The 139,860-nt window shown below is 53.5% G+C and overlaps 3 protein-coding genes and 1 long non-coding RNA gene across 9 annotated transcripts in view; 3 read left to right on the forward strand and 1 right to left on the reverse strand.

Moving 5' to 3' along the window:
* The first annotated feature begins 4,080 nt into the window (after window positions 1–4,080).
* GLTP (glycolipid transfer protein) lies at window positions 4,081–37,846 on the forward strand. 3 transcript variants are annotated; one of them, XM_067014618.1, is made up of 5 exons: window positions 4,081–4,369; window positions 20,926–20,984; window positions 21,977–22,110; window positions 24,787–24,937; window positions 37,734–37,846. In XM_067014618.1, exons 1-5 carry the CDS (start codon window positions 4,267–4,269, stop codon window positions 37,794–37,796), a joined length of 510 nt encoding a protein of 169 aa, XP_066870719.1. In that variant the 5' UTR covers window positions 4,081–4,266; the 3' UTR covers window positions 37,797–37,846. The 3 variants fall into 3 exon arrangements, with proteins under 3 accessions (XP_066870719.1, XP_066870718.1, XP_058896241.1); XM_067014617.1 differs by lacking the exon at window positions 37,734–37,846 and adding an exon at window positions 27,672–27,925 and having other exon boundaries at window positions 4,084–4,369; XM_059040258.2 differs by lacking the exon at window positions 37,734–37,846 and adding an exon at window positions 26,760–27,925 and having other exon boundaries at window positions 4,101–4,369.
* Window positions 37,847–37,886: 40 nt separating this feature from the next.
* TRPV4 (transient receptor potential cation channel subfamily V member 4) lies at window positions 37,887–74,856 on the forward strand. 3 transcript variants are annotated; one of them, XM_067014615.1, is made up of 17 exons: window positions 37,953–37,975; window positions 47,049–47,167; window positions 52,269–52,685; window positions 55,374–55,546; window positions 60,193–60,345; window positions 61,063–61,203; window positions 61,852–62,150; window positions 63,639–63,818; window positions 65,111–65,269; window positions 65,661–65,753; window positions 65,901–65,974; window positions 66,683–66,848; window positions 67,085–67,151; window positions 70,196–70,512; window positions 71,918–72,045; window positions 73,651–73,772; window positions 74,244–74,856. In XM_067014615.1, the coding sequence occupies exons 3-17, from the start codon at window positions 52,300–52,302 to the stop codon at window positions 74,399–74,401; spliced, it is 2,616 nt and encodes an 871-aa protein (XP_066870716.1). In that variant the 5' UTR covers window positions 37,953–37,975; window positions 47,049–47,167; window positions 52,269–52,299; the 3' UTR covers window positions 74,402–74,856. The 3 variants fall into 3 exon arrangements, with proteins under 3 accessions (XP_058895426.2, XP_066870717.1, XP_066870716.1); XM_059039443.2 differs by lacking the exon at window positions 47,049–47,167 and having other exon boundaries at window positions 37,887–37,975; XM_067014616.1 differs by lacking the exon at window positions 47,049–47,167 and having other exon boundaries at window positions 37,887–37,975; window positions 61,915–62,150.
* Window positions 74,857–81,662: 6,806 nt separating this feature from the next.
* On the forward strand, window positions 81,663–110,359 carry LOC136792694 (uncharacterized). The gene is made up of 3 exons (XR_010836858.1): window positions 81,663–81,729; window positions 104,942–105,042; window positions 110,126–110,359. It is a non-coding gene; the product is annotated as an uncharacterized lncRNA (long non-coding RNA).
* The window catches only part of FAM222A (family with sequence similarity 222 member A), a 57,605-nt gene continuing 2,166 nt past the window's right edge, over window positions 84,422–139,860 (reverse strand). Inside the window, exons 2-3 of one of the 2 annotated variants that reach the window (XM_059040403.2) lie at window positions 112,522–112,653; window positions 84,422–86,941 (exon numbers count right to left, since the gene is read on the reverse strand). In XM_059040403.2, the coding sequence (XP_058896386.1) occupies window positions 85,656–86,941; window positions 112,522–112,603 (1,368 nt within the window). In that variant the 5' untranslated portion in view covers window positions 112,604–112,653 and the 3' untranslated portion in view covers window positions 84,422–85,655. The remainder of the gene's footprint in view (window positions 86,942–112,521; window positions 112,654–139,860) is intronic. The other variant, XM_059040404.2, reaches the window with a different exon arrangement.

Consider the following 139,860-nt stretch of genomic DNA (forward strand, 5'->3'; position numbering starts at 1 on the left):
CAGTATTTCCCCCAGGACACTTTATTTGTTGTTGATTACAACCTCTGTCCTCTTTGGTTCAGAGTAAACACTCAACACATATGTACTGAGTGTGTGAAGTCTGCCCCATTACAGTAAGCTAAAGGTAGGGATTGATGGCCTATAGCTAAAGCCAGCTGGCTAAATGTCTATGTGGTTCCTCCCCTTTTCCTCCCCTCCCCTCCCCTCCCCTTCCCTTTCCTTCCCCTCCCTTCTGTTCTTTAACAATTTGATCCATTAGGTGGGTCCCAGCAAGGTAAACATCAGCAATGGGGGGATGGGGAGAGGATGCCGGTCCGCAGAGGGGTGTCATAGCCCAAAAGGGATAAGAAGAGTGTCTGCATGGGGTGAGGGTGGCCTAGCACAGGGGGCCAGAGCTTGTGTGAGTGAGAAGGTCATCCTCATGGAAGGGCAGCTTGGTATGTGGTGTCAGAACTTGAGTGGGGTGTAGAGGGTATCCTTGTTGGGGGGAGGGCAGCATCAACAATAAGAAATTGTTACACGGGGGGAGTTGGTCAAATAAGTGAACACACTGAAAACAGTGAGAATACTAGGTTTCTCACTGTCTGAGCAGGGAGTTACCAGTATGGAAAGACTAGAATTAACCCTGTGGAGTTAGGCTGGAACTGGATCTATTAGGGAGAACTCATGGTTTTCAATATCGATAAAAGACTATAGAAATAAATATAAATATAAATATGTGTGCGCACGTGTGTATATAACTCAATCCACTGATAGGATCTAGGGGCAGTGACACCCCCCAAACCATAAGCACATCTAGATCTTGGTTTCTAAATACCATTCTCTACTAAAAGGAACCTGGGTTCTACGAAGAAACGGCTGATTTCAGAGCTAGGGCAGAGAAAGTACAAGATGAGCCTGGAATATCTTGTGTCAAACAGTAAGGAAGTGTTTAAAGAATGGTGGAGACATGTCAAAAGGACACAGAAGCCAGATTAAAGGGGCTATCACGGACCAAATCTAGGATACACTGGGCACCCAAATAAATAATAACAGTAGTGGATTGTAACCCATGGAATCGAGAGTCTGTACTGATGGAAATAAATAAATGGAAGGTTTGATGAGAGATGGAATATTTACCTAGTCTCAGAGTACCTCCCTATGAAATATTTATTAATTTCAGAGGAAAAGAAGAAATTCAGAGTGAGAAGCCTGGAAGACACCATCTTATTCAAGTGATCACAATTAACATCATCCATAATCAGACAAATTGCAGTCACCTATCATCTGTTATGATACAATATGACACAGCATCACTTCTGTGATATTTCATGATATACATAGAATCCACAACTTGCATCTAATCTATGGTGCATGGTCTGAACCTAATTGAGAGGAAACATCAGACAAACCTAAACTGAGGGACATTCCCCAAAGCAACTGCCCTGCCTCTTCAAAAGAGTCCAGGTCACAAGAGCCACACAAAGGCTGGGGAATGTTCCAGGCTGAAGGAGACTCAAGAGACAGGACCATTACATGCAACATGAGATCCTGAACTGGACCCTTTTGCTACAAAGGACATCCTTTGGACAAATGGCAAAAGTTGATGAGCTCTGAGTATTAGATACATTAAAAATGTATCAGTGTTAATTTTCTGCATTGATGGATGTATTGCGATTCTGTAGGAGAACATCCTTGTTTGGAGGAAATACACATTAAAGTATTTAGGGTGATGGGGCATTTTGTCAGCATCAGCGACTTAGGCTCAAATGATTCAGGAACGAAAAGCTATTTGAATTGTACACCTAACTTCTATGTAAGTTTGAGATCGTGTCAAAAAAAAAAAAGAAAAAAATGTTTTGTGTTGCTTACATAGCATTAAAATTTTTTTTTTAAATTAGTTGCCAACATCTAAAAATCAAGAGACTTTGCCCTCAACTCTAGGTTTCTGACTTCCCTTGAGAAATCTGAAAAGCTAGCAACTCCGGGAATGAGTTGTGCCACGGTGCCCTTTAGATGGTCTGTGTGATCCCCAGTTCTCCGCAGACCCCTCCACACCTTGTTGTGTAACCGTCAGCCTACAGCATCCATTTATGCTTCCAGCCTGGCCGCTGGGACCAGCCCAACCCCTGTCATAAGCTATGGGAATCCATAGTGCGGGCACTTAAAACATTTGTTGGATGGATGGGTGGGTAGACGGAAGGATGGACGAACTTTCCAGACATCGCATTAACCCAGAGCAGCAACCTATCGCAGCACCTCAAACCCATGTTCCATGGCAAGACAATTCTTCCAGACTTGAATTTTTTATATCAGCCATAATCTCTGGTGGTTTGGCTGCGATGGAGCAAGTTGAGAAATCAGGGCATTGTCTGAGGCTGGAGGTCCCCATGGGGGCTGTGATCTTTCCGTGGAATTAATGGCAGTGTCTGAAATGTACGTGGGGTTCTGGCACTGGGTCAAAGTGCTGGGAGGGCTGGTGAGGGAGGCTTCAAGGAGATGATATCTTAGGATGCCTGAGGGGGTGAGGTTGGGTGGGGTGGGAACAAGACAAAGTTGATGGCTTGGGCTTCCTATTAGTGGGTGAGCTGACTTTATGGGACATGTCAGGGTTTGGGTCATGGGTGAAAAGTGATGATAGCCTTGTCTCCCCCAGACCCTCTCATTTCCTGACTGTACGTGGGTCGTGTCCTTGGTTGGGAATAGCCTCTCCTCCCATTTGCCTCTGAAAGATTAAATTGAAAATATTGAATAGGGTCTGGCAGTTATTTTTCAGACACCAGTGATTTCTCATTGCCCTTAGGATAAAATCCAAACTATACCACACTCTACCTAACCCAACAAGCCCCTGCTCACCTCCCTGAGCTCAATTTCTATCCCTCCACTCCTCTGCCTCTTCCTCTCACTTGCTGCACTCCCATTTCCTCCCCCGTTTCCCCTGGCTTCTTGCACACACCAAGGTTTTGGCCACCTTAAGGCTTTTGCACATGTCCCAGACACTCTGGCTGTCTCCTACTTCTCCCTCAGGTCTTGGATCAAATGTCATCACTTCATAGGTACTTACTGCCCCTAACTCCCTACATCCTATCGCCGTCATGTCCTGTCATCCCCTGGCACTCCACCTTGTTTTATTTTCTTCATTTACACTTAGTATTTGAAGTTGTCTTATTTGTGTATTGTGTTATAATGTATTGTATTGTGTTGGGTTGTATTCTCTCCCCAACTAGAATGTCAGCTTCACAGGAGCAGGGATTTGGCTGTACTTTTCATCACTTTATCCTCAGTGACTACACCGTGCATGGCACATAGTGGGGGCACGGTTAATTATTTATTCTGGAATGAATGAGAAGCTCTCAACAACTGTGTGCTAGATTGCAGGACACAAGCATCTAGGTGGGTTGTGGCTGAGGTGAACTGTGCTCCAGGTTGTGACAGGCATGTACTCTGAGCTATTGGGCTGAGGTCAGTTTTGAGGAAACAAGCACCAGTCAGGTGTTGATTGAGTTGGATTGTAAACTGGGCTGAATCCATCAGGTGGTATCAGACTGCTGAAGTCAGACGCGACCCCAGATTTCAGGTAACAGGAGTCCTAGTTAGGCATGGCTGAGTTAACTTGTGACTTGAGCAGTGTCCAACAGGCATAGGATCACTCACGGAGAAGAATTATGCGTCCCCAGTGGTTGTAGCCAAAGAGAACTGTGACCACAGCAGTGTCCAAAAAGTCACTGGGGGCTGGTGGAGGACAGGCTCTGTTTGCGGGGAAACAGATGTCCTCAGGGACGCTGGCTGGATTGGGCTGTAACCCGGGCTGGTGGATGGGTTGTGAGTTGTGACCTCGCCCATCAGGCGAGGACCCGGCCCGAGCCAGCCCGCCTTGTTGGGGGTGCCACGCCGGGGGCGGTAGGTAACACACCTGAGGACGGGTCACCTGGGAGCGGCTCACCTGGGCGTTCCTGGATCCACGAGTCGGCGCGCTTTCGCGCCGGGCGGGCTAGCTCCGCCCCTCGGCCAATGGTGAAGCGGAGGTCGCGGCCGTGGGCGAGGATTGGGCGCGGGAGGATGGGCGCGCGGGCGGGGCGGGGCGTCCGGCAACTTAGGCGCTCTGCCTGCGGGAGGCGCTGAGTGCGCGTCTACGCGGGCGCGGCGCGGGCGGAAGTGGCGACGCTGGCGTCCCTTGAGCCTGCGGCGGGCGGCAGTGACGGCCCCGGAGCTGACGGCGGCGGCCCGGGGGGCGGCGTGGATGCCCGCGGCGCCGGCTGGGGCATCACCAAGGGCCTCGACCCCGAAATGGCGCTGCTGGCGGAGCACCTGCTGAAGCCGCTGCCCGCGGACAAGCAGATCGAGACGGGGCCCTTCCTGGAGGCAGTGTCCCACCTGCCACCCTTCTTCGGTGAGCCGGGGTGAAGAGGGGAGCTGGCCCGCAGCCCTGACCCAGAGCGCACCCGCATCCTCCTCCCGAGCATCCCCCAACCATCCCTCAACTAGACACCGCAAATGCTAATTCCCCACGCACCCGAGATCCCCTTTTTCTCCAAGCACCCCAAATTTTCCCTATCCCGGCCCGCTCCCAAATCCTCTTTCCCCCGAACATGTCACATCCTTCATCTCTTCCCAGACATCCCCAAATCCTCCACCTCCCTCAGACTCTTCCAATCCTCTGTCTCCCCAGACACCTCAGATGCCAACATGTCCTTCAGATGCTCGCAGTTCTCCACCCCCTTGTGCACCCCAGTCGTCCATCTCCCCGCAAACACCCCTACTCTTCCAAATCCCCAATCCTCCATCTCCCCGAAAACATCTCTCACTCTATCATCCCCCTCTTCCCTTTCAGAGTGGCTCTCAACTCCCTCCCCTTAAAATGAATCCCCCCCATTTCATAAACCCCCTCTTTTCTGTAAATTCTCCAAGCCTCTCCTTCATGGGACCTTGTGAACACTTCTTTCCTTAGAATTCCCTCATTCCAGATCAGAGACACCACCCGCCACCCCCACTCCAAGGGCAGGAAGGAAGCCTGGCAGGGTGAGGAGGGGCCTTTTGGAAACGGAGTCGCAAAACTCTGGGACCCCTTCCTAGGGAGAACCACCTAAAGCTTTACCTCCATTTAGAACAGGGGTCAGGACAAGGGGGCTGTTATGTGGGGCGACATCAGACATGTAGTGCTTGGGATGGGGTCCAAAAGGAAAAGACCCCTCCTCCATATGTCATGCCCTGGGAGGTCATAGGAGCACTGAGCCGGTTGCAGACCTTCCTTTCTCGCATCTGTCAGCCCAGCCCACACCCTGGATGGAAAATGGGAAACAGAAGACAGTACCATCGGCCCCTGCCCTTTGCTTTGCTGGTCCTGAGTAAAGGGTGCAACCTGAGCTCTGCTTTTTCCTCTTCTATGTGGGCTTGCCCAGCGCCCCGCCCTGCTGTTTCATTTGGTGGCCTTGCAGGAAGAGACCAGTCCAGAGGGCAGAGTCTAGCTGAAACCCGCAAACTGACAGAACCTTGACACTGACTTGGACTGAAGAGAAGTGGCACCCGGGGCAGTCACTCCCTTTCCCCCCTAGTGGGGGACCGGGGCTCACGGTGGGCAGTAGTCCCTGAAGTGCCGTGGGCTCTGGGGTGGTTGTGACTACGTGGAGTCGTGTGCCTGCTCTCCTCCTCCACCTCTTGAGCCTCAGCATCCCCATCTGTGAAATGGGCATGCTGATCTCCTGGGCTAGCGGCAAAGAGTAAATGAGGTGGTGTGTGTAATGTTCTGAGGCCTTAAGTGCCAAATAGAGCTTATCTGTTGGCAGGGGGAGGTGTGTGGTTGTTATACAAGTTCCTGGATTGTGAAGTAGGTGCTCAGTCAGAACTTGTTAAATGTATAAAACATTCTTATTTTCTGTATCTCAGGGTTGAGATAACACTGACTCTCCAGGCAGGAGCTTGGGAGCTCTCTGGTTTGAGCATTGAGGAGTTGCTGATTTTTGTGACAGGTTTTTCCCCCTCCTTGGTTCTATGAGCATTTGCCCTGAACAAGGATTCAGAATCTGTTTAAGCTAGTCGTTCTCAACTGAGGGTGGTTTCGCCTCCTCAGGGGACATCTGGCAATATCTAGAGACATTTTTGGTTGTCACAACCTGGGGGTGGCGGGGTGGTGAGGAGCACGGGGAGATGCTACTGGCACCTAGTGGGTAGAAGCCAGGGATGCTGCAAAACTTCCTCCAGTGCACACACAGCCTTCACCACAAAGAGCTGATCCAGCCCCAAATGTTAGCTGGATCTCAAGGTGGAGAAACCCCGAGTTAAGCTCTGCGGCCCTTTCCTCCCTCATCTTCAGCAAGGTTACCCATCAGTTCTGCATCTGGGGGCTCCTTCATTTGATGCGATTATCGTGCCGGTTTTAGAGGAAAGGGGGGTGGTGGCGGCTGGAGCTGGCGGTGATCTGCTGCCCCTGCTGGAGAGCACCCCCTCCTCCTTTCCCTGATCTCAAAAGACCCTTGTCTTTGCTGCGAGCCGGGTGCTGTGGGCCGTCAACTGATCTGTTGACAGAAGCACCATTTATACAGAGGCCTCAGTGGGTTGGCCCACAGAGGATAATTCTTAGCACTATTTAAAAAAACGTGATGATCCATTTTGAAGCATTAGGCTCTTCTTGGGGGAGAGTTCCTCCTGAGGGTTTAAGCTTTAGGAGGATGCTCCCACCAGTGGCTTTTCTCTGGCACTCAAGGGTCGATGGAGATTCGCCGTCAGCTCTGACACACGGGCTTTGTCTAGGTCTTGGGAACGTCTGGTCCCCTGGATTATCTGGGTGACGTGTTTCTGGAATGGAGCAGGCCTGGGATTATGGACACAAGAAGTCTGAAAGGCATTCGGTGCCAGTTTCTTCCAAATCAGGGTTTCTCCACCGTGACACTGATGACATTTGGGGCTGGGCCATTCTTTGGGCTGGGGGTCTGTCCTGTGCTTTGTAAGACATTTAGTGGCGTCTCTGGCCTCTCTCTACCAGATGCCAGTAGCACCCCATCTCCCCAAGTTGTAACAACCAAAAATATCTGCAGGGAGACCAAGTTACCCTTGGTTGAGAGCTACCGCTCTTGATATAAATAGGGCAGAGGGCTGAAAGCTGTGTTTTCAAAAAGTATTTTAATTCTGCAAGGAAGATCTGTTTCTCAAAGGAAAATTGAGCAAGAAGAAATGATAAATTAAAAATCTCCCTGCCATTTATTGAGCATTTACTGTGTGCTAAGCATTCTATGTAGTTTAATTCACTTAATCCTCTTACAACCTTTTGAGGCAGAGTTTGTTGTTATTGTTATTTAAGAGAGAATTAAAAAGAGAATCAATGCTGACATTTCAGAGTATTTTCATTCCAGACCCATTTATATCTTTATCTATGCTTAAGGGGAAATGTATAAGCTCCTTTTTTACACCCAACAATATAGCATAACCACCTTTACCCATCAATCAGCATTTTTCGTAGCTGCCTAGAACTTTGTTGTTTGAATGTGGCCATAATTTATTTAACCAATCCCCTGCTGTTGGACATTTACATTGCTTCCTTTTTTTTTTTTTTTTTTTGCTCTAGTAAATTGTGCTACAGTGAACATTCTTGTATATATTTCTTTACATACTTCTTTGGTTATTTCTAATTTTTAGAAGGGAAATTGCTGGGTCAAAGGGTGTGAAGGCTTTTAACCTGTTAGCACAACCCCATTTCTTAAACCATCATCGGTGGTGGTTTGGGACAGAATTGGTTGGGCTTGATGAATGCTGATTCTTTGGGCTGCAGGTCAGATGTAGCTCAGAACGTCTGCATCCTGGGCTAACTATTCCATATGTCCAGCCTGAGTCTCCCGAGCTGTATAGGTTTTGCTGTGTCCACTTAGAGGTCAGCCCTTTGTCCATCTTCTTTCTCTACCTTGACCCAGTAATTGGATCTCACCTCTGACTGATCAGTTTGCAGCTGACTTCTGTGAGGCCCTGCTCTCTCATCTTTTATGGTCAATTATGCAGCTGTTCTAGAGCATTTGCAATTGGAGGATGGGGGGGGGTGGAGGGAGGGGGAGGGAGAGGCTTAATCATTTAGTATTGTAACTCCCTGCCTAGAAGCCTCAGTGGCTCCCTGTTACCCCGCCTTGACGTCTGTGCTGTAGCCTTTCTCAGTGGCTTGCAGCCCCACAGAGGGTACCATGCCATCATCTGCCTCTGGCACTTTACCCGTGTCAGTTTCTCTGGCTGGGGTACCAATCCTCTCTGGCCCACCACCTTCTTTTCACCTGGCTGGGTTCCACTTATCCTGAAGGAATCAGCTTAGGGGTCACCTCATCTGGAAAATCTTTCCTGACTCCCATGGAATCTACCCCATTCTGACGCTTTGAGTTATTTCAGTGCACTTGGTGAGCTAGTGATGTTTGTCGAGTGAATGCTTTTGGTTCCATTCCCATTTTTCTGGGTTCTTTTTTTTTTTTTTTTTTTCTTTTTTTTTTTTTTTGCGGTATGCGGGCCTCTCACTGTTGTGGCCTCTCCCGTTGCAGAGCACAGGCTCCAGACGCGCAGGCCTAGCGGCCATGACTCACGGGCTTAGTTGCTCCGCGGCATGTGGGATCTTCCTGGACCAGGGCACGAACCCATGTCTCCTGCATCGGCAGTCGGATTCTCAACCACTGCGCCACCAGGGAAGCCCTTTCTGGGTTCTTGAAAAAGTGTTTTGCTTTCTTCTCTCTTTCTAAGTTAAAATATAGAATCAAATTAAGATACATAACTCATATCCTGTACCCATGGCAGACATTAATAATCAATCATGATACTGTTTTTTTCCCCTTTAAGTCTTAACACAGCCTCGGCCACTCAGAGGTCCATTAGAATTGATGCATGAGGTGACACCTGTTTGCTCTCACTGTTTAGGGAGCAACCAAAGATGCAGGAGCTGAAAGTAATGATTTCTACCTCTTGGTTCTTGAGATCCAGATTCCAGGGGTGATTTTACTTCCTTCAGGCTTCTTAACTTAATTAAATGGATGTCCATAGAATTGAGCCTTACAGATATCTGACACTCACGAAACAGTCCTAGAGTAGTCCCAGAAAGAGTGGTTTTGCATCACTTTGTTTCAATGCTAGCTCTATTTGGGGGGGGGGGGGGCGGGGAAATGGCAGGCCCAGAGGCACAGAATTATCTCATTTTACAGCCAAAGAAACCAAGGCCAGAAAGGTTAGGTGACTTGCCCAAGGTCACACAGCCAGCAATTGACCACAGAGCTAGGCTAGAACTCAGGCCTCTCGACTCCTTATGCAGTGCTTTTGCTGTTGTGCCTGCCTGCTTTCCTGGCTTCCTGTCTGGTCAGTGGAGCCAGCCTGTTTGGCCATCGAAGCTCAGGAGCTCTGCTAGCTCCACTGTGGCTTATCCAAGACGCTGGGAACCCCAGACCAGCTATGCAGGTTTCCTTGGAGCCCTGTGCCTCATAATCTTGAGAAGCTGGGACCATATCTCTTGCCTATTTGAACCCAGATTTGATAGCTGGGGCATGGAAGTCATCAAGTGGGGAGGCCCCAGACAGCTCAGTTTTTCTTTAATTGGGACATTGAGTTAACTGCCTGGGGACCAGCCCCACCCACACCCCTTGGCCTCTAAGAAGTTGTTCCTATCATTGCAACAAGCACCTTTCAGGACTTGGGACCACAATTTTTTTGGTTTTTGTTTTTTAAGTTGATACAAATATATGTTTATTTTTGGTTTTGTATGGAATATCCCAAGAAAGAGAAACAAGAAACTGTATTAACCCTCATCCAATAGCAGGTTAGTTATCATTTTGGTTGAGTGTCTGTTGAGAGCTGGATGCCGTAGGAACCGGAAGTAGACCGCTTCTGGGAGGAAGAAACAATGTACTTTGCAGAGGGCGGTGGATAAGTCACTTTCAGCAACGGGTTTTGCAATTTTGAACCGGCCTGCAGACTCTTCTCATCCATTGGAAGTGTGTTTGCAAGTAGTGAGTGAGGATTCATTAGCCTTGAGGAGTACCTACTGCGTGCTGGTGAGACATACTCATGAGCTCACCTGGCCCAAGTTAGAGCCAAGTAACACCTGTATAGAGGTGACTCTATTGGCTTATCCCGTCCATCTGTGTAACAGCCCATGAGCTGGCTGCTTTGGAGACTTAGAGGGAAGAAGTCGTTTTGAACCTGGGTCTGTTGTCCACTGAAGTCCATGAATCGAAGTCTCTAGATAGATGGATATTGGCATCAAGCAGCCAGCCTGAGCTTGAGTGCTGGTTCCATGGTGCCCCAGCTGTGTGCCCATGCCCTAGTGCTTCCCCTCTCTGAGCCTGCAGCCCCAACTGTACAAGGGGGAAGCTGGGCCTCCCCGGAGGGCCGATGGAGGCGGCCTCCCCCAGATGATGTTGGCACCCAATGCCTAGAATCACTCCATCTTTTTGCACAGGTGGGACAGACATCCTCAGACCTTTAGAATCTGCACTTCTTGCCACACAGCCCTTGGGAAACAAGGTTCTTGCGAAAAGAAGCTGCCTCTGGCTCTTGGTGACCAGCTGCCAGGGCTTGGGGCCAGCTGAGCTGCCTGGCTACTGAGGCAATTCTCGCTTATAACATCCAAAGGCCAGTGCAGAGCATGGACAAATGGTGCCCACCTGCTCTGTTCCCCCAGTGATAAGGATGAAATCCTCTTGATCCTCTGGGTTCAGAAAAGTCCGGCCCTGAGGTCAGGGACTGAGGTCTGACCTCTGCTCCTGGAGGGAAGAGGATGGAGAAGAAAGAGGGAAAAGACCCGAACGTCCACTCTTTCACCTGCTAGCTCATCCAGCCCCTGTTTCATTCCTCATCTGTGGGGTGTCTGTCGCATAGAGCTTCTTGGAGGAACAGTGCCCCATTGTGAATCGCCTCCCAGGCCCCAGCAATGTGCCTGGCAGAGCGTAGGTGCCCAGCCAACATGGGACTTGAAAGGGAATGGAAAGAATGTGTGACAAAGGGCTTTGTAAAGTATAATGCATGACCCCATCATAGCTAGCATAACCCCTGTTTTGAGTGACTCCCATGTGCCAAGCATCAAACTAGCCGATATCTCATTTCCAGTCCTTACCATGACCTTATGAATTAGGAGGAATTGGTGCCATTTTACAGAAGAGGAGACCAAGGTTCAGAGTGGTGAAGGGATTTGACCAGGTCACACAGCTAGTAAGGGCTTTATAGGGGGCCAGCCCTGCCACAAGTCTTCCAGAGTAGAAAGGGCCGTTTTGAGCTGTTTGTTGGGGAGGGGAAATGATAGGAAGTAAGTTCCCATCTGGCAGTGTGCTTATTTCAATGAGCTTATTAGAATGGAAATGTAGGTTGCATTGTTTCAGTTTTAAAATGGCCTGGATGGATGTTAACTCCTTGTGTTACATTCTTACAGAGTTACTTGTAACAGGGTTTGTTTGTTTTTTTAAATTGTTACAGTGTTAACTGTATCTGAGCTTTTATTTTTTTAATTATTTATTTATTTATTTATTTTTGTTTGTTTGTTTGTTTTGTTTTGCATTTCGCTGGCCTCTCACTGCTGTGGCCTCTCCCATTGCGGAGCACAGGCTCCGGACGCGCAGGCTCTGGACGCGCAGGCTCCGCGGCCATGGCTCATGGGCCCAGCCGCTCCATGGCATGTGGGATTTTCCCGGACCGGGGCACGAACCCATGTCCCCTGCATCAGCAGGCGGATTCTCAACCACTGCGCCACCAAGGAAGCCCTGTATCTGAGCTTTTAAAAGTCATTACAACGGGGGCTTCGCTTCCCTGGTGGCACAGTGGTTAAGAATCTGCCTGCCGATGCAGGGGACATGGGTTCGAGCCCTGGTCTGGGAAGATCCCACATGCCGCAGGGCAATGAAGCCCGTGAGCCGCAACTGCTGAAGCCCGTGCGCCTAAAGCTTGTGCTCTGCAACAAGAGAAGCCACCACAATGAGAAGCCTGCACCCTGCAACAAAGAGTAGCCCCCGCTCACTGCAACTAGAGGAAGCCTGCATGCAGCAGCGAAGACCCAGTGCAGCCAAAATTAAATAAATGAATAAATTAAAAAAAAAAAAAGTCATTACAACGGATCAGCCCTCTCCAGGGTCCTATAAAACCTCTGCTTTCTGTCCCTGCAGTTCCACAGTCAGCTCACACTTCTCCTGGCTCAGAAATGATTCCTTTTCTGCACTGCTGTTCCCCCCGAGTTCCTTTCTCTACTCCCTTCTAAGATCTCAGACATTAATGGTCAGGAATACATGGTCCTTATTTTATAACTGAAGGGCTCCTGTTCCTTTTACCCATATCAATCAACTGATAACACCTTCTTTCCCTACCTCTCTCTCCTCCCTCCCTTCCTCTCTTTCTCTTGATTTCTTAATCATTGGAATCACTCTTTTCTGGATTTCTTCTCTAAAGAATGATGATTATAATGTATAATAATAGTTATTATAATCATAATCATAAAGAATACTTTTTTTAAAATTTAGCCAGAAACTATGAGGTGAGGCCTGTCATTAGCCTCATTTTACAAATGCGGAAACTGCGGCTCAGAGAGTTTACCTAAATTCTCCCAGGCCACACAGCAAGTAAGAGAAATCATTTTCCCATCTGCATGCCCGATTGAAGGCTGGTTTTTGCCAAAGGGGTCAATTTTGGATAAAGAGAGTTGGCATGTCATGGGGGTGATTTTTAAAAGCATCATTTTGTAAACATTCTTTTCTCTTAGATATTAGGATAGTAGAATTTAGAATGGGAGCTAGTTTTAGGAAGGTGGGCATTCTCAGGGCTCTAATACTTCAAAATAGGCCTTATTGCAGACTGAGCCATCTCCTCACACACACACACACACACACACACACACACACACACACACACACACACACACACACCACTTACCCGTGGATTAATAAATGATTCATCTCCATCAGCTGTAATTTGAGTGCCTCCCATTATGATCCTTGTAACCCAGGATCTGTAAAGTTAATCTGCCCCATGTGTTTAACAACGAAACCTTATTATCCAGCTATTGAAAAAAAAAATTGAATTTGAAATAGAACCTCCCCAAACCAGGCTCCTAGAGTCATGACACAGGTACCCTCTTCTTCCTTTTTCAAATAAGTATTTATGGGTTGGGTCTGGTATTCCCACACTGAATCACACAGGCTGAAAGTGAAGCTGTGCGTCTTAAAAATGGAATGCTTTTTGTTCTTGAAGGAAAGTTATTCCTGAGATGAAATGAGAGGGCGGGACAGGGCGGGGGCGATTCTGTCACCTTCTTGCCTAATGTTGGGAACATCACCCGTTGGAAGATATGGTTGTCTGAAGAGGCAGGCGCTGAGGGGCAGCTTGGATGGAAATTTCCAAATATGTGCTGGGGGCTTGTTCAGAACATCATGGCAGGTGCTTTCCAACTACGTTGAGGCCAGAAAAAGAGGAAGTGAATGTAATTCTGTGTGGCATATGGTGACTGCTGGCTTACGGGGAATTCTGCTGTCTGGGCAATCTCAACCATCTCAACAATGACAGAGACCGGGGCAGAACTGTCACAGAGGTCATGAACAGAATGCTTGCTTGGTGCCTGTTTCCTCTTATTTTGCAGGCAATGGTGACAAAGTTGGCTATTTGTTTTCCAAGTATCTAGCAGAATCAAAGCACTGCAGAGAAAACAAGAGGAGTTTTTTAAAAACTACACAAAGCTGTCCTAAATCCCTGAAAACATACCATGTAGAGCCATTTAGAGAAGAGTTGAGGGGGCCTGTGACATCACTGGGTCACACCTTTATCGTAATTCCTGTTTTTGATGATGGCCCTGTTTAGAAAACTGCAAATGGCTTGCTGTACAAAAGCAGGGATGTTTGAGTTACATTTTGAGAAGTTCCATCCAGAATGGCTGAATGTGAAAGTTGGTGCATTCATAAAACTTGGTAGATGGAAAATATTTTACTGATTTATTTTCTTTTCATTATTGAGATTAAATGTCTTTTCCTTTCTTCGTTTAATTGTCCATTTTTCTATAAGGTGGTGGTTGTTTTTTTCTTATTGATTTGTTCGAGCTCTTTACATATTAGGGATGATAGTCTTTGGTCTATGATATTTGTTACACAGGTCATCCCCTCCCCCAATCAGTTTGCTCTTTGGCTTAGATTGGTGATGGGATTTCCCCCCACCCCGACCCCATCCCATATAGAAGGTTTCTACGTTTTGTAATCAGACTTATTGGTCTTTTCCTTATGCCTTTTGGGTTGAGTAGCATGCTTAGAAAAGTCTTCTAAACAGAAGGGGCCATTTGCCAACATGTTCCAGGTAACCAAGGCTTGACTGTATTTGGAATCCGTGCCCATTAGAGTTGGTTCCATGAAGTGAGATGGTGAAATTGTACCTGATTTTTCTTTTGTTTTTGAGACAACTTCCTTTGATGAATGAGAAAAGCACCCGAGGGCCCCCCCCAGCCCCCCCCCAGCCCCCTGCCCTTCCCTTCTGGCAGGTTCTGGGTGTCATTCTAAAGAGCCTGTTGGCTGACAACAATGAAAAACAAGTTTGGGTTAACTGCAAAACAGGTAAAACAAGAAAGGTAATAATTTTGAGGCAGGGCTGCATTCTGTAGGAAAGGTAAAGCTGGATAACCCTTCAGAAGCATGTCGCGTCATATCCAGAGCAGCGGCCAGTTTGAGTTTCAAGGCTTAGGCCACGGTGTGCTTGGGGTTTAAAATCATTTCAGGGTTTTCCCGTCAGAGTCCTTTTGCTTTTGTTGAGCTCACACACAGAGATAGAAATGTCCTAGAAAGAAGGGCTAGAGGGGGTGGTGGCACCAGCCTTGGCTAATTGTGTCTGCATGCCTGACTCTCGCCGTGTGACCCTGGGCCAGTCACTTGGCTCTTCTGGGCCTGGCGGCCTCGGGCTGCGCCATAGCAAACATAAACCCAGAGGCTTCCATGAGGCGTGTTGAAGCTGGCTTCAGCTTACCTGGAGTGCCTCCCGTTTGCCCAGCACTTCAGGGCTCTGGAAAGGGAGGGGCCTGAGCCCAGAATGGTTCAGGCACTTGTCCAGACACCAGAGCTGAGAGCCGAACCCAGGACCGGGGCTCTGAAGCACAACTGTGCCCCTCCCCCAGTCACAGGTGGCCCCGAGATGCTGCCGGCCCGACTCCTGTGTGTCCATCTACGTGTATACGGTGATGCTGTTCCTGCCGGCAATCGCCCCCTCGCCCCGGCCCCATGCAGCGGGGAAGTGGATTCTGGGGTCGGGCGGCCCCGCCACCGGCCTCTGCTGGGGTCCATCTCCCAGCCCTCGACTCTCCTCTCTCTTCTGCTCTACAATTGGCTCCAGAAGTCCATCCAGGCCCCACACCCTACTCTGCGGTAGAGTAGAAGCTCTGCCCCCGCACGGTGGCCACAACGCACAAGAACAGCTGCCTTGGGGCCCGGCCCCTGCCAACCACGGCGGCCTCATGACCCGAGTGACACGCTGTCGGGAGACGGCGAAACAAAAAGCCTTTCTTCCCTCCATCGTGGGGTGGGGCGGGCACTCAGAACCACACAAGAGCCGTTTCTAGAGCCAGGGAAGCTGAATAACATTCTGTGCATGTCTCAAATGCATGCCCAGTGACCTGAGTCGCTGGGAAAAGCTAGGAAGCCACCCACGCGTGGTTGATGATGATCTGTCACCAAGCCGTGGTTCCGCCTCTCCAACGTGGGATGGCTTTTTACTCGAACATCAGCAGGTGGGGGGAATCAAATCACGGCCAGGCTCAGGGCCCTCACTTGGCACACAGGGCGCCTGCCCCATCACAGCGACTCTACAGGGGTGGTCCCTTTCCAGGCAGGGAAACTGAGGCCAGAGCCCCTTCCCATAGCCTCTGCCGTGTTAGTCGCGTGGGTCCTTAGACGCGGTGCATTGGGTCAACCTTCACTATAAGAAAGTGACTAGAAAAAGAACCTGGCAGGAAATGTGCCTCTAGATTCACGTTTCCTATTGTCTGCCCCCTCATTCATGCTGGGGTCCGGCTCCGTGCCAGGTGCTGGGGGCACAGAGGCGGACTGAGGCTCCCTGGTCTCTGCCCTCTCTGAGCTCAAGTCCATGGCAGGGATGGGTAGAAAACAGAGTTACACGTGGAACCACAATCACGGTAGCAGTGCAGTGGACTTGGAGAAAAAGTGGAAGGAAGCAGTATGACTTTTATGAGCAGAAAAAAAGTGTCTGACATTCTTGTTCTTTTTTTTTTTTTTTTGGCTGTGCCACACAGCATGTGGGATCTTAGTTCCCCCACCAGGGATTGAACCCGTACCCCTGAAGTGGAAGCACAGAATCTTAACTGCTGGACCACCAGGGAAGTCCCAAGTCTGACATTCTTTTCCAACTTTATATATGAAAAATTTAAAACATACAGCAACCCTGTTTGGGAAAAGCATCTTAGGAACTTGTGTAGAAATCAGCGATTTTTCGAAGATGGCTGCTGTCATCTGCCGATGCTGGCTTTCAGCTGCGACATTTCCAGCCTGCAGCCAACCCTGCTCACTTCAGACTGGCCCCCACAATCTGCATTGGCTCTGGCTAGTCCATCCTGTTAGTGAAGGCAGTGCTTTGTGTATATTGACAGACTCTCTCGGTGTGTCTCAAGTCTGAAGTCAAGCGGAGATTCTGTCAGCAACCAAAGACCTCTGTTCAGTCCTGAAGGGCGGGGCAGGTTTGTCTTCCAATTCCAGGGCTTTTTCCTATACTTGGTGCTACTAAGGGTATAGTTGTACCCCTTCGATTGTCTTGTTGGTGAATATATGGTGCAGTGTTAAATACCTCACAGCCTTCAAGCTGTTTGCCCATTGTGTCTTTAAAAATCTGAACAGGGCTTCCCTGGTGGCGCAGTGGTTGAGAATCTGCCTGCCGATGCAGGGGACACAGGTTCGTGCCCCGGTGCGGGAAGATCCCACATGCCGCGGAGCGGCTGGGCCCGTGAGCCATGGCCGCTGAGCCTGCGCGTCCAGAGCCTGTGCTCCGCAACGGGAGAGGCCACAGCAGTGAGAGGCCCGCGTACCGCAAAAAAAAAAAAAAAAAAAAGAAAAAAAAGTCTGAACAAATGGCTAGCGAACTCTTGGTGAAATTTAAATGTTAATAAAATAGTATATCCATAAAAAGAATAAATAAATAAAAAGTAAAATGTACAGCAAAATTGAAAGAATTTTACAGTGAATATTCATGAATCTGCCCCCTAGATTCTACCATTATCACGTGACCATACCTGTCTATCCACCTCTCCATCCATCCATCAATCCACCTCATGTCTTTGGACAGCATACATTTTGAAAGATGTGGCGGTGAAGCCATTGGCCATCCCTTAGGAAGGGTTTTTTTGTTTTTTCTTTTTTGGCTGTGCTAGGTCTTCGTTGCTGCGCGCTGGCTTTCTCTAGCTGCGGCGAGCGGGGGCTACTCTTCGTTGCCGTGCGCGGGCTTCCCATTATGGTGGCTTCTCTTGTTGTGCAGCACAGGCTCTAGGCGCACTGGCTTTAGTAGTTGTGGCGCGTGGGCTCAGCAGTTGTGGCTCGAGGGCTCTAGAGTGCAGCCTCAGTAGTTGTGGCGCACGGACTTAGCTGCTCTGCGGCATCTGGGATCTTCCCGGGCCAGGGCTCGAACCCGTGTCCCCTGCATCGGCAGGCGGATTCTTAACCACCGCGCCACCAGGGAAGCCCCCCTTTGGAAGGGTTTCGCCAGCCCCTATGCTGCCCATCCGTGGCACCTGCCTGGCTCCTGTGAGGCTCGGAATTGGTGACCCTTTGTTGCACAGTCAAGAGGGGAAGAGTCTCCAGTGGTGGAGAGTCCTGGCTGTCTTGCATTATTATTATTTTTTTTTTAAAGGAAGTTTCTTTTTATTTATTTATTTTTTGGCCGCGCCACTCGGCAGGCGGGATCTTTGTTCCCCGACCAGGGATTGAACCCTTACCCTGAGCAGGGAAAGCTCTGAGTCCTAACCACTGGACCGCCAGGAATTCCCTGCATTCTTATTTTTAAGTCTGGAATGCGTTGTCCTTTGGGGGAGTCAGTGGTAAATGTCCCAGGAGAGAACACGTTGCAGGGCTAGCAAATTGCACAGCCTCCCAGGTTGGCCTTGCAGGATGAGGTCAGCGCTACATCAGGGAAGATGAAAGGGTGGGTGGAATCATTACCTCACTGATGCCGTTGGAAGGTCCACCTGGGAGTCCAGAGCGCCCAGGATCAGGTGGGACGGACGGGCAGCCTGCATCCCCCCACCCAGCACCTCGGAGCACCTCCTGTGGCCACCCCGGGGGAGGTCCAGCGTAGCCCCGTAGAGGGAGATGTGCTCCCACAGGCGTGAGAGAGAGGCCGGTAGCTGAGAGTAGTGGGCTCACATCTCGGCCCGAGGATTCTGTGCCCGGGAGCCTGCAGCAGGGCAAGGCAGCCACCCCAGGCCCCATGAGGGCCTCAGTTGGGAAGTAGGAGAATAGAGGTGGCAGGGGCCACAGGCCCAGTGTTCCCACTCAGCGGAGGTCCTGAAGGACCTGGTGCCTTCCGAGCCTGAGTGACATTTGCTGGACCGTGGAGCCTGGCCCTGGTCATGCTACAAAGTCATAAAGATGGTCACAGTTCATGTACTGAGGGTTCCTGTGCTGGCCACTCTGCTAAATGCGTTCAGTGCGTGCACTTTAATCCCCATGTCAACCCTATGAGACAAGTACCACTGCTGCCCCATTTGACATGTGAGGAAACTGAGGCACAGGAGACTTGCTCAACTGGATTCAAACCCAGGGTGTCTGGATATCTACCCGACCTTCTTTCCATTGGGTTTGGGGGTATTTCATTTATAACGTCCAATGCTGTTTCCCCAGTGCACCTTTTTTGTAACAGCTGCGATTAGAATGTTCCAGATGGCCGGCCAGGTGTGCTGGGTCACCTTGGGTGGAATTCAGCCCACAGGTGTCCCTCCCCCAGTCCTCCGCCCCTATGCGGTCAGTTGGCACGTGCACTGAGGCCCCAGCCTGGCCAGCGCACAAGGGGAATCTGGCGCTGGTGTTTCCCCGCCGTGGGTTTGGTACCCACTTGTGGCCTGCTTGGGCATCTTTGCCCCCTGGGCTCTGTATCGAGGACAGTGAGAGGTGTTGGGGAAGCACAGCTGTCTTCAGGCTCTGAGGTGAAGGCCTTGTTGAGTCTGCTCAGAAGAAAACCGGCCCTTCCCCATGTGTTTCCTCCATGCCCAGCCCTTAGCAGGGAGCTCGGAGCCTTGGGCTGTCTCTGGTTCCTGTGACAGCCTGCTGGGGCATCACAGAGGAGGGAAAGGAGGAGAGACAGTCCACAGTCAGCTCACATTTCCCATGGAGTCCTGAGTTCCAGGCACTGCCAGTTTCTAGGTCCACATTTCATCAACTCAAAGGTGCCACCTATTTTTAAATGCTCTGTTGTTTTGTGAACCACCAAGACAGGAAAAACGCCTCCAATTAAGAACATTCCGATTCCAGAGGTGAACAAAATATGTGTCTTGGAAGTGGGTTGTTTCACATCATCCTCACAGCAGCTCTGATCGGTTCTGTTGGCCCATTTGCTAGATGGGAAAGCTGAGGCTCAGAGAGCAGAAGGGACATGACCAAGCCCACACTACCAGTGTGTGCAGAGCGGGTATGGAGCCCCAGTTCATCGAGCTCTGTTAAGTGACCAGAGTCCCACTCCTGGTGGGTTCTCCTGGGCTCTTAGGCAGAGTCTCAGAACGGTGGGGCCTCTGGGTCACCAGCTCACTTCCTCCTTAGAAGCTGGTGAATGAGGCGGGTAGGATGAATTGGGAGATTGGAATAGACATATATGCACTATGGGTACTATGTATAAAATAGATAACTAATGAGAACCTCCTGTACAGCACAGGGAACTCTACTCAGTGCTCTGTGGGGACCTAAATGGGAAGGAAATCCGAATAAGAGGGGATATGTGTATACGTATAGCTAATTCACTTTGCTGTACAGCAGAAACTAACACAACATTGTAAAGCAGCTATAGTCCCATAAAAATTAAAAAAAAAAAAAAAGAAGCTGGTGAACGAGCTCTTCTTCCAGCTCGTAAGATTCCTTGAGCTGCTTCCTGGCCAGCTGGTTCATTAGTGGCCTCCGCCTTGTCAGCCAAGATGGTTTCTTAGAGTATTCGTTTTGCAAGATACTCTACACTGTGCTGTCCAATTTGGTAGCCACTGGCCACATGTGGCTATTTAAATTTAAATGAATGAGAATTAAATCAAATTACAAATTCAGTTCCTCGATCACACTCACCACATTTCAAGTGCTCAATAGCCACATGTGGCCCATGTTAGACGGTGCAGGTCTAGAACATTTTGTCTTAGGAAGAGAGGGTGCTGTGGACAAAATGGTTTTCCCCCTAGATAGTCCAGTTTTTGTGGGGTTTTTTTTAGTATTTATTTATTTATTTGGCCGTGCCAGGTCTTAGTTGCGGCATGCGGGATCTAGTTCCCCGACCAGGGATCAAACCCGGGCCCCCTGCACCGGGAGTGTGGAGTCTTAACCACTGGACCACCAGGGAAGTCCTAGTCCAGGTGTATTTTAAAGGCTCTGACAAGTCCTGCAGTAAGAAACTGGTCTCACTCAGAGCCCAGCACTCCAAATTGCCCATGAACCATTTTAACACTTAACAAACAGCTCTGGGCTTCCCTGGTGGCGCAATGGTTGAGAGTCCGCCTGCCGATGCAGGGGACACGGGTTCATGCCCCGGTCCGGGAAGATCACACGTGCCGCGGAGCGGCTGGGCCCGTGAGCCATGGCCGCTGAACCTGCACGTCCGTAGCCCGTGCTCCGCAACAGGAGAGGCCACAACAGTGAGAGGCCCGCGTACCGCAAAAAACAAACAAACAAAAAACCAGCTCTGCCTTTCCTTAAACACACCAAGTGACCTCCCCTCCTGCCTGTCCCCATTGCCCGTGGAGGTCCTGAATATCACCCTCGTTGGAAATCTAAATCTCTCTTCTCATTTTGTCCGCAGATTGCCTCGGCTCCCCAGTGTTTACTCCCATCAAGGTGGATATAAGTGGCAACATCACAGTACGTACTCGGCCCTGCAGCCCCGGTACCCACATCAGGACTCTATAATCCCACCCCATCACCAGTGCCCTGCTCCCTGCTGCAAGTTCCCCGGGCCGAGGAACGGGAAGATGTGGAAATGGGCCTGGGCCTCAGCTTCTCTGACTTGGGACTCCAGGTTCTTGGTCCTCTTTGCAGTCATGCCATGCAGTCATAGCCAAAGTAGGACCACAGTCTGGAGGGTCGACCTGAGGAGGAACCTACTGGTTCTTGTATTCACTCTACCAAACAAAAAAATAAACTCCAAGATCCACAGGTGCGCTGACCCTGCCCTTCCCTTCCCCAATGCCGAGAGTTCCAGGTGGCATCCCCTAGCCACTGACCCTCCCCCCCATGAGGATCCACTGTGAGGCTGGTTCTGTGTTACTATCCCCATTTTATAGACGAGGAAGCTGAGGCTCAGAGCCGTTGAGGGGCTCATAGCACGGAAGTGGCAGAGGTGGAATTCACATCCAAACTGCCTGGCTCCAACTGAGGAGCCTTCTTCCTGGACATCTCAGAATCCTAAGAACCTATTTCCATTTGTCCACAAAAGCGAAACTTCAGATGCTTGGGGTTTGAGGTGCTGTCAGTAGTGGTTGGAGAACATGGACCCTGGGGCCTGGCCAGTGCTGGAACCGGCTCGCACCTGCACCAGCTATGTGACCTTGAGCACGTCATTTCCCCTCTCTGAGCCTCAGTTTCCTCATCTGCAAATTGGAATTATGACAGGAGCATCAGGGTTGCCGTGAGGATCAAATGAGGCTGTGCCCATAAAGTACTTCGCAAGTCCTGTAAATGCGGACATTCATGGTTATTGTTATGACAAGCCCCGCTGACAAGCCCCACTGCAGGTCCTGGCGCTGGGGGGCAGGAGAGCAAGGCTCTGGCGGGGTTCTCCTCCACCCAGCACGCGGGCAGCCATCTGTGGGGGCAGCCTTTCTAAGGGGGAAACCCTGTGTGCTCCGTTTCAGAAAATCAAAGCTGTGTATGACACCGACCCGGCCAAGTTCCGGACCCTGCAGAACATCCTGGAGGTGGAGAAGGAAATGTATGGAGCAGAGTGGCCCAAAGTGGGGGCCACGCTGGCGCTGATGTGGCTGAAGAGGTGATGGGCTCGGGTGTCTGGGTGTGTGTGGCTGGTGGGCCCGGAGGCCTGCTCTGCAGAGGAGGGACGGCCAACCCCGCCACTGCCCCTCGGTGCCTGCTCTGATGGGGCAGGACGGGCACTTCCTGTCTTTCACATAGACGCTCTTCTTGTGTAAAGCTAGTTAGTGACAGAAAAAGCACCCTGGGGGCCAAGGCCAGCCTGATGGTGACGCTTCCTTGCTTGTTCCAGCCCCACCAGAGGCATAGCAAGCCGGCGGGTACTCTGGCTGTTGTGCTAAGCTGTTTAGACACCCAGTCACATTGCATGTGCTGTGAGTTAGGTGTGGTTATCCCCATCTCCCAGAGGAGGCCGCTGGGGCTTCTGGAGGCCAAATCACATGCCCAGGGCACAGGGGCAGTGCTGGGACTGAGTGGCTGAGCACAGTTGTGCAGGTTGTACACTGCACAAAGATGTTCCATCTAGGGCCGGTCACATCACACACATGGTATATTTGTATATTATGACAGCTTCTTGACAGAAATACAGCATCTTGAGGACTAAGAACTCCAATTTGCACAAATTCGTCCTGTGGCCTGGGGGCAGGGTACCCCGATATGGGATATGAACTCAGACAGTCTTACCCCAGAGTTGACAGTGCTTGTAACCGTGATACATATTGTCCTCATAGCACATATTTGGAGCCGCATACAATTGTTCCATCTTACAGATGAAGTCATCGAGGCTCAGAAAGGCCAGCCAGCTTGCTTGCTGAGATCACACTGCTCTCTACCAGCTCCAGAATTCTCCTTTAGCTGTGCAAACTCCCCAGTCCCTGGCAACAGCTGTGAAGCCAGGGACCCATTCTCTGCCCCAAGGATGTTCCCAATGTTGCCCTTTCTCTGGGCCCTGGAGTCAGGAGCCAGGAAAGGTGCTCTTCCCCTGTCTCTCTCTCCATTCCCTGAAGCTGCCCCAGCCCCACCCCCATGCACTTCTTTGGTGAAACTGAACAGGAAGAATCTGCTCCCTGGAGGGTGTGGCCTGTGTGGGCATCAGAGGGTAAGTGGGCTGTAATTAACAACCTTACAGCCTATTTTATGACTCGGCCCCACTGAGCTACCTACTCTTTGTCTATCAACAAGAGACTCACAGACCTGGAATAAGGAACGCCCCTGGGTCTATCCATTGGCAGGTTCCATAGGTTTCTCAGGGAGAGCAAGCCAGAGAGTGACGTTCAGATCAGTTAGATTGTTTGTGTCCAGATCAGACGTGGGCAGAGTCAGGTGACTGGGAGAGCACATGCCGGTGGATGTCAACAAATCGAGCACATAATAAGCACCTGCTGTGTGCTGTGCATGGTGCCGGGTGCATGGGATGATGCTTGGAGAGGCGTGGCCCCTCTTAGGGTATCACAGCCTGGGCAAGGGGTCAGGCTGGTGGGCAGATCCTGACAGCTGGATATCGGACCCTGGAGCAGAGAGGAATCAGGGAGGGCTTCCCGGAGGAGGATCGCCAAGCAGGGTCTCCAAGACTGAACAGGAGGGTTCCAAGAGGAGGAGGCCTTGCAGAGGCCTTGGGAGGGCAGGAGAGGCACAGCATATCTGCCCCTCCAGGGAGATCTGGTCTAGCCAGGGCCCGGGATGCAAGGCAGGAGCAGGGAAAGATGAGATGAGATTGGAGAAGGATGAGTTCCAGCCTCCTCAGGGGTGCTAGGGAGCCACTGAGGGGCATGAAACCCATTGGCAACGGGGTAAGATGGGGCTTGAGAAGGAATCGTCCCAGCTGCTGGTTAGAGGGGGATCATTTGGGCTGGGAGAGGCAGGGGCTCAGGAGACGTGGTCAGCCAGGGCAGGGCTGGGACTGGACCCTGAGCTCGCTTCCACACCCCAGGCTGGTCCTTAATGGTTGAGGGTTGCGATCCAAGCATAGAGGATTTCCCTTCACCTCATAGGTGATAAAGCTTAACTTTTATTCCTTTAGTCCTCGGGCCCAGAACTCTTGCCCCTAAGAATCCCCCAACCTGAATCCTACTGCCCTGCAGGGAGGGAGCAGAGGACCCCAGCTGGGGAGTGAGACAGGCTGGGTTCACATCCCGGCCTTTGATTGAGCTTTTGGGGTACCTCTGTGTTCCCTTCTGGGAGGTGGGCAGATCATGCTGGACTTAGTCTCACAGGGCTGAGGGGAGCAGATGAAATGATGTAGATTAAAGTGCTAGTACTGGGCTTCCCTGGTGGCGCAGTGGTTGAGAGTCCGCCTGCCGATTCAGGGGACACGGGTTCGTGCCCCGGTCCGGGAAGTTCCCACATGCCGCGGAGCGGCTGGGCCCGTGAGCCATGGCCGCTGAGCCTGCGCGTCCGGAGCCTGTGCTCCGCAACGGGAGAGGCCACAACAGTGAGAGGCCCGCGTACCACAAAATAAATAAATAAAAAATAAAGGGCTAGTACTGATCTGATTTTCAACTTGGTCACCCTGCCGTGACCCACACCCTTCTTCTGGCTCTGGAAGCATCCTCCTACCCCAGAGGAAGGGCTCAAGTGGCCATTGGAGGATGCGGACCGTGACTCAGGCAGTGATGGAGGTGGGGCTCATTGTAGGAGGTTAATATAGAGCACATCCGGGTCTCCGCGTGCGGCGCTGGTGGGCGGTGCCGACGGGGGCGTGCAGGGCCCTGAAGCGCCGTCTCCCTTCCGGCTGCAGAGGCCTGCGCTTCATCCAGGTGTTCCTCCAGAGCATCTGCGACGGCGAGCGCGATGAGAACCACCCTAGCCTCGTCCGCGTCAACGCCACCAAGGCCTACGAGATGGCCCTCAAGAAGTACCACGGCTGGATCGTGCAGAAGATCTTCCAGGTGAGCCGCTCCGCAGGCCCGGAAGGACCACCTGCTCGCGGGGCCCGCCCTCTGCCCCGCGCCCTTTAGCTGCGGGCCCCGCCCCCCTCCCACCCCGGCTCAGGAAGGGCTCCCCTATCCATCTGGGGTGAGGCTGGTGCTCCGAGGGACCCCTGCCGCGTGGCGGGCATTTTCCTAGATGCTCCGTGGTGGTTCTGATGAGGGGCCTGATTGGGAGGCCGTGGGAGGAAGCAGGGCAGAGACTGAGGACATCAGGCTGATGGTGGGCTGGCCTCACTGGCCCCTTGGATTCAGCTGGGACCCTCGCACTGGGGTGGGGAGGGGAGGAAGGGTCCCTGTGCCCACGGGGGCGTCTGCTGAAAGAACATTGGCCCACGAGGCTCTTGGTGACTTGTGTTGGGGTGATGATGACCACAGGCCTTCAGCAGCAACCCGGCCTTGGGAGAGGTCCACTGGGGACGTGTGGAGAGCCCTCGGGGTGTCCTGTACACTGTCGTGGCTGCCCTTCCTCCTGAAGCTCCCACCATCCGCTTTTCCGCACTCCCGTGAGAACCAGCATCTGGGGGCTGGTCTCTGTCCCACGTGGCACAGGTCGAGGGTAGGCGGGGTCGGGAATCTGCTGGATCCAGGCAGGAAATAGGGCCACATCTGGGCCATCTGCCCTGGCAGGGCTGGGGACAGTGCTCATCCTGGGTGAGGGTGCCGCAAGAGCCCTGTCCCCCACCACCCCCGGCAGAGCGTTGCCCCCCGCCTCCCCCGTGAAGGCCTCACGACCACCACCTCAGTAATAACCATGAGTCCTGGATGCCTGGCCTGGCGGGCTGCTGGTGGAGGGTGATCCTCACAAATGCACCGAAAGGTACTGTCCTTGCCTCCATTTCACAGATGAGGAAACTGACGCCCAGAGACGTTTAGGATCTTGCTAGAGGTCACACAGTAAGAGAAATGGGCAGCTGGGATTCTACCTCCTGAGCCTCAGTATCCTCATCTTGCAGATGGGTATAAAACAGGCCCTGCCTCACAGTCTCATTGTGAAGAGTCAGCGTGTTACTCTGTATAAAGTGCTTGGCATGTGGTTTACACTAAGCAAGTTGAAGCTATTTCTATTTTGATTCCTAATGATAACGTTATTATTTGTAATTTCCTCACCTTCTCAAAAGGCTTGTAGCCTAAGCTTTTTATCCGGTTGTATCCTTTTCCTTCTGGCGCTGAAATTCTGTGTATGTCTGGTTCTCTGGACTTCTCAAGTTGTCAGGAAGCCCCGAAATTTAGGGAAGTATCACCCCCTGAAGGACAAAAGAGGAACAGCACAGATCAACCGTCCTCTCCCTGTCTCAGAAAGGTGGGGTCTCAGGAGGAAGCTGTTCACTTTCTCCAGGGCCGGGAGCCCCGGGGGAAGAGGCTCATCCACGCTGAGCACCTGCTGTGTGCCTGGTGCTGTGCTGAGCACTTTGCATGACCTCCTTAATCCTCACAAAGGCAGCCCGATTGGGTGGGTGTCATTATTATCCCCATTTTACAGATAAGGAAACTGAGGCTCAGAGGCTAAGTAACTTGCTCAAGGCTCACCGCTAGTCGGCGGCACAAGCTGGAATTTGAACCCAGGTCTGTCTGTCCCCAAAGCTTCCTGCTGTCTCTCACCGGGGTAGAAGGGGGCACACATCCCCCTTGGCCTTTCCCATCCAGCACCACGAATAGCACAGACCCCTGCCCAGCACGGACCTCTGGGGAGTCCCCTCCCAGAACCCCGATGGGCCTGGCCCGGTGGCTCAGGGTCTCCCCCTCTGCTAACACCACGCACCCCCCTCTTACCCGTCTCAAGGCAGCACTGTACGCGGCCCCCTATAAGTCCGACCTCCTCAAAGCACTCTCCAAGGGCCAGACCGTGACGGAAGAGGAATGCCTGGAGAAGATCCGCCTCTTCCTGGTCAACTACACGGCCACCATCGATGCCATATACGAGATGTACACCAAGATGAACGCCGAGCTCAACTACAAGGTGTAGGCCAGACCCTCAGCGGGCACCCCAGGCCACATGCCCCTGACCACAGCCCCCCGCAGGAACAGGCAAACCCGAATCACTGTGAATCCAGCCGGCCAGCCACCCCCAGCCTGAGGCGCCCCCCAGAGCAGCCCAGAGATGGACCAGGGTCTGCAGGGGACCGGCCCTGCTCTTTTAAAAGTCACTTTTGGGGTCTGTCCTCCTGGAGCAATAAATAACAATCTCACTTCCGAATTTCATGACAGCACAGACTGACTTTATGCCTTCATTTCAGTGTGATAAAAATTGATTAATGTTTCTAATAAATCAAGTCCTAGGGTTTTTTTGGTTTCCCACCACCACCCCATGCGAAGCGTGACTCTGGGGGAACTGGTGTCAGACTCCTCACTTTAAAAATAGGCATGTGTCCTTCTGAGGATCTGGCTGAATGACGTTTGGTGTATTTTAAGGACCACGAGGGGGTTTGATCTGAAATTATACAGGGCCCCTACTGTGGGATTTTTTTTAAAGCAAACTGGCATGTGTTCTCAGTGGTTTGCACAGCCCAACCTCACAGCACTGTCATTAGAGCCTGCTCTTTCTTACTGTCTTTTGCTAGACAGTGTTTTTATAGCTGAAACCAACCAGCAAGCCTTTGATGACCAAGGGGAGGGTTATTTTAAAGCTATCAGGCACAAATAACTGACCATAGATGACTGTATTTGCATTCTTCTCCATAATTATCTTCTTCAGGGACAGCTTTTCCAACCTAAGAAACTACCTACCATGTGTATTCTTTCAAGGGGGAGAGGATGAACCCAAGAACACGCCTTGCTGCCTTAACTGTCCTTCCTGGCGCTAAAAAGAGCTGTATTTTTGAAAGTGTTGGGGTGAACAGAGCAATCCCCAAAGAACTGATATGTGTTAAAAACCCAGTGAGGAACAATTGGTGATTTTTATGTGGAAACTAAATAATCCTTAATAAATAAATCTCTATTTTGGAATCACATTGGTGTGCTGTTTTGGTTCTCGATTCTTTTTTTTTTTTTTTTTTTCCCCGTTCTTTCTGGATCAGAGGTTACAACTGGGGATAAGCCAAGGACCTCCAGGTCCTATTTCTGGTTGAAAAAAATAGAACTGGTTGCCACATTGAGAAACTGGGGACATGTCACAGAAAAATCTTGATTTCTAGCTTCTTTTGAAAAATCAGACTGCCTGTCAGGAGCTGAGAGATGACTGCCCCCTTGGCTGGATGGGGGGAGCGGGTGGATATATTTTCCATTTTGCCTCAGTCCCCACCAATCCCTGTTGCCTCCCCAACCCTGTGACCATTGGTTATTTGAGCTTTATCATGGGCTGATGCTTTTTCTGTTACTAGGGTTAAATGTAGAAGGAAATATTTTACTTCATTCCTGCTCCTACAGAACTGATAGTCTAGTGGGCAAGACGGACCAGTAAATCACCAGTGATGATATAGAGTGGTCAGTGCCCAGAGGGAGCCTGGGGCTATAGGTGGGAGGTGCACATCCTGGGATGACACTGAACCTCTATGGAAGGGTTGGGGTTGGGAGGATCCCGGTAGAGGAGGAGAAGGAGGGGACACTGCAAATCACAGGCAATGTCCCGGTGGCTTGACCCAGAGCAGGCTGTGTATATGAGACATCATGCCACTGAAGGATTTGAATTTGACCCTGAAAATTATGGAACGCCTTCAAGGGTCTTGTGCACAGTCAGTTGGATATCCAGTTCGGAAGGCTCCCTCTGATGTGGCCAAGGGTTGGACGCCTGAACTAAGCTTTTTGCTGTCTCCGATTTTATTATATTTTCTAAGGTTGCTGATAGTAGGAATGCCACTGATCTTTCTAAACTCTAACTACGTTTTAGGATTTTCCCCTTTGGATATAAAATTCTGCCAACAAAATTGTAAAATTCTGTGTATTCCTTTTTAAAAAAGAGCTTTTCTTCGTGTTTTCAACATAATACAGTGAGACCGGGAAGGCAGTTTCTTTGTGGAAGGTCAGAATATTCCCAGGAGAGCCTCCTTCAGTCCTGGTACCTGCCCGGCCCCAGGAGCCCTTTGGGTTTTTGACCCCAGAGGCAAAGCCAGCAGTGCATCTATGCCTTCTCATTTCATCCTTGTCAAAGTGGGACTGAGTTCTGCCTGGGGCAGGGAGGATGGAACACATTGAGCTCCCTGCACAAGTTCCTCTTTCTTTTTTTTTTCTTTTGCGGTATGCGGGCCTCTCACTGTTGTGGCCTCTCCCGTTGCGAAGCACAGGCTCCGGACGCGCAGGCCTAGCGGCCATGGCTCACGGGCTTAGTTGCTCCGCGGCATGTGGGATCTTCCCGGACCAGGGCACGAACCCGTGTCTCCTGCATCGGCAGGCGGATTCTCAACCACTGCGCCACCAGGGAAGCCCCACAAGTTCTTCTTATACATCATTTCACAAGCGCCTGACGTGGGCATCAGGAGCACCATTTATCAGATGAAGAAACTGAACACCCCAGGGGTTCAAGAGGACTCGGCTAGGGTGATCCTGCCAGGACTGGGGGCACTGGGAGTTCACATCTGACTGCATATCTCTCCCCAGCCATGCCCACTCCGGTGCCAGTGGACAGAGTGGGCCCGCCTTCCAGCACACATCCTGCCAGGACACGCCCACTGTGGGAAGCCCCGGATGTGACCCAGGTTAACATGATGGTGCACAGAAACCTGAGCAAGCCCAAAAGTTTGACAACGGCTGACTCTTTACTCACTTGTTGCTGCATTCAGTTAAACCTCATAAGCGATTGTTCAAATCCGTCTTAATACATCTCTACTACAGACAAGGAACTGAAGCTCACTTCTCCATAATAAAGCCTCCGTTTCCTTTTCTGTACCACGGGGGTCTTGCTAACACCCATCTCACAGGTTGTGAGGCTTAAATTAAATGTTACTATTTGTAGGGAATTTCCTGGTGGTCCAGTGTTTAGGACTCTTAAGCTCTCACTGCCGAGGACCCAGGTTCAATCCTGGTCCGGGAACTAAGATGCTAAAGCTGTGTGACATGGCCAAAAAAAACAGAGAGAGAGAGAAAAAAAAAAAAGGAAAATAGTTACTATTTGTAAAGCAATTAGAAGTGTCTGCAACGTAGTAAGCTGTCTTCGTAAGTGTTAAATAAAACTGCATGGATATTTTTGGTATGTGATTAAGGGCGTATGTCAATGTATCGAGTGTTGGAGTCCTGGCTCTGTTATTTATCAGCTGAGTGACCTTGGACAAATCGCTTCACCTCTCTGAGTCTCAGTTTCCTCATCCGTACAATGGGGATACTAACAGTTCCTAGCTCACTGAGAGTCAATGAAACTGCCCAGGCAGGCGCTTGGCTGCTAATCGTTCAGTGTTGACCCAATGATCATCATTTACAGAAGCTTAATAGGAGAACGGAGGAGGATTCCATTCCCTGGGTTTAGTTGGCTGGTTGATGGGTTCCTTTGGTTCATGCCGGTGCATCTTCGGTCTGCGCGCCCCACCGCCCTTGCGCCTGCGCGCTGACCTCCTGCAGGTCCCACGGGTTCCGGTAGGTGGCGCTGTTAGCACCGCGCCGCTGCAACAGAGCCGGGAGTCCCCGTCTGTCCGCACCTCCCGAACTGCAGCCCGAGCCCAAGGTGTGTGCCTTGCCTCGCTAACGTGTTCGAGGTGGTTTCCAAGGGCTACGTAAGGAGCCCTATTTGAACACTGTTGGAAAAGTTTGAAGCCTCTTAAGTGAGTGCTTTGGGATTCTGACTTCATGTCAGCCGCTGGGTCAAAGGTATGTCCTATTCTGCTACTACTACTAGTACTACTACTACTACTGCTGCTGCTACTACTACTGTTGCTACCACTACCACTAGCACAATCACCATCATCACCTCACAATTTTTGGGTTCAAGTCCAGGTTCTATAACTTTGTAGCTTTGTGATCCAGGGAAGTCAATTCACCCCTCTGAGCCTCAGTTTCTGCATCTCTAAGATGGGACAGGAACGCCTCTACCTTGCAGGATTACAGAAGATAATGTGTGTAAAATGCCTGCCACAGAAAATGTTCAATAATTGGCATTTATTAATACTTTTATTATGATGCTATGGCCTGCCAGGGGCTCCTGAGGGGCCACCCGACCCCTAATGCAGTTAAACCGTAGCATGTTCACTTCTTGTTTTGAAAGATACGGCAGGGTGCACGGCAACACATCCACAGGAACACCCCAGAAAACGTCGTGCAATATGGCTGGGGTTCCTCGCTCTGCCCTAATCTGCTGTGTGACTCTGAGCAAGTGCCTTCTCCCCTCTGGGCCTCAGTTTCCCCATCTATAAAGTCAGGAGATTGGACAGTTCAAAGCTCCTTTCTAGCTCTGTCAATCTACAGTGGACTGTCACTGCATCCACTCCCCTGTTTGTATTCGTAATTCCAGGGAAATCAACACTCCCTCCACAAGTGGGCACTTTCGGTTTCTCCTTGTGACATCGAATGGGACCACATGTGCAAAGCACTTGGCACAGGGCCTGGCACCTAGAGGGTGCTTGATAAAGGGCAGCTATGATGGTGGTGATGACCATCAGCTCTCCACCAGCCCAGAGAGGAGGGTCTGGAAGGCAAGTCATTCAACTCCTGTTTGCTGAACACCTACTATATGCGAGCCCCGAGTCAGATAAGGCTGCACCCTCCAAGGGGCTCACGGTCCACGGGAAGAGATTTAGATGGGGGAGGGCAGGGAGAGCCCCTCTGAGGAGGTGACATTTGAGCTGAGATCTGAAGAGGGAGAAAGAGCAGACCAAGAAAAGAAGCCGGCTACAGCTGATGCAAAGGCCTTGAGGCAGGAGAGGAAGCACCATATTCTAAGGACAGAGAGAGGCCAAAGTGTCTGGAGCCTGGTGATCAAGGCGGGAGGACAGTGAGGGAGGAAACCTAGCGATGCTGAGGCCAGTGTGAGTTTGGTTTTTATTTTAGAGCAAGGGAAGTCATAAGCCTCTGTGAGTAGAGGGTGACAAAGACAATTCTCAGTTTAAAAAGCTGTTAGCTAGGATCTTCACGGTCCCGGCTGCTCCCTCCCCTGCCCCAACCTCTGCCCCTTCCTGGCTGGGAGAACTGAGCCTTCATCACCTATGTGCTGGGGGGCAGGGGTGGAGGAGTGGTGGGGGAGGGGCTCCCAGGCCTCTGTGAAAGTCACGGACCTCTCGGGAACGTGTTCATTCACCCCCCCCCTCACAATTCTGGTCACCATCCCAGGGGCCTCCATGCGTCCCCAGTAGCCCACCCAGGGGCCCCAGCTGGGAAGCCTGGAATTACTCAAACCCCACTGGCGCCAAGGCTCCCCGCCCTCTCAAGGCCATAGCTCCAGATGAAGGCTAATTCCAAAATGCCCGTGGCTAGCTGTGGCTTGGCCACACCCACAGGCCACCAGGCCTGCTGCCCAGCAGCGGACTGGAATCACAGCCAGTGTCTGAGGGCTGAGGATGGCTGTTCCCATGGCAACGGATGTCTGAGGGGAAGGGCTTCCTCCCCACCTTGCCTCAGGTTTCTGCCCCAGGGAGAATTCCAGAAGAGCCTCCTGGTCTCTGGGACAAAGCCAGCTCTTTGTAGGACCGAGGTGGACAAACCAGCTGAGTGTCCCCAGCCTCTTGGTATCCTGTCTCTGCGGCTTCTAGGTAAATGTGGGCGGATGTGATCTCATGGGGGGCCTGCTGTCCATTGGGGCAGCCTCCCAGAGGAAGACCATCAGACCCCAGACCCTCCTGGCTCTGTGACCTTGGGCAGGTTCCTTCACCTCTCTGAGTATGTTCCTCTCCTGTAGCTGGGAGGGATTGGTGAGGATCAAGCCCTATGCAGTGCCTGGCATACAGCAGGTGCTGCATAAATGCACATCGGCCAGCCCTGGTACTCCCCCACCCTCGTCCCCAATTGTTTCTTCTCCACATCACGACTTGAGCCCTTCCCTGGCACTCAGAGAAAAAGCCAAAAGGCCAACCAGAATTCTCACCCCTACCACCCCATGTCCCTGGCTCTCACCCAGGTGGATGTGAGCAGGGCTTCCCATGTCAGAGGTAAGGGGACTAAGGCACAGGGGGCAGTGCCAAGTGGCCGCTAGAGGGGCTGGAGAGTGTCGTTTGAACTCAGACGGTCCTGGGTTCAGATCCTGACTGCATCACCAGCAGGTACCTCAGGCAAAGGGCTTTCACTATATGGAGGCTCAGTTTGTCCATCTGTGAAAAGGGCTGGAGAAACCGACCCCTCTGAGGTGTATTCGGAGGAGGGGATGAGATGGCCAGGCTCTGCAGGAATCCAGCCCCACATGGTGGTTTTGGCTGCATCCCTAACTCTGAGGAGCACTTCAGGCCCCCAGGAACCTAGACACCAACTCTTGGCCTAAGCCAAGCTCTGGAGCTGTGAGGACACCAGCAGGGCTAATGGGGTGCCCAGGGGAGAGAAGGAGGGGAGAGGGCAGAGGCAGAACGGCATGGGGTGTAGGAACAGAGAGGAAGGAAGTTTCTGCCTGGGAGTGTAGGGGAGAGCCATGCCAGGGATGCCTGCTGCCCGCTGGACTCAGTAGTTCTCATCTGTAAAATGGAGACACTAATGCCAACCTCACAAGATGCGGGAAGGAAGATGTGTCAGGGAGAGTGTAGGGTAAATGTAAGAGTGCGCAGAAGGGGATGTTGGTCTTGGTGGGGGAAGCATGGTGCCCTCACAGGACTAGTTACTGAGCGTTACTTTGTCCCGGCATTGCCCGGCCCTCACGGACATGATCGTGTTTAATCTTCCCAGGTAGGGGAAGGGGTTGGGGCAGTTGCTATTCCCATGTTATAGACAAAGAAGTAAAGCTCAGAGAAGCAAGGTCACCTGCCTGAGGTTACACAGCTTAGAAATACAGTACGGCCACTCCCAGTTACTTTGGACTCCAGAGACCACATTCTTCTTCTTCTTTTTTAAAAAAATCTTTTCTAACAACTCTATTGAAACACAATTCACATACCATGCAATGCACTCACTTGAACTATTCAATGGTTTTTAGTATATTCACAGATAGATGCAATTCTTACCACAGTCAATTTTAGAACATTTTCATCATCCTAAAAAGAAACCCCATACCCTTTAGCCGTCACCGCTCCAAGCCTCTCCAGCCCCTTGCAAACACTAGTCTACGTTCTTTCTTTTTTCTGTTTCTTTTGGATGTGTTGGGTCTTCGTTGAGGTGTGTGAGCTCTAGATGTGTGGGCTTCAGTAGTTGTGGTACTTGGGCTCTAGAGCGCAGGCTCAGCAGTTGCGGCACATTGGCTTAGTTGCTCCGCGGCATGTGGGATCTTCCCAGACCAGGGCTCGAACCCGTGTCCCCTGCATAGGCAGGCGGATTCTCAACCACTGCGCCACCAGGGAAGACCCTAGTCTACTCTCTGTCTCTATGGATTTGCCTCTCCTGGACATTTCATATACATGGAATCATACAGTATATGGTTTTTGATGTCTGGCTTTTTTCATTCAGTATAATGTCTTCAAGGTCCATCCACTTTGTATCAGGCATGAACACTTTATTCTTTTTTTTTTTTTTTTTTGGCGGCACCACGTGACTTGTGGGATCTTAGTTCCCCGACCAGGGATCGAACCTGGGCCCTAGGCAGTGGAAGTGCAGAGTCCTAACCACTGCACGCCAGGGAATTACTTCATTCTTTTTATTGTCAAATAATATTCCACAGTATAGATATACCACATTTCATTTATCCGTTCATCATTTGAGTCGTTTCTATTTGGGCTAGTATGAATAGTGCTGCTGTGAACACTTGTATACAATTTTTTTTGGTATTCATATGTTTTCATTTCTCTTGGCTGTATCCCTAGGAGTGGAATGGCTGGGTTATATGGTAACTCCGTATTTAACTTTTTGAGGAACTGCCAAACTTTTCCACAGTGGCTGCACCATTTTACGTTCCTACCAGCAGTGTATGAGGATCCCGGCTTCTCCACATCTTTGCTAACACATATTATGATCTGTCTTTTTGAGACCATATTCTCATTGACTTTGCTATACTAGAATCTGCCCAGCTTGGGTTCAAATGCTACCAGCTGTAGGATCTCAGGCACATGGGCTCTCTGTGTTCTTTTACAGAAAATGGTATAGGAATCCCTCCCTTCCTGGCTGTCAGGAGGTGAACTGGCAGCATCAGGGCTACACTAACTGTAAAGTGAGGTGCATAAGTCTTGTTTTTATAACCGGGGGTCGGGGCAGATGTACCAGGTATAAAGTCCCTGAGATGTGGACCCATTTGGCTCCCGATCTCTCCTCAGTGCCTGGCACTGATTCTGGCATACAGTAGGCGCTTACTAAGTGTAGACCCTCGATGCTGCCCAGGAACCTCCCGTAGTGGAAGTGGCTGTGCCCCTGCTAGGGACTCTGGGACCCATGTTGGACGAGGTGCTGGGCCTGCCTATAGCCTCTACGGGACTGTCTGCCCATTTTAAGGGCTTTGAAAATTTTTTCTTCCCTAAGAGGAAAAGTTCCTTCTGTTGAGAGTCTCTCGTTCTTCCAAGGCAGAGGCTGGAGAGTTTCACCAGAGACAAAAAACAGTGAAATAATGGCAGTCACATCCTAGCAGTGGCCCTTGTTCATATTTAGTCAGACCAACAAGTGTTTGCTGGGTGCCCGGAGCACCTCATTTTCTCTTCCCACTCCCCCACTTCCTGCAAGGCAGGCCTGCATGCTTTCAATCAGCCAGTATTTTTTCCCTAATTTTTCTTTGATTGTGGTAAAATACACATAACAAAATTTGCCATCTGAAGCCATTTGTAAGTGTACAGTTCAGTGGCTCAAAGAACGCTCACATTGTTGTACAACCATCACCACCATCCATCTCCAGAACTCTTGTCATCTTATAAAACTGAAAGTTTGTACCCATTAAACTGTAACTCTATTCCCCCCTTCCTCCAGCTCAATCAACCAGTATTTTTTTAAAATAATTTAAAAAAATAATTTATTTGGCTGCGTCAGGTCTTAGTTGTGACACGCAGAATCTTCATTGCGGCGTGACAGATATTTAGTTGCAGCGTGCAGGATCTTTTAGTTGCAGCATGCGGTATCTTTAGTTGTAGCATGCATGTGGGATCTAGTTCCCTGACCAGGGATTGAACCCGGGCCCCCTGCATTGGGAGCACAGAGTCTTAACCACTGGACCACGAGGGAAGTCTCAATCAAACAGTATTTTAAAAGCACCTACTGAGTGCCAAGGGGCTGGTCCTCCAGCTGCAAATGAGACAGACGTGGTCCTTGCCTTGTAGGAACTGATACCCATTTTTCAGATGAGAAGACTGAGGCACTGAGAAGGAGAGGCTCTTGCTCACGGCTCCCACCTCATCAGTGGCAAAACAGAGTTTGAACCCATGGCTGGCATAGGGGCCAAATCCAGCTGCTTGGCCCAAGATGAGTCACTTTTTTGCATGGGGCCTCAGTTGCCCCGTCCATAAAATTGGGTTCAGGAGGGAGTTGGGTTAACCATATGGATGCTGAGGGCTCATACCTCTCCCCCCTAACTTTGGAGAAGAGCAGACACCTTCCCCGACCCTATTTTCTCTCATCCCCTCTATCACCTTCCTACTAACCTGAATTATCCCTGTCATTTTCTATCACTTGAGAAGGGTCTTTCTGCAGAAATGGGCTCCAGACTAGTTATGTCCATGACTCCTCAGCTTCCCAACCTGGCCCAGCCCCAGCCCCAGCCCCAGCCCAGAAGGCCCCCAACAGATGGGCTTTCCATCCGGGAAGTAGGAGGGGCCCCCTGTTTACATTCCTCACTGCCAGATAGCTGCCTGTCTGCTCTGTTTAAGATCCTGGAAACCCAGAGTAAAAAGTTTCTCTTTCCCATCCCCTCAAGGAGGGAGCTTTGGAGAGGCCACACTACCTTCCAAGCCTCATTTTCCCATCTGTAAAATGGGCACAGAAATCCCTACCTCATAGCCTGGTGGGAGGAAGGTTTACATGACACCCCCCCACCCCACCCCTTGCTCAGCGAGTTCATTATTAAGGTTTCTTTTTGGTAAATGTTTCACACTGGTGGTTTGAATTTTATTTTAATTTTTGTGTCTGTTCGTTCTGGCCGCAAGGCATGCAGGATTTTAGTTCCCTGACCAGGGACCGAACCCATGCCCCCTGCAGTGGAAGCATGGCATGGGGTCTTAACCGCTGGACCACCAGGGAAGTCCTCAAACTGGTGGTTTGAACACATCACTTCCATTAAGGTTCTCTGTCTCCAGCAATTCTCAAATTCCACTTTCTAGCTGCCGAACCGAGACCCCATGGTAACTATTTCTACTTGCAAGCTCAGGAGGAAAGACGTACCCCCACTGTCTTCCCAGTGGGAGAGTTAGCTCAGTTTAGTAAAAACAATAACGATAAAAGGGGCTAAGAATGCTCCTTGGGCTCTGCACAGACCTGATGCCCCAGCATCTTCACTGTGATGTGAGGTGGGGACATATCTACACCGCGCTCTACAAAGGGGACACGAAGCACAGAGAAGGGACCAGCTGTTCAGTTAGTGAGTCACAGAGCTAGGACTTGGGCTCAGGGAGTCTGGCTCGAGGCTTCCAACCAGTCCCGGCAGAAGTGAGCTTCCCGTCCCATGGAGGTATTCAAGTGTCTGGGGTAGAAGGTGTGTCTGGGTGGTGGGGCTTACCTTTGCCATCTGATAAAAAAAAAAAAAAGCACTCGTTGATCTCCTAGTCAGTGCCAGGCTCCGTGCTAGGCGCTGGGTAGAGGTGAAGTTAAGAGGAGCTCACATTGATTTAGTCCTGGACCTGCACTGTCTGTAACACAGGTGTCTTCCCTCCTGGACGTGGAGCTACCTAAGGCCCGGGACTTACCGCAGACCTGTCTCTGAATTGTCTGCTGAATGAATGAACGCGCGAAAGCGGGGAGGAATCAGCGAGATGCCCATTAACAGATGAGGAAGGAGTCCCAGGCTGGCGAGGTCAGGAGCCCATGATCTCAGGATTCCAGCCAGAGCCCCTTCCACGGAGCGCCTGCCCCTCTACCAGGGATCATGACGCCACTTTCCAGGTGAGAAAACTGAGGGCCCGCCTCTGCCCCCCGCAGGGGAGCCGATCCCGGCTGCGGGGTAGGCTCGGTGCCACAGCTGCAGGGCGGGCGGGGTGGGCGGGGTGCAGCCCGCGGGTGGCGCTCGAGGTGGAACCTGAGCCCGGGGAGGAGGGACGCGGCGGCGGCGGCGACGGGCGGGCGGGAGCGGGGCCGGCTGCCGGGATTCAGGAAGCGCCGCGCTCCCGGCCGGCCGCCGGCGCCGAGCCCTCCCGGAGGTGAGTGGGGCCTGGAACTTCGGGGCGGGGACCCCGGGAGGGACGGCCCAGCCGAGGACCTCGCGCGCCCCCGGGCACATCTTGGAAGCTGCGGAGTGGTGGCCTGGAGCGCGGGAGGCGCGGGACCCGCGGGGGGCCCTTGGGCCGGGCACCACCTCCTTGGGATTCGGTTTTGTTACCTGCGAAGAGGGCGCCAACGTGGGCTCCGGGGATGCAGGCCCGGGTCCCCCAATATCCAAGCCCAGGAAGCAAACACAGAAGGCCCTGCAGCCCACCCCGGAGTCACCTCCTTTTTGGAGGGCTTTGGAAGAGGTAGTTGGGGTCCTGAGGTTTGTCCCCCACCTCTGGTAGGGAATTGGGAGCCCGGGCCTTCCAAAGGCCACTTCTTAGTTACCGAGTCCCGGAGAGATGGCTCTTTCCCCGCAAGAGGCAGGAAAATCTTTAACCTCCCCTCCAGCTCTGCCCTGGAGACTCCTGGGAGGTCTCTGAGGACGGGGAGAGACCTCCCACCCTCCCGCATGGCTGGCCGTTCCAGCCACAGGCACCCCTGCCTGGCCCAGCCCCAGCGGGTTTCTCCATCTGTCGTCCCCATTTTGCAGATGAGGAAACTGAGGCTCTCAGGTCGGGGATGTAGCCAAGTGGAATTTAAACCCAGGGCCGTCGGGCTCCAACGTCCTCCCTGCCTGGTGCCCAGGGGGTGTCCTGGAAGTTACCCAGGAGCGGGTGGGCTTATGGCTGCTGAGTGTCTGCAACAGGGGCTTCTGCTGGGAGCGGGGGTAGGGGCGTGATGTCGTGTGTGAGCTTTGATCTGGGTCGCTAAGACCCACTGGGGGCGGGGGTTTAAGCTTTGCCACTTAATCTCTGGGGCGGGGACAGCGGGGTGAAGAGGTGGCCTCTGCTGAGAGGTCAGGTACGAGGGTCGGCCCAGGTCACCTGTGAGGTTAAAAGTGGGGTTTGTGTGGGCCCGAACCCTCACTCTGCCACCCCACTACTGTGTGACCCTGGGCTGCTCCCTCAGAGCAGAGACAGAGAGCGGGACGGAGAGCTCATCTGGAAAATGGGGGTCAGCTGAGGGCGAGCCCCGGGGCTGGGGTGAGGACAGCGGACCTGTGAGGGGTCCCACGCCGTGCCTGGAGCCCCCGGTTACTATGCCCATGCTGTTGTTGCCCCAACCAGCGTCTTCTTAACGGAAGGGGGCGAGAAAGGTGATTGGCCGTTTCCGCATTTCTCTGCCTCATTCTGTTTGAGTAACGGTGGGAACCAGAAAGGCTGGGGGCCCCTTTTCCCACCTTCATTGATCAGTCGGAGCGGGGAGGGGCTCCCAAGACACATGGCACATGGCGGTCATGGGCCAGTCAGGTTCATGTTTGTGAATGCAGGGTGGGGTCGTACTGAAGTGGAGTTTTCCGAGGTTTAGGGAACGGGCACCTGAGGAAAAAGCGTGCAAGACAGAGCCCCAGCGAGATGCCTGGGATTCCCCAAGCTAAATCCAGACCAGATGCCTTACATCCGGGCCGCGGCTGTGGACACCCCTCCTACCTCCTCAGGTGTGAGCTGGGCCTCAGCCATTTCCTTTGTCCGTCGAACCCTCCGGGAAAGCCATCCCGTGCCAGCCCTGGGCTGGGCGCTGAGGCACCTCAGACCCAGCCTAGCCCCAGCCCGCGGGGCGTGAACTGAGCGGTCCAAGAGAGCCGGTGAGGTGGGAGGAAGGGCTGCCCCTCTCCCACGGCTGCCTCCCTGACCCTGGGGTTGCCCCTCGTGCTAGCTGTGGCTTCCAGCAGGAGCACCTACAGCAGACCTGAGGGCGCCCAGCAAGGGAGCACTGTGCTGGATGCCGGGAAGGGTGTGCTGCCCGTGAATGGGGGCCAGGGGAGCGCGCTGGGGGTGGCACTGTGACGATCCGGTACCCGGGACGGCTTGATCAAGGTGGCACTTGAGCCTCACCTGGAGGAATAAATGCAGATGTTGGGCAAAAGGGTTTTTAGGTAAAGACCTGACTTCTACCTGTCACCAGGTGGTAAAACTAGGGTTTGGAGAGCTGAGACATTGTCCTGTTTTGTCTGGAGTGTGCGACGTGAACAGGAAGGACAGGGGGTCAGACAGGCCGGGACTGGGTCAGACCCAGAAACCCTACAAGTCCAGGCTGGGAGGGACATGCCGGATGTGTGGTCTTGAAAGTTCCGCAGAGTGGGGGCCAGGCGGGGAGGCCGGTCCCCAGCCAGGGGAAATCATCCAGGCCAGAGGTGTGAGGCCCCAGGTAGGGACTGGCGGGGGCGGCTGGAAGGTGTAGGAGGAAGAGAACCTCGCAAGCCTTGGCCTCACTGCACCTGGCACGCGGTGCTCAATAAATCACCGTTGCACGGTCGAGTGAAAACATCGTTTTGAGAGGGCCAGAGTTCTTTGAGGTCCTTCGTGTGTTCCCAGGAGGGAGGGGGCCACATGGAGCAGGTGGCTCTACCCCTCCCAGGCCCCCGGCCTGCTGTCTGCCTCAGTTTCTCCCATTTGACTCCGGGAAAGACACCCCAGGCCCCTCCGCAATTCATGGGGACCCAGGGACTAGCTCCTTTTCTTGTCACACACACGATCTGGGGAGCCAAGGGAACATTTCATGCTAGCAAGCCCTCTGGAATGCTCCGTGTCACCAAGTTGGGGCAGAATTCACCTGTTAAAGATTAATTCAGGTCTCTTGAGATGCTTGTGGGCCTGAGCCCCGCAGCTGCCGCTCTGAACTCTGGGTGCAAGTTTCTTTCTGGCTTTAGCCAAGTGTGGGCTGCATTAGTGGTCATTACGATGGTTGCGAACATTTATTGAGCACTTACTGTGTGCCAGGCACTGAGCCCAACACTCAGTACATTTGGATACAAAGCTAGGATTGTACCCATTTTTGAGAGGGAGGAACTGAGGTCAAGGTGGTGAAGTTGCCTGCCCAGCTGGGAAGGGCCGGAGCTGGGATCTGAACTCCATTTATCTGATTCTAAAATCCATGCCCTTAACTTCCAAGGTGGCCTGTCCCCATTTGTCTGGATCTGGGGTCATGGGAAGATAGTCTGCAGTTTAGAGATAAGAACCTGAATTGTTCAGACAGGCCTGGGTTTAAATCCGAGGACTGTTGCCTTCTCACCAGGGGAGCTCGGGCAAGTCACCTCATCTTTCTGAGCCTCAGTTTTCTCATCTGTTAAATGAGGCTGTCAACCCCCTCTCTGCAAGGACAGTCCAAGGCACACAGATGGGGCGCTGAGCATTACCTTCTTCCTCTTCCTGTCCCCCGGCCTGTGCCAGGGTGCATTTTCCTCCAGCTCATCTCTCTGAGAACCCCTCTGTGTCAGGAAAGCAGGTGGAAGGTAGCAGGGGCAGAGCTAGACTTGCATTTGGACAAGGGGTGCTGCCTTTTCATCTACAAAATATTTACTGGCATTGACTGAGCATCAGGACCGTCAGAGTCTCCTGCTTTCCTAATGTAATGCTTAAAAACAGGGCCAGAGCCTGGCTACCTGGTTCAGATCCCAGCCTCTCAGTAAGTTCCCTTACTCCTTGGGCCTCAGTCTCCTCATCTGTAAAATGGGATAATGTTAGTGCCTGCTTCGTGGGGTGGTTGTGGACAGCCTCCAGAGCAACACGGACTGTTCAATGTGTCACCAGTGTCTGTTGCCTGACAGTCAACTTGATGGTGTCACGGCATCACCCCCACTGGCGGTGGGCAGGGCAGGAATACTGAGTCCCATTTTACAGCTGAGGAAACTGAGGCTCAGAGAGAGAAGTAATTTGCCTAGGGATGCCCCACTGGCTTATGGAAGAGCTGGACCTGAAAGCCAGATCCCAGTGACTCTGGACGCCTTGGGTCCCTGAAAACTTAGTGGGTGGCTCAGCTTCCTTCCTGGAAGGCCACTGGACTCTCCCCTCTTGGAGTCTGACCCACCTCTGTTCACATCCCAGCTCAGTCACTTGCTGCGGTGTTCCTGGGGCTGCCACCTGGGGTTTGCTGGAGGTCAGAGCTCTGCCAGTTGGGGAGATTTGGGTTATTCTGGCTGCCACTTCTGCCCCGGCCTGGTCTCCCCCTGCCTTGGGTGCCCTTGGGTCCCCCTGAGCTGTCACCCTGGCCGAACAGGAATGAGGAAGGGGGGCCAGGCCCTCACTTTCACTGTGACTCTGACTTCCTTCCCACCTCTGAGCCCCTTCCTGGTCATCGGCTTCCCCTTTCTGCTCCGAGCCCTGCCCACTGCAGGCTGTGTGACCTCAAGCAGGTCACCGCACGTCTCTGAGCATGTTTCCTCAACTCTGAGGGATGGTCACAGGCAGCACACCAGGGGCATAGGAGGCCCTCACAGGTCTGCTCCAGGTGAGCTCACAGGGTGGGAAAGGCTACGGAAGGAGGTGGTGGTGTGGCGGGGCAGACAGGAGGGCCATTGACCAAACGGGAATACGCTTATTTTTCTTCGGGTGGTGAGTAATGGCCGCCCCTCCCACCCCCGCCCTTGCCTGCCGCCGCACAAAGGGTCCTCAGTCTCACTGGACGCCTGTTTTTCCCTGAGGGTGCAGTGGCCTGGCGTCCACCCGGCTGACCTGGAGGGCTGACCACCTTCTGGGACAGCTCGTCAAGGGTCTATATGGGGAGCGCTACTTCCAACGTGTGTCCCCGATGGGCTCCACAGGCTCAGGGGGGACCCCGGTGGGCAAGGGGCCATCTGACCTCAGACAGGGACCGGTTTGCCCGGTTCACCCCTGTCCCTGTGTCTCTTGGCAGAGAGGAGGGACTGAGGCATACCTGTGGACAGTGAATGGTAAAGGAAGGAAGGAATGAGTGATTGAATAGATGAATCAGCAAGACGGGGGCATCAGGAGAACCTGCCTGCTCAGATTCAGACTTGGGTTTGGGCAAGTGTCCTGGCCTCTCTGAGCCTCAGTTTTCTCATCTGCAAAATGGACTCATGATAGCTGCCGCCCTCATGGGGGGGACATTGAACCTCATAGGTCAGAGAGCCCAGCACGCAGTAGGTGCTCAATAATTCTGTTAAAGGATGGGAGGGAGGAAGTTAGCTAGCTGGGTAGAGGTTCAGCTGTGGAGATCTGTCTGCCCTGTGGAGAATGACTTAGCTGTTTGTGATTCCTTTCACTTATATCCATGTGTTCATTCATTCGTTTGTCCACTCATTCAGCAAGTATATCTTGGATAGATACTATGTGCCAGGCCCTGTCCTAGGCACCGGGGACTCAGTGGTGACTGGAACAGAAGAGGTCCCTGCCCTCTTGGAGCTTGTGTCCACGTTCCCATCATTGGGGGCTGCACTTTATGAGGCTCTGACACCCACAATAACCATGCAACCCAGCAGTGGGTGCTGTGATTAGTTCACTTTTAGAAATGAGGAGGGGCTTCCCTGGTGGCGCAGTGGTTGAGAGTCCGCCTGCCGATGCAGGAGACACGGGTTCGTGCCCTGGTCCGGGAAGATCCCACATGCCGCGGAGCAACTAAGCCCGTGAGCCATGGCCGCTGGGCCTGCGCGTCCAGAGCCTGTGCTCCGCAACGGGAGAGGCCACAACAGTGAGAGGCCCGCATAACGCAAAAAAAAAAAAAAAAAAAAAAAAAGAAATGAGGAAACTGAGGCTCAGAGAGCTGACATAATCTGCCTGGGGTCACACAGCTACTAAGTGGCAAAGCCACGATCGAAACTCCAAGTCTTTTTGTGTTGTGCCAGCTTGCCCCGTGACTTCCAAGGGGCATGGCATTTAGAAGGATGACCCCAGGGAGAGGGCTTCATAGACCCTGAAGGGATGAACTCAAACGGGCTTAAAAGCAGATGGTTGGAATCCTAGCCACATTCCCTTCCTGTTGAGTTGTGACCTCGGCTGGGTCTCTTGGTCTCGCCGAGCCTCAGTTTGCTCACCTGTGAAATGGGGATGAGAAGTAAACGCGAGAGTGCTCAGCACATGATGGGTGTTGGATAAATGTCAGTCCCTCCTCTCCATTCTTCCCAGACGTGGTTTATTCATCTGACAATGGAGACGATGATATCTAACTTCTAGAGTTATTTTTTGGATTAAAAGAGACAGAAGATGCTGTGTGACATGTACCAATGGGAGGGTAGGCACTGCTAACGTGGGATTTCAGGCCTTACTCTCAGCCATAATTCCAAGCAGTTAGCCAGAGACGCAGCCTACTGTTGGCATAGGCTGGTGGTGAGGGCGGCTGGGGCAGAGAGAGGATCTCAAACTGGTTTTCTGCTGCCTGGGGCTCCCTTCCCGGCTCCTGCCCGGCCCATTCATTCCACGGGTGTCTGCTCTCTTCTCTGACTTGGTCACCTCGGGACTTTTGCACGTGGGTATGAGGTGGAGGGGTGTGTGTAGGTATGGGTGGGTGGGTATCCTGTCTCCTCTGGGCCTCAGTCTCCCAGCTAGGAAATGGGGCCATGATGGAAGAGAGATGGAAACGAGGAGGGGAGAAAACCCTTTCAGAAGGCCAGGTCTTCGCGTAGAGTCACAAGTCCTGGGTCACGTCTCCCCAGCTGTAAATTGAGGGAATATTAACAATGAAAAGGCAGCTGCCTTTTGTTAACGTTTACTATGCACCAGGCGCTGTCTTAAACTCTTGAATTATCAACTCAATCAATTATCTTCCATTATCATTCAATCCTCACAACAGCCTTTTGGTGTTAAGAGCTATCATTTTATTTTTTAATTCAAAGCGTGAATGTAGAGTCCAACCAATAACTATAAAGCAAATATGGGTTCACCCTTCCCAGGTGGCAGTAATTGTTTCCCCCATTGTACAGATGAGGAAACTGAGGCCCAGAGAGAGATGACTTGCTCCCGGTCACCCTGGCAGGAAGTGGCAGGTGGGGAAGAGAACGTAGGTTGGGTAGTTTCTGAGGCCACAGAATCCTCTCGGGGGGGGGGGGCTGTCTGTGGCTGTGACTGTCCTCCAGGAGAGGGGCTTGGCTAGGGAGAAGGGGCCTCCATCTTCCTAGCTGGATCTGGGTAGCATCACGCTCTGAGCAGGGCTGAGTTAGAGGGTGGAATCCAGGGCTGTGCTCTGATGGGAGGGGGCGAGGCAAGGGAAGAAGGAGCCGGAGCCTCCTGGGACAGGGTCTTCATGTCCTTGAGTCCCTGCTGTGTGCCAGCCCCTGTGCTGGACCCTTAATGAGCGTCTAACCTCACGACATTCCCTTGTTGCACGGAGGAAACTGAAGCTCCAGGAGGGGAAGTGACTTGTCTGAGGTCGCCAAGCTGGGCAGTGTTATTGAGATGTAATTCACATGCATCTCACCCTTTCAAAGTGTACAATTTAGTGGCTTTATAGAGTGTTCAGAGTCATACAGACATCACCACTGTCTAGTTTCAGTGCCTTTTCATCACCCCCAAAATGAACCCCATACCCATTAGCAGTCACTGTCCCCCCCACTCCCCCCAGCCCCTGGCAACCACTAATCTGCTTTCTGTTTCTGTGGATGTGCCTATTCTGGACACTTCATGTAAATGGGATCCTATCACACGTGGCCTTCTGTGTTGTTCAGCGTGTGCTCTTAAACCATTCAGCCACACTGCCTCCTGGTGGCTCCCACCCTGGGGCTGGGGACTTTGGAAGCAAATGTGTGCCCGTGAGAGCTCAGCGGGGTATTTGTGTGTACTGCTGGAACCCCTCCGGCCAAGGACTTGCAGAATGACCAAGTAAGTGCCGTGGTCACATGGGCCTTGCCCTCTGTGGGGCCCAGTGAGTCACCCCAGCCCTGCCCCGCCTGGGCACCGTCCCGGGTGGGGAGACCCGACAGGACACTGGGGCTCTGTCAGCCCTGGTCAGGCAGCCACTGTGCAGCAAACAGGAAGCGGGCTGGGCCGAGACCTGCTAGGTAAATACAGGCTGTCTGGGGAAGGTGCCCGGCGTGGCGTGATGCCCCCTGTTGCTCCCACCCGCCAGGGCCCAGGGAGCCTCGGGCAGCCTGGCAGGCAGTGGGTTTTGCCTGGCCAAGGGGCTGAGCTCCCAGTGGCAGCTGCTCTGAGGTGGCTGCCAGAGTCCCAGGCTCTGGGCCCAGCCACTCCGCCCTCCCTGGCTCTCATACCTTCCTTGGTCCTCGGTCTGTCTGTTCATCCATCTTCTAATAATGATGATGTAATGATACTGACGATGCTGACAACAGCCGTCGTTTACTGGGTGTGTGCTCTCTGCTGGGTGCTATCTTCTTTAACCCTCTCAACAATCCGGAGATAGGTGCTATGATCATCACCATTTACAGGTGAGAAAACGGGCACAGAAAGGCCATTGACTCGCCCAGGGTCACACAACTGGTGAGTGGGCAGTTTGCCTCTGGGGCCCCTGGTCCCCACCACTCACCCTGAACTACTCTTCTTCCACCCGCATCTCCCACCCTTTTCTTCTCGAGTCTCCTGGTCCTTGTAAAGTACCCACTGAAGGCATAGGTCCTGGGGCCGTGTGGATCCCAGACCTGCTTCCACCTCTAAGGAGCTGGGCAACCCTGTAAGAGTGACTCCACCTCTCTGAGCCTCAGTTTCCTCACCTGCAAGGTGGGGGATTGGACGGAGCGGGTGTTTTCTCTCTCTCGGCACCAGCAAACCTCGGGATCCATCCTCCTCCTCCCCACCACCCCATCCGCCCACCCGCTCACCCATCGTTTCTTCCTTCCTACCTTCCTTCTCTGGCGCCTCAGGCTGCACCGTTCCTCAGTGCCCCTGCTCTTTCCCAGCTCCGTACCCTTGACCTTGCTGTCTCCTCTGCTCTTGTATCCCATTCCATCTGTCAAGCCCTCCTCCTTGCAGCCTCTGCCTGTGCCCGTTGGGTTTGGTGCTACTTCCTCCTGCCTTCCTCCTTCCAGAACTTCAGAGGACCTCGCCTTTGCTGATGCCTCGGCACGATGCTGAATGCTGGGGAGACAGCAGACACAAAATAGTCCCTCCTTCGTGGAGCTCAAAACTCTAGAGGAGAAGAGAGAAGGTGAATTAAAGAATGATATAAGCAGAGGTCAAAGTCTAATCATGAGAAGGGCTTTAAAGAGAGGCACAATTTGCTCTAACGGTGAACACAAGGGAGCCGGTTTAGACTGCGGGGTGGGGGCCAGGAGGGCTTTTCAGGGGAAGTGCTGGTTGAGATGACACTCAAAGAAAGGGTGAGTGGAGGAAGTGCAGCCCAGGCAGAGGTGACAGCCCAGGCAAAGGCCTGGAGGGGGAAAGCCACCTGCCTTCCCTCCCAGACTGTGAATTCCCTGAGCTTCCACTCCTGTTTGCCTCCCCCTGGGGTGGAGCAGCCCCCGCACGCCTAAACTTGCCCCCAGATTTAAGCAGCTTTCCTTGGTCACGTAATCAGGAGGATGGGATTTGACATTACGTGCCAGGGTTTCCATGAGATCAGGCAAAGCCACGGGGTAACGGTGAGGATGGGTCCCTTCCTCTACCCTCTGCGTGGGGACAGGGGGATGGAGCAAGAGACTTCCACCCACCCCTGCTGAATCTGGGATCCTCAGGAGGCACCTACCATTCATGGAGTCTTGCGGTTTGCTGTTTACTGAGGGCTCACTCCGTGCCAGGTGCTTGACTCAATTCAGATAATCCTCACGATGACCCAGTGCAGTTCCTCAAGGAAAGGGGAGGCAAGCGAGCCTCGCAAAGGCTGAGTAACTGTCTCAAGCTCACCCAGCTGATGAGCGGTGAGTCTGGGAGCCAACCCCCTGATCTGTCTGACATCAAAATGCAAGTTCTTTCCATCCCCCCTCAGCTCCTACCAGGTGCCCCCTCCTTAGCAGGGAGGAATTGTGGGTTTGGCTGCTCTGACTGAGTCCGCAGGGCCCTCAGAGCAGAATGCATGACCTTCAGCCACGTTTCTGGAGAGCCTGGAGTCTGACCCAGGCAGAGAGGAAGGCTTGGGGACCCTGGCTCAGCACTGTATCTCCTCACCCCGCCCGGGACCCCTGCACCCCTGAACTCCGCCACTCCCGAGCCCTTCTGGTCTAACCAGCTCTTGCCACCAGACATGCCTCAGCTTCTTGCTTTGCCTAGCTGTTTCTTCTGCTTTCCCACCAAGTCAGCCCCAGCAGGGCAGGAGTTCTTTGTCTTGCTCACGTCTGTGTCCCCAAGACCTGGCACACAATAGGTGCTCAATAAACATTTGTTGAGTAAATACATAGGTGAATTGTTTCCAGTCCTGCTCTTTGATGCTTAAAACAAAAGCATGTGAAATCTGCTGCATTAAATGAGCACAGCGGTCACACAGTGTGTGGGGATGTCCACGCTCTGCATAAATGTCCCTCGCTGAGCCCCAGACATGCTCCTGGTGCCAGCTGGGTGCTACCTGCTGCAAAGGCATTCCCAGGGGCTCACAGCAGGCAAGCCGGCCTGTGCCGGATCACGTGGGGAGAGACAGGAAGAAACATACACGATATTTACACACAGAGGAGATGAAGGAGGAGGACTCTCAGCCTCTCTCCTGCCCTGTACCCCTCCTTCCCTCTAAATCTGGCATGGGTTTGGAATGTGTAATAACAGCCTACAGGGCAAATTAGAACAGGGAGTGAACTCTATCCCCAACCACAGAGCACAGGGCAGTGTTTGGGGAGGGGATGACCACAGAGCAGGCTGTGTGTGTATGTGTGTGTGTGTGTGTGTGTGTGTGTGTGCGCGTGCACGTGTGTGTACACGTGTATATGTGTGTGGATGTGCATAGTGGTGTCTGTACACACTTGGGTTGTGTGGTGTGGAAGGAGTCCAAGTTTCGGAGTCCAGAGGCCTTCTGCAAGGCCATTCACTCCCTGTGTGTCATCTCAGAGTCAGTTTCCTCAGCTGTAAAATGGGAGCAGTAGCCCAGCTTTGCTCACCAGGCTCTGGCCGATTAACCAAGGGAGAGGCTGGGAGGGCTTGGTGAATGTTAACCTGGGCCGTGAATGCCAGGCTGTAGTACTACCACATGTGTGTGCCCGGCAGGTTGGGTGGTGAGGAGGACAGGTAAACTGGGACTGTATCATAATGGCGATGATGATTAAAGTATTTGTGAAGTGCTTATTAGGTGCCCAAGAGACACCTGACTTGCCCATTACAACAGCCCTATGGGATAGAAGCTGTTTTGCAACCCTCATTTTATAGTAGGGAAACCAAGGCTCAGCGAGATTAACATGAGCTGATAGTAATAACCCTTACCTCCCTGGGCTGTTTTGCACCTTGAACAAGATATTCCAAGGGTCTGGTGTGGCGCCTGGCTCCCAGGCTATGCCTTCAACTGAGGGGTTAGGGTAGCCCAAGCTCCACAGCCAACTGCCAGGATTTGAATCCTGGTTCTGTAGCTAACCTGCTGGGTGGCCTCAGGCAAGTCACTTAACCTCTCTGAGCCTCAGTTTCCTTATCTGTGAAAGGAGAATTATAGCAGTACCTACCTCCAGGGCAGGATTTCTCAACTTCAGCACTATTGACTTTTTGGGCTGTTGTCGTTCCTTGTGGTGGGGACTGTCCTGTGCGTTGTAGGATGTCTGGCACTGTTCCTGGCCTTGACCCACTAGATGCCAGTAGCCCTCTCTCCTCTGCGCGGTGTGACAACCAAACATGTCTTCAGACATTGCCGAGTGTCCCTGGGGAGTAGAAGGGCCCCCGGCTGAGAACTGCTGGTCTAAGGTTGCAGTGAGGACCGGATGAGAGTGCGTGTATGAAGCACCTGGGCCCATCAGAGCCACGTAATCACGATGATGATGGGGGTTTAGTTCAAAATTACTACTTCACCATAATTAATATGCTCTTATTGATCTCTGTGTGTCTTGTCAAGGCTACGAGCAGTGTGTGAGAGACTGAGGGGGGCTTTGAACCTGGGGCTTGCTGACTCCAGACCCCCTGTTGTGGAGTCCCCAGAAACCCGGGATGCCATCTGAGTTGAGATTTCTTAGGGCAGGGGGTGCAGGCGTGGCGGGGGTTTGAGCTGCTGCCTCCTCTGGCCCCCGCTAAGGCAGGGGCTGTCCTGCCCCCATGGGGCCCTGGGACGGGGTGCAGTAATAAGGAGGGTGTTGACAGCAGAAGCACGTGCCCAATGCCTCCTCCTCCCCCGACCCTGGGTCCCCATTGAGGTGAACAGGACTGGGCCGGGGGAAGTCTAATCTTTCCCCTCAATGCCTGCACCCCAGTGGACACCTTCCCTGCCTCCACATACCCCCATTCCTGCATCACTAAGCCCAGACTCATGTGGCAGCCACTAGGGGTCTCCCTTTCCCACCTGGCAGGTGGATAGGAACTAATGTCTCCTGAAGTCCTACTAAGTGCTGGCATCAAGTGGGTGCTTCAGATTCCTGAGGGCACTGGCATTTCCCAAGAGCTTTAGGAGGAGGTGTGGTTACCCTGGTTTTACAGGTGGGGAAGCTGAGGCCCAGAGAGAGGAAGTGATTTGCCCAGGATCACACAGCTGCTAATTAACCAGGGCCAAGATGGGAACCGGGTATATCTGATTTCAGCAACTGTGCTCCTAACCCTTACTTACTCCTTTGATTATTATCATTGACAGCCCCCAGTTTAATCCTAGGGTTGACACTGGACATACCTGATCTCATTTACTTCTTCCTGCAAACGTATGAAAAAAGCTACTACTATTGTACCCATTTTACAAATGAGGAAACTGAGGCTCAGGTAGCTCAAGGTCATGCTGCACATAAATAGCAGAGCTGGGGTTAGAACCCAGGCCTGGAAGACTCTAAAATCTAGGCTCTCCCTACCCTCTGGTGCCTAGAAGGGGGTCTGTCCCCGGCAGGAGCTCTGACCCTCTGTGTGCCCTGCTGTGCCTGCCAAGAGAGGCCTCTTGCAGTGCCCTGGCCTTCCCTCCTGGCAGCCACAAAACAAACAAGGTGGGAACCAATCTTTATTTGTTTTTCTGCTAATGTGTGGGGAGGGAGAGATATAGAAAAGAGGGCTTTCCAGACATTTTCCTGCAGCCCGGGTGGGATGGCAGGAGTTCCAGGAAACTCACCCTTGGTGTCCAGCCCTCCCAGTGGCGTGCTGCAGAGGGCAGGGGGCTGACAGCCAGCAGGGCCTTGCCCCTCCCTTGCCCTTCTCCTGGCTAAAAGTTGGGCCTGGGAGCCAGAGAGAACTGGGTTCAAGTCCAACTCTTCTCCTTACAAGCTGTGTGACTTCCCCTCTTAAAGCTCCATTTTCCTCGTCTGACAAATGGGAACAAATAATACCTTTGTCATCAGGTCGTGTGTCCATGTGGCACCCCTCTAGGTGTGGGGACACAGGAGTGAACGAGACAGATGCATTCCCCATCTTCTGGTGCTCACAGCTCAGGAATTAACTAATCTCATGAACAAATGATCAGGGAGGGTTTCCCAGAGGAATGGACATGCGCTGGGATCGCAGGTGGGCAGGAGTTAACCAGGCAAAGAGGGGAGGGAAGGGGTCAGCGCTTGGCACTGGGGAGCAGAGTTTGGGCACTGTGGGAAGTTAACTAAATTCTCGGAACCTTGGTTTCCTGTTCTGTGAAATGGGGTCATAATGATGGTGCTGGGAAATGGAGGGCTACTGACCCCCACAGTGGGCTCATGAGTATTTCTGAGCACCTAGTGTCCCTGAAGCATAGATTTGATGGTTACGTTTCAGTAGGTGCTTACGGTGTGGCCGGCACGGCACTGGCCACTGGAGCACGTGCTCGCTGCTTCAGCATCCCCATTTCACAGGTGAGGAAACTGAGGCTGTGAACCATCCTCCTTCGCATCACACGGTTGCTAAATGTGGAGCATGGAACTTGAACCCTGCTCCGGGGGCCCTGAAGCTGGCTTGGCCGGCCAGGAGTAAGCCCCAGGCTCCAGATCTGGGGACCCAGTGTGACTCTGACATGCTTTCTTCTCCAGCTAACGTCCAGGGTAGCTGGACCCGAGGCAGACTCATGTTTCCAGGTCCCTGAAAGAGGCTCTGTTGCAGCTCCTGCCGGGGGCCGGCGGCCAACCACATCTGGGAGTGGCCACCCTGAACCCCTGTCATGACAACGGTGGCTTTGAGGAAGCTGGCAGCAGTGCTGTTTGCCCACGTGGGAGGGGGCTTCCTGGAGCCGGCCTGACTCCCCTCCTGTTCCCTTGCAGGCCGAGCGGTGCAGACAGGGCCAGGGGCAGCATGGCGGATCCCAGCGAAGGCCCCCGCGCAGGGCCTGGGGAGGTAGCCGAGCCCCCCGGGGATGAGAGTGGCGTCCCCGGCGGGGAGGCCTTCCCCCTCTCTTCGCTGGCCAACCTGTTCGAGGGGGAGGACGGCTCCCCGTCACCCTCTCCGGCTGACAGTGGTCGCCCCGCCGGCGCAGGCGATGCGCGACCAAACCTGCGCATGAAGTTCCAGGGCGCCTTCCGCAAGGGGGTGCCCAACCCCATCGACCTGCTGGAGTCCACCTTGTACGAGTCCTCGGTGGTGCCTGGGCCCAAGAAGGCGCCCATGGACTCGCTCTTTGACTATGGCACCTATCGTCAGCACCCCAGTGACAACAAGAGGTGGAGGAGGAAGGTCATAGAGTGAGTATTGCTGGCTGCCTGGCCGAGGGTCTCCTCCTCTGTATTGAATCCATCCATCCATCCATCCTTCTATCCATTCATTCATTTGTCTCCCTGTTCACTCATCCATCCATCCACCTATCTGTCCACCTTTCGGTATACTTGTCTAGCCATCCATCTGTCTGTCCACTTACCCACCCATCTGCGTATCCATCCATTATCTACGCGTTCATTCATCCAGCTACCTGTCTTTCCACCTAGCCATCCACTTGTCCAGTCCGAACATCCTCCCATCATCTACTCACTCAAATATCTATCGACCCATCTATTCATCTGCTATCTCTCTGCCCAGCCATCCGCCCATGAAAACCTCTCTCAGGCCTCTGTGTGTGTCTGGAGGACAGTATTGAAGTCTGCAGATGTCCTGTTGTCACCTGCTCCTCCTCTGTTCCCCCTGGCTGATCACAGACTCATTTATGCCCTTGGATGAAGCCCACTCACCTCCTCAGCCCTTGCTTTGTTTCCTTTATTTATTCACGGAGCCACCGAGTTGTTGGGTGACTGTTTCCGGAGCACCCACCACATGCCAGGTAGGGCGGTTGGCCCTGGGGCTCCAGGGGTGAGTCAGACCAGATGTTACCCCTACTCAGCTCAGACACCGAGTAGCTGTCACTGGAACCTTCAGTTTGGAGGGAAAGACAGGTAATAAGCAAGTGATTAGACAGTTCACTTTGGGGGAGGTGCCGAGGTGGGAGAGGGGAGCTGATACAGGAAAGGTAGTCCAGGAGGGCTTCCTGGAGCAGCCGACATTTAAGCCCAGCGCTAAGGGGTGAAAAAGGGCGGCCACACAGCGGGGGTGGTGGGAGGAAGGTACTCCAGGTGGAGGGAAGTGCACGTACAGGGACCCAAGGCTAGAGAGGCTCAATGTATCCAAGCAATGGGGCCTCACAGCCCACATGCTGTACTGGACAAATTGCATAACCTCCACTCAGAGGTGGAAACAGGCCCAGGGAAGCCAAGTGCCCTGGTGTCCCATCCCTCCAAGGTCCCATTGGAAGCTGGTGGCTCCCTGTCTCCCTTTCCCCTCCCTCAGATCCCCTCCTTCAAGCCCTCATCCCCACCATTGCCCCGGACAGCCAGGGCTAACGGCTTTGGGGGGCCTGCAGAGGAGTTGGGAGGTGGCTAAGCGGCTGAGGTCTTCAGAGACCCCAAAGGCTGCCTCGGTGAGGACTGGGGGCGAGGGTGTTACTTCATTTCATTTTTTGGCTCAGAGGTCACAGTTCAGGAGCAGATAAAATGGGGGCTGCCCTAGCCTGTGTGCCCCTGTCGTCAGGAAGCACCTCTTCCCCCTTCCCTGGCCCCCATCACTGGAGGCCCTGCCCTGGGGTGTACAGTCTGGGGCCTGGGCAGAAGAAGGAGGGAGAGCGGCTGTCCATTCCCCCTGGTGAGCTGCTGGCTTTCTCTGCCCTGAAGCCCCTGCCTCGGTGTCCCTTCCCCCTCTGGCCCCGCCACCTCTGTCGTGGTTCACTTTCTGCTCCCCTACACCCCCTCTTCTCCCTCCCCATCTCCGCCTCTTTCTCTTCTCCATCCTGTCTTCATTGCACAGATGGTGCTTTGCCCTTGTATGTTCCGGGCACTGGGTGCGTGAGGACATGGCACAGGGCATCCTGGCCCTCATGGTGCCCCTGGGCTAGCGCTGCTCCAGCTCTTTGTCTCTCAGAACCTAGCGCACTGGGCTTCCCTGGTGGCACAGTGGTTGAGAGTCCGCCTGCCGATGCAGGGGACGCGGGTTCGTGCCCCGGTCCGGGAGGATCCCACGTGCCGCGGAGCGGCTGGGCCTGTGAGCCATGGCTGCTGAGCCTGCGCGTCCGGAGCCTGTGCTCCGCAACGGGAGAGGCCACAGCAGTGAGAGGCCCGCGTACTGCAAAAAAAAAACCCCCCAAACCTAGCACAGTAGGTGCCTAATGAATGTTCATTGAATGACTGAATGAATGTATGTTTTTTCCCTTTTTTCTTTCTCCATCGCTTCCTCTCCCCCAGCCCTCTCCATCTTGTTCTGTCTCCACCTGCCTCTGTAGCTCGGCATTTCTCCCACACATACAGACTCTGGACACACAGTAGGCGCTAAATAATAACAGGAATATCAGCTAACATTTATTGGGTGTTTACTTTGGTGGGGCCTGGACTAAGCACCTATGTGCATGGCCTCATTTGTCTCAAATGTTTGTTGAATGAAAAAATCAAGGAGTGAATGATTGAATAAAAGATAGAGTTGCTTTATCTTTTAGTCTGGTGTTCCTCCTATATTTTCTTACTATCTTTGTCTCTTCCAGTCTCTGGATTCTTAAGTACTTAGTAAATGACAAATGGATGGATGGAGGATGGGTGGGTGTGTGGATGGATGGATGGGTGGGTGTGTGGATGGATGGATGGGTGGGTGGATGGATGGATGGGTGGGTGGATGGGTGGGTGGTTGGATGCATGAGCTGTGTGTTTCTTTCTGTCTCCAACCAACACACAGTAGGTACCAGGTAGAGTCTATTGGGATAAAACATTCCTTTGTGTCTCCAGATGTCTTTCTCCTCTCAGTCTGGTCCCTCCCTAGGGCTCCAGCTGCCCCCACCTCCCAATCCCTGGGCCCCTAAGGCTAGAGACTGTGGGGTGGGCAGAGGATGAGCCCTCCTATCACCCGGCTTCCTCACCCTTCAGGAAGCAGCCACAGAGCCCCAAAGCTCCCACACCCCAGCCGCCTCCCATACTCAAAGTCTTCAACCGGCCTATCCTCTTTGACATCGTGTCTCGGGGATCCACCGCCGACCTGGACGGGCTGCTCCCCTTCTTGCTGACCCACAAGAAGCGGCTGACTGACGAGGATTTCCGGGGTAAGCCACCCAGGAATAGCAGGTGGGCCAGCTGGGGGTTGGGGGAGGCCTGGCATTGGGGTCCCACTTTCCCCTCAGCATTTTCCCTTGGGTTAGTGGGCTGCACTAGCCAGGAAGAGCACTGGACAGGGAGTCTGGTCCTGTGTGTCCTTTACCATATTACTTAACCTCTCTGGGCCTTTGCTGCATTTCTTTGTTCATTCATTCAGCCTTCATTTATGAAAAGATTAGTGTCATAGGTGAGCAGAGTCTACCCACCTGGATTCAAATCCCACCATTACCACTTAAGGGACGTGTGGCCTCTCTGGGTTTCAGTTTCCCCATGTGTACCCTGGGGAATAATAATAGCATAGTCGTGGCCTCTGAGGCCGGTGCCAAGCACAAGGCAGCTGGGGTCCCAGGAGCTCCTGTCCCCTCTGAGGGGAGCTCTGCAGTGGGGAGCAGGGCATCGCTGCTTCTGCTTCTGAGGCTCTGCCCCCTCCCTGCCCAGCTTTCTGGCTCCCCGCTATAGGCTGGAGCCCAGTCACCATTGACCTGGGACTTACTCAGCCCAGACAGCTCACTCTCCAGCCTCGTCCAGGCTCAGAACACCCACCTCGGGGCACTAGCTCCCTCTGCTACCCCAGGGCTTCCCTGCAAATCGGGGAAGGTGGCCTGTGAGCCTCTCCACCCAAGTCAGCCACCTGTTAAGTGCCAGGTGCCAGGTGAGCTGTAATTAACTGGCCGAGTGACCCCACAAATCCATATAAAATGTCGGGAATTGTGGCACCTGCTAGGAAGGAGGACCTGTCACGGGTGGGCCGGCCATGGTAACAGCTCGGGGCTGACGAAGCTTCAGGGAGATCAGGGGCCATTTTTGGAGACTTTAGGTACTTCAAGTAAATTAAGTGCGAAAGTAGGCTGACTGGGTCTGCAGTATATTTTTCACATGTCCCTTTCTCAGCCAGATTCTTTGAACACCAGAACGATACGATGCTGTATCATTGTGTCCATCAGAAGAGAATTACCGGACTTATAAAAAATATTCATTCATGGTGCCCAGCCAGGTGCCATGGCCTCGTTTGGGGCACGAGCTTAGAGTTGCGGAGAGGGTCTCCGTGATGGTGTGAATCTCATTTGGCGACAACCACATTTAAGCCCCGGCCAAATGGCCCCACCTGGCCCCCCAAGTTCGCCAGGCAAAAATGGGGAGATTTGGGGTGGAGGGGACCCCTGTGAGATGGGGATCACGGTGCCTGTGCTTCGGGGGACAGAGCAGTGCCAGGCTGGGCTTGCCAAGGCTTCTGGCTTCTGCTGAGTTCAGGACTGAGCTGAAAGGTGGCTCTAAGCCTAGGCTGGGAACTCCCAGGCCAGTGTGTCTGCATGAGGATGGGTGGGCGACCCTAAGATAGGCTGGGAGGGGGCCCTGAAATGGTACAGAATAATGCATCTGTAGAGGGGGATTTACCGTGACGCCCATTAATTAGGCTTCAGGGCCCTTGCTTGCTCTGGCCCCTTGTAGCCCTGGACCTAATCTGGAACTTGTAATTGTGTGTTTGCTTTCATTAACAGGATCCCCAAATTGTGTAAGTCTCAGGCTCCACAAAACCTGGATTTGCCCCTGGGTGTTTTTCTAGCCAGAGGCTCCTGAGCTCATTGATTCTTTTTTTTTTTTTTAACATCTTTATTGGAGTATAATTGCTTTACAATGGTGTGTTAGTTTCTGCTTTACAACAAAGTGAATCAGTTATACATATACACATGTTCCCATATCTCTTCCCTCTTGCGTCTCCCTCCCTCCCACCCTCCCTATCCCACCCCTCTGGGTGGTCACAAAGCAGCGAGCTGATCTCCCTGTGCTATGCGGCTACTTCCCACTAGCTATCTATTCTACGTTTGGTAGTGTATATATATGATTTTTAGGGGAGTCAGTGGCCGGCCCTCCCCTCTGCCCACGCACAACCTCCAACTTGGCAGTTAACTTAGGGCCCTCGGCTTCAGCCTCCCCTCATCCCCTCGTGGGCAGAGCCACTTTGCCACCTGCTGGTGGAGTCGGTAACTGCAACCCCTCCCCATTTCTGGGTAGCCGCCGTTCTTCGTGTCTTATACCAGGACCCAGGCTGGCAGCCCCGGACCCTGCCTGGGCCTGGGGGTGTGGAAGTCCAAATCCAAGGTCTAGTTCCACATCCCACACAAACCACTTGAGCTCCTGTGGTGTGGAATTCCCTGCCGTGCCCAGCTTGCCCCTTCGCTGAATGTGCGTTAATTCAACAAGTGGTTATTGGGCACCTACCAAGTGTCAGGCTCTGTGCTGGTGTGGGGCAGAAGTGGTGAGTGAAGCAGATATGACCCTGTCCTCAAGTAGCTCTCAGTCTCGAGGGTGAGACCAACTTGATCAAGCAATCACAGAAATAAATACACAATTACAAACTGTAATGTGTGTCCACAAGAGGCTGCATTGGACAATTTGACCTAATCAGGAAAATCTTGGAGAACCTCCGGGAGGAGGTGACAGTTGAGCTGAGTCTGAATGAATTGCAGTTAGCCAGATAAAAAGAAGTGGAGGAAGGATTAGAGAGGAGGTGAAAGAACCACATGTGCAAAGGCCCTGTGGCTAACCATGACCAGAGTTGGACTCAGTTGCTATGTGGAAAGTGGATTAGACGTCCAGAAAGGCTGGTGGAAACCAGGCATGTGAGAGAAATGGTGGCTGGGCCAGGTTGGCAGCAGTGGAGATGGAGTGTGGTGGAGGGGTTGGAGAAACAGGTAAAATTTGTGGGACTTGCTGGGGGGTGGGGTGGATGTGGGGAGAAGGGAGGACAAAGATAAGAGTAACACAAAAGTTTCGGCTGGCTGGGGACACCATCATCTACGGAGGGGACACATGCAGACCGGGTTGGGGTTTGGGGAAAGATGACAAGGTCAGCGTGGAGAATCATGAGTTGCCTGACAATTAGAAAACGGACTGATTGAGGTTGCCCTGAGTGCGGGTGTGTCTGGACAGAATCCCCAGGGGCCTTGGCCAGCATTTGGGGTCCCCTCCCCCTTATGCAGATGGGGAACTGGAGTCCATTATCATTCGGTACATAGTTACCTGGTGTCGACTCTGGGCTGGCCGCCAGGGGTGTAGCTTAAAGTAGCCAGAACGAGGCTTGTCCAAGCAACCTCACTCCTAGGAGCGGTGGGACAGAAATTCAGGTCTCTGCGTTTTACCCACTTCCCAGCACCTAAGGAGAGGCTCTAAAGCATTTCTCATGGAGTAATAACTGCAGCAGTATTACTTATTGAAGACTCCTATCTGCCTGGCTCTGGGCTCATCAACAAATACCTATTAGCTCACGATTTCCCTTTTATATATATATAAATTTATTTATTTATGGCTGCGTTGGGTCTTTGTTGCTGCGTGCGGCCTTTCTCTAGTTGCGGCGAGCAGGGGCTATTCTTTGTTGCGGTGCGCGGGCTTCTCGTTGCAGTGGCTTCTCCTTTTGTGGAGCACGGGCTCTAGGCGCGTGGATTTCAGTAGTTGTGGCTCGCGGGCTCAACAGTTGTGGCTCGCCTGCTCTAGAGTGCAGGCTCAGTAGTTGTGGTGCACGGGCTTAGTTGCTCCGTGACATGTGGGATCTTCCTGGACCAGGGATCGAACCCATGTCCCCAGCATTGGCAAGCAGATTCTTAACCTCTGTGCACCCAGGGAAGTCCCACAATTTCCCTTTGTAGCCTCAATTTAGCTAGACAAGAAACTGAAGCAGAAAAGGTCATACAGAAATCAGGAGCAAAGCCCAATTCGAGCCCCCAAAGACCTGGGTCCAGAGTGGGCCCCTCAGCCCACACCTGCCTTTCCCATTCCTCATCCCTTTCCTGATCCCCTTCCTGCATCTGGCCGTTTTACCCCCTGCCTGATTCACAGGGAAGTTCTCTTTTCATCGACTCGCTCTTTTAAAGATATAAATCAACTCATGTCACCATAAAAATTAATACAAGGGAAAGAAAATTGCAAAGGGACAGTAAGCATTAGTGGGAGGTGTTAAGGACCCATTAGGACAAAACGAAGACTGATTTCACAGGAGGGATTTGACAAGCGGATGAACCTTGCACACTCGGGTTTTTACTGTTATTATTGCTGCATCCGCAGAAGCCCCCAAATCCTCTAAGATAATGTCACGTTCACTATGGCTCACAGCCTCCACTTTGGGGAATGCTGCACTCCCCCTGCCTGCCTCTAGGGGCACTAGTGCAAGCGCTTCATGGGAAAAGGATCTATGTGCAAATAGGCAGGCAAAGACTGCCTCCTGGGTCTGCTTTTAGAGGTTCACAGTCCTCATTAACAGATTAAAGGTTCTGAGAAGTCCTGTAGTGAAGAAATACGGTTGGCTTTGTTTAACCCAGCATTCCCCCTTTTTATCTGATTTTTAAAAATTCTCTCCAAATATGCTTTGGTAAACACCAACCTCTCCACAGGCTGCAGCTTCCCACATTTTAAAAAACTTCTGCTCCTCTGAGTTTATTTGACCTTCTCAGTACCATGGGGAGCAGATAGGGAACAGGCTCGCAGAGGAGGACCGACACGGCCAGGACCTCTGGCTCCCTGCCCAGTGCCCTGTCCACAGCTGCCCAGCAGTTTGGGCCACGGGCCGAGCGCCCCTTCTCCTGCACGTCTCTCCTCACAGAGCCATCCACGGGGAAGACCTGCCTGCCCAAAGCCCTGCTGAATCTGAGCAACGGCCGCAACGACACAATCCCTGTGCTTCTGGACATCGCTGAGCGCACGGGCAACATGCGCGAATTCATCAACTCGCCCTTCCGGGACATCTACTACCGAGGTGAGGCCCTGAGCCGGGCGGGAGGGGGGCACCGTCTTCGCTTGTCCAACCATCCCCCCAAGTGAGAGCTTCAGTCTGGGCCCCAAGTGCCAGCACGTCCCCAGGAACCAGTTGTTGAATGAATGAATGAACGGACGAAAGAACAATAACTACCCCTTCCAACTTTGATATTCTGAGTTTCAGAATCAACGGTTCCAAGGTTCTCAGGTGCAATGAGCCAAAGGGGCCATGAACCTGGCAATCTGGGCCCAAGATGCTCAGGTTCTGGATACTCTGAGGCTTTGTTGCAATAGTTCTATGAGGCAACATCTCAAAAAGGCACAGGTGTCTCCAGTGCCAGATCCCTGGGTCTAAATTCTGAGATCTATGAATCCAGCTTGACCTTTCAGATTCCTGGATATGCAGATTCAAAGGCTGTGAATTTTACATCCCCAATTCTATGAGACTATGATGCCGTTGTTTCCTCTAGGATGAAAGCCTCTTATGAGTCTGAAAGGTTCCCACATTTGGGGCCCTCCAAGTTGGACATCCCTTGAGCCTAAGATTCTGCTTGCGTGATGCAGCAGATCTGGGACCTCGGGCATCAGAGACTCCACATCCGGGAATGCCTGAAGGGCTATTTGCTGCCCTCGGGTGGGTTTCTCCCTTTTGCACCCCAGCGCCTCCCACGACTGGTCGGGTCTCTGCCCCCGGTGACTGTCCCCCACCCGATCCCAGGCCAGACCGCCCTGCACATCGCCATCGAGCGCCGCTGCAAACACTACGTGCAGCTCCTGGTGGCCCAAGGAGCCGATGTCCACGCCCAGGCCCGGGGACGCTTCTTCCAGCCCAAGGATGAGGGAGGCTACTTCTACTTTGGTGAGGAGGGGCCCGGTGGGGCCTGGGGCCCACGGGGGAGAGGCTGGGGGCTGGGGGCCTATGGTGGTGCTGGCAGCCCTGACCCCTCCCCAAACAGCCAGGGCTGCGCTGGCCACGGGCCCGGACAGCACCCGGTACACAGGCCGCCTGACTGGTCTTGGTCACTGAGGTCTTGTCTGCGAGGAGTAGAGCATCACCACACTGCCCTGAGCCTCAGTTTCCCCATCTCTACAGCGGGGATCGTGATGGGATCAGAGGGTTGTGATGGGGTGTCCCCGGCCCTCAACACTCGCATCCTCCAGTCTGACTTAAGCTGGGACTGATGGTCAGATTGCAGGGCCCGAATTCCATCACCGCCACGTCCCGGTTGGACCCATGGAAGATTTTAAATTTCACCCCTGCTCAAAGGCACATGTTATTTGGGGCTCAGGCACAAAGTCCCTTAAAGAATCCCTCACAGCCTCCAAGTCACACAACGCCGCCCCCACCCCCCGCCCGAACCCCGTCTACCCGGGAGCATCGCCTCCAGACACGTGCAGTCGGCCGGGGCTCGTCCACGTTGACCGTGGGCACTGCGTCCATTGTCGCGGCATCTGCCCCGAGTGTCCGGCCCCGGGGCCCCGTCACCGACCACCCCCTCACCCACAGGTGAGCTGCCCCTGTCGCTGGCGGCCTGCACCAACCAGCCCCACATCGTCAACTACCTGACAGAAAACCCGCACAAGAAGGCGGACATGCGGCGCCAGGACTCCCGTGGCAACACAGTGCTGCACGCGCTGGTGGCCATCGCTGACAACACTCGCGAGAACACCAAGTTCGTCACCAAGATGTACGACCTGCTGCTGCTCAAGTGTGCCCGCCTCTTCCCCGACAGCAACCTGGAGGCCGTGCTCAACAACGATGGCCTCTCGCCCCTCATGATGGCCGCCAAGACGGGCAAGATTGGGGTGAGTGCAGGGCCGGGGGCACACACCCATTCTTGCCCCTCCATACACACACACACACACACACACACACACACACACACGGGAGGGACTGCTGCTGGCATGCATTATTATTAATGTGCACACCCACCTCCCATCCTGCCAACCCCAGTGTGCAGATGTCCCAGCTCAAGAACCTGCTATGGCTCCCTATTGTCCAGCCAAGCTATTCAACCTCATCCCAGAGCCTCTCTGCTCATCCCACCCCATGGGATGCTCACTGCCCCATTCCCAGCAGCCAGGGCAAGCCACTGACAGAGAACTGAGTCCCAGAGCTGCAGCCCTGCAATACTCCCCTCTACTCCGTGGCAGGGGTCCTAGCTCAGGCTCTAACCTGCTGAGTGGCTGTGTGCCAGTTTATTCCCTCTCTGGCCTCACAGCACAGGGCCTAGAGCAGGATTTCTCAGCTTGGGCACTAGTGACATTTGGGTCTGGATGTTCTGGGGCGTGGGGCTGCTCTGTGTCATTGTGGGATGTTTAGCTGCATCCCTGGCCTCGAACCACTAGATGCCAGTAGTACCCCCCACCGATTGTGACAACCCCAAATGTCTCCACACATTGCCAAATTGTCCCCTGGGGGGGCACCCATCGCCCTGATTGAGAACCAAATCTGGGGTTCTCTAGAGTCAGGAGCACCTGGGTCCAAGGCCAGGCTCTGCCACTTCTCAGCATGTCACCTCAGGCATCTCACCTCTCTGTGCCTCAGTTTCCTCATCTGTAAAATGGGGATAACAGTAGCGTCCTGTGGTATAGTGTTCAGACAACTCAATGAGGTGATCCACTTAAAGTTGTTAATAAAGATCCTGGGATGGGTAATAAGTGCTTAATAATCGGTAAGGGTTATTATTCCTCTATTAAAAATATAGCAAAAAATTACTAAAATCACAATTATACCAGAGTCCTGAGGCAGTAGAAAAGGCCTGGGTTTAAAATCTGGCTTTGCCTATTGAACTCTGTGGCCTGAGGGGACTCCCACCTGATCCGTTCCCCAGTTCCCCTGTGTGTAAGCCAGAGACAGTAGGAGTAGCAATAAGAAGGACTGAATAGGATAATTATTACTAGATTTAACTGATCAGTAAGATTGATTAATTGCTGTTTTAATTATGTAAAGAAGATACTCATGACAACTCAGATTTTTAAGGCTGACCTGGGTTCAGTCTGGCTTCAGTGGGCTGTGTGGCCTCAGGGAACATCCTTCTTTTCTCTGAGCCTCTGTTTGCTCATCTGTCAACCAGGATGGTAAGGGTAGGAATCAAACAAGATGATGTGAGGAAAGGGTCTGGTGTACAGCAGGTGCTCAGTAAATATTTTACCCTTCCCTCCATCCTGCTGTCTGGGGAGGTGCTATTTGATGGGCTGGCCCAGCTCCCAGGGTCCCTCCAATGTGTGTGGCCCAGCAGCAGTGCTCCCCGCCCCTCAAGGGACGCCCTGACCCTCCCTCCTCCCGTGCAGATCTTTCAGCACATCATCCGTCGGGAGGTGACAGACGAGGACACCAGGCATCTATCCCGCAAGTTCAAGGACTGGGCCTATGGACCAGTGTATTCCTCACTCTATGACCTCTCCTCCCTGGACACGTGTGGGGAAGAGGCCTCTGTGCTGGAGATCCTGGTGTACAACAGCAAGATTGAGGTAGGCATCAGGGCAGGAAATGGGGCGCAGTGAAGGAGGGGCCCAAAGTGGTGGGGTCTGTGAACTGGATGCAGAAGAGGCCAACTAAGTGCCCAGAACAGCATCTGGCACTGGGGGAAAATGGGAGGTTGTAAGGGTCGGGCTTCGGGGGGCAAGCAGGACTGGTTCAGGATCCTGGCTCTGTAACTTATGTGCTGTATGACTCAGGACAAACTACCCAACCTCTCTGAGTTGCAGCTTCCTCTTTTGTACCATGTGGATAAAGATAGAGCATTTCCCACTGGGTTGCTGGGAGGACCAAATGAACCGCCTGGCGCAGGGTAAACATTATGTGTCAGCTATTATCATTAGCATTTGTTATATGAAGTTTTAAAAAGCTCTTTTTTTTTCAACTTAGGAGTATTTTATGAACATCGTTCTGCACCATTAAATATTCTTCTGCAATATCATTGCTGCGTGGAAATGTACCATGTTCTAATTAACCATTCCTCTACTCTTGGTCATTTGGGTTTGTTTCTGTACTTAACTATCAGGAATAACACTGCAGTGGCATCTTTGTGACTACATAATTGCACAAATCCTTGATGATAAAGAAACTCAAGTCGTTAAAGGGACAGGATGCTGTACAAATGGGGCAGAAAGTGCTGGGTCCTGGGTGCAGAAGGTCTCCCTTCTAGCCCTGGCTCTGTGAGCTTGGACAGATGCCTTTCCCCTACCAGAGCTCACTTCCCTCATCTTTGAAATTAGTGACCAACTTGGTTTAGATTGGGGGATGGTGGGAAGTTTACCATCTCTGCTGCAAACTCTGATTGGTAGTGTCTGCCCAGGGAACTATATAGAGTACTATTGTGTGGGACTCCGTTATCGATGTCTGTCCTGGGTTCAGAGTTGGAAAATTGTGGTGAGTCAAGTATTTATTATCCTTGGGCTAAATTTCCAAGTCCCACTTCCTGAATCAGAATTTCTGAGATTGAAACCCAGGGATTTATATTTTTAACAAGCTCCGTAGGTGATTTTGCTGCCAGCGGCTTGGCACCGTCCACGGATTGGAGTTTGGGGATCACAAGAATAGATATTCTTTAGGGATCTTTCTAGCTCTGGGTTCTATGAGTCTAGAACAGGCTGGAAAGGTAAGTTGGGGCAGAATTGGGCTGAGCCTCGAATGCTGAGCCCAGAAGTTTGGGTGTTGTTGAAGAATGAATTAGGAGGAAAAAGTGCTCCCAGGGCAGAAGGTGGGGGAAGGCGTACTGGAGTCAGCCTGTCTAGCCCCCTGACCACCCCACCTTCCACAGAACCGCCACGAGATGCTGGCCGTGGAACCCATCAATGAACTACTTCGGGACAAGTGGCGAAAGTTTGGTGCCGTTTCCTTCTACATCAATGTGGCCTCCTATCTGTGCGCCATGGTCATCTTTACCCTCACCGCCTACTACCAGCCGCTGGAGGGCACTGTGAGTGACCACGAGCCAGGAGGCAGAAGCTGGAGCATAGCGGCGGGGGGGGGGGGGGGGTCCCCCGTGGGAGGGACTGGAGAAGGCTTAGGGATGGATAGGGGGAATTCCCTGGTGGTCCAGTGGTTAAGACTCCATGCTCTCACTGTTGAGGGCCTGGGTTCAGCAAATCCCTGGTCGGGGGAACTAAGATCCCACAAGTTGTGTGATGCAGCCAAAAAAAAAAAAAAGAAAGAAATGGATGGGGAGGTACCTACCCCACACCCAGGGGGAAGAGGGTGAGGGAGGAGGCTCCACAGGATGTAGATGTTCGGGGCATTGGGGAACATATGGATCTGGGACCAGATGTTGATGGGGCTGGGGGAGGACTTGCATGCTTCCTGCCCCCCAGCCCCCATACGCTTACCTCACCACGGTGGACTACCTGAGGCTGGCCGGCGAGATCATCACGCTCTTCACCGGGGTCCTGTTCTTTTTCACCAATGTGAGTGCTTGCCCACCCCCTCACCGCCCCCCTCCCCCGTACCTTGCCCATCCCCCGTCTCTCCCTCCACCTCTTTTAGCTCCGTTCTCCTCCCCTCTGCACTTCTGTTGGCTCCACCTCTCTCACACATCCCCTCCCTTCCTCCAGATCAAAGACTTGTTCATGAAGAAATGCCCTGGAGTGAATTCTCTCTTCATCGATGGCTCCTTCCAACTACTCTAGTGAGTAGAGGTCCCTGGGGTGGCAGCTTCTGGGTGAGGAAGGTGGGGTTGGGAGGGACATCATCCAGGTTTGGTGGTGGGATGGGGGCTGACTCTGCTAGGAGTGAATTCACCCAGCCTGATCAGGATAAGGCCAGTGTCAAGCAAAAGGGTCTTCTGGTTAAAGCAAGATTTTGGTTGCTAAAGAGTTATCACCATATACACCATGGATAGAAATAATTTAACCTCTTATGCTTGTGATTAATTGCTAATGTCTGCCAGGAGTGCCCATGTTAAGAATCTTGAGGTTGTGTCTGTGTTTAGTGGGAAAGAGTGCTGGCATTGATTAATGATGTCTGCCTAGGGCACAGGATGTGTTGTTAGTGTGTGTTACTTCTTTTCCCTTTTCCTTAGAGTTAGAGAACAATGAAAATTCACTTAGCCACAAAATCGCCACTGAACACCACTGAATCTTTCTCTACCAATTCCAAAGGACATCACTTTGGGTTCTGGTAGGGCCTCAGGGCCATTAAACATGTAGCAGTTGCCAATTAATTGAGCGATCTGGTTAACAGGATGCTTGGGAACCCAGTGAATCCACATGGTTTCTCTTCTGGGTGTCACTGGACTGTCCTACTACCTAGAGGGCTTGAGGGCATGCCTCCCCCTCCAGGGCCTCATTCTCCCCTCTCCCCTCCGGCCCCTCTTGTGATCTCTGCTGCCCTGTAGCTTCATCTACTCTGTGCTGGTGATTGTCTCGGCGGCCCTCTACCTGGCGGGGATTGAGGCTTACCTGGCCGTCATGGTCTTTGCCTTGGTCCTGGGCTGGATGAACGCCCTTTACTTCACCCGTGGGCTGAAGCTGACGGGGACCTATAGCATCATGATCCAGAAGGTATGGGGTGGGGGGGTTCCCTCTGGACTTGTGTGTCCTTGGAGGAAGCCACACACACCACATATGTACAGACAGTGCTGGTGACCTTGAGGCTGTGGGGTGCTACGGGGGCAGTGGGCAGGGCCTGGACATCGAAGAGGGACAGGGTGGAGCTGGAGAGATTTGGGATGAGGTGTTGGGAAAGCGAGAAACCACATGTCTCATCTTTGCCTCCATATTCCCGCCGGGGTCTTTAGATCCTCTTCAAAGATCTTTTCCGCTTCCTGCTGGTCTACTTGCTCTTCATGATTGGCTACGCTTCAGGTGAGCTCCGGGTGCCCAGGTGGGCCTGGTGGGGGTGGTACTGGGACTGGAGCGGCCACCACAATGTATGGAGGAAAATAACCAGCGTTTGTAGAGTTCTCATTGTGTGCCTGGCACTGGGCTAAGTCCTTTCCCATTCCTGCCTCATTTAATCCTCCTAACAAGTCTGTAAGAGAAGTGCCTTTCTTATCACCTTTTACAGATAAGGAAACTGAGACTTAGAAAGGTTCAATAATATGCCCAAGTTCAAAGGCTAGGGAATGGTAAAACTTGTGTCTTAGCTATTGTTGCAAAAGAAGCCACCCAAAACTTAGTGGCTTAAAACAGTCACCACTGATGATTACGTTCAAGTCTGTGGCCCAGCTGGGTGGTTATGCCGACCTGGACCAGGTTTGGCTAATCTTGATGGGCTCCTGTATCTGTGCTCAGCTGGCGGGTTGGCTGCTGGCTGACTGGTGTAGCTAGGGGGTGGCCTCAGTTGGGGGTGACTTCTCTGTCTTCCCTGGAGTCACTCATCTCCAGCCGGCTAGCTTGGACTTGGTCACATGGTGGTCTGAGGGTTCCCAGAATGTGAGCGGAAGCATTCAAGGTCACTGCCTGGCACAGCATCACTTCTGCTTCACCCTATGGACCAAAGCAAGTCTTAAAGCCAGCCTTGATTCAAGGAGTGGGGAAATAGACTCTACCCTCTTGGTGGCAGGAGCTACAAAGCCACATTGAAGGGGTGTGGTTACAGGGGAGGGAGGGTGCCTTTTAATCATTCATCTACCAGCCCAGGTCTTTCTTTCTTTTTTTTTTTTTTTTTAAAGAAATTTATTTATTTTATTTATTTTATTTTTGGCTGCGTTGGGTCTTTGTTGCTGTGCACGGGCTTTCTGTAGTTGCGGCGAGCAGGAGCTGCTCTTCGCTGTGGTGCGCGGGCTTCTCATTGCAGTGGCCTCTCTTGTTGCAGAGCATGGGCTCTAGGCGTGCAGGCTTCAGTAGTTGTGGCTCGCGGGCTCTAGAGTGCAGGCTCAGTAGTTGTGGTGCATGGGCTTAGTTGCTCTGCGGCATGTGGGATCCTCCCGGACCAGGGCTCAAACCCGTGTCCCCTGCATTGGCAGGTGGATTCTTAACCACTGTGCCACCAGGGAAGCCCCAGCCCAGGTCTTTCTTAAGGTTCAGCACTGGCTCCCTCTAATAGGCTTTCTCCTTGATGACCTGATGCTGTGGGACCTCAGTGGCACAGACCATGGGGGAAGGACCAGGGATGGGGAAACTAATCAAGTTATTGGGCTGGTTCCCAAGGGGTGCGTGATCTGCCATCCAATGCCCAGTATCCAAAAGGGTGTGGCCGGGCTTCCCTGGTGGTGCAGTGGTTGAGAATCCGCCTGCCGATGCAGGAGACACGGGTTCGTGCCCTGGTCCGGGAAGATCCCACATGCCTCGGAGCAACTAAGCCTGTGAGCCATGGCCGCCAGGCCTGCGCGTCTGGAGCCTGTGCTCCGCAACGGGAGAGGCCACAACAGTGAGAGGCCCGCATACCGCAAAAAAAAAAAAAAAAAAAAAAAAGGGTGTGGCCAACTCAGGCTTCACCAGGCCACATTCACATCTGAGGAGGTTGGTCTAGGAACCAGCACTGGCAGCAGGTATCTGATGATGGTGATATTTTAACCCAGATGGTGCCAAGGCTCTGTGTGGATTATATTGGAGAAGGAGAACTGTGGCCTTAGCTTAGCTGGGGAAAGAGGGACAGGGTCCAACTGCCCCTACCAGGAGTAGGACTGGAAAGAACTAGACAGATTGTCAGGGGTTCTCCAGTGGTTTGAAAGTCATATCAAGAGTCCAGCAGTACCACAGTCCTAGATATAGAAACTGAGGCAGAAACCTAGGCGTTAAAGTAGCAACTTAGTGGTCAGCTTGGTCCCCGGGCTTCTCCTGCTAGGGAACACCAGATCCTCATTCTGAGGCTGACGTATCCCAAACATGGTACATGTGCTGCTGTTTCCCACTATTGTGCCCATGACAGACATTGCTAATGGATCACAGAATCCTTCTCAACACATATTTCAGCAGTCGCTACAGAATTGAATAGCATTAGTATATGAGTTGGAACCTGCTTGCTGTAATCCCAGGTTGAAGGCATGGTGACAGTCTATGCCCCACTGACTGAAGGGGCTCAGCCCCCTCATGCTCCTTGCCGTGAATGGTGTAGGAGCAGATACACATGTTGGTGTTAAACTGTGTTGAGAAGGACTCGGAAGCTTCTTCTGGGTTTAGTGGGAAGGGATGAGCACCACGATCAGTTTGAGATGTCTGGAGGGGGTGAGGGCCTTAGTGAGAACGGCTTCTTCCACCCTTCCTCTCTGAGCTGCTGTGAGCTGGGAAACAGGAGCACGCAAGAGAGTCTGCCCCCAGAATGCTGGCATTCCAGGCTCCCAAGACCTCTAAGAACAATAGGCACGATGAGGTTTTTCTTAGCCTTGGCACTGCTGACATTTGGGATCAGATAATTCTCTGTTGTGGGAACTGTCCAGTGCATGGTGGGATGTTGAGCAGCATTGCTGGTCTTTTTTTTTTTTTTGAATTTTTTTGGCCCTGCCGCATGGCATGCGGGATCTTAGTTCCCTGACCAGGGATCGAACCCACGCCCCCTGCAGTGGACGTGCGGAGTCTTAACCACTGGACCGCCAGGGAAGTCCCCGCATCCCTAATCTTTACCCACTAGGTGCCCGTAGCGCTCCCCTTCCAGTTGTGACAACCAAAAATGTCTCTAGACCTACCAAAGGTGCCCTGGGGAAAAAAATCACTCCTGGTTGAGAACCACTGGACTAGGTCCTGGGAACCTCCTCCTTGTTAACAAGAGTCTGTGGACAGAGCAAAGGCTCTGCCTGCAGGAGGGCCCAGACGTGACTGCTGGCGCGGCTTCCTCGCTTAGTAACCTTGGGCCAGCGCTATCCCCTAACCAGGCCTCAGCGTTCCCCTCCATCAACTGGGAAGGGTCCTCCCCACCCCTCAGCCGGCGTCCTCACCCTCGGTGAACGTCACCGCCGTCCCTCCCGCAGCCCTGGTCTCCCTCCTGAACCCGTGTGCCAACCTGAAGGCGTGCAGCGAGGACCACACCAACTGCACGGTGCCCACGTACCCCTCGTGCCGTGACAGCGAGACCTTCAGCGCCTTCCTCCTGGACCTCTTCAAGCTGACCATCGGCATGGGCGACCTGGAGATGCTGAGCAGCACCAAGTACCCCGCGGTCTTCATCATCCTGCTCGTCACCTACATCATCCTCACGTTCGTGCTGCTCCTTAACATGCTCATCGCCCTCATGGGCGAGACGGTGGGCCAGGTGTCCAAGGAGAGCAAGCACATCTGGAAGCTGCAGGTGAGGCCCCAGGACTCCCATCCCCACCCTGCCAGCCACTCTTCTCCTTCTAAGTTGGGCCCCCCCCGACCCGCCTCGCCTCCTCGGCCTTGTGCTCTGGGCGAGCCGCACCATCTCATTCCGCCTCCACCGCCCTGTCTGTAAAATGGGCACCGAAGACCGCCATCTGTTTCCCGGGGCCGCCTAACCCAGTTCCAGGTGGCTTCTTGCCTGGCCACTAGCAGTGGGCTCAGATTCCCTTTGGGGTCCAGTTTGTGGTATACAGTCAGCTTCACCGGGCTCCGCTGAGTGAGCTCTGCAGGCACAGGAAGTGCTCAAAGAGCATCGCATTTCACATTTCAGTGAGGGTTCTGCAGTGAGCACGGGGGGGGGGGGGGGGCAGCTTCCGTGCCCCACCCTGGCCCAAGAGACAAGGCTGGCATGCGTACAGGCCACCCCAGAGCCGGGAAGCGTCAGCGTTCTCATCAGAGGGGCTTTTACCAGCCCTGGGGTAGCTTCCAGGTTCCCCACCTGCCCCCCTCCAAGCAGATGTGGTTGGATGTAGATGCGGGCCTCGTGGGTGTTGGGAGCTGCTGCCTTTGCCTCCCACAGGTTGCTGTGCAGTCCTAGACAGCAGAGGCCCTGGGGGTGGGGGTCACAGCCCGCCTGGGTGCATGCAGTTCAAGAACTGGGGTTCCCAATAAATTCAGTGTCGCTGCAAGGCCCGGGAACGCGGCGTCCACATTTACCATCACTTGGTACATTTTCAGGAAAAGGCGCAGTGAGAAAAAACTCCAAGGTCCTCCTCCCAGGTCTGGGTCTCAGGGAACCATCTGGACCTGCTCTTAACCTTTATCCATACCGCTTACTTCCCTGGGCCTCAGTTTCCCCGCTGGGTATAACTCATAAGATGCCACTGTCAGCCTATGGACTGGATTTGACCAGCCCAGATTTATTTTTTTCCTGCATCACCATATTTTTTTGTTAACTAATGCAAAACGTTTAAATTAAGAGATTTCATAGAAAAATCCAGATTTCTGGCCTTTCTTGAAAGGTTGGAAGGCTGACAAGCTGAGCTCACATTCCTGCCTGGCAGCGCTCAGATAGATGAGAGGTGGCTGCCCCCTTTACACGGGGTGGGGGACCTGCACCCCCAGGTCTGCCCCAGTCTCCACCCCTCCCTGGGGACGCCCAGCGCCCAGGGGACACATGGTGTCCTGGGGCACAGGCTGCTGATCCTTCTTCGTTCATTTTCTTCTGCCAGGCCCCGTGGGTATTTGAGTTTTTAAGCCAGAGGCAGTGGGACCTGGGAAGCCTAGTTCTTAGCCCAGACTGTGGCCCATTGAATCATTCCTGCCTTGAGAGCCGTTAGGCGAGGCCGGGGGCGGCTCACCCGCGCCTGCCCGCCCTCCCTCCCTCCCCGCAGTGGGCCACCACCATCCTGGACATCGAGCGCTCCTTCCCTGTGTTCCTGAGGAAGGCCTTCCGCTCCGGCGAGATGGTGACCGTGGGCAAGAGCTCAGACGGCACTCCAGACCGCAGGTGGTGTTTCAGGTGAGGCCGGGTGAGTGGGCAGGACAGGACCATCGGGCCTCCTTACATTTTCTACCCATTGCCACTTCCCGAGCCACTGAGGCCCCCATGGGCCCAACCAGAACTCGGTGCCACCGGCTGATCTTGGGCCCGCGTGTTTAGTTCTCAGCCTTGGTTTCTTCATCTGTGAAATGGGGACAATGATAGCCTCACTCCCTCGGCCATCTGTGTGGATTAGACGGGTTGGCACGTGAGATGTGCACGGCCAGGGACAGACTCCCCCCCGCCCCCCGCCACCTCCCCGCGCCCCTGATGCAGCAGGTGTTACTGCTCTGTCCTTTGCTGGAGGAAGCGGACTCAGAGGCGGGTTCTCATCACAGGGCACCGCCCTCTGTCGGCGAACCAATGGGGTGGGTCTCAGGTCTCCAGGTGAAAGGGGGAATCTGAGCCATCAGCAGCTTCCAGGGCTTGGGATTTACCCAGATGCACAGGGAATGCCAGCTTCTTAGGGGAACCCCTGGGTGAATCTTTTCTTTTAAGGGGACTCAGTCTTTGTAATGTGGTTGCCAGCACAGAGCGTAAGGATCATGTTTGGAGTCAGGCAGAGTCAGTTTCCGCTATGATAGCCCCCACCTCACAGGCTAGCTAGTCAGTCCTGTTCAATTTGAATTTGAAGTTCAAGCCCCGACTGTGATTTATCAGCTTTGTAACCTTGGATGAATAGTTCAAGCCTCAGTTTCCTCATCTGTCAAATGGGAACAGAGAATGTATCTTCCTTGCTGGGTCCTGACCCATAGGAAAAAGTGCTCAAAAAATGGAAACTGAATGAAAATAACTTAAAAATAATTTTAGAAAGGAAAAATTATCTTGAGCCCATTTCGGCCCCAAAAGGTATAACCTGACTTTAGGAGGGTGTCTCAATAATAAGAGTGAGAATATCAAGAAGGAGGGTGTCCATCTACAGATGAATGGATATACAGCCGTACAAATAAGGTCTTTCCACACAATGGAATATTATGCAGCCATAAAAAGGAATGCAGTACTGATCCAGGCTACATTGTGGATAAAACTTGAAAACATGATGCTAAGTGAAAGCAGCCAGACACAAAGGCCACATGCTGAATGATTCTACTTAAATGAAATGTGCTGAATAGTTAAATTCATAGAGAAGGAAAGTAGAACAGAGGTTACCAGGGGCTGGTGGGAAGGGAAATGTGGAGTCATTGCTTAATGGGTACAGAATTTCTGTTTGGGGTGATGAAAATGTTTTGGAAATAGATAGGGGTGATGGTTGCACAATCTTAGGAATGTATTTAATGCCATTGAATTGTATACTCAAAAATCGTTGAGGGGGACTTCCCCAGCGGTCCAATGGTTAAGACTCCGTGCTTTTACTGCCGGGACAGACACCTGGCAGGGAAACTAAAATTCTGCAAGCTGCGTGGCACAGCCAACAAAAAAAAGGGGTTGCAATGGCAAATTTTATGTTATATACATTTTATCAGAATAAAAGAAAAGTAGGAGGGTACGCTGGGAGGCTGGAACAGGGGTGCTGCCTGGGGGTGGGGAAGGGGTGCTATCTCTGGGGGCCTCCCCTTGACCCTCCCTCTGCTGTGGCCCCACCAGGGTGGACGAGGTAAACTGGTCTCACTGGAACCAGAACTTGGGCATCATTAACGAGGACCCTGGCAAGAACGAGAACTACCAGTATTACGGCTTCTCGCACACTGTGGGCCGCCTCCGGAGGGGTGAGTAGAGGGCGGAGTGGAGGGTGGGGGACCTTCAGGGGTGCAGAGGGGGAGCCCTGGTCCTCCTCGTCACTGATTTGTTTTGAGCAGTCCTGTCCCTTTTCTGGGACTCGGCGTTCTCCTCTGTAGAATGGAAGAGTCTGATGGGCTGGCCGCTGAGCTGCCTCCGCTGCTAGTGAAGGCCTGGGGCCCCTCCGTCCCACTCAGCTGAGTGCATGAGGTGCAGTGGAGAGGTCATGGGCACTCAGGCGTCCTGACCCAGGCTTGAATTCTTATTCTTTCATTTACTCCTGTGTGTTCCTGGGCGGATTCTGTGACCTCTCTGAGCCCCCCTTTCCACCTCTATAAAACAGGGATCCTATACCTCCCCCTTTAGAGCACTTTGGAGTGCCCGGTACACAGAAGGTGCTCAATATATGCATGTGTACTCTCCACCAACCCTCACCCTTCCCCCCGCCGCGCTCACTACAGATCGCTGGTCCTCGGTGGTGCCCCGCGTGGTGGAGCTGAACAAGAACTCGAACCCGGACGAGGTGGTGGTGCCTCTGGACAACGTGGAGAAACCCAGCTGTGACGGCCACCGGCAGAGTTATACCCCCAGGTGGAGGACTGACGATGCCCCCATCTAGGGGCTGCAGGCAGGAGTAGGGTCCCCTCCACTGCCACATTTCAGCGGCGCCTCCTGGGGTGTCCCCCGCACCCTCCTTCGACCCCCAGAGGCGAGGGCCAGGTGGAGATGCCAGGGGGGCCCTAGGGTCCTGCCTCCAGCCCCACCTCCCCACCCGGGCACGGGGCTCCTGGCGGCCTGTCTCACTCCCATGGAGTCACGTAAGCAACAGCAGTCTCTCCGCCCACCGGGGCTCAGACCCTGGCGGCTCCATTTATTTATTTGCTCTGTTCTCAGGAAAGTGGCACAAGCTCCGCCCCCAACTGGAGCCTGGCAGAGGCCTCAGGCCCCCGTCCCAGGTGCCCTGCCGCCGGCTAAGCCCCCGGCCCCGTCCCTGGGCTGAAGCGGGCTGGCTTTGCTGAAGGGCCGGGCCCCCGGGGTGGCGCGGCGCCTCCTGTATGCTCTGTAGGGGACTGTTGGTGCTCAATAAACGTTCACTGATGGTGGAGACGGTGGGGAAGACGTTAGCCGGCACGGGGATGGCAGCACAGAGACGGACGAGCTCAGAGGTGCCTGTGTCCGGGGGGGCGGGGCGGCGGGGACGAGAACAGAACGAGGGTCAGTGGTAACGACCGAGGTGACGTTTGGGGTGATGGTTGGTGGGTGCTGGACGGGGGGTGGCGGCCTGAGAGATGGAGGTGAGAGTGGAGTGGGATGGGAAGGTAGAGACAAAGGGAGTGAGGAGAGGAGTGCTGGCGGAGGCATAGTGGTGCTGGGGGGAGATGGTAAATCTGTCGAAATGCTGGCAGGGGGTAATGACACTGGTGGGGGAGAGGAATGCTAGCGGGGAGATTGTAAAGCTCATCATGGGACGGTGATGCTGGTGGGGGGACAGTGATGTGCTGGTGGGGAGCAAAGCTGCTGGGAGAGGGCAGAGCAGAGGCGGAGTCGACAGGCAGGCACAGGGATGGGTGAGCCATCCCGTGTCAGCAGTGGGGTGATGCTGAGGATGAGAGCGGCCTTAGTCAGGACGGTGGTGGTGACTGGAGCCGTGAGAGTGCCTGTGGATGGGACCGCGTGCCGTCGGGGCTGTGAATGTGAGCTGGAGTTGAAGGCCGACCTGCCGCCCTGCTGGGGGCAGCCATTCTTCCCAGGGTCACACCCCGCTGCTGATCAAGCCCCCAGGGCAGCTCCAAGCCTCTGGGCATGAGGAGGGCCCCCCGAAATACCGCATCCTGCTCCTCCACCCTGAAGTGGAGGAATCTGCAGCCAGCTGAAGTTTCCCTCTGACCTCCCAGGTTCCTGGTCCCGGCTTGGACTAGGTCTTACTTCCTCTCTGAAGCTTCAGTTGAGAGGAGCTTGGGTCTCTGAGGACCTGGCCAAGGGCAGCTGCCATGGGAGACGCACAGGGCGTGGGGTCTGTAGACCCGATTTCACACCCTCTGCCCAAACTGTGGCAATGGGTCCCTTTACCTTGGGCCTCCATGTCCCCGTCTGTCAGAAGGATGTCATAGAGTCTGTTCAGCTATATGAGAATGAAGGGGAGACTCACTGTATTACTGCTGAGGGTGGCTGAGGGTGGCTGAGGGGCGCCAGCCTTCCCACAGACGCATTCTTTCCATCTCCCTCTACGTTGCTGATGGGCAGGGGCTGATGGGCTTCCAGGGGCTGATGGGCTCTCCTCGTGATCCAGGGATGACCCAGCTTCTCCCAGGGCTACTTGCTTCCTCATTCCACCATTCGCAATGGAGATCCCAAGAGCCATTCTGATTGGACGGACTCGGGTCACATGTCATGCCTGAGCCAATCCTGTGCTGGGGGATGGGATGCCCTCCCTGGCTGAGCCAAGCCTTCTGGGTAACCGTGAGTAGGACCTAAACTCTGATCCTTAGTGTCCTCATCAGTAAAATGGGGCACAGCTTTTGTGAAGGTCAGGGGATTCCCTGGGCTTTTCAGAGAAGAGAGGATTGTGGTTGTGGTGTTCAGTTATGTGTTTGGGGCAGCAAGTCAGAAAACTTACACTGGCTTGAAGAAAAGAATATTTATTGTCTCGGCAGGAAGTCCCAAGTTAGGGAGGGCAGTAAGGCTGGTTAATTCAGTCTCTGTGATTCATTAAGGGTTCTGCCAGCTCATTTATCCCTTCAAACATTTATCAGGCACAGTGCTAGGCACTACCCACCAGATGTGCTGGCTTTTTCCTCACACAGGCCTCCATCAAAGAAACAAGATGGCGCCACTGTTTCAGGAATCACATCCAGATTCGGCAGCATCCAGAGGAAGGAGGAGAAATAGTTCTTCCTGTGTCTCTTTTTATGAGGGAGGAAACCTTTCCCTGAAGTCCCCCCCCCCCCCCCCCGCCAGCCTCTCCTCTTGTATTATTGGCCAGAATTGTGTCATGTGTCCCATGCTTCAGCCAATCAGCAGGCTGGAAGCAGCAGTTGTCCTAAAGCAGCAGAAGGCAATATGGAGAAAGGTAGTTTCCCCAACCGGGTCTTGGTTCTGTGGGAAAGGAGGATGGGGAAACCAATATTGCCTAGGCATCCAGTAACATCTGCGATAAGCCTTCTCCCAGATGCCCGCCCTCTACCCCATCTGGGCAACATTGTCATGGAAAATGGCTATGACTTATTCTGGGGCTATAAAGAGGTCATTTCTCTAGGGGGTTTTGTGATGGGCTGGCCCACAAAATCAAAACACCCTCTCAACTCAAAGAGACTCCATAAATTATTGAGGTGAATGTTTAAGTCATTCATTTTTAAAAAAATAACGAAGTAATTGTAGGCTATGAATTTTCCTCTGAGAACATTTTCAGCTAAATACATAGTAACCTTTTCAACTGTGATTTTCTAAATATTTGATGGTTTGGGTGTTGATATTCTATAACTCAAAAGCTGTTTAGGGGGAACTTAAAATATTTTCAGACCATTGAGATTTTGTTTGTTCCTGTAAGATCTGAAAGATGACTTTTCCCAATGTCCTTCAAAATATAGGGCATGTACTGGTGGTATGTCAAAATATTTTCAGGGGACACATTGGACATAGAATCACTTAGAGGAAAACATCCCTCCTGATTAGGACATGGTCTCAGTTTGATGTTTCTGGGCTTTTGATACCTTCCTAACACTCACTAATCTCTCTCTAATGGAGAAAAACCTGAGGCTCAGAATCTCTGAAAGGTAGAGCTAGAACCAGGGGTGACGTTAACTTCTACCGGACTACAGGGACTGAGGATGGGGAGGAGGAGTTCCCGAGGAAAGCTGGAGTGTTGATACCTGTGCTAGACTGCTTCCGTGGCCCTGACTCTTCCCTTTAGCCATCCCTTTGCAGTACAACTTTGTCTTTCGACTGTGGGCAGAGCATAAGTTTGCACCCCTGGGCTTAACCGTGTGACTTGTTTTAACCAGTGGGATGTTAGCAGACGTGCCGGTGCCAGCACCCAGGAGGAGGATGAGAGAATGTGGAATAGAGCTATGTCATTCCAGGCAAACCTCACAGAGATCACAGGGACCCCACAGATGCGGGACCAAAACCAGTTTTTTTGTATGTCATTGAGTTTTGTGATTTTTTTCAAGTGCAGGCATCAATTCTGTGGCAATAGCTGATGAATACAGACAATCGAAGAAAGAGTAGCTAGAATCTGGTGAGGCCAAAAAGGAACAAAAATCAAAAACCAAACAACGGAATGTCCACTGCACTCCGTGTTATAAATGGGGAAACGGAGGCTCAGAGAGGGGAAGACACTTGCCCAGGGCAGCTGGCTGGTAAGTGGTGGAGGTGGGATTTGAACCCAGGCATTCTGCCCTCAGACCCCATCCTGGAGAGAAAACAGTCTGACCCCTGAGGGGTGAGAGGTGGTGAGGCCAGATAGCTTCTGCAGTGGGGTAAGACCCTGGCTGTGGCCTGCCACTTTTGCTGAGCCCTGGAGACTGTCAGTTTGAATATACCCCTAACTTTATTCCAACAAGGATTTCTTATTATGTGCGTGTATGTGTATTTAATAATGTTAAAGCACTTGTATGTCATATGTGACAGCAGGGTTTTTTTCATCCCAACTTTAAAGCTCTACTGGGAAATAATTAGTGCTACCAGAGTCAAAAACAATGGGACCCCCATCAGAAAAGACAGTCTCAGAAACTCTTGGATCTTAATTGAACAATTACCTCTTATGCCTGTGAATAGTTCATTATTACATGCCCTGTTATTATTAGCTGTTATTATTGTTTTAGATGAATGCTGGGGATTTTTTTCTTTAATCAAAAGTCATTTGCAACCACACCGTTCATCTCCTCCCGGCGTTCGCACGCTTCTGACATTTCCGAATGTAATAGTGTCCTAGTTGGCAGTCAGTCTCCACACCTTGCCTGGATAACGATGTATTCTGATCACTCTGGTTGTTTGAATGGGGTGGTTAAATACTCCAGGTCTCTGTTTGTACTGTTATTAATTTTTGACTCCCTGGCAAAAGCATTTGCGTGAGAATCGAGCACTTCCCGTCTTTTATTTTTTAGGAATCTGAAGTCATGGGGGACAATGGGGAGATCCTTGTTCATCCCAAGCTTTTGAGACAGAAACAAAAGGAGGTGGTGGTGATGGAACCAGAGGACAGGGTAGAAGGGGCATTGGGCAATGGAGACCCCAGCCCCAGGGATGGAGGGCGGGAGGCTGCGTCAGGAGAGGCCAGGCTGGGAGTCTTGTGTTTTTGGAGGGAAGCACAAAAAGAAGAGAACAAATGAACACACATAAGGCACCTGCCATGTGTTAGGCGCGGTGCTCAGTGTTTGGCGTTCATATTTCAGGAACCATGTGTGGGACCTCATGGACCCCTGTGGATACCTCTCGAAAAGTCATGACTCTCTTCCTTATTCACAGCACCTCATTTTGTTCAGAGTTCTCCACTCTGCTCTACAGTCATGGGCTTTCGCCGGGCCAACCACTGTGACTCTATCTCCCTTACTAGGTATTGGTATAGGAATAGCCATGTGAACCAGTTCTGGACCATGAGACAGAAGGGGAAGTCTGCCAGAGGCGGAAGAATTCTGGGGAAAAAAAAGAGAAATATAAAAAACACTGTCTTCTCTTTTGCTGGGCACTGTCAGGTCTGGATGTGATGCCCAGAACTGCAGCAGCCATTTTGTGACCATGAAAGGGCTTTGTGGAACAGAAAGATGAAAAGGACATGGGTCCTTGATGACACCATTGTGCTATTGAATTAACGAACCCTGGAGCCACCCTACCACAGGGTTTCTTATGATTGTTTGAGATAATCAATTTTTTCCCTCATTTATACCAATGAGTCAGGGTTTCCTATTACCCTGCCAGAATCATGAAGATACAAGAACAAATTTTTCTGCCTATTTTGCAGGTGAAGAAAGTGAGATCCAATGAAGTAAAGGCATTTGCTTAAGTACACACAGCCTGGATGTGGTGGACTCAGGATTTGAATCCTCTGGCTTAGAAGGAGACCCCTGCTGGGGGGTGGCAGGATTTTTTTTTCTTTCTTTCTTTCTTTCTTTTTTTTTTTTAAGCGATTTGGCCTTTCCACAGCACGGGGACATTCTGTTTTTCTGTAGCAACAGGCTGTGATGGCTTCTAACAGGTGAAGATGGGACAGGTTGGGTAGAGACGGGACTCAAACCCAGGTCCCCATATCCCAGCTCAGAGTCTTCTCAGCATCTCAAGGTGCCCAGTGACATCAGAGACTCCCCCCTCTATCTCAACCCCCCTCAGTTTGCGATATACCCACTGGATCCCACAGATCTGCCTTTGGCCACTACAGGGTGGGGCGGCTGGTCGTGGAGATTGGCCACCAGGGGCTGCTGTAGTCACACCCAGGAGTCTCCTCGGAGGAGGCCTTAGGGAAACTTGGAACCTGGGGATGTGGTCGGGAGGAGCCCCTAGAGTGAGCTCGCCTTTAAGTGATGCTGACGCTACAAGACTGAGGACACCCTGCTACTGCCACTTGCACAAGGAGAAAAAGGAGTCTATATCTGCCTCTGGAAAGTCTAGGATCTAGTTGCTGTGTGGTCTCAGGCAAGTTGCCTCCCTTCTCTGAACTTCACTTTTTTCATTTTCAAAATGGAGGATCATCCCCAGTTCTCAAATGAGGGCTTCCTTTCTCTGCCTGGTGGTCTTTCCCTTCTTTGGGGCCTAGCTCTACACAGTGGACAAAGAAAGACCAATTAGGACGTGAGGCCCAACGACTCAGGTCAGGGTTGGATTCCAGTTCTGGCTCTGCAGCAAAGTCATTAGGAGTCTTTGTGTTGCAGTTGGGGAAACTGAGGCCCAGTGAGGAGAAAGGACTTAGTTTCCCCAGTTGCCAGACAAGAGTTAGGACTCAGTATTTCCTTAAGTCCCATTTGTTCCTTGGGATGCTAACAGATAGAAACAAAAACTTAGGTGATCGGAAAAAGTTGGGGAAATGCTGGGTTAAAGCTGGAAGGGTATCTTGCCTGCAGGACTTTTCAGAGCCTTTAATATGCTAATGTGATTTGTGCATCTCCAAGGTGGTTGGGGGGAGGGGGACATAGGCATCTATTTCTCAAACTCTGTTAACCTAGAAACCCACTTTCCAAGGTGAAAATCAGCTAGATTAGGTGAAGACAGAAATAATACATCTACAGAACAGGATCTGTGCTGCCTAGTGGATGTGACTACCCGTCTCCTCTGTTCAACACCACATGGTACGTGCATTGTAATGTTAGTTTCACTTTACATTTGAGACATAGGTGGCTCAAAGAGGGGCAATCACTTGCCAAAGGCCGCATGCTGGTGGGCAGCAGCCTCAGGACTGGAACCTTTGGGCCCCACTGCTCTGGGCGTGGGTCCCACTCACAGGACTAATTTGCCCTGTCATCCTGATCACACATCACCTGATGCCATCCCAGTCCTTCAAATGCCTCCACTCCCTTTGGCAGAGGCTCAGAGAACTGGAACCAAGGCTCAGAGAGGCCATCCAAGTCATCCAGGGTCACACATGGAGTCTATGAGGACTCTGAGGCCAGTTTTTCCTGACTCCTCTCCTCCTCCCGCCACTCTTTAGTGAGCTGGTGATGGTGATGATTTAAACAAAAAACCTTTTGTCCACCGGGTTTGCCCCCCCCCCGGCTGGGCCCCCTTCCAATGGCCAGCGAAAGGGGCCCTGTGGCGGCCGTGTGGGCCCTTTAAGAGCGCCCGGGACGCGCAGGCGCAATACAGCGCAGGGGGAAACCCAGGTGCACGTGGAGTCTCAGACGCAGCTCAGAGCTGAGCGGTGCGGGTTCGAATTCGCTGCTTGGAGGCAAGACGGGTCGAGATGGGAGCCTGATCTAAAGGCGGGGATGAGTCAGGAAAACACGGAGCCCCCCTGCAAAGGTGAGTGTTCCCCACGTGGATTCCCTCTGCTCAAATGTTTGTCGAAGCCCTCCCTCCAGTCCGATGCCTCTGGAAGATGGGGTGATGTTCTAATTGTTGTTATGACCTGAAGTGGTAGTAATAGACGCGGTTCTGGGCCAGCCACACGTGGTTACCATACTGGACAGCTCAGCTCTAACTGGGGGTGAACCCAAGACAGCTACACGGAGAAGAAGAGGCTCCTAGCGTCCTTATGAAAAGAAAAGCTTGCACCTCGGGTGGGGGGAGGGGGCTGGATCGGCTGGCAGCGGCTCCCCTCTCCCTCGTTCACCCAACATGAAGTCCCAGCAGCGCGGGGTGTGGCAACTGAGGCCGGACCTGCGTTCTGGAGCCAAGTAGGCCATATTTGGGGGTCGGTGGTAGTTTTAGACACTGCATAGCACAGCAGTTAAGAGCTTAGACTCCGAATCAGAGGGCTGGTGTTCTACCCGAGCTGCTTCTCTGATCTCCATCCTCAGCTGTGTGACTTTAGGCAAAGTGATTGCTCTTCTCTGGGCCTCACTTGTGACGTGGCAGGGTGCACCCATATCGCGCACCTGAACGGTTGTGAGGACTAAATACCATTTAGCGCTGAGCCTGGTAGCCAGTCTGCCTGCAGTAACTGGGCTGTGATTATAGTAATGATAACATCGTTATCACCTGCGCCGCTCCTCCAGTGTGGTGTAAAGGGCAGGAGTGCCTCATGCCAGAATGACGAGGCTGGAGGGCCCTTTGAGGTCAGCTAGCTCAGCTCCCGGGGAGAAGAAACCTGGCCAAGGCACCCAGGGAGCCAGTGCTAGGACAGAGCTAGAACCCCAGCTGGGTCCTGGGGCCGTGCCCCGACGAGCTGTGCTCCGTGCCTGCACCTGCCCTGCTTGCAGACCCACCCTGCAGAGGGTAAGTTTTCTCCCAGGATAAGGGGCGGGTCCTCACCCCCAGTGTGAGGGACCTGACCTGGAGGGGGGCTCCCATCTCTGTCCTCTCTCCTGATGCCCCAGTGTGGGCGGGCCTGGTGGTGGGCCGGACGTGGGGACCTGGGCTACCTAGAACTGGTGCTGGCAGCCCCTTAGGACAGCTGAGCCAGCCGTCAACCTGGCTGTAGAGCCTGCTGCTCTGCTCTGCCCCTCCCCCAAGTACCCGCACTGTGCTGTAGTCTCCTTGAATCCCATCTCTGGTTCTGGCGCTGCCCCCTTTGGGGATGGACCTGTTCCGGGTCACTCAAAGTACCATTGGTAGGATTTGCACCCAGGGCTAGCTCACTCCAGGGGCTGGGTTGCCCTGGGTGCTGCGATGCCCCCAGGCGTACTTCAGTGGTGGATGAGGGTGGAGTGTGGAGGCAGCCTGGCCCGTGGTGTGGGGCTTGAGGCCGGAACTTGGTTCCCTCTTAGCATCCTTGTGGCCGTTTCTCAAGACTCTCTGCGTCCTCATCTGTAAAGTGGGGATGCTTTTATTACATACCCGAGAAGGCTGTCATGAGACTCAATTATGTGCGGTCCGAAAAGCACTGTGTCAGCTGCCGTTTACATCCTATCTGGGAGAGCTCGCAGTGGCGTTTCACGCAGCGCTGACTCCCCTAGCTTGTCACCCGGCAGGACCCCTGCTCCTGCTCTCCAGGGCCTGGGTGGTGTGTTTGGTTCATTGACGCAGCTCAGAAGGGCCCGGGTCCCGCCCTGGACACAGCCTCTTCCTCTCGGAGCCTCTGTGTGCTGCCAGGCTCGGGGGTCTGGCCTTAGGGAGGTGGATGTCTGCACTGCAAGGTCACATCCAGGGTGTCCCCTCTGTCCCTCTTCTGCCCTGAATCTACCATGCCAGGCATCCAGACAGGGCTCCATGCATGAGAGGGGAGGACTGAATCAGACTGGAGACTACCCCTGTTCAGACATTGGGCCAACAAGCCAGGGGAGAAGGTGGGGACAGGACGTGAGGAAGAGTCTGTGCTTTGCTGCTTGAACTACGACTTTCCACAGACTTGCTGTGTGACCTCAGGCAGGTCACTTCACATCTCTGAGCCGCTTCTTCCTCTAGAGCACCCCCTACCTTGCAAGCAGTGGTGAGACTCCAAAGAGCTGCCATGTATAGGAAAATGGCCGGCACACAGTAAGTGCCTGATAAATGCTGAGCATCCTGGAGCAGGGATGGTCTCCTGGACATCCCCAGGCACCAGGGCACGGGGTGGGTGTGTGCTGGGGCTGGCCAGGGAGATGGCCACTGCTCAGCCACTTTGGCCTGTCCCCAGCCACTCTGCCTCCAGGGAAGCATGGATGGTGCCAGGCATTGAGGAAGAGCTGGAAAGGAATTTAGTGATGCAGGGGAACACCAGCCCCAGACCACCTCTGTACCCCTCAGGGAATGAGCCAGAGCGGCCCGGGCTCAGTTCTGTCTTGGCTGCTCTAGGACTGATCACTGACCCAACTGAGCGGCTGACACGTAAACAGGGTAAATGACAGTGTCCACTTCGAAAGAGCTGGAGAAGTCAATGAAACATTGCATACAAAGTGGCCCAGCAGAGGAGGGGCCAGGAGGCTCCTGGCCTGCTTCTGAGGGCTCCAAGCCCAGTCAGCAGGGGAGGAGACAGCCCGTTTTACTCCTAAGGGGAGGAAGGAAGAACGAACAAAAACAAGAGCTACAAAACATCCCACAGCTGAGACACCATCTGTGTTTTCCTTTTTTTTTTTTTTCTTTCTCTTCGTTTTTAAAACAATATAGTGCAGACCGCACTTCTCACAGTAGAATATAATGGTCAATTTTAGTATAAAAAAAAAACATTCTCAGAGATTTGTAAATGCACTTAGTGCTTGAACAGGCCTTGGAGAGAGATACAGTACCGCTTCCGGAGTGCCAGAGGGGCCAGGACTTGGGGAAATCGGGCCTTGGAGACTTAATGGGGGGGGACCCCCTGCCTGCCTTATCCCCCGGAATGGTGTGGGGCAGGCCTTGGAGGGTGGCTTGCAGGAAAAGAGTTGGATTGGGTCTCCCAATTAAAACCAGCAGGTTGCCCCCCGGAACTGGCTCCTAGGAGAACCCCTGAAGGACGCGGGGTCTGGTCCCTCTGACATTGTTAGCCCCTATGGCGCCTTTGTGCACATAGGTAAATGGTGCCCCTTCCTCAAGATTCAGAAAATTGCTGTAATAAATATACAAGTCTAGAATGCAAATGGTGTCTCCTCAGATGAGTTGCCTTGTGCAGTACACAGCCTGCACAACTGTGCCCAGAAGCCCTGTAAGATGTACTGAAGGGAAGGGAGAAGGTGGTAGTCTAGGGTTTGGAGAATGGAGATGGGATCCTGTGTTGGGAAGGAATGGTGGGGAGGGGAAGAGGGTCTAGAAGAGGAGAAGCAGGGGGACCTGTAGTCCCCAGAGCCTGTATTCGAGTGGTCTTCACCTGGAGAGGGCAGTGAGGGCGCTGTGGGCTCGATGACTTCCTCTAGGTCCCCTCTGCTCTTTTTCCAGGAGACTGGGGACAGCTCGTGGAGGGAGGAGCTGTCTAAGCCCCGGGGGCCGCTCTGATCCCACCCCGACTCTAGACCCTAACATTTCCTTCTGCATCCCACTGTGGTCTGACCCCCTCTCCCAGAGAGCTGGAAAGAACTGCTCCTGTTTTAAGTGGTCTCTCTCTCCCTGCCTCTGCCAGCTTGGATGGAGGAAGGCGTGGATGTCGGCAGCTGCCCCCAGGCCCTCCGCGTGTCCTGGGGCAGCTGATGGTGGGGAGGGGCCTTGGCGAGTGAGGTCACCTTGCCACTCCCTGTCAGCAGCAGCCGGCAGCAGCCGGCCTGGCTTCCCTGTGGGCATCAGTGGGCACTCGGACACAGGATGGGGCTAGCGCCCCCAGCCCGAGTGCTGCCCACCCTGTTCTGCGGCCTGCCTCCCCCCCGGGCGCCCTGTCCGTCTGTGCGTCTGCCAGGCAGGCCTTATCTGTAGACGGGCAAGCGGATGTGGGCGTGCTGGTGGTCGAGCAGCCGGGGCACAGCCACCGTCTCGTAGCCCTTGCCCAGCATCTGCTCCTTGATGCACGGGGGCCGGATGTCGTTGATGAGATACTCCAGTGACTGCAGGCTGCTGCTCAGCACGGCCGTGTTGCACATGCTCTTGCTGGGCAGGCCTGAGAGGGTCTCCGCCGGGGGTCCCGCCAGCTCCCGGGCCACCCCCGGCCCCAGCTCGGTCACGGCCACTGCTGCGGCTGCCGGATTGTAGCAGTCGCTGGTGGGGGTCACCAGCACGCTGTTCCAGGGGGCGGCGAAGTACTGGCCCACGGTGAAGCTGGTGGGCAGCCCCACGCCGCAGTTGACGGGCGACCCGCCGGCCCGCTCGTATACCCGCCCCCCACAGGCCTCGGGGGACTTGCTGGCCACCGTGCCACCGCTGTAGGCCCGCAGTGGCTGGGGCGGGGGCGGCGGCGGCGGCTTCTGCGGCCACAGCAGGTAATCCAGGCCCCCGTCTGCGTACCCTGTGGGCTTGGTGGCCCCAGCCAACGTCAAGGCCGGCGCGCTTCCCTGGCCCAGCTCGGCGCCCTTCCGGCAGTCGGGCGGGCCGGCGGTGGCCGGGTAGGCCAGGCTGGGGAAGCTGGGCACCGGGCCGTGCTGGGCTGGGCTGGGGTGGGGAACGGCCACGGCCTGGCAGGCGGCGGGCGCAGCGCCTGGGGCCTGGCACTGCTGGTTGAGCTGGTAGAGGATGCTGTGGATGGAGGGCAGGTTGGAAGGCGGCAGGGGCAGGCCGCGGCCGGGCAGGGGGATGACGGAGGCGGCGGTGGCCGCGGCCGCGGGCAGGCCGGGTGGCGGGGCGGGCGCCTCAGGCGGCTTGGGGTAGGCCAGGGGCCCCAGAGTGCTGGGCGCCGGGTAGGGCGCGATGCCCACCTGCACGGCGGCCGGCGACAGCTTGGTCCGCTTGCCCTCGGCGCTCTTGAGCACGCTTTTGGTGAGCCCGGGGGTCGCAGCCACGCCGGAGGAGGAGACAGCGGCCTTGACGACGGCGAGCAGGCCCTGGTAGCCGGCCGTATGCGGCGGGTAGGGGCTGTAGCGCTGGCCACTGGTGTCATAGCCGTTGACGGTGCGGCTGAGGTGCTTGTGCTGGGGCACGCGGATGTTGGTGGGGAAGATCTTGATGGAGAGCGGGCTGTTGGCCACCTTCTCGGCGTAGGCGTCCAGCTCGGCCGGGCTCGGGTAGCGGGAGGAATGCATGGAGCTGGCCACCGTCTCGCCTGTGGGGACACGGGAGGGGAGGAAGCACAGGTGAGAGCCGACCCTGCGACCCGGGGAGGCCCGGAGGCCGCACCCCGCCACTGTCCCCGGAAGGACTCGCCAGCCACCCCTCCCTCGCTTTTTCCATCCAGTCACTTGCTCCTTCATTCATTCTTTCTAAATCGTTAAGCTTCGGATCAAAGTGTAAAGTACTTAAAGGAAGCTGCGTACATCACAAGATTGCTGCACTTTCACAAACAGAACACACTCGTGTGACACCTAGGTCAAGGGAGGGCCCCCTGCTCCCCCTCCTGGTCAGTACCCACACCAAGGGAACGGCTCTCCTGGCCCCTAAGGGCGCGGACTCGCGGTGCCTGGGCTCGGCACAGGTGAGCTGCGGTCCTGCAGTGGTGTTCGTTTGCACTGTCGGGTCTCCGCCACTTAAGGTTATGTTTGGAGGTTCATCCGGGCGGCCATGGGCGTGGCGGTCTGTTCATTCTCACGGCCGTGTGATGTTTGAGTGTGACTGCATCACAGTTTACTCATCCCTCCCCCTGCTGATGGCATTTGGGTCATTTCTGGTTTGGGGCTGATACAAACAGTGTGGCAGCCCCTGGGGCACGTGTCCGGTGAGTCCTGCTGGGATCAGGCCCAGGGGCCGAACTGCTGGGACAGAGGAGAGGCGAGAATGGTCAGCTTCAGGAGAGAATGCCCAACACCTTGCCGAAGAGACTGTGCCAGCTGCGCTCCCCGCCCCCAGCACGGGAGTTACAGGGGCTCTAAACCCTCCTCTCCGCCTGCCTAGTGCCGTCGTCCATTGTATTGGGTTGGCCAAAAAGTTCGTTCCGGTTTTCCCGTGCCATCTTATGGCAAAGCCGGAACGAACTTTTTGGCCAGCCCCAATACCACCAGCATTCCTTCCGCCCCTTTACTCGTCCTCTCGGTGCCTCATCTGTAGAATGGGGTGATGATGGCCCATGGTTGGTTCAGCGAGCTGCTACACGGGCCTGGCGCTGGGCGTGGCTTTCATCCTGATGCTCACGGGCTCCCGTTCGACCGACAGGCAGCCGGGAAGGAGGGGTTTTGCCCCGCTGGCTGCCCCTCCCCCTCCCAGGTCTGCCTGTCACCTGCAAGACCCGTGTGGTGGCCACTACCTTTTTTTTTTTTTTTTTTTTCCGGTACGCGGGCCTCTCACTGTCGCAGCCTCTCCCGTTGCGGAGCACAGGCTCCGGACGCGCAGGCGCAGCGGCCATGGCTCACTCACGGGCCCAGCCGCTCCGCGGCACGTGGGATCCTCCCGGACCGGGGCACGAACCCGTGTCCCCCGCATCGGCAGGCGGACTCTCACTCACTGCGCCACCAGGGAAGCCCGCCACTGCCTTTTTTGTGAGCTGTCAGCACGTCAGCTGAAGGGTGTACTTTGGTTATTTACTTATTTTTATTTTTATTTTTTTATTTTTTTATTTTTATTTTTTTATTTTTTTTTTTTTTGCGGTATGCGGGCCTCTCACTGCTGTGGCCTCTCCCGTTGCGGGGCACAGGCTCCGGACGCGCAGGCCCAGCGGCCATGGCTCACGGGCCCAGCCGCTCCGCGGCATGTGGGATCCTCCCGGGCCAGGGCACGAACCCGTGTCCCCTGCATCGGCAGGCGGATTCTCAACCACTGCGCCACCAGGGAAGCCCCTATTTACTTATTTTTAGTTTTTTGGCCCCGCTGCACAGCTTGTGACATCTTAGTTCCCTGACCAGGGATTGAATCCAGGCCCTCGGCGGTGAAAGCACGGAGTCCTAACCACTGGACCGCCAGGGAACTCCCTGAAGGGTGTACTCTGTGTGACAGGCTGACTGTCCCCACTGTCAGTGGGCACAGCTGGGCCCTGCTGTGGGGGAGGCGGGTTGCCGGTGGGTAGACCCCCTTCTCCCATCCAAAGCCCCTCCCTGGTCCTAAGACATTCCTCAGTACTGCCCAGGACCCCCTCTGGGGCGGGGAGCGGAGCAGGAGGCCCGCATGAGGCAGATGGAAAGACCCTGGGCTTTGGAGCTGGCTGCCTAGGTGGAGTCCTGCCTGGGTGCAGGGCTGTGTGGCCCCGGGCAATTTGTTGGCCTGGCCGAGCCTCAGTTTCCCCACCTGTGGAATGAGGATAAGGGCTGTGGCAGATCTGCAGGGCGGCCTCAAGGAATGTCTGTGCCAAGGGGCCGAGCAGGGGGTGAGACAAACAGTAGGTGATGGGAGATTGTGACCTGGCTGGGCCCTTGGGTGAGGGGGACCCTACAAGGTCTCATGGTGCACTGCCTTCCTCTCGGCCCTGTGGGCACCCCTGGGACCCAACGGTGACTCCTGCAGGGGTGTGTGTGGGGGGTGTTCACCACTCTCAGCCTCAGTTTCCTCATCTAAAATGAGGTTATACCACTGCTAACACTGCCTCCCAGGATGGCTGTGAGGCTTTCATGAGTCGTGCGGTGGAGCGTTAGCAGAGGTGGGTCTCAGTCTCTCTAAGTGTGTTAAGACCCTTCCCATCTGCCTGGCACAAGGGTCTTCCTGGGAGAGGAAGGGGTAGGGCTTGTGCATGGGTGGGCCTGGCATTGTGGCTGGGACACAGTGCAGACCCCACCGGCTTCCTTAGGCCTTCCCACCACATCCCCTCCTTCCCGAGCCTCACCCCTGACTCCCCGGTGGACTTAGAGCCAATCTTAGAGCAAAATGCATGCCGTGATGGGGGAGCCTCACCCCCAGGGCTTCGGAGGCAGCTTTCTGGAAGAAAGAGCATCCCTGCTAAAGGCAGTGGTGAAAGGAGTGAGGAGGGAGGAGAGAAACATATTTCAGCAGAAGAAACTGCACAGGCAAAGGTCCAGAGGTGACGAAGCCTGTCCCAGTGGGAACTATAAACCAGAATAAAAGCAGAAGCCCAGAGCAGGCATGCAGGGGAGGAAAGACCACGACAGGCAGCTCAGGAGGGTGTCGGGCCAGAGCAGGGCCTATTCGCCGTGGGGCAGTGGTTCTCAATGGTCTGTCCCCAGGGCACACTGTTGACATCCGCAGACGAGTTCGGTTGTCATAGCTTGCAGAGAGGGTTCCACAGCAGCTAGTGGGTACGGGTAAGGGCTGCTGCTAAACATCCTGCGATGCACAGGACAAAGACCCTCCACAGAGACCTATCAGGCCCCTAGTGTCTGCACGGCTGCGCTGGGAGCCCTCGCCCTGGCCGGCAGCTGTGGAAGGTTCTAAGCAGGTGAGGGGCAGGGCGGGCCTGCGTTAGGAAGACCATTCTTCTCTGCCCTGAGGTGCAGGGATGTGGTCTGACCTGGGCAGGACAGTGGGCAGGGAAGAGGCTGGCGGCACCGAGTACCCCAAGGAGGCTGGGGCAGTGCCCCTCCATCCGTGTGGCCTAACCTGGGCCAGGTGGGTGGAGCTGACCCCAGGCCCCCCGTCCTGACCCTGCCTGGGGCAGCCCCCCTCCTAAGTGGCCTAAAATAAACTCGGTGTGGAGAATGGAAATGTCACTTTGGCCAACGGGGGAATCTTTCTCCGAGATTGGATTTAAACTACATTATACAAGCAATTTCATGGGCACTTAGCGCCGCTCGGAGAGTCCCGCAAAAAAGGGACCAGCTCTTCATTTACCAGCCATAAATCAGCAGTTGCTATAATGAGCACAAAAATGTCACTTTTATGCAATTTTACAGATGAACAAAACTGGTGAAATTAACTGTGGTAACCTACTATAGTCAGCAAAAGCGGCTGCCGGGGGAAAAAAATTATATCTGTATGTATTTTTGTTCCTCTTAAACTCTCTTCCCAAGCAAGTTTCTGCCATTGTGGTGTGAAAACTCATTTGTCCTCACCATTATACTTTCATTTGGAGTTTATCTTGAGTATCCAATGAGCCACCAACTGTGAAAATGATTAAATCTACAAAATCTATCTAATGGGTGGAATAAATTAGGTGTTTAAAACCTTAAGAAGAAGAAGAAAAAAAAGAGCAATGCCTGTTACCAGTTTCCATTCATTGAAAGAAGGGGCCCAGGCGGCCGCTCTGCTGGCCAACAGGGCTCAGCCGGGGTGGGTTGGTGCCTCCAGTTCGTTGGAGCCGACAGTGGTGCTGTGTCACAGAGGCTGTCCTTTGGTGAGCGCTTAGCATATGTGAGGCCCCGTGCCTACAGCTTTTCTCCATGCCTCTTGTTTGGAGCCCCTGACAGCTCCGAGAGGTGGGAGGTGGTCCCATTTTACAGATAAGGAAGCAGACAAGTTGTGGCCTTTGGCGGGCAGCCTCCAAGATCTGTCCCTGAGCCCAGTGCTTCTCACCTCCTGGTGTCCACGCCCTTCCACCCCACATGGGGCTGACCTGTGTGACCTGGAAGATACCGCGGAAGTGAAGGAGTGTGACTTCCAGGGCAGGGTCGCGAAAGGCTCTGTGGCCTCCTCCCCTCTTGGATCACCTGCTCTGGGGAAGCAGCCGCCTGTGAGGATGCCGGAGCAGCCGGGGCGGAGACCCCCATAGAGGGCCACGTGCGCCTTCTCGGAGGCAGGTCTTCCAGCCCTGGTCAGGCCTCCAGAGGACTGCAGCCTCACGAGAGACACGGAGCGGAGCTACTGGCTAGGTGGCTTCTGAGCTCCTGATCCGCGGAAACTGTGAGAGACGGTACGTGACTACTGATGCTTTAAGCCACTGAGTTTTGGAGCGACTTGCTACCCAGCAGTAGATAACTAATCCAGGCTCCCCATTTTACGGAGGAGGAAATGGAAGCTTCCCGAGAACACACAGCCGGGGAGGGGCTGAGCTGGGATTTGCCTTCCGTGTCATCATCACCTCACCAGCACCCCAAGGCAGGCCCCAGCGGAAGCCAGGAGACTCAGGAGGCTCCCCCTCTTCCTCCTTAGAATTAGGAGGCGGACAGTCCTGAGGAGGGACTATAGAGTCAGCCCGGAGGCTCGGAGAGGCAGGAAGTGACCCATCGGCCGGGCAGCTCTCATGGCTGCCCTCGGCTCCCGGAGACTGCTGGCTGGCGGCCCTCGGCAGGCCTCCCCGGGACACGTGCTTGTCTCTGGGTGGGCGGGAACCAGGGTCACCCTGTTCCAGACCTGGCTGGATTGCTGCACCCCTGTGAGCCTTTGCATCTGCGGCCTCTACTGTCTACCTTGTTCCTGAAGGGCTTTCTCCTGGGCCACCCCGGGGGCCTCAACCCCAGCCTTGTCCATCAGCGCACAGTGGCCCTGGTTTGGGGGTGTCTCTGGCCACTCGGGCCAGGCTGGGCCCCCGAGTCCCGCTGGGCGAAGGCTCCTGACCCTCCCCCGGAGGTGGGCGCCACCACCCGTGTTCAGTTGCACAGCCCCATTTTGGCAAATGTCATGACACAAAAAAGGCCTTACGTGAAGGAACCAGCCAAGCCAGCTGTTTGCGGCGGGCTTCTACGCAGTGGCAAGGATGGGGGGCAGCGCTCGCGGGGTTAATGGGCAGAGGAGGGGACCCATGGCCCTGGGGGCTCCCCGGGGAGCCCCAGGGCCCACCTCGCCTGGTTCCCCGAGTTGGCCAGGGCACCCCAGCGAAGCTTCCATCGGCGCCTGGTGCATCGCTGCAGGCAGCACGGCAGCTTCTGACTGCCCTGGGCTTGTCCTGCTGCCCCAGCAGGCTGGGCTCCCTGAGCTGGCTTGTTCAGTGCCGTCCCCACTGCCCACAGGACACGGAGTAGGAACTCAGGAATGTCACGTTGAAGGAATGACAAGGCTGTGGCTAGAAGGACCCATCCAGCCTGGGAGCCCCTGTTCACCGCCGGTCACGACACTTGGGAGAGTTGGTCCTGGGAGGAATTAAGCCAGAGACAGCCCCATGGAGAGACGCCTCCCCCCAAGCCCGCATCCCCCGGGTGTCTCCTGAGCCCTCCCACGTGCAGGCACCGTCCTGGGCTTGGAGACGAGCAGCGGTCAAAGCAAACCAAAGTCCCCGCCCTCTCGGAGCTGACACCTAGTCGGGGGAGACAGGCAATAACGTGTAACGCGTCCGGCAGCGACAGGCCCCACGAACAAGGAGAGAGCAGGTGTCGTAGTTTATGTCCACAGTTCTTTGGCATTCCTCCCACAAACGGTGGAGGCTAATTTTCCTTTACTTAAACATGAACTACTAAGCGACTCGATTCTACTGAATAGAACGCGGCAGAAGTGGCGCTGGTGACTATGGTGGCTCAGTCCTGAAGGTGCATGGCTGCCTCCTGGAGCTCCAGGTGGATCTGTCTCTCAGGAGGTCCATCCCTGCAGGCATGTCTATCCCCGCCATCATGTTCTGGGAAGCCCAGGCCACGTGGAGAGGCCGTGTGTGGGTGTTTCAGCCAACAGCCGGCACCCACCACCCGATGTGTGAGGGAGCGGGCCTTCGGAAGATTCCAGCCCCGGCCCGGGTCTTCCAGCAAGGCCCCCTCCCCCAACCCCGCTCCCAGCGACATCACGGAGCAGAGACACTGCCCCATGGTGCCCTGTCTATAGTCCTGAGCATACGTCAGAGCTGTGTGAGGCCGCTGAGCTTTGGGGTGATTTGTTACGCAGCCGTAGTCATGGGGACAGCAGGGCGTGGGGGACGGCGAGGGATGGGATGGAAGGGCGCCTCGTTTGGACACGGCAGTCAGCGCAGAGGCTTCTCTGATAAAGCAGCTCTTTAGGACCGCGGAAGGAGGCGCGGGAGTGAGCCGCGCGTGGACGTCTGATGGGAGCGTGGTCCCGGCAGCAGAGGCTGAGGGCAGTGGACGGGCGCGCCTGGCGCAGCGGGGCCGGAGGGGGAAGGTCATAGGAGATGGACCAGAGAGGCAGGGGGTGCACAGAGCAAACGAGCTGGGCCTTGGGGCCACTGAGAGGACCTGGGCTTTGTTCCACGGGGGAGGGTTGGGAGCAGCGGAGGGACATGACCTGATGTGGGTTTTAATGGGACCCCTAAGGCTACTGGGTGGGAAACAGGAAGAAGTCATCCCGGGAGCAGCCTGACTGTCCCTGTGAGACAGAGCACCCAGGAGGCCCCCGGCAGAAACACACCTCGCTGGGCACTAACGCTTAGGGTGTTGGAAGGCTCTGATAATGCCGGGAAGCGGGTACCGTACAGGGGTGCGGGAAGAGCTCACAGAGGGGGCTGTCTGTCTTCCTCCTTCCCTCTCGAACCAACACTTGAAGGAAAAAAGCCCTGGGTGCCAACAGGGGCTGGCCTGGGAAGGAGGCACTTTTATTTCTTCTCTGTGCTTTTCTGTAATTGCCGGTGGCCAGCTACACCTGAGTATTGCTTTAGGGTGGGGGACAGGCACAGGCTCCCATTCCTGCCAGGGTGCTGCCTTTGATGTCTGCTTCAAAGCATCCTCCACTGCCCTTGGCCTTGAGCAGCCTGAGGCTCCCCGGCTTCCCATGTCATAGGGCAGCGTCTGCTCCTGGGCGGAGCCCAGAGGGTGGTCAGCAGCCTTTTGAGAAGGAATCATGGTCAAATCCCAGCTCTGCCACACACTGGCTGTGTGGCCCTAGGCAGGCCTCTGCCCTCTCTGAGCCTTGGTTTTCTCTTGTGTAAAATGGGGAGGATACTGCTGTTGCTGACCTTCGAGAGTTTTTGTGAGCACTGGAAAGGGTGCCTGCCTTCAGTGGATGCCAAGGTTGTTGGTGATGAATTCACTAAAGCCCCTTCACCACCTCCAGGCCCCCAGCTGCCTTGCCTTTCTCTGTAAAACCCTCCCGTGAGGGCTTCCCTGGTGGCGCAGTGGTTGAGAGTCCGCCTGCCGATGCAGGGGGCGCGGGTTCGTGTCCCGGTCCGGGAAGATCCCACATGCCGCGGAGTGGCTGGGCCCGTGAGCCGTGGCCGCTGAGCCTGCGCGTCCGGAGCCTGTGCTCCGCAACGGGAGAGGCCGCGACAGTGAGAGGCCCGCGTACCGCAAAAAATAAAACACAAAAAAACAAACCCTCCCATGAGCGCCCCATTTGCGTGAAATCTTAGCTGCTCAGGGTGGCATTCGGGCCACCTGGCCTTGACCTCCCTCTGCAGCCCCTGCTCCCCACAGGCCCGTGGACTCCTGCACGGTGTCCCCGGGCCTCCTGTACACACTGACCGCCGCCCTCTGTTGAGTGCCACCTCTGGGTCCGGCATCGCCCCAAACACCCGGGCCTCGCCGCCAGCCCCGTGGAGGCCCCGGGAGGTGGGCCCTGGGTTCCAGAAGAGAAGGGTAGGCATTCAAGGGCCAGGACATCAGCGAGGGTTGCAGACGCAAATCCCTGCGTGGTCTGCTGACTGCTGGCAGACAGATAGATGGGCTGCCAAGGAGCCAGAGCCCAGGTGGGGCAAGGACGGAGGTGGGCGGGGAAGGCGTGCCCTGCCCTGAGGTCTTCTCTTTCGGTTTTTCGTTTTATATTTTTTGGCCGCGCGGCATGTGGGATCTTACTTCCCTGACCAGGGACTGAACCCGCGCCCCTCTGCTTCAGAAGCGTAGTCTTAACCACTGGACCCTCAGGGAAGTCCCTAGAGGTGTTCTCTTTTGAAACAGTGTTCAAACGCCAGCAGGACACACACCACACACCTGGTGGGCAGGTTGTGGCTCGTGGGCTGCCAGTTTGAGACCTCTGGTGGCAGAGAAGCAATTTGTGAGCCAGGATTTGAGCCCCGGGTATCTGTGCCCCGGGCCCCTGCTTTCGATCACTGGGCACCGTGGGCAGCATGGCTGGACCGGTTCTCTCAGGTTGATGCCGATGGTCTGGACACCCTGCTCGTCTAGTCTGTGTCCGTCTGTCTCCCCCGCCCCACACCCCGAGGAGAAGTGCCCCATCTCTGGGTCCCCCCAGCACCTGCTCTGGAAGGGTGAACCTGGGGTGGTGTGGAATTGTCGATGCGGTGCCCAGCACGCAGTAGGTGCCTGAATTATGTGCCAAGAGGATGAAGGAGAGGTGTTGCTTACACCCCCTGGTCTGCCGGCTCTGACCCTCCTGGTCTCAGCCGAGACACGCCCCCCCCCCAGCCCCCATCCAGGCAGCCTTTCCTGCCCGCCCCCCAGCACTCCCTTGCAGTAGCTGTTGGCCTGTCTCCTGGGCTGGATTTGGAGCTGTTTGAGGACAGGCCTTGCTGCTTCTCAGCACCCTGATGCCTAAAAGAACGTGTGGCGCCATGGCAGGTGCCCAGGGAGCATTGCATGAAGGATGGGGCCTAGCGAATCTCCCCCCATGAACTGGGCTGCCCCTGACCTCCCGCCATGGCCCCTGTGAAAGCCTCGTCAGGAAATGTGAAAGGCTGTCTGGCTGGCTGGCGGTGCAGGGCGAGCCGTGGCTGTCGTTAAGTTAACGTTATGGGCCTTTTACAGGTGTGTTAAATAGACGCAGTTATTAATGAGTACATTAAGCCAATTAAAAGCAGCCCTTTGAGTGGGATTTAATGTTGCTACAGGGAGACAGGAGAGCAGGCCTCGGTGGCACCGTGCCTTCCGGGAGCTGGAGGGGAGCATGTGTGGAGGGGTGAGACCGGGGAGAGGTGAGCAGCTCGGATTCCGACTGGAGGCAGCCCACGGCCTTTTGACACCCAGCTCAGCCACTTGCTGGGGGTGACCTGGGGCAGCTGCTGGACGTGAGCCTCAGTTTCTCATCTGTAAGGGGCTGAAGGGGTGGGCGCATCAGGGGTTGCCGAAGTCAGCGTGATGCTCTGTACGGGCAGGCACGTGGTACCTGCCCATCAGGGGGTGGGTGGAGGTGGGAGGGGTGGCCAGGGCAGGACCCCAGCCCAAGCTTCCTGCTCCCACGCTCCGGGCTTCTCTGTGCTGCCCGGAGGCAGCGCCAGGTGCTCCCAGGCACCTACCAGCCAGACGGCAGTCCCTGTGCGGCTGAGTGCAGCTTCCTGCTGAGCCAGTGGACGTCCCCACCAACCCTGCCCCCGGCGAAGTTGTTCCCTGGGTGGGCCTCAGACTGACTGTAAAATGGAGCTATTGATAACTGTAGCTTTCCTGGAGGAGGGGTGGGAGAAAGAAAGGTGTGCCGGCACAGGAGCACAGCAGGTGTTGGGTGAGTATGCCATTTCCTTCTCATGCTGTCACAGATTTTGCCTATCACCTCCTCCCTAAGGCTCAGGAAGTGGACATGATCTGTGTTGAAACGGGGCTGGGGTGGGGTGTCCAGGACAGGAGGGGTCCCCGGGCCTGGGGCCTGGCCCCAGCCCACAGGGAGGAGCGGCCCGTATCTGCATTCCCCTTTGCTGCCGACACTTTGCCCTTGGAGGTGGCAGCCTTCTGAGTGCTCAATTAACGTGACACTAATTAGCTGGTGGCACCGGCAGAATCCCTAATGAGGCTGCCCCGGAGGGGGGCAGAGGAAGGCGCTGGGCCGGGGCAGACGCAGCTGTTCTCCGGCCTCTGCTGGGAGGCAGGCAGGGAGGGGCAGGGCGGCGGCCAGCCACCCCGACCTGCCCCCAGCCCACTGCCCCGGTGGCAGCCCCAGGGCCTTGGAGGTCAGGCCCGGGTGTCACTCCAGGTGCCCCAGCTACCAGCTGGGGGACCTCAGAGGGCAGTGACCCCAGCTCCCTGGCCGCCATTTCTCCCAAGGGGACGGAGTGAGCATTAGATGAGAGGATGCGTGTCAGAAGGCCTGGTACATAGTGGTGCTTGGAGAAGGCTAGCCGCCTGCCTTCTAGCTCTTTCTGTGCCAGAGCAGGCCGTACAAGGTAGTGGTGGTCACTGGGCGCCGCACAAAGGGTCCTCTCATTCTCTAAGCATGTGTGCGTACACATGTCCAAGCTCACACACATGCTCAGATGCCTAGGGTCACACATGTGAGCCACGTGTGCCCAGATATTCAGGGACGTCCTGCACATGCAGAGACTGGCAGGTGTTCGCAGGCACATGTACCCGTGTCTACATCCTCCTTCCCCACCTCTGGAGCCCCAGCTGGAGCCCTGCAGTGGCCAAGGTGTCCCTCCTTGTAGGCAGGTCTGGGAGTACTTTAGTCCCTCCCCAGTCTGACTTTCCTGCACTTCGGTTTCCCTGACCTGCTCCCTGACTGGGCTCGGTCTCTGGGAGCCCGCTCCTTACTCTCTCCCAGGACCTGGCAATGTCCATCCCCCGCCCTGGGCTTTGCCTGTGTTCCCGTCTCACCCTGCTGCATTGGCCATGATGCATGTGGGATCTTAGTTCCCTGACCAGGGATTGAACCTGCGCCCCCTGCAGTGGAAGCTCGGAGTCTTAGCCACTGGACCGCCAGGGAAGTCCCTGTCCCTCTGTCTTCGTGGAGGTTGTCTTTGCCCTTTGGAACTGCTGCCTCATCTCTCCCTCCTTTTGGCCATTTTCCTGCTCCTGTCTGTCTCCGTCCACATCCATGCTGGTCTGACCCCCCATCCCTTCCCTCCCCCCTCCAGTCTCTGTCTCCAATCCTTAGTCTCACCCCCTCCCACCCACCACTGGCTCCCCGTCCCTCCCCGTTGCTGTCTTTCTGCCACCACATCGTGGCTCTCTATTCTGGATACTGGTCCGTTATAAGTGCTGAAAACATCCTCTCTCAATTTGGGGGCTCATCTTGACTTTTTTTTTTTTTTGGTGTATTTTGCCGACTTTTAAATTTTATCGTGGTCCAACCTATCTTTTCACTTGTGCTTTTTTTCCCCTCTCAGTTTGCAAATCCTTCCTCTATCCTGAGGATGATGTTCTCTGTCATTTTCTTCAAAGAATGCTATCTGTTTTCCATGGTTTTTTGGTCTGCCTAGAATTCCCGTTGATGTATGGTGTTGGGTAAGGCTCCAATGTCGTTTACTCCCCATATGGATAACCAGTTGTCCAGCACTGCATATTCACCCCCAGTGATCTGCTAGACCCAGTTCATCCTAGATGGAGCTGGATAGTGCGTGGATCTGTTTCTAGATGCTCTGCTCCATCCCCTGGTCCCCTCTTTCTGTTTGTTAGTCCCATGGTTTCAGCCTTAAGCCATGGCAGTACTGGCCCTTATACTTTTTTTTTTTTTTAATTTATTTGGCTGAGTTGGGTCTTAGTTGTGGCATACAGGATCTTTTGTTGCGGCGTGTGGGCTCAGTGGTTGTGGTGCGTGGGCTTAGCTGTCCGGCAGCATGTGGCATCTTAGTTGCCCGACCAGGGATCGTCCCCTGCATTGGAAGGCAGATTCTTAGCCACTGGACCACCAGAGAAGTCCCTGGTCCTTATACTTCTTTGCCAAAAGCACCTTGGCCATTCTTGGCCCTTTGTTCTTTCCTTATCAACTTCCACGCCAGGTTTTCAAGTTGTACACAGGATGGCCAGGATGTAGGGACTGGATTGAATATTTTCCATATTGAATCTCTGTCCATGCACAGGACATATGTCTAAGTTTGTTCTGGTCTTTAAAAACTGTCATTATATAAACTTAAATTTTTCTCCCTAGAGGTCATTTACCTCTTTTATCAATTTATTTTAGGTTCCTTAATAAATTGTTATAGTATCATAACTTATTTAAAATGGACAATTCCTACATAGACACAAACTACCAAAACTGACCTAAGAAGAAATAGAAAATCTGAATAGACCTATAACAAATAAAGAGATTAAATTAGTGATCAAAACATTTACCCACAAAGAAAAGCCCAGGCCTAGAAGGCTTCACTGTTGAATTCTATAGAACATTTAAAGCAGAGTTAATGCCAATTATTCCACAAACAATTATTCCACAAACTCTTCTAAAAAAGAGACTAGGAGGGAACACTTGCAGACTAATTCTGTGAGGCCAGTATTACCGTAATGTCAAAACCAGACAAAGACACCACAAAATAACTATAGACTAATATCACTTATGAATATGTGCTCGGTCCTCTGTATCCACAGGTTCTGCATCCGTGGATTCAACCGAGGACCAAAAATTCCAAAAAGCAAAACTTGAATTTGCTGTGCACCAGCAACTATTTTCATAGCATTTACATCATATTTACAACTATCTACATATCATTTACATTATATTTACAACTATTTACGTAGTATTTACATTGTACTAGGTATAAGTAATCTAGAGATGATCGAAAGTATATGCAGGGGATGGGTTTCCCTGGTGGCGCAGTGGTTGAGAGTCTGCCTGCCGAGGCAGGGGACACGGGTTCGTGCCCCGGTCCGGGAAGATCCCACGTGCCGCGGAGCGGCTGGGCCCGTGAGCCATGGCCGCTGAGCCTGCGCTCCGCGACGGGAGAGGCCACACAGTGAGAGGCCCGCATACCTCAAAATAAATAAATAAATAAATAAATAAAGTATATGCAGGGGAATTCCCTGGTGGTCCAGTGGTTAGGACCCCACGCTTTCACTGCCGAGGGCCGGCGTTCAGTCCCTGGTCGGGGAACTAAGATTCCACAGGCCACGCGGTGCGGCCGAAAAAAGAAAAAAGGATATGCATAGATTATACGCAAATACTATGCCATTTTACGTATCAATATAAGAGATTTGAACATCTGGATTTTTGTATCCATTGCCGGGGGGCGGGGGGGAGTCTTGGAGCCAATCTCCCATGGATACCATGACTGTACATGCAAAAATCAACAAAATACTAGCAAACTTAATCCAGTAATATATAAAAAGCATTATACACCATGACCAAGTGGGACTTATCCCAGGAATACAAAATTGGCTTAACATCCAAAACTCAATTAATGTAACACACCATATAGATAGAATAAAGGACAACATGATCATCTCAGTGGATGCAAAAAAGCATCTGATGTGATCTAAGGTACCTTCATGATAAAATATTCAAGAAACTAGGATAGAAGGGAACTTCCTCAACTTGAGAAAGAGTATTTAGGAAAAATCCACAGGTTATGTCACATTTAATGGTAAAAGACCGAATGCTTTCCCTCAAAAATTAGGAATAAGATTGCCACTTCTATTCAACATTGTACTAAAGATTCTAGCCAGGGCGATTAGACAAGAAAAAGATAAAAGTCATTCACATAAAAAGCAAGACGTAAAACTATCTCTTTTCATAGATGACATAATCTTGCACATAGAAAATCATATGAGGGCTTCCCTGATGGCTCAGTGGTTAAGAATCCGCCTGCCAATGCAGGGGAAACGGGTTCAAGCCCTGGTCCAGGAAGATCCCACGTGCCGCAGAGCAGCTAAGACTGTGTGCCACAACTACTAAGCCTGTGCTCTAGAGCCTGCAAGCCACAACTACTGAGCCCACATGCCACAACTACTGAAGCCCGCGCGCCTACAGTCCGTGCTCCGCAGCAAGAGAAGTCACTGCAACGAGAAGCCTGCGCACCGCAACGAAGACCCAATGCAGCCAAAAGTAAATAGATAAATAAGTTTATAAAAAAAAGAAAATCCTATGAAATTCACTAAAAAACCATTAGAAAAAACAAGTTCAGCAAGTTTGCTGAACTTTTTTTTTTAACTGTATTTCTATACATGCACAATGAACGGTCCAAAACAAAATTAAGAAAATGATTGCATATACAAGAGCATCAAAAAATAAAACTTAGAAGTAAATTTAACAAAAGAGCAAAAGTTATAAGCTGAAAATTTTTTTTTCAAAGAAATTAAAGATTTAAATAAATGGAAAGACATCAGACATTCATGGATTAGAAGACTTAATATCAAGATGATAATATTCCCTAAACTGGTGTACAGATCCAACACAGTCCCTATCAAAATCCCAGATGGCTTCTTTGCAGAAATTCACAAGCTGATCCTAAAACTCATGGGACCCAGAAGACCCAATACAATCTTGAAAAACAACAAAGTTGCAGGATTCACAATTTCTGATTTCATGACTTACTACAAAGCTACAGTAATCATGACAGTGTGGTACTGGGATAAGGAAAAACATGTAGATCCAAAGAATTGAGAATCCAGAAATAAGCCCTCACATTTATGGTAAACTGATTTTTGCCGAGGGAGCCAAATGATGCAATAGGGAAAGATTGGTTTCTTCAACAAATGGTGCTGGAACAAGATATGCACATGCAAAAGAATGAAGTTGGACCTTTCTTCACACCATACACAAAAGTTAACTCAAAACGGATCACAGACCTAAAAGTAAGAGCTAAAATTAGAAAACTCTTAGGCAAAAACAAAGGAGTAAATTCTCCTCCTTGTTAAGCAAAGCCTTTTTAGATACAACACCAAAAGCACAAGTGAAAAAAGAAATTTTTACTTCATCCAAGTTAAAACCTTTTGTACTTCAAAGGACACCATGAAGAAGGTGAAAAAGGCAACCCTAGAATGGGAGAAAATATTTGTGAATCATGAATCTGATCAGGAACTTGTATCTAGAATATATAAAGAACGTTTACAACTTAATAAAAAGACAGCCCAATTTAAAAATGGGCAAAAGAGCAGAATACACATTTCTTCAACGAAGATATACAAAGGCCTATATGCACATAAAAAGATGCTCAACATCCTTAGCCGTTAGGGAAATGCAAATCAAAACTACAGTCATATGCACTAGGATGGCTGGAATCAAAAAGCTGACAAGTTTTGGTAAGATGTGGAGACACTGGAACCCTCATACACTGCTGGTGGGAATGTCAAACGGCGCAGCTGCGTTGGAAACCGATTTGGCCGGTCCTCAAAAAAGTAAGCAAACCATTTCCATGTGACCCAGCAATTCCGCTCCTAGGTGCATATGCAAGAGAAATGAAAACATACGCCCAAACTGAAAATTATATACAAATGTTCATAGCATTATTCATAATTGCCAGAAATGTGGAGATGAGCCAAATGTCCATCAGTTGATACGTAGATAAACAAAACATGGCATATCCATACAATGGAATATTATTCGGCACTAATAAGGACCTTGAAAACATGAAGTTAAAAAAGCCACACATAAGAGGCCACATATTACATGATTTCATTTATATGAAATATCCAAAGTCGGTAAATCTAGAGAGACAGAAAGTAGTTTAGTGGTTGCCTAGGGCTGTGAGGGGGCTGAGGAGTAGCTGGGCAGTGACTGCTATTGGGTATGGGGTTTCTTCTGGGGGTGAGGAGAAAATGGTCTGGAAGTTGATAATTGGTGATGGTTGGACAACTGTGAATTTATGCTAAAACGAATTCACTAGTATACTTTTAATGGGTGAGTTGTATAGTCCCTGCTACCATACACATAAAACTGTCCCCACCCCCAACTGAAATAGTATCTTTTTGTAATACATATTTTCCAACTCTTTGTTATAGATACAGAGCTGGCAAGCTACCACCTGCAGGCCAAATGTGGTGTGCAACCTGCTTTTGTAAATAAAATTTTATTGGAACCCAGCCATGCACACTCATTTCTGTGTGTCTGTGGCAGTTTTCGCACCACAATGCCGCAGAGCTGAGTAGTTGCAATAGACACTGTATGGCTTGGGAGGCCGAAAATATCGGCTCTTTACAGAAGTTTGCCCACTTCTGCTGCAGAGGAAAGAAATTGCATTTGTATGTTGATATTTTTTTTTTCTATTATTCCACTTTTAGTTTTTAAAAACTTTGTTGAAATGTAGTTGATTTATAATACTGTGTTAGTTTCAGGTGTACAGCAAAGTGATGTGTGTGTGTGTGTGTATATATACATATATATTCTCTTTTAGATTCTTTTCTATTATAGGTTATTACAAGATATTGAGTATAGTTCCCTGTGCTATACAGTAGCTCCTTGTTGGTTATCTACTTCATGTATTGTATGTTGACGTTCTGTCTGCAAATCTTGCTGAATTCTTGTTCTCTTGAGGTTTCTGTGCAGACAGTCGGACTTCTTTCTAATCCTTAAAACTTGTTATTATCCCCTGTCTTACTGAGATGGCCAGGACCTCGGTACGGCGTGGGAAGGCAGTGATTTGTGTCTCTGTCCTCCTCTGATTTTATCAACCCTTGGGTTGGTTTGTGGTGGATTGTGTTTGTAGCCTCCGTAATAGAAGAAGGAAGTTGCCTGCCGTCCTAGTTTGCTGAGAGCTTATTTTTATTCATTCAATCGTAAAAGGAGGCTAACTCCATCCGGGCCTGTCCTGGCTGTCACCTCTGAGCGTCCCTCCTCTCCTGGGCTCGGTTGCGAGGCGGGGGTGGCCCTGGACCATCCCTCCATCCCCGGGCTTGTGCTCAGCAACAGCTCTGTAATTGAATCTGCTGTGCGGCCAGCGGTGGGTTTTTAATTTTATTGGAATTTTAAATTGCTTTGTTTCTTCCTTATTTTATTAGTGTTAGTGGAAGCAGCTGCACCTGCAGAAATGCTTGCGGGGCTACGGCCTGCAGGGGCAGCGGCGCCAGCCTTTGGGACTGGGGGTGTTGGGCAGGAGTCAGGTGAGGAGGGGTGGCCGCTGGGGAGAAGCTTCATCTGTGAAGATGCGAGGATTGGGCTGGGGAACCTCTTATCCCTTTGTGGGTGTGGGGAATAGGGGTCCTGCCCTCTGGGGGAGATGGGGGCAGGTAAAGGGTTTGAGTCTGCTGCCAGGCCCTGGGGATTCTCTCCTTTTCTTCGTATTCCCACGTCACAGCGGAGGAAACTAAGGCCTAGAGAGGGCCAGTCCCTCATTTGCCCAAGACCACAGCATACATCCCATTCAGGGCACAGCCAAGATTTGACCCCCAGGCCGTCTGGTCTCAAAGCCTGTGCCCTGGGGGCTCCTGGGGAGGAGGGCAGGGCAGTCACTCAATCCTCATGTTCAGAGGACCCGCCTGAGGCACAGAGAGGCCGCGTCCCTCACCCAGGGTCCCGCAGAGCGAGGCTGGACTCTCACGCCCGTCTCCTGGGGTAGCTGCCACAGCCCCTCCCTCCCGGAATGACAGGTCCCTGAGTCTAGCCCTGCACCAGCCAAGCCCCCGTGGTGCCTCTCTGCCTGGCCCGTACTTTTATCGGCATGTGACTCAAAGTTTACGTATCAAAACCATGATGAGAAAGTCAAATATTTATTAGGGGCACAGTCCTGAGCAGCCGAGAACAGGCTTCTGTCCCAGGGGTGGGTGGGTCCTTTTGGGGACCCAGGGCCTCTACCCAGCTGGGAGTAGCCCAGGATCTTAGGCCTGAGGTAGGGAAAGGGGGTGGACTTTCCCTCCCACCATATCTTTTTCCCTTTCTTTTTCTCCAGTTACCTGGAACAGGCTACAACTTCCAGCCGCCTGGACTCCTGGACACGTGGCTGCCTGCGCCCCCGGCTCCTCCACCTGCCTGACCTCAGGCCCTAGCGAGGTACACTGCAGCCGTTTCTGGCTCACTGGCTACGTTCCGGGTGCTTGTGGACATCAGTCCTCGTGCAGCCCAGCATAGTCAGGCTGCTCTGATCCCATTTCACGGGAAGAAGAGGGAGGGGGGCTCAGCCCAGGCCACGTCCTCTCCCCACCGGGTTTGTGACGTTATCGTCACAGATGGTCAGAGCTGGATGGCTTCTTAAGTCCATCTGATCTGACCCCTTGCTTTACGAAGGGAGAATGCAGGCCCCAGGAGGCCAACTGACTCATCCAAGGTCACGCTACATGTGGCCCAGTCAAGACCTTTCTCCCTCAGTGAGTGAGAAACAGCACGGCCCGAGGTCTGGTCACGAAGCTCAGGGCCAGCCCTTCCTGTCTCGGTTCTGCCTGGGGGCCACAGGGACAAGAGGGTCAGCCTAGGCCTGAATGCCCGGGAGTCTTGTCCGGGCCTTGACCAGGCAGCAGGGCACCCAATTCAATTTGCTTATCTCCCTTCCTGCCGCCCTCTCTCCCGTGCTCTTCAGTTACAGGCAGAGTCAGTGTCTTTTCCAGTAAGTGCAAAGATGTCAAAGGGTCTGAGTGGGCAGGGGAAGCAGGACATCCTTGGTGGCCCTCCACACTCTCTAGTTCCGGCCTTGGAGCAGGAAGGAAGGACTGGCCCAGGTCATTGTGCGTAGCCCTTATCTCCAGCCAGTTGGCAGCAGAGGGCAAGGCAGGAAGCACTGGTACCTGGACAGTGGCAGTCAGAGGTTAAAATGCACAGATCCTTTAAGCCAGCAAGCCCATCCTGGAAGAATTTTTTGCACAGATAGATATACGTACGTGTACGAAGTTGATGTTCATTACAGCACCGTTCAGAATAGCAAGAGACTAGAAACAACCTAAACGTCCATCAACAGGGAGGTGGCTAAAACGTTATATTCATCTGTACAATGGAATACGAGGGCACTCTTTCTGTCAGGTGAGGAATAATCTCCAAGACACATCAGTTAAGAAAAAAGGCAAGGAGCTGAGAAGTATGTCGGGGTGCAAATGTTTACATAAAAGGTTATTTACTGCCCCTCCTACGTGCATGCATTTTTCAGGAGGGTATTTAAGAAACTGCTAATGCTGCTTTCCTCTGGGAAGGAGAGTTATCTTTCACTGTAAATTCTTATGCTTTCTGAATTATGTGCCACGGACAATCTATTCAGTGAAGTATCCAATTTTATAAAAGAGAACGTGTTCTCCCTGGAGGCCATGTAAAGGAGGGAAGGGGGCCGTGCATGAAAAACATTTTTCCTTGAAACCGAAGCCCCTTCCAGATTATCTGTCATTGTTCTGTTTTTGATGAGGCAGACATGTATTCTGTAAACCCCTATCTCTGAAAGAACACCATCAGAGGACCTTCAGTTCTGAGGATGTTGGTCCCCCTTGTCTTTCTGCAAATACCCTCCAGAGGCAAGTAATCAAAATTGAACCAGCACAGGACCTAATCAAAATATATAAGAAAAGGGAAGGAAAGGCAAAATATAAGTAATGGTTGGCAAAAAAACACTTTCCATCAGAAAAATGTGGCCACAGAAGAGATGAAGATTATGGCCAAATATTTCATTGTGAAGGAAACAATGTAGTAAGCAACTGTTTCCATAAAGCAGAAATGCAAAGAGTAGGAGGAAAAAACATCATAAAAGGAGAAATGGAATGAGCACAGGGAGAAAAAAAAAGAAGTCATAGAAAACAGGATGAAAACGGATCAAAATGAAGGGGAAATAGGGAGTCAGAAAGGCATAATTAGAAGAGGGTACACAGGGAAGATGGGCAAAAGACAGCCAATCTGTGCTTAACTAGAGTCCCCAAAAGAAGGAAAGTGAAATAATACAAGCCTTGGATCTGCCTGTCGAAAGGCACAGACTGTTCCAGGAGAAACAGGCTCTGAAGGGTCAACCCCAAGACACAGGCTAGTAAAGTAATGGCATGAAAGATCAAAATGAAATATAAAGGAGGAGGACTCAGGCTTCAACTTCTCCATGGCAACATTCAACATTAGAAAAGAACAGAACAAGGTCTACAAAAATCCTCAAGGAAACAAAGTGACCCAGGAATTATTTTTTGCTCATTCAAGTAGAAAGTCGACAGACCGTTCTGAATGTGCGGGAATTCCAGGAGTGTTGTTCGCAGGAGGCCTTAAGCTGTAGACTAGAGGGCAACTTCAGATGGTGGAAAAATAAGGCAAAAGAACTGGTGATGAGCATGGACCCTGTTTATCTAGGAGACTGAGATGTATAGAACTGTGGGAGTGTGGTGATGTAACCAGTTGTTAACATCACAAGCCCTAGGAGTAAAGTAATGGTATCACTAAGAGGAGAGGGGATGGGGAAAGAGGGGAACAGTAGTATAAGTACACAGGTGTCCTCATTTTTAATAGCTGGGATCAAAAGATATTTAAAGCTGATGTCAGTTAATAGAGGTTTAAAAGCATGAAGTGAATGCTGAGAAAGTGCTGTAGGGAGAAAAAGGAAATACACTAATTCATCATTTTGTTCATTTTAGGGTAGATGGAATAGATGCTGCTACAAAGAGATTAAAAAATTAGGGGATTATTTAATGCTACACCACTAGAACAAGAACACCAGCCTTCCCTATGATTAGTAGGTACACAAAGCAGAGAACTTAGATCACACAGGGAAAGACTTTTCAAAGCAATTAAAACAAAGCACAGCATGACTGAACTAATACCAGACATCTGTTATATCAATAAATGTAAATGGGCTAAACTCTATTAAAAATTTTTTAAAAGGCATTCAGATTGGATCACAAAGCTTAATTCAACTCTATATTATATGAGTCACATCTAAACAAAGTAATTTAGAAAGGTTGAAATAAAAGGACTGGCAAAGGTTTCAAGAAAAATGTGAATTAAAAAAGCATCTTAATAGGCAGTTACCATCTTAATAGACAAGATTAAATCCAGGCCAAAAAGTATTAAATACAGCCAAGAAGGATGCAATTCACTATGGAGATTTAAGGTACTAACACCTGTGCATTAAATACCATTGCATCTTGGATACACAAGACCTAACCAGTTATATCTACCCTGTTAATTACATTAGTTAACACCAAGCTTTGAATCCCGGAAGCAAAGCCACATCTTCTCAAATTCCCATAAAAAGTCACAAAACTCACAAAAATCACCAGAGATTATATCACAAAGAAGACTTCACTAAAGTCCAAAGAGGTAGAAATCATAGATAGCATTCTCTGATTATAATACAATAGAACTAGAAGAAACAAAACACAAAGGCACCTACTACCTGGGTGGATAGATGGAACTCAAATGAGCCTGAAGCCAAAGAAGAAGAAATCAAAGCCAAAGTTATAAAGTTATCTAGAAAATACTGATAATAAAAATACATGCTAGAACCTACAGGATACAGCTAAAGCAGTGCTGAGAGAACTCACAGCCTTAATTTTCCTTTTTTTCTTGTTTAGCAGTATAAAGATTTAAGCCTCTCAAGGAATTTTTTAAAAAGGAAAGCAGGAGGAAGATTTTAATAAAGATAAATGCATAAATTAATGAATTAGGAACCAGAAAAGGGTAATTACTAATAAATGGATCCTAAAGATGGTTCTTTGGGAAAGGGGGGTAGATAACCTCATTAGCTAACTCACCTAATCAGGAAAATGCAAGGGGAGCACACACAAAATATACAATATAAGAAACAAGGGTGAAGTAATCATTTAAAAGAATTTATTTTGTGCAACCTCATGCAAATAAATTCAAAAACCTGGATAAAATGGGTACTTTTCTAGAGAAACATAATTTACCAAACTCATTCAAGAACACTTAGATCAGTCATTACAGAAGAAATAGAGAGCATTATCTCAGTTACCCAGCCCTTCATCTCCCAAATAAATACACTAGCCTAGACTGCTTCATGAAGGATCAAATAATCTTTAAAGAACAGATAGTCCATTTCTACTTAAGCTGTTATAAAGCACGGAGGAAGAAGGAAAGCCTCCATTGTCTTTATGAAGCAAATGTAACACTGATAGCAAAGCCCAACAAAAACTGTTCCAAAAAAAGAAAACTAAAGACTATTCTCACTGATGAAATTGAGGCAAAACTCCTAAACAAAATGTAAAATCCAATTCTATGGTATGTTATAATGAAATATTTATCGTGACCAAGTGGGAACCAACCAGGAATGCAAGGATGGTTCAATATAAAGAAATCGATATCATCATTCATATTAACAGAACAAAGAAAAACCCCATATGATCAGTTCCACAGATGTTGAAAAGTCATTTGGTAAAATTCAGATTCAATTCTTGATTTTTAAAATTCTCAATAGGAATAGATGGACACTTATTTAACCTGATAAAATATCTGCCCCAAAACCAGCATTCTGTATAATGAGGAAATCCTAGAAGCTTCTCAAGGGCAAAGACAAAGCAGGAATGTCTACTGTCACCACTATTATTTTTCACTGTTCCAGGGATAGTAGACAACACTATTAAATAAGACAAAGAAATCAAGGTATAAAACTTGCAAGGGGCTTCCCTGGTGGTGCAGTAGTTAAGAATCCGCCTGCCAATGCAGGGGACACAGGTTCGAGCCCTGGTCCAGGAAGATCCCACATGCCGCGGAGAAACTAAGCCCGTGTGCCACAACTACTGAGCCTGCACTCTAGAGCCTGTAAGCCACAACTGCTGAGCCCGCGTGCCACAACTACTGAAGCCCACACACCTAGAGCCCGTGCTCTGCAACGGGAGAAGCCACTGCAATGAGAAGCCCGCATACCGCAACAAAGAGTAGCCCCCGCGCAGCAACAAAGACCCAAGGAAGCTAAAAATAAAAATAAATTTATCAAAAAATAAAAAATTAACTTTCCAGAGGGAGGAAACTTTAAAAATGTGCAAGATCTAAATGAAGAAAATACTAAAACATTCCTGAGGGACACAACAGAAAGTCTGAACAAACAGAAAGGTATAGATCATGTTATTGGAGGGAAAGACATCATCATAAAAATGTCATTTCTTCCTAATTTATAAATTGCATGCAATCCCAGTAAAAACCCAAACACGGTTTTGTTCTTACCTAGATACGTTGATTCTACAGTCCAGACAGAAAACTAATGGAACAGCCAAGGAATTTCTGCATAAGAGGATGGTGAATAACAAGCAAGAAGCACCACCAAATATTAAAATGTTTTATACACATGCTTACAGCATGGATGAACCTTGAAAACACAATGCAGAGGGAAAGAAGCCAGTCGCAAAAGGCCACATACTGTATGAGTCCCTTCCTAGGAAAGTCCCAAACAGGGGAATCTATAGAGAAGGGAGGAGCCAGGGGGGATGAGGGAGTGGGTAAGGGATTTCTTCTGAGGTGATAAAAATGCTCTAAAATGAACTGTGGTGATGGATGCAAAGTTCTGTAAATATACTAAAACCACTGAACGGTTTACTTCAAATGGGTGGATTGTATGGTACGTGAATAATATCTCAATAAAGCCATTAAAAATGTTTAAATGTGTTATAATGCTACAATAATGAAAACAGTATTGCACTGATATTTGAATACACTTGCATCCATACCCCACACTTTACACCAGATAAATTATCAAATAATCAAAGATCGTATATTTTAAAAATTAAACCAGAGAAGAACTAGAAGAATCCCTGGGGACACCATTTTTTGTTTGTTTTTTTAAATAATCTCAGCATGAGAAAGGACATTCTAAGTATGACACAAAATCCAAAGGCCATAAAAGGAAATACTGACAAATTTTACTTCACCAAAAAACTCCTCCATGGAAGAATCAAAGACAAATGACAATTTGGGGGAAACATCTGCAATTCATATGACAGACAGCAGTCTAATTCCATCATATAGAAAGAGCTCCTATAAATCAATAAGGACAAAACCCAATGAGAAAAATAGATCAAGAAGATGGATAGGTCAGTCAAACCACATCCATCAAAATTACAAATGCACATACCTTCGACCCGGTATTTCTTCTTGTAGAAATTTATGCTGTAGTTTTATTCACACCTTTGTGACACATACACAGTGACAGAGTTTGTTGCTGCATTGCTTGTAATGGCAACAGGTTGGGTATGGTTCTTCTTAGGGGACTGGTCAAATAAATTATGGATCATCCGTGCTATGAAAAACTATATGGCAAAAGAATGAGGAAGCTCTTTAGAGGCTGACATATAGGATATACTGTTAAGTGAAAAAGTGAGGGGTAAGACAGTGGATAAAATACATATATACACACATATTTGCTAGGATGTGCATAAAACGTCTCCTGAGAGGACACACACAGTGGGGAGAGGACGAGTTTTATCTGTGTACCCCTTGACTCCTTTTGAATACTGGACCACGTGAGTGTATTACCATGTCTGAAGATAAAATACATATTAAAAAAGCAAAAAGCAACAACGTAAACACTGTGGTAAACGGCAACCGCTCCTGCACTACAGGACAGAGGCAATAGGAAAGGGTGGGGACTGTGGTGAACTGGAGATGGGAATCCCCTTTAAAGAGGCAACAGTTACATTCTAACCGATAGCTACAGGACAGGAACACAGGCTTATGTTACCAGATCCTCTGATTTGTGTTCAAGACACACTACATCCAGATTTTTATACAAATCTCCCCGTTTTTAAATGTGTCTAAATACTTGGGAAAAAAAAAACCAACACCCAAACAACCTATGGTGGTTAAAAATAATCAGATCAGAGGGTTTGGGAGCCCTGTCCTGGATGGTAAAGGAGGACAGACCCTTGGAGGTGACCAAGTCCAGCTCCCTAATGGCCCAGAGAGGGAAAAGACATGCCCAAGATCGCCCAGTAATTCAGGCCCCAAGCTGGGATCCCATTCAGGACTACAGTGAACTTTTGAACAACATGGTGGTTAATTCAGGCGTGACTTACAGTTGGCCCCGCGTATCCTCGGTTCCTCCATATCTGCGGATTCAACCAATCACGGACCCTGTAGTACTGTACTATTCACTACTGAAAGAGATCCACCCATAAGTGGACCTGCACAGTTCAAACCTACGTTGTTCAAGGGCCGGCTGTGTTTGCTTCCCCGTTGTCCTCTCTGCTGATGCAGAGGGAGACAGACAGGACACACGGTCAGGGCACAGAAGAAGTGCTGGGGTCGGGGCCATGGTGCTGGTAGTGGTCAGAGAAGGCTGCTGGGGAGGAGGTCACGCCCAGTGGGAGTCAGCCAGACCAGGGGAGTGGGACGGGACCCCAGGGAGGCAGCACAGCCTGGGCAAAGGCCTGGGAGAACACGGACGGTCCAAAGCAGGGTGGTGGTGGGCAGATGTGCCGGAGCGTGGACGGCTTTCCCCGCCTGGGAGCTGCCCTGCGAGGGCCCGAGGTGGGGAAAGCTTGGTGTGTCCAGGAGAGAGGCAGCCCCGTGGACTCAGGGTGGGCAGAGGAAGGGGAGGGGCTATGGCCACAAGGAGGGCGTGTCACTCACACTTGCGCAGCTCCAGGCTCTTGGTCGGGCAGGCCAGGTGTTGGCCGGGGGCGTTCTGGGTCCTCTGCAGGCAGGCCAGCATGGCTGAGCTGGGGGCCCGCGGCGCGGGGGACGCGCTCTGCGGCAGGGGCCCTGTGAGGAGGGAGAGGAGGCGCTGGTCACTGGGGCTGCTCTGTGCCCACCTCCCCGCTCCCGGCTCAGACCTGCTCACTGTGTGGGCCGCCTCCTCCAGGGGGCTTCCCGACACCCCCAGGCCTGCTCAGACCCTCTCCCCCTCCGTGTTACCCCAGCAGGCTGTCCTTCCAGGGGTGGTGGCCTCCAGCTCTCTTGTAACCGCCTGCCAGCAAATCTGTACCAACCTCCCCACCCCCCACCTTCAGCCTTGAGTTCATCAAGGGCTAAGACCCCATCTGGTCATCTTGGGAACCAACATGGAAGGGTGCCCGGGAACGGCCAGTGGGCGAATGGGTGTCCCCACTTATTCAGGTGTTGGTCTGCCCTCACCCCAGGCCTGGAGACTTCTCACAGTGCCCCTGGAGGGGAGATGCCCGGGATGGTGTCCCCGGGAGAACCAGAGGTGACCTGTGCTGAGCCCTGAGCCCAGGGCCCGAGGGCCACCAGGGCCCCCTGACCGAGTTCCCTACCCCAACAGAAAGGGCAGGGCCACCCAGGGCAGCTCTGCCAGGCTGGGGCGAGGTCCCCCATGGGCAGCAGCTCAGATGTGGCTCCAGACAGGTCCACGTGTGCTCACTCACCCAGATTCACTCAGGAACGAGCATTTTTATCTTCAGAGAACCCACTTTCCCGAGAACCCAGAGCCCCCAAGGGGCAGGGTGACACAGCCTGCCCTGGATGGATGGGGAGAGGGTGGGAGTTCTCCTGCCAGGGTCAGGGTAAGGAGAAGGCGGGCTCAACCCTGGACAATGCTGATGTCCACCCAGCCTGGGCGCCCCATGCCCACCCCCTCGTGCTCCCACGCCACCGCCACTGCCAAGGCCTGAGCCACCAAGCTGCGCTGGGTTGAAAAGAGAAGAAAGTGGAGGGGAGGGTATCTTGAAGGGGAAGAAAGAGAAGTTATTTAACACTAAACAGGTGTCTGGAGCCCTAAATTCTGCCGCTTTCTTCTAATAATGAAGTATTCATGAGGAAAAGCCTTTTTTCACTACTTTCTTAAGATACTAATTTCACAACAAGCTCCTTGTTACGGCGCAATTATTCCAATCTTGTATTTCCCCGAGACGGGTGCAGCCTCCTGTCTGTCCTGGACTCTCGGTAAATGAAAGACAATCACATACCCACCTTTCATTATGCTCTATTTTACTTTCAGCAAAGGTAGCCTGAAAGAAATGATTTACTCTGAAAGGGACTTTTATTCAGTTTCAAAACCAATTTTCTCCTATTACTGTCTCAGAAAAAAATAAAAAAGAGAGAAAGTGGGGGGTGGATGGGGGAGGGTCGGTGGTTCTCATGCGCCACGCGCCCAGTCGTCAGCCTTAATGCAACGATGCAATGAAAGATCTGGTATCCACTTCCTGGCTTTGATTTCTGGTAATTTTAAAATATGCCATTACAATCAGGCAGAAATTATACAGTTTAAAAAGGGAATGAAGTAGGGCTGCTGCAGGGATGAAAGCCCTTGACTGCGGGAACGAGGCGCCGCTCCCTGGGGATGTGGACAGCGGGAGCGGGCCATGCTGGGGCCCTTTGGGACACACCGACACACATGGGGGCAGCCGGCCCCCCTGGACACCCGGGGACACGTGGACACGCCGCCCGCCATGCTGGGCGTCCACGTGCATCCCAGATGTGCTCGCTGCATACGTTTTCCTGCAGGTGGGCATACCCCGTCATACCCTCGCCCACCCCGACTGACACGCTCCTCTGGCACCTCTCAGCATACACGGGAAGTGCACGGACACGCACAATCACGCGCCCACCTGGAAGGTAAGAGGCCTGTGGTGACCCTGGCAGCCCGGCCCCTCACCCCTACCCCAGCCCAGGGCAGCGGCCACTTCTTGCTGCTCTGATGCAGGGATTAGGGGACAAAGGGGAGAGCAGGAAAAGGCCAGCCAGTTGCAGGGCCCAAGCAAGCCCTCTCCCTCCACAGATGGGGAAACCCAGGCCAGAGGGAGGCAGCACCCTCCCCGGGGCCACCCAGCAGACAGTGACTGGGTGAACCTGCCCCCTCTCCACCGGGCTACACTGCTCCCCACAAGCTGGGGCAGCGCTGGGCTAGGAAGGAGGGAGGCCAGCCACCTGGCCCACCGAGGAAACCTGGGCTGGAAGCTTGGAACCTCCCCTGCCCCAGTGCCTGCTGTGTGACCCCAGGGGAGCTACTGCTCTCTCTGGCCTTATAAAAGCGCTTCCATGATCCTTCCCAGGTCATTCTTCTCCAGGGTCCTGGCCAAGCCCAGCCCCACTTCGGGAGGTCCTCCCCACCTCTGGCCTTTCACCAGGTGCTGCGGGCCCAGAAGCCCAGCCCCTCTCCAGCGCCCCCCCTCCCCAGAGGCCATGCGCCCCAGCATGCTTTTCAGTTGAAGAGGGCAGGCTGGGACTGCAGTGCTAATCGGGTGAGGGGTAGGCTGCCTGTTCTGGGGCCTCTCTAGACCCCATCAGCTGCCCTCCCAGCGGGGCTCTGGTTTCCGAGTGCTCGGAGGGTGGACGACCGGGCAGCTCTGGGAGCTAAGCGGCCACATGGCCCAGCCCTGGGGGCCACAGAGGATTCCCCAGAGGAGACGGTATCCACGTGAAGGCCTCATCTCAGCTTTTCTGGTGCAGCCACCTGGATCATTTCATCCCTCGCCTCTGCAGGACCAGCAGCCTAAGAGGCTGTCTTCACTTGGAGAGGAGCGATTTCTCTCTCTACACCCCCAATCCCCCCAACCCACTGCCCATTCTCCCAGGAGCCCTGTGCCTGCTGCTGCGGCAGGTGGGCAGCTCCAGCGTGGGACGTGGGCAGGGGCCAGTTTTGTATCATCCACATCATCTACAAACAAGACAGACAAAACAGAGCCCTCTTTTGGGCCATAAAAATTCTCTCTGGTCCCAGAGTACAGCCTAACCTCCTTTACCTGGCCCTCAAGGCCACTATGACCTGTCCTCCCCTCCTCCCACCCCCATCTCTCCTAACTCCCTCCTAGCGCCCCCTCCAGCCTCGCAGCCTCCCACCTCCAAACCTTTGCCTGTGCTGGTCTCTGCCTACGGCGGCACCACCACCTGATCCATTTTAACTCAGACGCTGGCTCCCCGCCTCTGGGCATCCCCCCCCCACAGCCCTGATCACACAGAGTTGTAATTGCCAATTTTCATGTCTGTCTTTCTCCACTGGACTGTGAGTTTCTCAGGGGCAAGGACCATGTCTTATTTGTCTCTTTCTCCCCAATGCCTGGCAAAGAGTAATCACTTAATAAATAGGTGTTGAATGAATGGCTAAATTAATGAATCAGTTATTGTCAGATGAAATGATGGAGGCCCAGAGAAGCCAAGCGTCCTGCACAAGGTCACACAGCAAGCTTGGAGACAGGACTGGAGCAGGTGCCTAAAACACTCATGATCTTCCCACGACCCACCCCCCCGCCCTCCGCTTGGCATCATTCCATCTGCAGAAAGCCAGCCCCTCAGAGCTCCCGCCCCACCCAACTCATTACTCCCCCAGCCCGGGACCATCCTGGGAGCGCTGCTCATTCTGAAACACTATCAGCAAATCGGGCTGTTTATAAGCCCAAGGTCTTTTGTGACTTTAATAATAAAAAAGGCGGGGAGGGGGAAAATGTCGCAAGCCTCAATGATTAGAATGCTTCGGCACCGTCCCTGACGTGGGGGCTGATAAGACGCCTTATCTCGGAAGCACCCCTAGGAAAAGGTCCCCTCCACCAGATAACGCCCCCAGCTGTCGATATGCCCTTTCATAGCTGAGGCTTTAGATAAAGAAAATGTGACAGGAGAGGGGAAAGAAAGGAAGGAACTTTCCAAGTCCGAGGAGGAACTGAGTCTGTGCTGCTCGCCTTGGCAGAACAATGCATAGCAGAAGGATGTCTAAAGGCTGTCTTTATTTTTATTAAAAGAACAGGCAATTGGGGCCTTTGGCCCTGCCCGCCTTTTGTCATCTCTCCCAGCCTGTCCGGCTGCAGAGGGTGTTGGGGAGCTACCCCACCCCCGCCGAGCTGCCAGTGGGAACAGGGAGCTTGAAAATTACAATACGCGTGTCAGTGCTAATAGTAGCAGTGCACGTTTACCGAACGCTCCCTCGGTGCCACGCTCCATGTGCAGCCTGCTACATCTCACAGCACCCCCCTAGCAGCCGCTGTGGTGGGTTCTCTTTTGAGCCCCATTTCACAGATGAGCAAATGGTCACAGAAAGCAGAAGCAACCTGCCCAAGGTCACACAGCTTTTGGGTGGCAGAGCCCGAGGGTGTCAGCACGGCTCCACACTGTGCGGCCTCCAGCCCCGGCTTCTCCCCGGTGCCCTAGTCTTTGGTTCTGCTCCGGGAGGGGCTGGGGTCACAGGGAGGGAGATGAGAGGAGGGAGGGGGGCTCTCAGGAGTCCACCTATTCATCCCATAAACATTCATGGAGGACAACGTGAGAGGCCTGCGTGGGCAGAACCATACAGAGGTGGCTAAAGCAAGGCCCTGCCTCCAGGAGGGAACTGTTTCGAGGTGGCTGTCGTTTACCCAGCCAGTCACTCACTCACTCATTCATTCAGGCAGCCAACACTCCCTGAGCATCTCTTGGGGGCCAGCCCCGCGCCATATGCTGGGAGTACGGAGATCGGTGAGAGCATCCTGACAAAAACAGAGGAGCCGACCACAAGGGACTGCCTACTCCCAAGGCCAGCCTGTTCCAAGTGGACTTGCCTGGCCTTTCCCTCCAGCCTCCAATATCCCTCTGAAGTGGCAGGTGGGCAGGACTTTCCCCCGTGAATCCTGTAGGTCAGCAATCTACCCCTCACCAGGCTGGGCTGGCCCTGGAGCACGTGGAACGCAGGGCTGTACTTGGGCTCCGCGGCAGGAGGAGGCTGTGACCCTGTGAAGGCCACGAGCGGTGCCGCTGCCAGCCCCCCCGTCCTTCCCTCCTCCCTGGAGCTCCCGACTCTGGCCTCCTCTGTGGCTCCACTCAAGGTCAAAGACCCGCTGTGGCTTGGAGGAGAAGGTCATGTGAGGCCTTCCCTGCGTCCAGTGGGACTAGGAGTTCAGGGTTGCACCTGCCAGGCAGGGGGCAAGCACCAGGGTTCTGATTGGCTGAGTGACCTTAAGGAAGCGACAGCTCTTCTCTGAGTATCGGTTTCCCTTGCTGAACCCTGACGGGCAGTGGCCCAGCCCATCCTAGGAGGGCCTCTGAGGGGATGTTACCATGTAGTTTTCAAACACGATCCAGTGCACTACCTGTGTGCAAGACACGGGGCTGAGTCCACATAGGGCGGGTTCTAGATGTCGTCTGTTCTTGAGGGATTTGGAATGTTGAGTCAGGAAGCTGGTAAAACCCAGCATGTTAACTGCCGAGTGGACAGTCAGGACTCTGAGTTCCCTAAAAATAGGCGAAGGAGAAGCCTGCTCTTCCCAGGGCCTCACAACCTGCACGGGGAGGGGGCAGGAGTCGTCCCACCCCCCACCCCCCAGTTCTCACCTCCATCCCCAGTGCTGCACTTGAAGCCTTGCTCTCCTTCACCCTGTCCTGGCCCCAGAGCCTGCCCCCACGTGCAGGGAAGAATCTGAAGTAGAGGCAGAAGGCCGAGGGCCTGGGGAGGGGAATGAACATTGGATTGAGAGCCTGCAAGAGCGCTGGGTCGGATCCTGGCCGTGTGGCCCTGAGCACCGGCTCCCTTCTCTGGATAGGTCCCCACCACCATGAGCCAGGCCGGCACAGAGCCTCAGAAAGCTCAGGGCCCCCTAAACCACAAGGGGCAGGATCTGCCTGCCCTTGGCCAGGGGAGAAGGGTGGAGGGGCCCTTGCCCGACAGTGCCATAGGGAACCTGGGTGCACAACCCTTCCCCCACGATGGGTGGATCCACTGTCTGTCTGTCTGTCTGTCTGTCACTCCTGTCTCTATGGCTGTCGCCCAGTCCATCTGCCTTCCTATCCTGGTGCTTCCCTTCTTCCTCCCTGCTGTCTCCTTTCTCACTCCCTTCCTGACCCCACTCTCCCCTGCCCCCTCCACCAGCCCTCACTCTCTCCGCAAGGCAGCCAGAGTAGCAGCCCTCCCCCACCCCCTCCTGTCGCTCCCTCCCCCATTCCTGTTCCAAGCCCGAAGCCCGAGGCCTTCCAGGGGACCCTGTTAATAATTAAATGTTAATCTAAAAAGCAATTTGAGCTGCGGCTAGGCAGATCTGGTTAGAGATTACATTAGCATGGGGGAGGCAGGGTAATTTCCTTTAACCCCTCTCCTGATCTCTCAAGCCCGGGAATCTTCAAGTCACACTGGCACTGCTGATTAAACTGGCGCAGGGCTTGGCTGTGGATAAAGGGGCCTGTGAAAAGTGATTATTTCCCACTGCCATGTGGGCTGCAGCACCAGAAAGGGGAGTTTCACTTTCTTTTTTTTAAGGGTGGGGGAGGGGGAGGGCACTGGCCCCTTCCAGAGGAGGCCTCATCTACTGCCAAGTATTACCACTGCATCCATCCCCACCCCCAGAGGCCGGAGGTCTCTCTAAAATGTGAGTCTGGCCACCGAGCATAGCCTGGCTCCCTCTGTTCCTAGGACAGAGGTGCCAGCCTCCTGCCTGGGGAACAGCACCCCTCCATTTAATCCTCACTCATAGTTTCTAGCACCTTGTCTGGGCCTTACGCTGGGCAGACCACTGGAGCCACGGATGCTGGTGGCTCTGGGCTGCAGGGGAGGCCAAGGAGTGAACCACCAGCCACGAGTTCCGCACGGCGGGCAGCAGAGTCCAGAGGCGGCCATCCCTCAAGACATGCCTCTCACCCGCACACTTGCAGACCTTTGCCCATGCAGTCCAGTCCCTTCTGCTTGAAGCCCTTGAAATTCTACTCAGCATTCACCTTGGGCCCAGGTTCCTCAAAGGCTTCTTGGAGACACACGAGATGCCCGATAAATGTTTGATGAATAACCGGAGTGCCCCAAGCCGCTCTCCCTGATCCCTTCCCCATGGGTTCACGGTGCCGTGACCAGTGCTTGTGAACAGTAGGCCCTCAGGAAACCCTCTCATGAAGGAAGGATGGGCCAGAGGCTGGCCCAGGGAGCTAGGGCAAGGCGGGGCTCAGGAAGTATCCGACCGGGACACAGGGCTGCGGGCTGGGGTGGGTGGCGGTCCCCAGGCCCTTCAGCACCATGGCCAGCTCCCAGCTCAGGCACCCTGGAAAAAGGGGCGGGGCGGAGCCTGGGAGCCTAGCTGTCAGTCGCCATGGGAACTACCTTGACGTTATCTGCCCTGCCCTGGGCAGCACTCCAACCTACAGAGATGACCCCATGACAAATTAAGCACCTACTATGTGCCAGGTCCTGTGCTACATGCCGAGGCAGATGCCAGGAGAGGGGTGTGTGCGTCAGAGGGGCAATTACAAGGCAAGGTGACGTCTATACCCTTGATGGAGCCACCCTACCTAGCTTGGGGGCCGTCAAGACAAAGGGACAGCCCCACTGCCTCATAAGGAGGGTGACAGTATTGTGTCCCAGGCTTCAGAGCCAGATGCCTGAGCTTTGTCTCTTAACTAAATCCCAGCTTTATCCATCAAGTCTGGCGTTGGGCAAATGCCTCCATCTCTCCGAGCCTCAGTTTCCTCGTCTGAAAAAGGGGTTAATTCCTTACCACAGCTTAGTACAAATAAAGTGCTAGGGTCACAGTAGTAACTCCCTAAGTGGTAGCCGTTACTAGTATCATTTATGATTATTATCAACAGGTAAGTAGGAAACAGCCAAGTGAACAAGGCAAGGGGGAGGGGGTCCCAAGCAGAGAATTACACAGACAAGCTTACGGAGACCTGAAAGAAATCAGTGTGTGGAGAACCTGAAGCAGCTCTGGATTGCTGGAGAAGACTGAGAGCATCCTGTCCTGACCTGGCAGTGTCACCAGGACAGAGGGGACAGCGGCAGGGTCCCCCAAACGTCAAGGTGGGGAGAGCCGCTTTCTGTGGACACGTGCTGGGTCAGGGCAAGGAGAGGCTAAGAGCAGGTGCTGGGTGCACGGGTAGGTGGGGGGCTCACAAAGGCTCAAAAGCCACCCCATCAGTGATGGGGTGAGATGGGCAGTCACTGCCACCAGCGGCAGACCTGGCTGGCTCTATCCCAGAGGCCCCCACCACAGTACCTAGGGAGTCTCCTTCTCATTCTCATTTGCATGAAAATGAACCTTGGGGAAGCCCTGGCTGGAGAGCAAAGCCTCCAAATCTCAGAACCCCCTGGCCAGTTTCCCTGAGAGCCGCATTCTCCGAGAGCCAGCTCCCAAGGGGGGAAGTCTGGGGCGGGGTCCCATCCTACAAGTCATTTGTTCCTCTCCTAGTTCTGGCCTTGGCTCTTTAATGACAAAGTGGCAGTCACCTTCCAGCAAAGGGGTGGGGCGGGGGTGGGGGCGTGCGGCCGGAATGAATACCAAATGCCATCAGTGCTGCGATGCTACTACAGTGTGGGCGGGGGGTGGGGGTGGGGTGGGGGTGGGGGTGGGGTGGAACCCAGCAGAAAGGCCCCAACCCAGTATGTTTGGAGGAGGGCATGGACCCTTCCAAGAGGAGCAACATGTTACCAGATGACTCTAGGGACAAGGGGTCTGGAAGAAGAAACACGGTGTGCAAAGGGCGTAGGTAAGATCCGCTGTCGAGCCAGGAAGGGCTGCACGCGCGCAGCCGTCCTCCCGCCTACTCCAGCTCCCTACATCCACAGTTCGGGGTTAACCCAGCAACGGAGAAGGAGAAAATCGAATACTCAGAGCAATAATAGGAGCTCGTTTTTATTTTAAGTGTTCCCCATGGGCTCAGCACTTTACAGACATCACCTCATTTAACCCACCCCAGGCCTGGGAGAAGGAGAGAGATGATTACCATGGTGTGTGTACCGTGAGGAAACAGAGGCCTGAGGAGGGGGAGGGGCTGGAAGAGGTGGGCCTGGGCCAGACGGGCACGCGGTTTAGACCCTGGGGGTGGGGGGGGAAGAACGGGGGTAGATCGGGCCCTGGCAGGAACGGCCAGGAGTGCTTAGGAGAGAAAAGCCTAGGTGGGGGTGGCTGGGGAGGGCTAGTCTTTAAATCAAGGATCAACAGATGCTTCTGGAGGTCAGGCTGGGGCAGAAATCAGTAGAGCCTTCCAGGCAGGGGTGGGGGAACAGGACAGGGCACTTGGGACCAATAAGAGCACAACCTAAAAGTATTAACCCCTGAGAGGCAAACCCCCCTTCTGTGTGGGCCAGGCCTCCCCGTTCTGGCCTCGCTGTGAGTGAGGCTGCGGAGGCAGCGTCCCTAAGCCCTTCTCTGGTAGGGCCGCTCCCTCTGTGCCGTCTGGCCACAGGGCGCCATGATTTTAGTGCTGGGGTGCAGGGGCCAGACCACCTGGGTTCAAACCCCAGCTGGGCCAGAGCCTCCCCTACCTCTGGGGAGTTTGATTTTTCCTCTTTGTGCTTCTCTGCATTTATAATTTTTCTATGGCAAATATGCCATCATTTCTGTTTTCTTAAAAATAACTTTTCGGAAGGGATTTCAACAACTGACCACCTGGACACAAAGCTGGGGTGCTGTAAATTCACTGACTTGACAGGGAGACAGCGGCCAAGGAGGGTAGAGGTGGGGGGGGAGAGAGACAGGAGGAGGGGAAGGCATCGAAATCCAGGAGTAAAGAGGCGGACAGATGGAAGCATATTGGGTCGTCTAGCCCAACCCCCAGCAGGTCCTGTGGACCACTCTTCTACAACAGGCCCCTGCTCCCACCATGCGCCCCATCACCTACAGGCCTCCACTCGGGCCCCTTCACTCCACGCTCCACCCTGCAGGGGCCAGGCTGAGCTTTCCTATGTGGAACTCACTGCCTTCCCCACTCAAAACTCCCCCGCTGGCCTCCAAGGCATTTCTAACAATATCCTCTGCGGCCCTGGCCCTGCCCGTACCCCTTCCTCACTCCTTGCCCACTCTGTCACTCTCCCCTGGTGCACCTGGTCCTCTCACAGGCCGACCCTGGTCTCACCCCAGGGCTTCTGCAATTACAGTTTTGTCTCTACCAAAATACTCTAGATCCAGGGGGCTCTCCTATAGAAATATAATGTCATTATAAATTTTCTAGTACTCACAGGGGGAATTATGTTTAATAATATATTTTATTTAATCCAATATATCCAAAATAGTATTACTTCAACATGGAATCAGTATTCAAAAATGACTAATGCGGTATTTTATGACTTTTTTCCATAGTAAGTTTTTGAAATCTGGGGTGGATTTCACACGTAGAAGACATCTCAGTTCAGATGGGGTGGCACTCTCTGTGCCAGCTCTGTCCCCTCATTCACACCTCAACTCAAACATCACCTCTGCCAAGAAGCCCTCCTTGATCACTCTGTCTAAGCTGGCAACCCTCTGCCCTGGCCACTATTCTGTCACCACTGTAGTTCCTTCACTGTCATTACCACTTTGAAATGATCTTATTGTGGAATGGTTTAGCATCTACCTCCTGTACTGGAGCACAGACTCTGCAGTGTTTGCACCTGGGGCACACAGTAGGCGCTCAGGGTGAGCAGGTGGTAGGGGGTGGAGGTGGCAGCCTGGGGCCCTCGTCTGCCTGCCTCATTCCAAATTCTACTCTCAGTGACGAGAGGCAGAGGCCTCTGTGTGTGTGTGTGCGCACATGTGGGGGGGACGTGCACACACACACGCACACATAAAGACCCCCTCCTCCCCCTGCTTCTGAAAAGCGGGCCCAGAAGATGGGCCTCCTTTCAAAATCAGCCCGGCGCAGAAAAACGGCTGTGACAGCACAAAGCCGAGATTGAATCAGCGACGGGGCCGATCGCCTGGTGACGGTTACAAATGATCTGATGTGGAAAAGACGGGATCAGATGTGTGCAGAACAACGGCTGCTCCGGCCCCTACACGCCAGACAATGGGCTGCTGAAAGGGCAGGCGAGCGGGCAGGTGGCTCCAGAAGCCCAGGCCGGAACGTGCCAATCGGTGCGGGGCCCAGGAGAGACTTGGCCGTGTCCCTGCACCGACTCACGTGAGGTCTGCTTGACCAGGATGGTCGTTCGTGCCACGCAAGACCAGACCCTCCCCAACTGCCCTACACCTGGGAAGGATGGCCCCAGTGTGAGACCAAGTCCCCAGCTCCGGGCAGCTGGATGATGGCCAAATTTTTCTTGATCAGACTTGTCATTTCCAAACACTAAAAGAAATATTACTTTTGTCATGGGGGAGGAAAAAGAACTTTCTCCCTACTCCTTGTACCCCACCGGCCCCCAGCTTCTGCTCTCACAGCCGGGGGCCATGCCCCCTCCACACACAGCCACCGAAGCGGCTCCCACCTACCCCCAAGGGGCGGGGCAGGGCAGGGGTCTGAACCTCTGAGGGTGGAACTCCCTGGCTCTCAACCACCTCGTACTGAATGTCGTCCCACCTTGACCCTCTCCACAGCCCCCTGGGAGGGGGCTGGGTCCAGAGAGACTGCCTGGCTTGCCCAGGGATGCACAGCCGGGAGGCGGCCGAGCCTGGGGCCTCACAGACCCAGCTCTAGTTTTCCCACTCTGAGGCCAGGCACAAAGCAGACGCTCAATAAATCCGCACCTAACGAACAGAGGATACACTGGGGCCTTTCTTTCCCGAACACTCCTTGCATGCCCAGGGCTCATAGCTCTCCTCTCCGGTCATCTGCCCTGGCCCCTGGGGTCTCTCCCCTCCTTGTTTCACTGCACAGTTTACCAGTTCAATCCAACAAACCCCTCTGCACGTCTGGAACACCCCGGCCCCCAGAGAACCGAGCGGATGTTTGTCAACGCAGGTGGGTGGGCGGCACATTGGATGGGAGGCCACACAAGCCCCATCCCAAGCTGTGTCCTGGAGGCGCGAGGGCTGGGAATCCTCTGGAAGAGGGGGAGGGCAGCTTCCTCACAGGTCTCAGCAAGGGGCTGCTTCAGCTGGCAGCGACCACATGCTGGAGCCACGTCCCAAACTTGAGCCCATCCTGAGAGGTGCGGGCACAGCCATGCCTCCCATGCTCCCGGGGGACAGAGGACAAGGGTTTGTCTGAGGCCAGCTGGTGGGGTGGGGGCATGAAGCTGGGTCTGCTGGACTCTCAGCCCTGTGGCAGGGCCATGCCAAGGGAGGGTTGGGATTCCAAGTGGGCACCCAATGTCCCACCAGCCACCCCTGGGGTGGGCACTGGGTCACCGCCCTCAGGGGGCCACCAAGGCCCTGAGTGGTGGGCGTGACTGTAGGCCGAGGCTGATGCCAAATAACCTGAGGCCAATGAAGTTAACCCTCTACCACCACCACCAGGACAGCGTCCTACTGGTCCTCACTGTCCAGACCTGCTAGACATTGCCCCCTTCACCCCTGACCAGTGGCATCCAGGAAGGGCCAAACAGCACCGCGGCTAAAGTGCAAACCCAGAACTGCTGTGTTTGTACCCCAGCCCTGCCACTTCCAGTGGGACCCTCTTGAGTCTGAGTTCCTTGGGGCCTCAGTTTCTCCGTCTGAAAAATGGGGCTAGAAACCTCCCCTCCCTCACCCAGTCGTGGTGAGGACTAAGCCGGGTGGTCAAGTACTGTCACTCAATCGGGGGCCGAGGCTACTCTGTTGCCCTCTTAGCAACTTCAAATCCACTGCCCAATAGGTGCCCACCGTGCTGGCGATGTCCACCCTCAGCTTTCACCGTCATGGACCAGAGACGAATGCAAGGGGCTCGCAGAGGTGAAGGGATTTGTCTGTGGTCCGGCAGGGCAGGGGGAGGGGGCTGGGGAGGCGTCCGCAGCCCTGGCCTGGGGACCCTTGAGCCCCAAGATCTTAAGCCCCAAGTCCTTCCAGCACGGTTTCTCCTTCAACTCCCAGGGACAAGCCCCAGAGATGCCCAGGTGGGGGTGGGAGCGGGGGGATGGGTCCACTCCCAGAGCCTTGCCTGAGCACCGGCTGTGTGGACCTGAAGAAGAATCAGACACCGCAGGGAGGGTCAGGCGCACACCCAGCAATGCCAGCCCTGGGTCAGACGGAGCTTCGAGGGAGCCCAGAGAAGAGGGCTCATTCCCAGGACGAGCAGCTTCCCAGCAGAGAGGGCCCCTAAGCCCCTTGACTGTGTGCTCCGGGGGCAAGGGCGGCGCTTGGCTCGCAGCCCAAAGGCCCCCAACAGGGGCTCCTCTGATGAGCCAGGCCTTGGAGGGCCAACTGAACGGTGTGGGGCTGGGAGGGACCCCAGCCCGTGGGCAGATGCCAGAGGTAGTACTTTGCAGACATTCACCTACCGAATCTCCTAACCTCCCTGCGGAAGGGACCATTATTATCCGTCTTCCAGGAGGGAAAACTGAGGCAGAGAGAGGGCCAAGTCACTTGCCCAAAGCCATCCAGTGAGGGACTGACGGATCAGGGATCTGAACTCATCTCCACGTGGCTCTGCGATCCCGACCACCACACCCACACAGCCCCCGGAACGAGACAGCGCGCTGGGCAGGGGTGGGCAAGGACTCCAGGGCTGATCACTTTGGTTCAAACCCCAGCTCTTCCTCTCCAGCTGTGCGGCCTTGGGCAGGTCAACTAACCTCCACGTGCTTCAGCTTCCCTATCTGAAGGAAGGGGTTCAGATCAGTGAGGCTGAATTTTGGCATACGATGAATTTCATGCGTTTATTAAATTGGAAAAGCAAAGAAAAAAAGTGAAGAACGTGAAAGCCGGTGGACTTAAGACAGTGCCCAGCCAGGTGTGGGGACAGTCAGGTCCCTGGCCTAGGGCACATTTTGGCCCTGGGCCGTGGGCTCAGCCTGGCCCAGCCCAGCCCTGCCAGGTGGGTGCCAGGCCTGGGGAGGGGTGGCAGCGGTGTCTCCCAGCCTCGCCGGGGCATGCGCCAGCACGTGCTTGTGTGCGGCTGTGTGTGTTGCTGCAGTAGTTTCTATGCAAACATGTTAATTTGTTTTCATTTTGTGTTTTTTTTTTTTTTCTCTCGCAGGATAATTGGGTGAGTTTGAAGTCTTGGCGAGGCTGCTGATTATAGCTATTTGGGTGGTGCCCTCGTGGGGCTCGGGCCCTGCCTCCTGCCTCTGGCAGTGAAGGCGGTGGCTGGGGGTGCTTTCAGGGGTGTGTGGAGCTGCCGCTGGGTTCTGGGGACTCTTGTTGGCCAGGGATGGGGAAGGCAAGACATCCTGGGAGCCCCATCATTCCCGCCACCCAGACAACACCACATCAGTGAAGGGTACAAATCCTGCCCACAAATATCTTTTCTGTGCTCTGTTTGTTGAAGTAAAAAGAAATTGTGACACGGTTGCCAGTATTGAAAAGAAAAGAACTAAAATTCCATCTAAAATTCTCATTGTCTGGTTTCTCTTGAAAACAAACTAAAGCTGGCAGCTCTGGAGCCCACGTTCCCACGAGGCCCAGTGGCAGCTGCTTTGTTCATTGTGTCACCTGGTTGGCCCCTGTGGGTACCTGAGTTTTCCACCTGGGAGCAGGGCACAGGCTTTGGGATCGGATGGTCCAAGGCTCCAACAGAGGCTCTGCCAGCAGAAGCTGTGTGACCTCAGCCGGCATCTGCCTTCCTGAGCCTCCTGTCTCATCCGTAAACCCCTGCCTTGCCCTGGGAGGATTAAACTGAGATGGCCGAGCTTTCAGGGGCATAGTAAGGGCTTGGAAGTGTTGGCTCCCTTGGGTGGAGGAGGGAGAGCTGGGGTGGGACCTGCCTGCTCCTCAGATATCCTGCACTTGACCCCATCCCCAGACATGCAGCCTTGTCACTGATCTGTTTGTATCTGTTTCTTCCACTAGGCTAGGCAGGGACCTGGTCCTGATGGCCAGGGCTGCATCTTTGTTTAGACTTCACTGAAGGCCCACTACACGCCACACTGTGGACGGAGAGCCTGGAGAAAGAGGCTTGGGACTGTGGCATTCGTGAGCAGGGCACAGGCCCAGAGGAGGGACTTGGAGCCCTTTAGGGAAGAGGAGAGTTGGAGTCACCCCTGAAGAGAAGGCATGAGTGTGCTAGCATGAGCGTGGGGTGGGGAAGGTACTCCTGGTGGGAGCCCCGGCCTAAGCAAAGGCACAGAGCAGGGAACGACCTGATGGGTGCAAGCTGGTCCCAGGTTGCTGGACTATGCCATGGGAAGCCAAGTGGCCTTTGGGGGCTTCCTGTGGGTGGTTCTGGGCCTCCCACAGGGCTGGGCTCACAGACGGGACTTGGTCAGTGGCTGCAGGCCAGGTGGGGGTCAGAAAAACACTAAGAGCTGGGCTTTCTGGGAAGCTACCTTCCCTGTGTTCCTGGGCTCCTTAGGGCCCTGGGACCCTTGACAAGCCACTTCAGCTATCTGAGCCTCAGTCTGCTTACCTGCAAAATGGGGCTACGGCAGGGACCCAGTGAGCCAATCCCTGCCATATGCTTGTGCTCCTACGAGTTACCCTCACATCCCTGCCACCCACCCACTGCCTTGTCCTCTCACCTCTCCCAGGAGGTGGTAGGGATGCCGGGAAACCCCAGGCCACGTTTGTGTAGCCTGAGTACGTGCAGGCACTGAGCTCGGCACATTACCTGCCCCCTGGCCCAGCATCCCTGATGCTCCCAGGGGTGGATTCTATTTCATTCTCATTTTTAAGCCAAGGGGATCGGAGCTCAGAGAAGGTTTACTGGGTAGGGCAGCCCTCAACAGGTCCCAGGCTTGGTCTCCACTAAAGCTGCAGCTGCTAGCCCAGAGCCTGGCCAGGATGGAGGGATGGAATGGATGCCTGGTACCCTGTTGCCCAGGCAACAGAGACAGCCAGCAGCCTTCCTCAGGCCACCCCGGCAACTGAGGCGGCACCTCAAATTGCAGCTCTGGGTCCAGGCCCAAAGGGCAACTCCATGGGAAGAAAAGGCTTTGAAGTCGGCCAAATCCTGGCCCCAGGACCAGCTGTGTGACTATGACAAGGGGCCTGTCCTGCGCCTCAGTGTCTTCACCTGTAAGTGGGACTACTGCCCTTGACCTGCAGGGATGGTGGAGTGTCTGGCCCAGTGCTGGCGCACAGTAGGCCCACAGCAAACCAGGTTAACGGCTGCCCTTGGCTCCTCTAGCAGCCGGGGCCCCCAGAAAACAAGAGGCAGGCAAATAATGGTGGAAGGAGGTGGCAGGGAGAAGACGACAGGCTCCCTGGCCAGTCCCCTGGGGATGGCAGCAGGCCTCTGTGGAGGATTCAGGCCTCCCCGGTCACACAGGGTGGCAGCTGGCGGCACCCCCTCCCCCACTGAGCACCACACAAAGGGGCCTCTATTTCTGCTCTGAGCATTTGTCCCTGGCCGGCTGGGCTACACCGCCTCTCCCCACTCCACTGGCTGCCCCGCCTGGCCCAAGCCTGCCCAAGCCTACACAAAGGCCGGTGTGTCCCTGCCGAGCCAGCCTGGCCTCAGAAGACCCCATCCACAGAGAGCTAGAGAGCTCAAAAGGGTCCTGGGGAGGGCTCATAGGGTTGGCCAGTCCTCACATCCAGGCCACTGATGGGCAGGGGGCTGGAAAGGCATGAGAAGGGCTTTGGAGTGGCTGAACCTCAATCTGGCTCCAGCTTCCCCACTTCCTAGCTCTGCAGCCCTAGATCAGTTTGGACCTCAGTTTTCTCATCTGTACAATGGAGGCAATGATGGCAACCTGCCCAACTTTCCGGGAAGTGGAGGGTTTGGTTAGGTATGGGGGCCTGGCATGCAGTTAGCACCCAGCACCTCCGAGGCAGGTCAGAGGCAACTGGGGGAGGGGGCGGCAGGCAGCATCCCCCTATAGACCACTCCCCTCACTACCTCCATCCAGCAAGGTCTACGTCTTTTGGTGCTGTCCCTCAGGCCTGGGCCTGAGCCCCTTACTGCCCCCTGGAGCATCTGCAGGCCAGTGGGATGACAGCAGCTACTGTTTATGAAAATACCTACTGTGTGCTGGGACTTTTAGCTCCATCATCTCCTTCTGACCCTACAGTTACCCTGGGAGGGCACAGCAGGGTGGGCTCTGGAGTCCAGCAATCCTGGCTCCACCACTTCTGGCTGTGAGACTCCGGGCCTCATACTCCGTTACTAACAAGAGCAGCCCACCTTCAAAGGGTCCATGTAACAACTAAATGAGAAAAAGCTTACATCATGCCTGCAGCGCAGAGCTTGGCCCCAGCCAGCTTGAAATCCTGACCTACTGGGCTATGACCCCCAGCTCACAGGTGGGGAAACTGAGGCCCGGCTGGCAAGTGGCACAGGGCCTGGCATGCAGGGGGAGGGCAATAAACCTGATGGATCATTCTAGGAGATGGGATTCACCAAAGTCTGGTGAACACTGAGCCCCTCTTTCCTCCTTGAGGATTTTGCAGACATATTTTAGGCGGTTGTCTTTTTTTTTTTTTTTTTTTTTCTTGTTTCACAGTCATCCTCAGCCTGTGAAGGGTGTGGCTGGAGACCCCGGCCGGGTGCCTGACACATCTCCCTAGCTGACCCCCGGGAGCCCTCACCCTGCCAACACAAAGTCCCCCTTTCTCCCTTCCATGGGCGCAGAGCGGCCAAGTGAACAGCAGAATCCCAAGTAATTAAGCCGGCGTGCACCATCCGGGCGCCCGGGAACACTGTGGAGTTTCCCTTTTATGTTTATAGCAATTGTATGAAAATGTGCAACACGGAGCGGCACCAGCTGACAAATGAGATGAAACAGACAGGATTCCGGGCCGGCTTTTTTCCGGCCCTGATTGGCATTAATTGTGAGCGTTTACAAAGCACAACTCGGCGCCTGACATTTGCTTCAAGCGAACGTTTCCTTCTAATAGTTTTAATGATTACAACGGGAGCTGGTGATCACTGCCAGGTGGGGAATGGGCTGCCTGGTGTCTGCCCTGGGCTCCTGCCAGAGGCCTGGCTGGCCTGTGCTTGCCCGGGTCCCAGGGGTCCCCTTTCCCCCCCGCTACCTGTTGCCAGGCCTCAGGCACCAGGACCCCAGCATGCGGCCTGGAGCTGCCAGTTTATGAAGTTGATGGGGAAACCCACTAGCACAGGGATCCTGGTGCAGACCTGGGGGAGCTGGAGGGCAGGGGAGGAGGGAGGAGCAGCACACTTGGCTGGTCTGGCTCTGAGGCTGAAGGGGCTGAGTTCCCTCCGTTTACAAGGGACTAGGAAGGACCCCACAACTCTGCCTGCTGTTTCCTTGCCATGTGACCTTGGCTGAATCCCTCCCCCACTCTGGGCCTAACCTTCCTCACCTACAATGTGAGGGCCAGGAACATGGTCAGATCAGAGTTCTCATCCCAACTCGGGCCTCTTTCCAGCTGCATGAGCTTGGGAGAGGCCCTGGCTCTCTCTGGGCCTCAGTTTTCCCCATCAGTAGAATGGAACTCATAATGCCCACAGTTTGCAGAGTGGTTTCTAGACTCCAATAGAAAGGGTTTTAGTTTCTGGCTGGCCTGGAGCCTGTGTCTCATTCGCTCCCCAGAGAGTCGTCCAAATACTTCACTCACTCATGCATGCATTCATTCACTCACTGACTCATTCATTCAATAAACATCGAGTGTCCTGATTAGGAACCTGGGAAGACATCAGCGAACAAAGACCTTCACTTGGGGAAGAGATATGACAAACAGATGACAGAGGCTTTTCACATGCAGTACCGCATCCACTTCTTATCCCCATTTTACAGAGGAAAAAACTGAGTCATGGAGGGGAAAAAAACAACAGTCTGACATCCCCCAGCTGGGATGAGGTGGTGTGGCAACAGAACCCTAGCAGGCTGCCCCAGAGGTGAGGGCTGTCAGATGACCAGCCCACTCAGCCCTTCCTGAGGTCCCAAGGAGCGCTGACCCCATGGACAGGGCTCATCTGCCCAGCCAGGCTGGGCACCATGCCAGATGGCCAGGACCAATGGGAAGGGCGGAGTCTGTGAGGCCTGGGGGAAATGAATTCCTGGGGCTGCATTTCCTGGGCTAGAAATGGAAGAAGAGGCACCTCGTACGGGAGCCCCTCTCATGCCCACATTTGCATCGACATTGCGCAGTGCCCATTCCATGCCAAGAAAGAACAGCAGATACTTGGACAGCTCCATGGCACGTGCAAAGGCCCGGAGCCCAGAGAAAACCCAGTGGGTTCAGGAACTTCTGGCAGTTTGCTGAGGCCAAAAAAGCCTCCTCTCAGCAGTCAGGCCCCATGGGGCCTGCTCACCCCTGCCCCACCTAGTCCCCTGACTTGGCCGGGCCCACACTAAAGGAAGCCCCCAGGGTGCATCCCAGCTCCGTGCTTGGCTCCAGCCAGAAAAACCCTGGCAAATGTTTCTTTTGGAGTCAGTTTGGGGGATGGGGCAGGGAGAAACGTTTTTTCTTTTTTATGGGAATTTTTTTTTCCCTTTTGCATATGGTGGCACAGATGGGCCCATGATCCATAAAAACTGTTTGCAATTAAACTCCCACTTTGCATGGCTGGATTTGTCAGTTGTGTGAGCCACAAGCACGGGGCTCCACACTGCCGGGGAGATGCGACTTGGGGCAGGGCGGGGCCACATTCTGCAGGACGGGTGGAGGCCCATGCACCTGCTCTGGGCTTGTGGCCCAAGATGATGGTGTGTTGAGACAGCCATGCCAGCTCCCTCTCCGGGCATCCCCCAGCCCTCGCCAGAAGTCGGAGTGTGGCCAGGCAGCTGGGGTGGGGCTTGGCAGGGCTCTCCTGTCCAGTGGAGACTTGGCCAGTCCTGGGTGCCCCGGCTGTGTGGGTAATGAGGGTGGAGAGGGGGGAGATAATCACCACTCAGCCCCTGCCAGAGACTGGGGCTGGGACCCAGGACAGGCAGGAGGGTGGTCGGGCAGCACGAGCCGTAATGGGGGTCCAGCGGGCAGAGTGCAACGCCAGGTTCAAGGCTGAGGAGCCAGAACCTCTGGCCCAGTTGGCAGAAAGGGTATCAGGTGGTGCCAGGAAGAGCTGCCAAGGGCCAGAACTGGCTCCTTCCTCATCCCCAGGGGAACTGGCAAAGCCTCTCTGTACCTCTTGGAAGCAGGTAGGGAAATCGAGGCAGTCACTAAGCATATCTCAAGGGCCTGGGCTTCCCCTCGCCACACCAAGGGACCCTCTGCATTTGGAGTCATTTCCAAGGGCTTCCAAAGTGGAGGTGAGGGGCCTGCACCCCTTCCACTAGTCCTGGCCTCAAAATGCCACCCCAGCTGCCGCGCTGCCATGCCTGCTTAATTTGGGTTAATAAATGCATCATTTGGCTTTGGGAAATCCCGCGTTCACTAATAATTCTTCCCCGATGAAAAGAAATAAGGCCCCGATACCCCCTTTCCCCCCACCCCCTCCAAGCTGGGAAAGAAAAGTCATAAAAATAGCTTGTTATCTCACCTATTGAGGCCCCGACTGGATGTTACTGCTAATTGGGTATAACATCCTTGTCTTGTTCTCTTAGAAGCTAAATCAAGAAAGCGCCACTGCTGCGAACTAATTATATCTCCGGCCTGCAGCCTGCAGCTTGTCTCTCCCTTTATTGAGTTAAAAAATGGTCACGAACCTTCATCTTTTATCCCCACCAAGCGCTGGGTCCAGGCTGCCTGCTACGCCTGGTGGTGAGGAGAGCGGACAGCCCTGTGGGAAGGTCTAGGAGGGCTTTGGGGACACGCAGCAGGGTTGTGGAGGGCAGGAAGTCCCTGCCCCAGGTACCTGCCTGTTTCTCTCCCCCAGCCCTCACCCCTAGGCCTGGTGTTCAACTTTTCCTGGAGAGAGAGACTCTGGCCTCTCTCCTCCTTGCAGCTGGGCCCACGGGGACACCAGGAGCGTTTCAGCCCGGCAAGCATTTTCATTCATTGATTCATTCAACAAACATTTCTTGGATGCCTACCTACTATGTGCCAGGCAAGGTTCTAGGCTAAAGCCTCCAGTAGACCAGAGGTAGCCTCAAGCGCCAGCCGACCTCACCCTGGGTCCATGGAGGCGCTGAATAAATACACTTAGACAGGATTGGATCATTCCTCTGCTCTAAGATCTGCCATAGTTCCCTACTACGGGGGGGGCAAAGTCTAAATGCCAAGACCACCACAGGCTCCTCCACAGCCCTGTCCCCTCCCACATTCCAACCACATCCAGCCATATACTAGTCCCTCAACCTAAACACTATTGCCTGTGGCCTCTGAGCTGCTTCTCATGCTGTTCCCTTCACCTAGAAGGACCCCCTTCCCTTTTCCAGAAGGCCCAGCTCTGCCTGTCAGAAGTCCACCAGCCTTTAAGGTCTTGGCCTCTAATGACACCTCCTCCAGGAAGGCTGCCCAGTCTGTCCCAGGCTGTGGACTTCAAGACCTGGATTTGAATGCCAGCTCAGCCACTCAGTAAGTATGTAACCCTGCTCTGCTTAATGGCTCTTAGCCTCAGTTTCCACATCTCTAAAATGGGTTAAGACTTCTTCCTAGGAGTGCTGAGAGGCACACTGCAGGTGCTCTGGGGGATGATGAATGAGAGGGTGCCCAGGAAGGACCTGGCTCTCAGGAAGAGCTCAATAAATGCTATTATTATTATCCAGACTGAAAGCATCTGCAATCTGCTTACAGCACTCCATGCTGAGCATGTGATGGGCTGTGCACCTCTGGGAGTTGGAGGAAGGTAACAGACTCTCACACCTCAACAGTCTTCATGGCTGAAGAACAACCCATATCCTCAGAGGAGATTCCCCAGAAATCCCTTGCTCTGGTACCCTGGTCCTCTGAACCGTACAGAGATGGGCTAAAGGGATCCCTGAGCTTATTGAGGCCAGGCAGGCAAGCAGGCTTCAGCACATAGGCCCCACTGATTGACTGGTGCCGCCTGCCCAGAGCCCTCCCTGGCAAGAAGCCAAGGTCGGGGGAAGAACTCAGCAGGGGAAGAGGGCAGCAACTGACTGGCGATGTCTGCCAAGGGCACAGCAGTGTAAAGCAAGCCAGACCTGCCACGGATTTGCTATCCTTGACATCTTACAGAGGACACGGCTGAGGCCGGGCTAGAGTGGAGGGTGACTTGCTCAAGGTCGTGAGCTCATGAAAGCAACAGCTGGCCCAGAACTGGTCCCCTTAGCTCCTGCCCAAGGATACTCCTGTGACAGCCCCACCCAGCCCAGCACCCTCACAGACAGAGGACAGGCAAAAGCTTATGTGGATAACGAAAGGGATTCTGTTGACCTGCCATGTGGCCCTGGGCTGAGCCTCAGTTTCACCATTTACACAACAGGGACAAAACTTTGCCGAGTCTCAGTTTCTCCATTTACACAACAGGGACAAAAACACCCTTCCCAGAACCACATGAGGATGTGGTTGCCAAAGCGGAAAGCTCTGTCTGGCACACAGCAGACACCAGCCGTGTCCTGTGATTCCCATAATAGGTGAAGGTGTTTAGACAGAAGCCCCCAAAGCTAGTAATAGAAAGTGCATCCTCCTCCAGGGAGCCCTCCCCGAATACTACAGCTAGTAGTAGTCATTTCCACCTCTGATTTCCTAGCGTGCTTTTGAAAGACTGGGGGCCCCAGAGGGCAGGGGCCATATCTGGCTTGTTCATTGCCTTCACCCAGCCTCTGGCACAGTGCCTGCACACTGTGAATTCCTATATTGTGGCGAACTACCCACTGTACTGTGATGGTGTGTCTAAAGCCTCACCACCTCTCAATGCAACTGGGCTTGTTCATCTCTGCATCCCCAGCTCCTGGCAGGGAGCCTAGCACAGAGCAGTGAATCTCCCGGAATGAACGGATGAATAAAGAGCAAAAATAGCAGTTCCTGTTTACTGCCCGCTTGCTGTCAGTTCCTGCCAAGCCTCACAGCTGCCCTCCAAAGTGGACCTCTGGCCCATCTGACAGATGAGGAGACTGAGGTCATGCAGATGCGGAGGGGCAAAGCCGAGTCCCCAGTTCAGGCCTGGGGACTGGCAGGCCAGGAGGCTCTGCCACCTCTGCCTCTCCCAGTGCCAAGCTCAGGCCTGGACCCTGCGGGGCAGCTGCCCCTGCCTTGGCAGCAAATCCTGGAGCAGACAGCTGGTGGCTGGACCTCCCTCCTCCTCTTCCTCCTCCTCCTCCTCCTCGGCCCCCTGCCCCATAGACTCTAGGTCAGTAAGTTCTGAGTCATTAAGTCCCTATCCTCAGGAGCCTGTTCAGAGCCAGCCTCGGCCTTACCCCCTGACCTCCCAGGCCTTTGTCCCCTGTGCCCTCTGCACAATGGCAGGGGCTCCCAGGGTCCCAAACAGCTGCGGTGGCCGGGATGCTGATTTGTTGTGAGGCCAGGATGACTGGCTGGGTCCTGGGCCTGAGCCCACCTAGCTCTGAAAGGCTCAGTCAAGCTCCCCCAAGCACTCCGCACACTCAAGCTCATCCCACTCACAAGCCTGTGAGAAAACTGCTATTACGCCCTTGAACAGATGAGGCAAGTGAGGCCCAGAGAGGCAAAGTGACTTGTCTGAGGACACACAGCCAGCGAGAATGGAGCCAAGGTTCATCCCAGTCTGCAACGCCCAAGCCCCTACAGAGGCTTCCAGACTGACCTACGGGCACCCAGATCATATTGCACCCCTCCCTGCCAGACACCTTCACTGGCTTCTGGCTACTCTTCCCCTGGACAAGTCAGGTACTTAGCGCAACACTCCTAGCTTAACTGCACATCCTCCTTTTACCTCTGCCCTCTTATAAGCTCCCCCTGCCCCTTTGGTCATGTCCCTGGGTTCTCAAACTCCCTCCTAGTGACATCCCCATTCACTCCACACTGGGCAGATCCACCCAGTCCTCAGGGCCCAGAGCAAAAGCCTCCTCTGCAGGAAGCCCTCCAGGACCAGCTGTAGTTTTCCCCTCCTCAGTATCTCTCCTCCAGCTCTGCTCTGGCTCTGTGTATAATTCGAGTCAGTTGCAGACTCATCTTACTCCCCATGGAGGCTGCAGGCCATCTGATTCCTTAGAGCTTTGCCACTCAGACAGTGGCCAGCAGGGTGCCCTCAACCCAGGCTGATGCCCGTTGTTTACCAAATGGAAACACAAAGGGGTGAGGGAGAGGGGAGCTGGAACCCGTGCCTGCCCTTTCACCCTTCTCACTGTCCACGCTGCACCCCTATTTCTGGCCGTCAACAGACCTCACACTTCTGCCCCTCCCTGGCTGTGTGACGGTGGGTAGTAATGTAATCTCTCTGTGCCCCTGTTTCCTCCCTGATAAAATGGGGGTAGTAATAGCATCTGCATTTCTTAGGGCTATGACATAAACCCTGGGAGGTATCAGACAGGAGAGATTACTATTATTATGTCTGTCTACACCCCACTCCAGTGGCCAGCGCATGAATTTAGGGTCAGAGAGACTTAGGTCCCGACCGACCACTCATTGGGTGTATAATTCTGGGCCTGTGGCTCATCCCCAGGGCCTCTATTTTTCCTATCTCTAAAATGGTACTAACTCCGCCCCTAGGAATGCAACCGGCCACACCCCCGCCACCCCCACCCCACCCCTTTGTTCCAGGCACGCAGTAGGCATTCAGATATTTCTCAACTAACAAACCAACCAACGGCCCAGGTGGAAGGAATCCCTCCCCCTTCCAGCCTCCTCCCTTACCCCACCCCTCCAGCCTCCAGAATCCCCCTCCCCACCCCCAGCCCGTGCAGACTAAAATAGTCATTAGGCAGATTTCAAAAGATGTCAGTAGCTTATAATTATAGTCGACATCCTTCTGAGATAAAAGTGATTACCTTGGATGCAAATCACTTAGCAACCAATCAGGGCGGTGGGCGGCGCCCGCAGAGGTGACCGGCCCGCGCGCAGCCCTCCTCCCGCAGCCCGCCCCGCACAGGCAGAGAAAGCGCACAATAGCTCTTGACACGCAAATGGATTAACACAATAAAGGCGGCTCCGGCCGCTGCTGGGGGAGAGCAGCAATCCCCGGCCCGCGGGAGGTAATAAGGCGGCCCTTTTGTGTGCGCCTCCCCGTTCTCACCCCCGCCCCCGAGCCCAGAGGAATCTCCGCCTGATTGAATTACGGTCCTTGAATATGAGCTGCTCCGCTAGCTTCCTCCGGTTTGTGAGGGACTGGAAGGCGGAGGGGGCAGAAGGGAGATTGGGCAGGGGGGTCCCCTGGCCAGGCCCCAGGCCCCCGGCCCCCAAGGGCTCACATGGGAGCCACGTGTGCTCACCACGTGGGGTGCTCTGGGAAGGTGGGTGGGAGACACAGAACAGACAGCTGGAAGGGTGGGGGGTCCCTGACCTGCCCTAGGGTCTTTGATCTTTGGCTCCAAGAGGGACTGGGAGAGCCATTCAAGGCCCTGTTCTGAGGATAAGGCTACCAGTGGCCATGAGAATGTGCATTTATGGAGGGCTTATGGTATGCCATCACCTGTGCTCAGCCCTTACTGAATCCCTAACACGAGGCTGGGCAGTGGATGCTATTATCTGCTCCTTCTCACAGATGAGGAAACTGAGGCTCAGAGAGGCAAAGCTACTCACCCAAGGTCACACAGCCAACAAGGTGGACCCACTCCACAGCCTGGCTCTTAATCACGAGCCACTGGGCGTTAAGAAACCCAGCTCAGTGCAGCCCCGGTCCAGAGCAACTGTGAAGCTCAGAAGGGATACGGGGTGGGTGAGCTTATATGGAATTAGACCTGTGATAAGGATTACTGCGGGTGGAAGGTAGGGAGCTAACCTTGAGAGAGGAGACTGCTCAGAGTTGAGAAGGTTTCCACCCCCCCGCCCCGGACTGGAAGGGATGTCCAGGGTCTCCCATCACTGTCAAGGGAGCCCCCACTGGATCCTCTCCCTGCTTAAATCTCTCCCATCCCCTCAGCCTCCAGGACACACCCACCCCAGGGCCACCTCTTCCCCTCAACAGCACACTCCAGCACTCAGGCTTGCTACATGGCCACTCCCAATGCCCAGAACACTCTTCCACTCCCCTGCCTGGCAGGTCTCTATTTGTCCTTTCTGAGACTCACATGGTACCCATGCTATAGGGCCCTTCCTGACCCTCTGGTTGGGTTGGGAGCCAAAGTTGTCATTATCCCATCAACATCCTTGACTTTCCCACCAGCTGAGTGCCAACCAAGAGGGTCTCCAGAATGGCTGAGAGCAGACTCACACCCCTCCCCGAGGTAAGCCCAGAGGGGCAGGTGACAAGGAGCCTAGGGCTGGCTCTCTTGACCCTTCCTGGCAGGCAGGTTTCGTGCCATACCTTTCTTATCCCAGTATTGGAGAAAGGGGTGCTGGGGGTGAGGGGAACAGGCTGCCCACAAGGCCAGGACAGAAGATACTACTCTGCTCAACACTGCCCTGTAGGTAATGGGGAAGCAGGATTCAAAGCCGGGTTTCAGTGTGGGAAGGCATCGCAGTGCCTCCATAGCAGATGGCCCCTGAGTCTTACAGGGTCCCTTGTCCAACAAGTGGGGGTGCCTCCCTCCACCCATGGAAGGGGGTGGGAAGACCTGGGGACTCAGGAGCTAAGGCAGTTCAGAGCTGAACCTCTGCAGCTGCCTGGCTGAGCACCTGTAGCCTGTTGCTTTCTCTGTTTGAGCCTCAGTTTCCTCATCTGTAAAATGGGCCACAGCACATAAGCTACTCCAAAGAGTAACTGAGATCCTGTAAAAAGCCTGGCACGTAGGGAGATGCCGGGTAAGCTGGCACTCCCTCCTGCTTGTTGCCTGGTGCTATTGCCAAGCCTAGGGAAGGGAACAGAAGGAATTGCCCAATTCTGACAGCCTCTCCCTCCGCCTTGGCTGTGGAAGTGTAAATATTCCACAGAGGACCTCCGACTGCCTGTGTTTGTGGATCTCTGGCGCGCACTCCGAGTTTGTTTCTAAACTGGGAAGCTTCTAGAGGCAGCGCAAACAGCCCTTCTGCCCACCTCTCCCGCTTCTACCCCCATCTGCCGTTGCTCTGTCCTTGGAAGCCTGTGTGTTTAACGACACCATTTCAGCTGGAAATATCATCTCCCTGCCAAGCCCCCCAAGGCAGCTCCACTTATACTTATCGACCTGTTAAATCTAGCTAGATAGCCTGGTAGGAGAACGGGGAAAAAAAGCTCACTACGTAGAGACTGGGGCCTGGCTTCTCATAATGACCCCCACACAGCCCCCTCTGCTGTCACCCCACCCCGCACCGCTTAAGCAATGACACAGTTCTCTAACCTTTTCCTAGAAATGCGATCACAGCAATTTCACCCACATCCGACACCGGCAGCAACTGCTGGAAGGAACTTAGAAGAGGAATCAAAGAGCCAGCAGCAGAATGCTGCTCTGGGCCTTCACAAGGAACAGAGCCAGGGCTGGGGTGTGGCGGGGAAGAG

Source organism: Kogia breviceps, chromosome 15, assembly GCF_026419965.1.
Source record: "Kogia breviceps isolate mKogBre1 chromosome 15, mKogBre1 haplotype 1, whole genome shotgun sequence".
In the NCBI taxonomy this organism is placed as follows: Eukaryota; Metazoa; Chordata; class Mammalia; order Artiodactyla; family Physeteridae; genus Kogia; species Kogia breviceps.

What these genes read in the sequence shown, in the direction of transcription:
- GLTP (XM_059040258.2), top strand. Translation starts at nt 4,267, where the DNA reads ATGGCGCTGCTGGCGGAGCACCTGCTGAAGCCGCTGCCCGCGGACAAG. An exon ending in CCACCTGCCACCCTTCTTCG is followed by an intron (nt 4,370 to 20,925) that starts GTGAGCCGGGGT and finishes TTTTGTCCGCAG; the next exon opens with ATTGCCTCGGCTCCCCAGTG. An exon ending in TCGTGCAGAAGATCTTCCAG is followed by an intron (nt 24,938 to 26,759) that starts GTGAGCCGCTCC and finishes ACCCGTCTCAAG; the next exon opens with GCAGCACTGTACGCGGCCCC.
- TRPV4 (XM_059039443.2), top strand. An exon ending in GGGAGGCTACTTCTACTTTG is followed by an intron (nt 61,204 to 61,851) that starts GTGAGGAGGGGC and finishes CCTCACCCACAG; the next exon opens with GTGAGCTGCCCCTGTCGCTG. An exon ending in GGCTCCTTCCAACTACTCTA is followed by an intron (nt 65,975 to 66,682) that starts GTGAGTAGAGGT and finishes GCTGCCCTGTAG; the next exon opens with CTTCATCTACTCTGTGCTGG.